The following is a 144,179-nucleotide window of genomic DNA, read 5'->3' as shown; positions in this document are numbered from 1 at the left end:
CCAGCCATTTCTCAGTAATCACTAGCCCGTTCATTCACAGTGATGGTTTTTACCTGGTGCTGTCTTAACTGAGTGGAGCAGAATTTCTGTAATGACTTGAATACACAACGATACATTCTTCACAATTTAATTGAGTTAGTGTTCAGAAAAGGTGTCACTAGTGTCAGCAAGTTGACTTACATGATGTCATCATCTACTCACCTTCTATAAAGTTCTAGAATCTTTTGGCTTTCAGGGGTAGGCCAACAAACATTTGGAATTCTTCAAATGTCTTAGCGCCTTAAACAATTGTGTAGAAGTGTAGGCCAACTACAGTACTACAGATAAACGTTCGAATAGGTTTATATTTTCTCTGTGGATGTGTGATCAACAGTGACTTGGGGGTATAAATATGAGAACTAAGGGCTGAGTCATAATGTTGTTTACACTCTTCTCTGATCCAGACTATAATAGGCTACACTACATACATTGACGAACACTATAACACTATGTACACTAGTTCACTGAACAATAACAGAACATGATTTATATTATTGTGAAAATGCTTTACGGAGGCGATATTCATTGTTTTGACAATTAAGAGCCAATTACGGAACATTGTGAAAGGAAAACTAGGTTTGTGTCAAGGTTTATTAAGTGTCAAGCAACAGCCAAGGAGATCATTTGTGACTGTAATATCTTAATCTGGGATAACATGAGGTTACAATATGCCAGGGGGGAATAACTGATTAAGGAATGATCCCCAACAGAGTTACTGACAATTCCAAGATTACACATCACACAGCACTGATTGACAGTCAGATAAAATACCTCACTGTGTCCCTCTCTCGCTCTTCTCCTGTGTGAATTGCAACAAATAATCTGCTCAGAACCCAACCAAGGATCATCAAAAACCTCAGACAACCCAAGATTCCTAGATGCCCTTCCAGACTCCCTTCACCTACCCAAGGACATCAGAGTACAAAAATCAGTTAACCACCTAACTGAGAAACTCAATTTAACCTTGCGTAACACCCTAGATGGAGTCGCACCCCCAAAAACAAAAAACATTTGTCATAAGAAACTAGCTCCCTGGTATACAGAAAATACCTGAGCCCTGAAGCAAGCTTCCAGAAAATTGGAACGGAAATGGTGCTACACCAAACTGGAAGTCTTCCGACTAGCTTGGAAAGACAGTCCCGTGCAGTATCGAAGAGCCCTCACCGCTGCTCGGTCATCCTATTTTTCCAACTTAATTGAGGAGAATAAGAACAATCTGTCATGACGTTGGCCTCTTTTGGTACAGGGAGGACAGTTGACCCCCTCCCCTTTGTACCATCCCCCAACCTACCTTCCCCCACCCAGTCCCTGTGTGACGGAGTGGTAAAATTCCAGGAGAGTCTCTGGCCACATGGCCCATAGAGAGACACAGGAAATTCTTCCAACTCACAGAATTGGGGAGCCAAGCGACATTTGTGTTCTGGAGAAGATATGGAAGATTGGTGAAGAATCCAGCTACGAACTGGTCCGCTTGGTACAATTTTGTGATACTCAGAAGAGACAATATAGCCATATTACCATAAAACTGTTTATATAATAGCCTCAGCTTGAGACTTGCATCATAATGGTTGTATAAAATGTATTAATAAGGATAAAGCTATTTGTAATACATTGAGATGCTATGTACTGATGTTAATGTGATAGAATTGGATTTCTGTACCAAGCTTCACTCAGCCATCGGCACGCCCCACAAGGGACACAGACAGGACCAGGCGTCATTTGACAAGCCTGTTCAAGGGTCACTATAAAACTATACCCTGAGCTACATTTCTTCAGACCAGGCCTCCACTCCATTGCGAGAAGTGGGCCAATAGGTTTGACCATCTAGGTACTCTACTGAAAGTGAACTATACCACGTGGTTAACTTTTAGACTATTGATACTGACAGAATAAGAACAAGTCTTTGATATTAATTATTAGTCTGCAGCTAAGTAAATTATATCATCGAACGCGAAGACCAACGAAACATCCATTCTATGACGACATTAATGAAAGTCGCTTTGAAAGATCCATTCTAACCGAGAGAGAGAGAGAGAGAGAACTCTCCATCAGAACGACACTCGAACAAGGATCCCGACGACACACTGAGCGTAAATATATATTGATTGCAATTGTTCCCGAATGAGTGAGCCTTCAATTGTTAATATTAATGAACTCTGTGTACCTCCTCAGCTGACCGTTTATGACCCATTGTCTAACAGACCAGCCATGCCTGTTAGCCATTAGGGCACATTACTATACCAATCCTTTGTGACGATAATTACTGTTTGTATGTTTCCTGTTAATTACTTAGTGTAGTAAATAAATGATTTTAAGACAATTGATGTATGGATGATTTTAGTAAAGACTGGGTTCGTGCATATACAACAATTTACGACGTTTGGAATGAGACTGAACACGAGGTAAAATACACCATTTAAACCAGAAGATAAATCGGCCTATACTATAATAGAATATAATATTATAATATAGGAAAGTTATATTAGGAAAATTATAGCTTTGTAATCTGAATATTCTCCTTGGTGCCCCGATCTCCTAGTTAATTACAATTAAACGATTAATCAGTTTAATCACGTGATAATAATTACAGGGAGTTAATTAATAAACATGTCTTCAGTTTAATGGTACCCCAAAGACACGACAAATCTAAAATGTATTTTTGATACTGTCGCAAAGCTAACTAAAAAACAGCATTCCCCAAGAGAGGATGGCTTTCACTTCAGCAGTGATAAATTCATGAACTTTTTTGACGAAAAGATAATGATCATTAGAGAGAAGATTACAGACACCTATTTAAATAAGCGTATTTCTCCAAAGCTCAGTTGTCCTGAGTCTGCACAACACTGCCAGGAACTAGGATCAAGGGAGACACTAAAGTGTTTTAGTACTATATCTCTTGACACAATGATGAAAATAATCATGGCCTATAAACCTTCAAGCTGCATACTGGACCCTATTCCAACTAAACTTCTGAAAGAGCTGCTTTCTGTGCTTGGCCCTCCTATGTTGAACATAATAAACAGCTCTCTATCCACCGGATGTGTACCAAACTCGCTAAAAGTGGCAGTAATAAAGCCTCTCTTGAAAAAGCCAAACCTTGACCAAGAAAATATAAAAAAGTATCGGCCAATATCGAATCTCCCATTCCTCTCAAAAACTTTGAAAAAGCTGTGGCACAGCAACTCACTGCCTTCCTGAAGACAAACAATGTATACGAAACGCATCAGTCTGCTTTTAGACCCAATCCTAGCACTGAGACTACACTTGTGAAGGTGCTTGCTAAATGACCTTTTAACCTGTTTGGGCTAGGGGGCAGTATTGAGAATTTTGGAAAAAATATGTGCCCATTTTTAACTGCCTCCTACACCAACTCAGAAGCTAGAATATGCATATTATTGTTCAGGTTTGGATAGAAAACACCCTAAAGTTTTTAAAACTGTTTGAATGGTGTCTTTGAGTATAACAGAACTCCTATGGCAGGCAAAAACCTGACAAGGTTTCATGCAGGAAGTGGCCTGTTTGACAAGGAGTCGTGCGTCTTGCATCTGTTTATTGAAGAGTAAGGATCTTAGCTGTAACGTGACAATTCCCAGGGCTCCAATAGGCTCTCAGGACCCGGGGAAAATCATGAAGGTTGACGAGGAAGCCTCAGGCTGAAACAGGTTATCACCTTATCCAAGTGTCCCATTAGGTGACAATGGAATGAGGCGCGTGCGCGATTAGCCCCCGTGGAGTATTTTAATTCGGCTGTTTAGTTTATTGCAGATTCCCGGTCGGAATATTAGCGCTTTTCTACGAGATAAATGGCATAAAAATTGGTTTTAAACAGCGGTTGACATGCTTCAAGTACGGTAATGGAATATTTAGACATTTTTTGTCACGCCATGCGCCATGCGCGCGACCGTGGATTACCATTCGTATAGTGTCTAGAACGCACGAACAAAACGACGCTATTTGGATATAACTATGGATTATTTGGGACCAAACCTACATTTGTTATTGAAGTAGAAGTCCTGGGCGTGTATTCTGACGAAGAACAGGAAAGGTAAGAACATTTTTCTTATAGGAAATGTTATTATGGTGAAGGCTAATCTTGCCGGGTGTCTAAATAGCTAGCCGTGATGGCTGGGCTATGTACTTAGAATATTGCAAAATGTGCTTCATCCGAAAAGCTATTTTAAAATCGGACATATCGAGTGCATAGAGGAGTAATGTATCTATAATTCTTAAAATAATTGTTATGCTTTTTGTGAACGTTTATCGTGAGTAATTTAGCAAACTGTTAGTAAATTCCCGGAAGTTTGCGGGGGGTATGCTTTTTCTGAACGTCACATGCTAATGTAAAAAGCTGTTTTTTGATATAAATATGAACTTGATTGAACAGACATGCATGTATTGTATAACATAATGTCCTAGGTGTGTCATCTGATGAAGATCATAAAAGGTTAGTGCTGCATTTAGCTGTGGTTTGGGTTTTGGTGACATTATATGCTAGCTTGAAAAATGGGTGTCTGATTATTTCTGGCTGGGCACTCTCCTGACATCATCTAATGTTTTGCTTTCGTTGTAAAGCCTTTTTGAAATCGGACAGTGTGGTTAGATAAACGAGAGTCTTGTCTTTAAATAGCTGTAAAATAGTCATATGTTTGAGAAATTGAAGTAATAGTATTTCAAACGATTCAAAAATCGCGCCACTGGATTAGACTGGCTGTTACGTAGGTGGGACGAATTCGTCCCGCCTAGCCTATAGAGGTTAATGGCGTCAGACCAAGGCTCCGAGACCTTAGTGCTGCTTTTGATACCATCGATCACCACATTCTTTTGGAGAGATTGTAAACCCAAATTGGTCAACACGGACAAGTTCTGGCCTGGTTTAGAGCTTATCTGTCGGAAAGATATCAGTTTGTCTTGGTGGATGGTTTGTCCTCTGACAAATCAACTGTAAATTTCAGTGTTCCTCAAGGTTCCGTTTTAGGACCACTGTTGATTTCACTATATATTTTACCTCTTGGAAACATAATGTTAACTTTCACTGCTATGCGGACGACACACAGCTGTACATTTCGATGAAACATGGTGAAGCCCCAAAATTGCCCTCCTTGGAAGCCTGTGTTTCAGACATAAGGAAGCGGATGACGGCAAATGTTCTACTTTTAAACTCGGACAAAACAGAGATGCTAGTTCTTGGTCCCCCCCGAAAAAAGAGATCTTCTGTGTAATCTGTCAATTAATCTTGATGGTTGTTCTCAAAAAAAAAACTGAAGGACCTCGGTGTTACTCTGATCTCTTTTTTGACGAACATATCAAGACTGCTTCAAGGACAGCTTTTTTCCATCTACGTAACATTGCAAAATTCTGAAACTTTGTCCAAAAATGCAGAAAAATGTATCCATGCTTTTGTCACTTATAGATTAGACTACTGCAATGCTCTACTTTCCGTTTATCCGGCTACCCGGATAAAGCACTAAATAAACTTCAGTTAGTGCTAAACACGGCTGCTAGAATCTTGACTAGAACCAAAAAATGTGATCATATTACTCCAGTGCTAGCCTCTCTACACTGGCTTCCTGTTAAGGCTAGGGCTGATTTCAAGGTTTTACTGCTAACCTACAAAGCATTACATGGGCTTGCTCCTACCCATCGTTCCAATTTGGTCCTGCTGTACATACCTACACGTACGCTACGGTCGTACGCAGGCCTCCTTACTGTCCCGAGAACTTCTAAGCAAACAGCTGGAGGCAGGGCTTTCTCCTATAGAGCTCCATTTTTATGGAATGGTCTGCCTACCCATGTGAGAGACGCAGACTCGGTCTCAACCTTTAAGTCTTTATTGAAGACTCATCTCTTCAGTAGATCCTATGATTGAGTGTAGTCTGGCGCAGGAGTGTGAAGGTGAACGGAAAGGCACTGGAGCAACAAACCACCCTTGCTGTCTCTGCCTGGCCGGTTCCCCTCTCTCCACTGGGATTATCCACCTATAACCCTATTACGTGGGCTGAGTCACTGGCTTACTGGTCCTCTTCCATGCCGTCCCAAGGAGGGGTGCGTCACTTGAGTGGGTTGAGTCACTGACGTGATATTCCTGTCCGGGTTGGCATCCCCCCTCGGGTTCGTGCCGTGGGGGAGATCTTCGTGGGCTACACTCGGCCTTGTCTCAGGATAGTAAGTTGGTGGTTGAAGATATCCCTCTGGTGGTGTGGGGGCTGTGCTTTGGAAAAGTGGGTGGGGTTATATCCTGCCTGTTTGGCCCTGTCCGGGGGCATCGTCGGACAGGGCCACAGTGTCTCCAGACCCCATCTCAGCCTCCAGTATTTATGCTGCAATAGTTTATGGGGGCTAGGGTCAGTCTGTTATGTCTGGAGTTTTTCTCCTGTCTTATCCAGTGTGAATTTAAATATGCTCTCTTTCTCGCTCTCTTTCTCTCGGAGGACCTGAGCCCAAGGACCATGCCTCAGGACTACCTGGCCTGATGACTCCTTGCTGTCCCCAGTCCACCTGGTTGTGCTGCTGCTCCAGTTTCAACTGTTCTGCATGCGGCTATGGAACTATTGCCTGTTCACCGGATGTGCTACCTTGTCTGGACGTGCTACCTGCGGTTTTAAACTCTCTAGAGATAGCAGGTGTGGTAGAGATACTCTGAATGCTCGGCTATGAAAAGCCAACTGACATCTACTCCTGAGGTGCTGACCTGTTGCACCCTCGACAACCACTGTGATTATTATTATCTGACCCTGCTGGTCATCTATGAACATTTGAACATCTTGGCCATGTTCTGTTATAATCTCCACCCGGCACAGCCAGAAGAGGACTGGCCACCCCTCATAGCCTGGTTCCTTTCGAGGTTTCTTCCTAGGTTCCGGCCTTTCTAGGAAGTTTTTCCTAGCCACCGTGCCTCTACACCTGCATTGCTTAGTATCACATAGTAAAACTGCATAAACCTAATGTCAAGTTAACCTCTTGACGGTCGCCTAGGATAGGGGGCGCCACAGCGCATTTTGAAAAAAATTCGTGCCCATTTTAAACGGCCTACAACTCAAACTCAGAAGCTAGGATATGCATATAATTAATACTTGTGGATAGAAAACACCCTAAAGTTTCTAAAACTGTTTGAATGGTGTCTGTGAGTATAACAGAATTCATATGGCAGTCAAAACCCCGAGACAGATCGAAACAGGAAGTGGAATTCTGAATTGCGGACTCAACTTCATCACGTTGCCTATTAATCACACCGTGAGCTATGGTTCATTGAGCACTTCCTATTGCTTCCACTAGATGTCCCCAGTCTTTACAAAGGGATTTGAGTCTTCTACTGTGAAAACTGACAGAATGACACGCTGTGGAACGTGGCCACACGGAGAGGGCCATCACCATTATGACGCCGGCGCCCCTGGCTACCCTCCCCTTTCGAAACGTTTATAAAGACAATGCAATCGTCCCCCTTGAATCTTATTGGAGCTCTGGTTGAAAAAGGCCCTAAAGATTTATGTTATACAACGTTTGACATGTTTGAACGAACCTAAATAAGAAAAAAATGCATTTTGTTGAAAGAGTAGCCCCGCGCACGTTGAACTTTTGGTGCAGCCTTCAGAACGCGCTAACAACAACAACAAGCTAATGGAACATAAAGGATGAACTTTTTCGAACGAAAATACATTTGTTGTGGACCTGGGATTCCTGGAACTGCCTAAGGATGAAGATAATCAAAGGTAAGGGATTATTGACAATAGTATACAAGACTAGATTTGATATGCGATTGTTCCAAGATGGCGCTGACCTGTATTGCTAGCCTATTGTTCTGATTATCGCATCCCCTTTTATCGCAAAGTGTGATTACCCAGTAAAGTTATTTTTAAATCTGGCATTACAGGTGCTTTCAAGAGATATTCATCTATAAATCTTAGAATGACAATATTACATTTTAAAAATGTTTTCGAATAGTAATTTTGTAAATTGTAGCGCTGTTTCATCGGATGCATTTGAGGGAAAATAGTTAGTCAACGTTACGCACCGATGTAAAATGCTGTTTTTATATATAAATATGAACTTTATCGAACAAAAGAACGCATTTATTGTGTAACATGATGTCCTAGGTGTGTCATCTGATGAAGATTGTCAAAGGTTAGTGCTGCATTTAGCTGTTTTTTGGTTATTTGTGATGCATGTGGTTGGTCGGAAAATGGCTATGTGGCTACTTTTACGATATACTCCTCTAACAATCTAATGTTTTGCTTTTGCTGTAAAGCCTTTTTGAAATCGGACAACGTGGTTCGATTCAGGAGAGGTGTATCTATAAAACGATATAATTTGAAAAAAAATTGAAAAAAAAAAGTATTAAATTTTGTTATGCTAATGGTGATAGGATTTTTCGCTGGATGTCCGTCCCGCATACGGGACGTAGGCCGCACAGGGGTTAAAGTGTTCTGTTAGCTAGCTAACGTTAGCTGGCTGGTTCACTAGCTAACATTATGTGTATGCTCTCCACTTTCTGGGAGGACCAAGTTTTGAAAATCTGTGGAATTCGAGTATGATAGCTAAGGAGATGGAGGAAACACGAGTCTGGATTTCATCATCAAACTAAGGGGAACAATGCATGGCATCAGACAGGAGACGCATCCAACCATGATGTATAATGGTAAGATTCAGATATTGCACGTTTCTAATTTTAACAGAAAGTGGTTTCATTTCAAGTGTACTGTTAGCTAGCTAACGTTAGCTGGCTGGGTCACTAGCTAATGTTATGTGTATGATCTTATTCTTCGTATCTCAGACTCATTTGTTTAACTAGTTATAGACATAGAACCTGGTTGGTTACCTACCTGCAGATTCATGCAGGGTAGTAACGTCATGAGTTGTGATTATGGTCCATTGTTTAGCAAGCTAGCTACGTCTTAACAGAAGACTACATTCTAATTTTGACAAAGTATTTTAATTTCAAGTTAAAGTGTACTGTTAGATAGCTAGCTAACGTTAGCTGGCTGGCTCGAAAACTAACATTACGTCATGCGCTGGGATTCATTGTTACCTAGTTAGCTATCTAGCTACATTTCTTAACAGAAGACTCATCTTAGTGTGCCAGAGCACAGAATAACTTAATAATTTTTGAACACTGAACACCCATTGAATATGTCCAGTGTCAGTGAACATCGGCAACATAGCGTAATTCAATTGTTGCCAGCAGCAGAGTCACCAACGCTCTGGATAACATGAAAAAAGCCTAACCAGCTCTGCAAGGGTGAGTAAAATGGTCAGAGTGGGGTGTTCTCTCATTATGTGTCTGGAAGTAGCTAGCCAATGTTAGCCAGTTAGCTTGGGTTCTTGACTGTAGTTATGAGGTCAGAGCTTTCAGAACAACCCTACTTATTGGCCAGAGCGTCCAATGTGCGCTCTGAATGCGAAACGCTCCTAATTTACTAACAATCTGACTAGGGTGAGTAATGTTCAGTGAGCTGTTCTCTCTCTCTTAGATGTCTGGAAGTAGCTGGCAAGTTAGTACGGAACGGTTGGATCAACCCTTAAAGAGATGGGTGGGGCTAAGGCTTAAGAGGGTGTGAACAATGCTGAATGGGTGTAGACAAAGAAGGGCTCTACAATAGTAGTTCCAAAACATTGAAAGACTGTTCTCAAAAGTGAGTTTACACGTTGATCAACTTTCAAAGCAGAATGACTTGCCCATTGTTTCCTCAAATGCAGTGTATGATATACCATTTTGTAGCTGAGTCTCTACTTTTATCCAATGTAAGAAACTTGAATTCAAATGTTGCTACATAAGTCAGAATCCAGGTGGTGAGTCACAAATAGGACTATCTTATGTATACCACCCCTACCTTGTCACAACACAACTGATTGGCTCAAACGCAGTAAAAAGGAAAGAATTTCCACAAATTAACTTTTAACAAGGCACACCTGTTAACTGAAATGCATTCCAGGTGACTACCTCATGAAGCTGGTTGAGAGAATGTCAAGAGTGTGCAAAGCTGTCATCAAGGCAAGGGTAGCTATTTTGAAGAATCTCAAACACTTTTTTGGTTACTACATGATTCCATGTGTGTTATTTCATAGTTTTGACGTCTTCATTATTATTCTACAATGTTGAAAATAGTAAAAAAATGTAAGTTGTAAAACCCTTGAAAGAGTAGGTGTCAAGGTTTGACTGGTACTGTATATTCATAAATCTCTCTAAACAAGACAGAAGAGTAGTAGTGAAGACGGGACACATTTTCTTAGTTAACCCACAAGTCAAAGTCCATATCTCATAACAGACACAATAACCTTATGAGATAGATATATAGATATATATATATGCTAGATCTATTACACAAAAGTATGTGGACATCCCTTCAAATTAGTGGATTCGGCAATTTCAGAGGCAGGCTTCTAGGCAGAGTTGTAAAGAAAAGCCATATCTCAGACTGGCCAATAAAAATAAAAGATTAAGATGGGCAAAATAACACAGAGGAACTCTGCCTATAAGGCCAGCATCCCGGAGTCGCCTCTTCACTGTTGACGTTGAGACTGGTGATTTACGGGTACTATTTAATGAAGCTGCCAGTTGAGGACTTGTGAGGCGTCTGTTTCTCAAACTAGACACTCTAATGTACTTGCCCTCTTGCTCAGTTGTGCACCGGGGCCTCCCACTCTTTCTAATCTGGTTAGAGCCAGTTTGTGCTGTTCTATGAAGGGAGTAGTACACAGTAGTGTACGAGATCTTCAGTTTCTTGGCAATTTCTCGCATAGAATAGCCTTCATTTCCCAGAACAAGAATAGACTGACAAACCTGTAATCGAACCCACAAATGCTGATGCTCCAGATAATCAACTAGTCTAAAGAAAGCTAGCTTTTTTGCTTCTTTAATCAGAACAACAGTTTTCAGCTGTGCTAACATAATTGCAAAAGGGTTTTCTAATGATCAATTAGCCTTTCAAAATTATAAACTTGGATTAGCTAACAACGTGCCATTGGAACACAGGAGTGATGGTTGCTGTTAATGGGCCTCTGTACGCCTATGTAGATATTCCATTAAAATCAGCTGTTTCCAGCTACAATAGTCATTTACAACATTAACATTGTCTACACTGTATTTCTGATCAATTTGATGTTATTTTAATGGACAAAAAACATTTGCTTTTCTATTAAAAATAAGACATTTCTAAGTGACCCCAAACACACACTACCGTTCAAAAGTTTGGGGTCACTTAGAAATGTCTTATTTTTAATAGAAAAGCAAATGTTTTTTGTCCATTAAAATAACATCAAATTGATCAGAAATACAGTGTAGACATTGTTGATGGTTGTAAATGACTATTGTAGCTGGAAACAGCTGATTTTAATGGAATATCTACATAGGCGACAGAGGCCCATTATCAGCAACCATCACTCCTGTGTTCCAATGGCACGCTCTGGAACAAAAGATCCATTGCTAACGTCCATTTAACATTGCTAAGATATCACTCCTCTGGACCCTGAGGCAGGGGAGGTGATGGGTGACAGGCTGGTAATACCTTCATGCCTCTCAAACGTAAACACCATCCACACAGTGAATGAAGACATATCCCTGAAGGGCTGAGAGAGAAACATCTGGGGATCAGGCATCTCTCTCTCAAATGTGCAGTATCTCGTTTGGGGATTTTAGAGCTGTGATGGCAGCCAGAACTATGCAAGTCAAAACACAATCCAGTTCCACATCAGACAAACAAAGAAGCTCACAGAGCCTCAACCGCTCAACAGTCAAAAATCACCACTCAGCTGCTCCTGTCTGCCTGACAGACACCTAGCTGGCTCATCGACTCACACACAGACAGTACGCACGCAAGTACACATACATAGTGAACTTGCACGTACACACACATACACACACACGACACAGAGACATCTTTGTTTGGGAACTGAACTGGCATGTTATTTTACTCTTATTTTACTAGGTAAATTGACTGAGAACTCATTATCATTTAATGACCTGGGGAATAGTTACAGAGGAGAAGAGGGGGAATGAATGAGCCAATTGGAAGCTGGGGATGATTCGGTGGCCGTGGATGGTATGAGGGCCAGATTGGGAATTTAGCCAGGACACCGGGGTTCACACACACACACACACACACACACACACAAATAATGACCAAGTGTTTAGCAAGAGGGGGGACAGAATGTCGGGAAGTGTGTGTCGGCATGAGCCTTGCAGTGTGTGTTCGCTCTCTCTGCTGTAGGTTAACTCATCACACAGACAGGGGTGATGAAGAGGCAACCCTGAGTGGAAAGAGAGGCTAGGGCACGGCAACCTTCCCAAAACATTCCCCTAACATTCCTTTCCCCAATCATCCAAATAATGAGGGGGAAAGCCATAGATACACAAACAGTGTTTGTATTTATTATGGATCCCCATTAGCTGCCAAGGCAGCAGCTACTCTTCCTTGGGTCCAGCAAAATTAAGGCAGTTTATACAATTTTTAAAACATTACAATACATTCACAACACACTGTGTACCCTCAGGCCCCTACTCCACCTCTACCACATATCTACAGTACTAAATCAATGTGCATGTGTGTGTATAGTGTGCATGTTACCGTGTGTGTGTGTGTGTGTATAGTGTGCATGTTACCGTGTGTGTGTGTGTGTGTGTGTCTGTGCAAATGTTTGTGTTGCTTCACAGTCCCCGCTGTTCCATAAGGTCTTTTTTATCTGTTTTTTTTATAAAATTGTACTGCTTGCATCAGTTACTTGATGTGGAATAGAGTTCCATGTAGTCATGGCTCTATGAAGTACTGTGGGCCTCCCATGGTCTGTTCTGGACTTGGCACAAGAGTTCTCTTTGCAGGGGTATGCATGGTTGTCTGAGCTGTGTGCCAGTAGTTTAGACAGACAGCTCAGTGCATTCAACATGTCAATACTTCTCATAAATACAAGTAGTGATGAAGTCAATCTCTCCTCCACTTTGAGCCAGGAGAGATTGACATGCATATTATTAATATTAGCTCTGTGTACATCCAAGGGACAGCAATGCTGCCCTATTCTGAGCCAATTGCAATTTTCCTAAGTCCTTTTTTGTGGCACATGACCACATGAGTAAACAGTAGTCAAGGTGTACAAAGGTGTGCCTTGTTCATAGTGTTGTTAAAAAGGCAGAGTAACACTTTATTATGGACAGACTTCTCCCCATCTTAGATACTATTGTATCAATATGTTTTGACCATGACAGTTTACAATCCAGGGATACTTCAAGCTGTTAAGTCATCTCAACTTGAGATGTTGTGGGCAGCGAGTGTTGTGGGTAGCAAGTGAGCGAACTAAATAAAGCTTGCTCACCCAAAACAAAGTGTTTGGTGAAAGAAAAGTAGTACACAGTACTTCAAAACCTGATTTACAGTCACAAACACATTTTAGTCAATCAGATGCAGCACTCATTGTTTCATTGTGTGAAGATGGATGATTTTAAGACAGGACCAACAGCCTATCCCTTTAGAGGCATCCAGGCTGGATCACAACCGGCCGTGACTGGGAGTCCCATAGGGTGGCGCACAATTGGCCCAACGTCGTCTGGGTTAGGGTTTGGCCGTGTGTCGGACATCATTGTAAATTAGAATTTGTTCTTAACCGACTTGCCTAGTTAAATAAAATAAACATATTTTAAAAATATCCAAACGTGCTCTTAAATCACTGAGTGCGCAAACACACACACACACACACACACACACACACACACACACACACACACACCTGTGTGTGATGAAAGCAGAGGAGAAGCGAGGAGAGGAGTGTTTTCGATTAGGGAGTGTGTTTCGGATGCCAACTATACAGCCTTACCCCTGAGGGCGAGTTTAATTCCAACATAACGATCAGCACGACATTTTGGTTTTATTACCTCAGGTAAGACAGTCTCATTTTATTGGAATAAGCAGTGTTTAAAGACAATGATAAACCTTCACAGGCAGTAGTGGCGTCCTGGCCTGAACATCAGCCACACGTGTTGTAAGTAAACGTTTTATATCACGCGCGCACACACAGGCACACAGGCACGCACGCACACAGGCACGCACGCACACAGGCACGCACACACACAGGCACGCACACAGGCACACAGGCACGCACGCATGCACACAGGCACGTACACAGGCACGCACGCATGCACACAGGCACGTACACAGGCACGTACGCACACAGGCACACAGGCACGCACGCACGCACGCACGTACGCACACACACAGGCAGGCACGCACACACACAGGCACGCACACACACAGGCAGGCACGCACGCACACACACAGGCACGCACGCACACACACAGGCACGCACGCACACACACAGGCACAGACAAAAAAAACAAATTAGCGTGTACACCCTGTACAGGTAACTTACAAAATAAATGAAACACTTGAGTAAATGAGGGATACAAAGTATATTGAAAGCAGGTGCTTTCACCCAGGTGTGGTTCCTGAGTAAATGAAGCAGTGAACATCCCATGTTTAGGGTCAGGTATAAAAATGCCCATTTGGTCATTATTTTGGCTACCATGGCTAGAAGAGATCAGGGACTTGAAAGAGGGGTCTTAAAGAAGCATAGGGGGTTTAGTGTGTGTGTGTCTCAGTCACCAAATCTCAACCCAATTGAACACTAATAGGAGATTCTGGAACAGCGCCTAAGACGGTGTTTTCCATCACCATCAACAAAACACCAAATGGGTTCACATCCCTCCAATAGACCTCCAGACACTTGAAGAATCTATGCCAAGGTGCATTGAATCTGTTCTAGCTCATGGTGGCCCAACGCCATATTAAGACACTTTATGTTGGCATTTCCTTTATTTTGGCAGTTACCTGTATCTGTGACTAGCCGTGACTGGTGTAGCTAGTTAGTGATGAATTGGTATCATTGTGTGGCAAGCGTCTGTCATTTTGATGAATGGTTTTCCATCTCTGTGGAACCATCCATCACCAGCCTCTCTGCCTGGCAGGACAGGTTAGGGGGACAGATAGGTGAGAGTGCTTGACAGGTCATGTGGATGATTGACAGATGAGCAGTAAGCTGTCAAAGACTTGACTGCCACGTGTTAGTGTTCGCTAACTGACGACAAGGACCCTCAAGTAGTATAAAAAGTAGTGGCTGACAGGGCTTTATGAAAAACAAATAGACCATATAATCTACAAACAGTACACCATCAGATCATTTTCTATCTAGAGCTCTAAATAACTCTAGTCACAGTGAATTTTTCATGACAAAAACAGTTCTTACTTAAAGAAGTACTCCGATTAATGCATGCATAAATGCTTTCGGCATGTGCACGTGTGTGTGTGTATTGGCTAAATAAAGCCCTGTTTGTTACCTTTGCAGATGTAAACTGAGGTGAGATTGGCCCAGGTTTATCGGTATGACAGACTGATTTAAGGCTTCCATTAAACACAGAGACAACGTGACAGGCCACACACACACACACACACACACACACACACACACACACAGGGGACAATTCCCATGGCATACAAAAACACTTTCATTAAAAACACAAAAGACTAGTTAAAACAACTACCCCTCATTTAGATCACTATCTGCTGTCATAATTCACTCCTCCACACTCCCATCTCTCCCTCCCTACCCTCTCGCTCTCTCCCCATTGTTCTCGCTCACTTGTTTTTGTGCGAGATACTCACAGATCTAAAGTGAGATTAGGGCAGGGTGGTATACCGTATTTTATGATATACCGGTATTGATGCAGGGACCGGTTTGGGTTTTTACTTTACCTTCTGTACCGGTATTTGAATGTTTGGTTGTTAAATGTGATACACCATGTGTAATGTCAATTTTTACAGTTTATATTGCTACTTGAGTCATCTCTCTCCGTGCCACTTTCCACACAGACCTAGCCACGCCCCGTCACTCAAGGAGCGCATTTGATGTTCCTCAACCACAAGACGCTTGTGTTCAGTCTGCATGGTCAATGCAGCACACGCAACAATGTTGATGACAACGATGCCGTTCTCACTTTGCTTCTTAATATCAATCCACAAGCGTTCTATAATGACACTATTAGTTTGTTTCTTCCATCAGCAAACCGCTAGTTTGTCTTTTATTAGCAAGATGCCCTAAATCATTTTATCAGCTTGTTGATCGCACGACACGTAGGGCTAATACTCTCAACCACCGCTACTCTAACTTCCACGATGCATACAAAGCCCTCCCCCACCTTCCCGTCGGCAAATCCGACCACAACGACATCTTGCTCGTCCCGTACCAGTGACGAGAACCATTCAACGCTGGTCTGTCCAATCGGAAGCCACGCTCCAAGATTGTTTTGATCACGCGGACTGGAATATGTTCCCATCAGCCTCAGAGGACAATATTGACCTATACGCTGACTCGGTGAGTGTGTTTATAAATAAGTGCATTGGCGATGTCGTAACCACTGTGACTATTAAAACCTACCCTAACCAGAAACCGTGGATGGATGTTGTACCCACTGTGACTATTAAAATCTACCCTAACCAGAAACCGTGGATGGATGTTGTACCCACTGTAACTATTAAAACCTACCCTAACCAGAAACCGTGGATGGATGTTGTACCCACTGTGACTATTAAAATCTACCCTAACCAGAAACCGTGGATGGATGTTGTACCCACTGTAACTATTCAAATCTACCCTAACCAGAAACCGTGGATGGATGTTGTACCCACTGTGACTATTAAAACCTACCCTAACCAGAAACCGTGGATGGATGTTGTACCCACTGTGACTATTAAAATCTACCCTAACCAGAAACCGTGGATGGATGTTGTACCCACTGTGACTATTAAAACCTACCCTAACCAGAAACCGTGGATGGATGTTGTACCCACTGTGACTATTAAAACCTACCCTAACCAGAAACCATGGATGGATGGAGGATTTCGCGTAAAACTGAAAGCGTGATCCACCGCATTTACCACAGGGTTAAATTCTCGGGCCGACTTTTTTCTCTGTATATATCAACGATGACGCTCTTGCTGCGGGTGATTCCCTGATCCACCTCTACGCAGACGACACCATTCTGTGTACATTCTAACTTAGAATATGTGGACAACTACAAATATCTAGGTGTCTGGCTAGACTGTAAACTCTCCTTCCAGACTCATATTAAACATCTCAAATCCGCAAGGCAATCAAACAAGCGAAATGCCGATTCAGGGACAAGGTGGAGTAGCAATTCAACGGCTCAGACACAAGACTTATGTGGCAGGGTCTACAGGACATCACGGACTACAAAAACAGCCACGTCACGGAAACAGATGTCACGCTTCCAGAGAAACTAAACACCTTCTTTGCCCGCTTTAAGGATAATACAGTCGCACCATCGCAGATCGCTAACAAAGACTGCGCCCCCCCCCCTTCTCAGTGGCTGATGGGAGTAAAACATTTAAACTTGTTAACCCTCACAAGGCTGCTGGCCCAGACGGCATCCATAGACACGTCCTCAAGAGTATGCACAGACCAGCTGGCTGGTGTGTTTACTGACATATTTAAATCGCTCCCCGTCCTGCTGTCCCCATATGCTTCAAGATGGCTACCATTGTTCTTGTACCCAAGAAAGCAAATATAACTGAACTAAATGACTACTGCCCCGTAGCACTCACTTCTGTCATCATGAAGTGCTTTGAGAGACCCTCAACACTGGGGCCCCTCAAGGGTATGTTCAGCCCTCTCCTGTACTCCCTGTTCACCCACGACTGCGTGGCCATGCACGCCTCCAACTCAATCATCAAGTTTGCAGACGACAACAGTAGTGGGCTTGATCAACAACGAGACAGCCTACATCGAAGAGGTGAGGGCACTCGGAGTGTGGTGTCAGGAAGACAACCTCTCACTCAACGTCACCCCCTCCGTGTCCCATCCCTCTCTCGCCATCTACATATCAACACCCTATCCACACCTATATTCACACAGCATCATGCATATTTCAAAAGGGAAGTTTACAACTAATATATTTTAAATGCAGATTCAGATGACAGAAGTCTAGCGTAATAGTGACTGTAATAAAATTAGATAGAGACACAATAGGTTTAAGACTGGACACAGAGCTCAGAGCAAAGCCCTGTTACGGTAGATACGGATAAGTATCTTAATAATGAAAACCCGTATGTTTGCTGTGTTTGTTTAATGATTGTCTTTTGATGTTGCAGCTGGCTGGGTCCCTAGCCCTCCAGTGTCCGTCCACAATTCCCTAACCACTCCCTCCTAGCAGTACTGTTCTTTAGGACTCGGAGGAAACAAGCACCCACTCAGACAAACTCACACGAAAACACAGAGATTTAATAGACTGACTCACACAGGGCTAACTATCCCAGGTTTCCCTGGAAATAAAGAAATGCAATGCTCTGACACAGAGACAGGAAGGGGAGGTAGAGAGATGAGTAGCTCCTGATCTTTTCCTCTCTGGTGAGACTGGAAACGTCACTATGGTTTCCTGCTAGTAATCCAGAGGGCTCGTCTATTAGCCAGCCAGCGACTCAGGAGTCCAGGATGGCATAGGTTCACTAGTGAAGAAACAGAAACAAATAAATACAGAAACTACTCTGTATGTATGTGTCCATGTTGGGTCCAGGAAGGATCGTCCACATAGGTGGTTTAGAGCAAAGTCAAGGTCTCTCTCAAACATGCACCACACACACACACACCCACACACACACACACACACACACACACACACACACTTCACTCCATTTCCCACACATCCATGAACACAGAATGCGGTTCTTTGTGTTGTTCAGATCCCAGAGTCTGCAGGGGCAGTACAGGAGGTGTAGGCGTTACACAGGGTTCTCCTGGGATCCACTGGAGGAGATCTCCAACAAAAGGGACATTGTGCCACACGCACAGACAAGAACCACTACATCCTGCCTCATCAACCCCAATATCCTCTCCAGATTTACAGCCCCGATTACCATGTTTCAGCATGGGTTTCTAGTTCAACAATATTATGACCCACGTAGCAGTTAATACAAACGGGAATTAAAAAAATATATAATAGTAAAAAAAACATTCAGAGAGAATTCAAATTCATTACGCCAAAAGTCAAGGCTATTTTTCCTATGCTCGAATAAACATGAGGAAAGTTTCAGCACTAGACTGGAACACATACCCCGAGCTAGCCTGGATTTAGAACGATCATGTCCATGGTGTGAATAAAGTCTACTGTAAAGCATTGTGGAAGTAGATGTCCTACCTTGACGTGGCTCTGGGCTCCCAGGTTGTAGATTTCTGTAGGTTTGACCTGGTTGATGATCTTCACCAGGCAAGTACTGTCTGTCAGGTCCCCATAGTGTAGCTTCATGTCTGAGAAACACACACACACACACACACACACACACTCTTACTAAGTGCAGTAATAACTATACACCTCACCCAGGTACCATAAAGAGCTCACCAACACCACAGGAAAAGTTGTATCCATTCATTGTGTTCTGACAGGTGCCCTCACCCTGACATAAGACAATGACAGCTTATAACAACTATTATAAGCTGACCCACACACCCTGACCCACATCTGTTGAAAAGCTCGACATCACACTACCTGAAACAAATGTACAGTTTGAGTAGATGATACTACGTTAACGGGAAGATAATTTGGGTGGGTGGCCTTTGGGAATTTCTGTTCCGGTAAAGTTGAGTGAATCTTGTCAGTTGACTGGATTCAAGCACTGGATTCAGTGAATCACTTCTCAATGGAGTTTTGCCTCATCTGGGCAAAGATGATCTGATTCACATAATAGATACTGTTTACAATGATAATACACAGTAAGGAGATAGGAGTTCGAGTTCATAGGTCAACTCAATGGAAGAAGAAAAGAAAAAAAGAGCACAGTCATGACAGAGAGGGTGATTAGAAAAGTTTGCCAAGTTTGTTACAGTGCCTGAAGATAAAATGGCTAATAGTGACATCATCAATGGCTGTCAGGTCTCACCAATCACATCTCTCTGTCCGAGTGTTCTGAGAATTTGAAAACTGAAATCTGAAAGCTTGTAAGAGAGATCTCGGAGAGTAAAACACCCCTTCATCTTAAGGCATACCCACACGACTGGCGCTATAGAGCAAAGTTCTATGTCTGGTTTTTGATGTTAATGTGACTATTATCCCAAACACAGAGATGGCATTTTTCACCATTACATTTAATTTACTATTCGTTTTTTTCCAGTATTACAGTGAATGAGACAGCATCAACACCAAAAAGAGAAACTAAAGAGATGGGTATAATCAGAGTAGCAATAGTGGAGGCTACTGTTCAGAAGACACTCATTTTCCCATTTCAGATAATCAACCTGTTTGATTCATTGTAAAATGACACTTACGGCCACCTGTAGTTCCATCCTCTGGTGATAATAACGATAACGAGTTAGATGTAGATAAGTTAGAGGAGCTCAACAAACTTCCAGTAATGCTGTTATCATTCTATCACTGCACATCTACGTAGCAAAAATAAAACTGGGCATTTTAGTATGGCAACTTTTTTAGTATGGCTCATATTTTCCTAGTTGGCTAGGCTTACCCCAACTTAATTGTGAAGTTAACAATACCTTATACTACTAAATCATTTGTATTGTTTTTATATGAAGAGTATATAAAGAGAGTAACTTTAACGCTCCAGCTGAACTGTAACTAAACAGGAGTTGAAGGTCAGAAGGTTGAAGGTCAGTACTTACTTCCCTCAGTGTGTGTCTGGGGGTTCTGGTACAGGTGCTCTATACGACCAGTGTTGAAAGAGCTGGATCTACGCAGGATACCGTGAACCTGCAGGGGGATACACACTACACAGTCAACACAGACATAAAACACAGTGTGTGTGTGCTCTGGGCAGCAGTTATAACGGGATCAGGGACACATCTGATGTTTTTCAAGGAACAGAAATGGAACAAAAGTGATCCATACTGTTCTAGAACAAAACCATTATTTTAAAAGCATGTGAACTGGTTAATAATAACGTTATTTTACGTTCCAGGCATTTTTTTTCTAGTCCCCCAACAAATGCAACAAAGCACCTATGCAAAGCCCTCACTCGGTCACTGACAAAATTATTCTAAATCTTTGCGTGCGTGTGCTTAGGCTACCTGCCCCTCCCCCCTCTGAACCATAGGCTACTGTACTGACGTTGCCATAGGCTACTGTACTGACGTTGCCATAGGGTACTGTACTGACGTTGCCATAGGCTACTGTACTGACGTTGCCATAGGCTACTGTACTGACGTTGCCATAGGCTACTGTACTGACGTTGCCATAGGCTACTGTACTGACGTTGCCATAGGCTACTGTACTGACGTTACAAGCTTGATTCAGAAGATAGGGAGAGATTTTTTATTAGCTAGAGAAGAAGGGATTAACTTTTTCAATGCTAGTTAAAGATACCATAGGCCTAGTTATCACGTTTCACATTGGATTTATTAACTACAAAAAGGTAAGACGTGTTTTTAATTCTGGTGCCGCTTTGCACACACAAGCTTGTTAGCCATCTCAAGCTATGTCAAAGGACATTCAAAGTTCCTCCATAGAAGGCGCTCCTCCTAGGTTTAATTCTGTGGAACTAATTTGTATAATGCATGTCATAACAAGATGTCCAGCGTTTCAAGTCTCCTCCTCAACCCTCTCTAGCTCTCTCTCCACATGGGCTACACTTGTCTGTCCATCACGCATGTAATCAACTAGCTTGTCTGCTCTATCCGCACTGATTGGTGAAGTCATTTAATGAGCTAAATGTAAAACACTTGGTTTCACAGGTTAAAAAGGAACAGAAAGGAACAAAGTAAACCGGTACTTGTTTAGGGGATCAAACTTTATATGGCTGGTCGGAAAAGTGGAACGAAAAAAAAGAAAATAGTAAATAGTAGTTCTGCTCAGAACGAAACGATTGGAAAATAATTTTGGTTCCAACCCCTGACTCTAGGAGATAGATTGGATCCATGACAATCTCCAAACATTCTCCTTCCCCATCTCCCAATCTACATGTGAGGGAGTAGGGAAGTGGTTTTGGGGGAGTTCTGGTGATGCATAGGAAGCTCTGTTGTGAAGAGATAGTAATGTGCTCCCCAGTTCCCCAGCTAAGAGGACATTGTGCCCTGACCACACTTCCTTTATTCACTCTCCACTTCCTGCCTGCCTGTCCGTCTCTCTATCATCCCCCCTCGCAACGAGTCCCTAGTCTGGAGCCTGGAGCAGAGCCACTTCCTGTGGTGCCTGAAGACACTTCCTGTCCACTGTGGGCTGGTTCCACAAGAGCAGGGCTGGTATGACTGGGAGCACATTACTGAGAGGACATCGTGCCCGGACCTCACTTCCTTTATTCACTCTCCACTTCCTGCCTGCGCCTCGATCATCCCCCGATTGTGAAGATATCGGCTATTTTGAAGAAGGCTTTACGTGCAATGATGGTGATACGTGGTTGTTTTACCTACCTTTATTAAATGTACTAATTATATTTCACTCTGGATAAAAGCATCTGCTAAATCCAATATGTAAAAGTTGGGGGCGGGGGGATCCTGCTGACCATCCAGGGGAAATGAAATCATTCAGCTACTGTAGAGAAAACAGATCCAGAGCTAGCATGGAGAGTGTGGGAATGTTAGTGTCTGATGTAAATTCGTTTTAAGAAGTCACATAGCAAGAGTTTTAGCTACGTACTCCTATTCAGTCAGCAGCCCCCTGTAAAACTGTGTGACCAACAGGCCATGTTGATTTTGATGGAGCTGTGCTGAGAACAGTGTGTAACAGCAACAGGTGAAAGTGATGAATGACCGCACTCCTGGCCATATAATAACAGCCATTTCCTGGTTAATGGTCTAACCTCGGGGGTTAAAGGTCAGAGGTTAACAGAGCCAGTGTCACACAGAGGTTACAAAGGTTACAGGCAGGTCCAAAATCATTGGCACCCTCGATAAAGATGAGCAAAAAAGACAGTATAAAATAAATCATACAAATACTGAGCTATATTGTATGCTCCAAAAAATATACTAAGACAATTGCTCAGAGAAAGAAATGTTGTTTAACAAGTTAATAAAACAAAATCAGATAAAAATAGGTGTCACAATTACTGGCACCTCCGTTTTCAATAGTCCTGCACCCTCCCCTAGCGAAGTGAACGGCACTGAGCCTTTTCTCAAATGTTATATGAGATTGGAGAGAATAGTGCTTCATTTCAATTAGCACGTGTGCCTTGTTAAAAGTTCAAATTAACTTGCCTAGTTAAATAAAGGTTCAATTTAAAATAAAAAAATATATATCTGATGTGACTAAGGTGTGAGTCTGCCTGTCAGTCTTCTCTCGGCAGCTCTGTTTGGAATTTCGGTTAGAGCTTATCTAGGGAATGGGTGCGTGTGTATAGCAGTGTGGATGTCTGGAGCACAGAAGAGAGAGGCAGGGTGTGTATCCCAGTCTGGGAGCCTCTCCCTGGGAGTCGCTCTCACCTCATAGCCCTTCTCCAGCAGGAACTCAGCCAGGTAGGAGCCATCCTGAAACACAGACAAAACACACAGGTCTGTTAGAGAGCAACACATGCATGACTGTGTGTGTTGGAGTGTGTTTTCACCCATTCAATAAGGTCTTGTACCCATGTAGCCTAAGTTCTCTTCTCCCCCCTCAGACTGCATATTCTGGAACATTCCAAACCAGTCATGGTATTCCCTCTCCCTAACCTCCATCCCAGTCTCCTCCACCTACCTACCCACCCACAACCCCACCCCCATTCCCCTCCACTTCCTCTCCAGGTCTGGGGGTGATTTGGCCACAGACCTCTGGCCATCCAGACCAGAGGGGAACATGTGAGGAAGAAAGTTGGAAGAGAAGTAAACTTCAGTCTACCAACCAAGGCCAAGCAACGTTGGAGTAACCTGGTCCCAGATCAGTTTGTGCTGTCTTTCCAGCTCCAAATGACAACAACCATCATGAGTCCCCGGCCTGGGTATAGACTCCATGGGAGCTGTGAGCTAAGGATATAAACATAGCCTACCCACCACATATAATTCAAATGAATTTATCAGCCAAAATTGCCAAGGTCAGAGGTTCCAAGACCGTTTTACTCAGTCTATTTCTATGGTCCACCACTCAAGTCAGAGGGATGTGTAGCTCATTGCCTATCATGGTTAGGTTAGTGCAGCTAAGCACTGTCAGAGGAGATCAGTATGAAACCTCACTCATTATGGGCCGTCTACCACAGTTCAGAATAGACCAGTATCATAGGATGGAGTTCAGTGTAGTTCAGGTGGATTCAGTGGTCACCACAGTATGAGGGATCAGCTCTATTCAGCCCCTGCTTTGGCAAGGTGGGTTCACTGTGGTCCAGGTGGGTTCACTGTGGGTTCACTGTGGTCCAGGTGGGTTCACTGTGGTCCAGGTGGGTTCACTGTGGTCCAGGTGGGTTCACTGTGGGTTCACTGTGGTCCAGGTGGGTTCACTGTGGTCCAGGTGGGTTCACTGTGGTACACTGTGGTCCATGTGGGCTGACTGTGGTACACTGTGGTTCAGGTGGGCTCACTGTGGTTCAGGTGGGCTCACTGTGGTTCCCTGTGGTTCAGGTGGGCTCACTGTGGTTCAGGTGGGCTCACTGTGGTTCCCTGTGGTTCAGGTGGGTTCACTGTGGTTCAGGTGGCTTTACTGTGGTTCAGGAGGGGGCTCTGGCTCTTTGGTTCTGGGTCTAGCTCTATGGAGGGTGGCACTGAAGCCTGACTGAGCACAGCCTGACTTGGTAGTTGGTACCCAGAGATCGGTTGGTACTGCCAGCCTGACACCACACCAGCCTGGCACCACACCATGTAGCCTCTCCCTTCCCAGGTGCATCCCAAATGGTACCCTATGCGTTCCAGGGTCCTGGTCAAAAGTTGTCCACTATATAGGGAATAGGGTGCCATTTGGGACGCACAGCCTAACTCCATAACCTTGCGCCATTCAATGCTCTGGCCCCCGGGTCCTGTCATGTTTTCCTGACCCTGTGCCAGTGTCAAACATCAACGTGCCAAATGAATTACGGAAAAAAACATGAAGAGTTGGTTTAATGTTTGAAAACAAGAGGCTCTTTTGAGGCCGTTTTAGCCCATAAACCCTGGCCTCACCGCTCGGTTTCCTGTTATGGGGAGCCAGGGGAGGTGGGCAGATGCATACACACACACTATCTGAACAGCACACCTAGTGCTCCCAGTGAGGCCCTCTCTACACCAGAAAACCCCCTGAGTCTCATTTTGGGCCAAAACACCCTAATCAGACAGCTCTTCAGCAACTAGACCAAACACAAATTCCATTGGTCAGAGAGGTGACAGTTGGGTCAGGGGTCAAGGGATTGGAGGATCTGACTGATCTATCTGTCACTGAGTATGTTTACATGCACACTAATAATTCGATATTAAACTAATTATGGCAATAGTCATGTAAACACAACTCTGCTTGTCTCTACACGCCGATTAAAACATCTGGTTTTCTGAGGCATCTTTAGAATTATTAGGACATGTAAACAGCGTAACCTGTGTTCCAGCAGTGTAAACAGCGTAACCTGTGTTCCAGCAGTGTAAACAGCGTAACCTGTGTTCCAGCAGTGTAAACAGCGTAACCTGTGTTCCAGCAGTGTAAACAGCGTAACCTGTGTTCCAGCAGTGTAAACAGCGTAACCTGTGTTCCAGCAGTGTAAACAGCGTAACCTGTGTTCCAGCAGTGTAAACAGCGTAATCTGTGTTCCAGCAGTGTAAACTTCGTAATCTGTGTTCCAGCAGTGTAAACAGCGTAATCTGTGTTCCAGCAGTGTAAACAGCGTAATCTGTGTTCCAGCAGTGTAAACAGCGTAATCTGTGTTCCAGCAGTGTAAACAGCGTAATCTGTGTTCCAGCGTCTGTGATATGGGCATGGGCCAGCACCAGTAGCGCGAGCCTCCCTCTTATTTTCTGCATTTATCTAAATCCCATCAGGTAGCCTGATTTCAGAGGTGTCCATGTAAACATGATTATTAGAGAAATCGTTCTTCTTGCAAAGCAGGCTTTTAAACAAACTATTATATTAATCAGACTATCCACAATAATGGGACTGTGGTGTGCATTAACCATACTTACTGCTATCTTTCCCTCGGGGTCGGAAACTAAGTGAACAACATAGGTATCTGTGGGAGTCTGATTAGTGAATAATGAGAAATTCTGTTCTCAGGGTGCAGTGTGTGAGACACACCTGAAGGGGGCATGTACAGCACACCTGTATCAGACAGGTCCAGTGAGATACTGTATACCCCACCTCAAACCAGCCAACCAATCACAAGCCCCAGGTGTATGCCACGCCACACGTAGTGACAAGGAGACAATACAACTGAATGCTGAGCGGAGGCGATTTTAGCCCAGGGGGAGAGCAGTGCTGCCAGATGTATTTCCCATAGTCCTCTGGCAGGGCTGCGTCAGAAATGACAACCATATGGACCCTGGTCAAAAGCAGTGCAATATATATGGACTAGGGTGTAATTTGGGAGGAATCCTCCTGTTCCAGTCCAGGACCACAGTTACATAGTACAGACCTGAACCTGATGAGGTGTTATAGACTATACTGTCCAATAGTGGGATACAGAGGAAATAGAATAAGAGTTTCCCTTTACACACACGTTTTACTATCCAGGGTGGGACCAAAACATTTATTCACATTCAAAATCCTATTTTCCCTAACACCAACCCTTAACCCTAAAATGAACACTAATTGTAACCCTACTCCTAAACCCTGAGCCTAAAATAGCATTTTTTCTTTTGGGGACCAGCAAATTGTGCCTACTTGTCAACTTTTCCTTGTTTTACTATCCTTGTGAGGACTTTTGGAATCCAAAAGGATAGTAAAGTTAGACTTTATGTGTGTGTGTTCCAACTAAAGATTCAACACACTACCTAACTACCTAAAATGCATGAAATGAAATGTATGCATTCACTACTGTAAGTCGCTCTGGATAAGAGCGTCTGCTAAATGACTAAAATGTATTTTTTTTAAAATGTAACTAGCCAAATGAACAATGCCGAGGCTTGCCAAACCAATCCATGTGTATGAAGTATGTTTGCCCTGTTAGCTCATCAGCAACGCCTATAAGTCCACCATTAGATCCAAAGCATTGACTTGGCATCAATGGTCAAAGTGAAGGCATAGTGTGTGAATTTGAATTAGTGCAGACCATTAGTGAAAGCATGGACAAAACATAATACATTATTTTAGCAAGGTTCTCTTACTATGGTAAAGCAATTCCAACTCCCGTGATTCCTTCCAATACAGTATCATCCATTACCCACATCCCACTACCGATTACCAACAACACTGATAGCATCTCAGTCTAGTTGTACAGTTGCTAATGCATCACATTCTCCCATAGTGCAAGACCCAGTGATTGTGTTTGTTATGACTATATAAACATGGCCATGCCTCAGTAGAGAAAGAGAGAGAGAAGAGATGGAGGGGGAGAGAGAGAGAGAGCGAGAAGAGGTGGAGGGAGGAGAGAGAGAGTGAGAGAAAAACATGACAGAGCTCAAATAGAAAGATGGAGAGACATAAGCCAGCTCCCGAGTGGCGCAGCGTTCTAAGGCACTACGTCACAGTGCAAGAGGCATCACTACAGTCCCTGGTTCGAATCCAGGCTAAAACACATCTGGCCGTGATTGGGAGTCCCATAGGGAGGTGAACAATTGGCTGGAGTAGGCCATCATTGTAAATAAGAATTTGTTCCTAACTGACTTGCCTAGTTAAATTAATTCTTTTTTTAAATAAGCGATGCTCCATAGAAAGCTAGTCTGGCTCCCCCTGCTGGCGTAAGATTGAAATAAGGCTTTATTGCAGGCTCTTTGTGACTGGACTCTTTTCCAAGTAGAGGCTATATTATATTTATCTAAGTTATTCAGGAGTGTCAAATATATTGGGGATGAGAAGAATAGATGTACAATATGTCTGTATAGAGACAGCTGTGATGTGTGTGTGTGTGTGTGTGTATTAGGCATGCGATGGGTGTGTGTGTACACATACAGAGCGTGTTAATTTGTCAGTGTGTATAAATAAATCATTTTAATGTGCTTTCTTTAGACCAAAGAGAGAGGCTGCCAGACACACCACTGGGCTGCAATTAGAGCTGACAGACTTTAATGAAACTGCAATCACAGACCACAGGACACGTAGTATAGCATGCACAAGCTCACACACACAGACTAGGTCCAGGACGATACCAGTATCAGATACTCGTTAGTATGGAAAACAAAGCTGATTTCACTTCTTTAGGAAAGCAGCCCTAATGTTGGAAACATTATGTTGTCATCCACAGTCACATGTATTTATTTTCCCAGCTATGGCACACAGTATTTCACATACAGCAGGTTTTTAAAGGACCAAAGAGTTCAGTCTGCATCTGCTTTCATTTTTGCCATGGAAAACATACTGCGATACCAGTATCGTCACAGCCCTAACACAGACACACAAACACACTCAGACAGAGAGTAAATGAGCATTATGCATACAGTATTCTGTTAGAGTGAGCACTATCCCGATCCTTTAGCCCAAACCAGGCATTTCACTGTTACAAACGACTGACTGAGCGCGTGCAGAACTACTTCACATACTCCAATGTGTTTCTGTAATCAGTGAGGGAGCTCTGATGGCACTTCCTGTCCTCACAGGAAATCCATCACTTTACGACTTCTCACAGTGGGGCGTGACAGACATGGCCCTGCTGGCCCCACACACACTCTCTCTTATTAACACCTTGACTTCTATTTCATATTCATGGCAGCAGGATATAGAAGAGAACACCTATAAGGGCATTAGCTCATACTTGGTTAGCTTAGCCCTAGCCTCGCTACCATAAAAGTCTCACAAGGCAAATATATGTCCGGAAGAGACTGATGCCAGATTCACACTACAGCGATGGGTCTAATATTTTATTTTTTACATTAACCTTTAACCAGCTTGGCTCATTTTTGCTCAGTAATGTGAAAAGGGTCGGCTATATAGCATCACTATGATGGTACGATTTAGACCTTAGGATCTGCTCCCACATATAACCTTTTTTTCTTTCTTTATTGAATCCTGTCAGATCTCCAGATCTCATTCCGAGGCAGAATCAGCCTTGGAGGGGCGATCAGGAGCGATTACGAGCAACGGAGGAGGGATCACAGAGGAGATGTGCACGGATTCTTCACTTTCTGATTATTATTCCTGGCATTCCAACAACCTCTCAGTCCCCCTTGTGTGGCTATTACTGAACGCTGTCTTTGGAACGGGGGGGGAGAAGAGCAGTGTATCAAATGCCCACAAAAAAATAAGGAGGAGTTTGTAGGATGTAGGTTGCACATCAGAAAGGTTGTGGGGTGTATCAAAACACGGTGTTGTTTTCCTAGACAAGTAAAAAAAAAGCAGAGTAATACCCCAAAACAAAGTAAAGGCCCATTTTATTACTGACCAGAGAGAGAGGGGGACGGAAGCCAGCCTCTTAAGCCCTCACCTTCCTCCCCCTCCCTGTCCTGTCCTGTACTCATACTAAGCCATCCAGCGGAGAACACAGCACAGAGTGGACCCCTTGCTTTAGCACTGAGGTGGTCACCTATAACTCACACCCCAGATCATTCTCTGACCCCTGCAGCTCAACCAATCACAGTAGCCTGAGGTCCTGAGGCCACCACAAGACAAATAGCAAAATGTTTCGGCCCTCGGCCAGTCACAATTTATGAACAGTAGTTAGCCTGGAGATTTATGGTATCGTCGCAACCTTACGACCCCACCGGTGTTAGGGAACCCCCCTCTGAGTGTGAGATGGTATATCCAGATGGTATATTCCTGTATGGAGATTCCACATCAGGGACAAGGGCCTCAGTATTCTACTGCCCTGTTAGGGGGGATATATATCACAGAGACTGAAGGGCAGAATAAAAATGAAATAACACTGTTATTCTTTGTTTTCTGTTAGAGGGAGGAGGAGGAGGGGGAAAAGTAGGAGAGGGCCAGGGAGTCTAGGGACAGAGAGAGGCAGGGTGAGGGAGATAAACAGAGAGAGAAAAAGGGTAGAAAAAGAGCGAGCAAAAAAGGAGCAATAGAAAAAGAGCGAGAGAAAGGGGAAAAAGAGAGAAAGAGGATGAAAGGAGAGAGAGCAGAGGGAGAATGCCACAGCAGCGCCAGGTGGAGAGAGGAATGTGAGAGGTTGGAAATGATTTTCCAGGATCTGGGAATGGGATGGCTCTGTGTCCAGGGAGGGCTTCTAGGAAGGCTCAGGATTCAGGAAGGAATATCTAGGCCAAGTGACATCTCAACTCTTCCCAAACTTACTACCATCTCACTAATGCCGGGCATACACTACACAATTTTGTCGTCCCAGACAAATTCTAATGATCAGGGTGAAATTGAATGAACTTGCACTAGGATCAGTACCTTGGGACTCAGGTACTTTGAGCTGGTCAAGGACTCACCGATGACTGTTCCGTTCTCCAGACCTCTGTCGGATGTCCTGATCATTTTCTGACATTTTGGTTGTGCATCTTGTAGTATGAGCAGTGCCACGACATGATTGGGCAAAGACTTCTGCCAATAGCCAATGAGCACCAAAACAATGATGGCAAAGAGGAGAGTAACAACAGAAAGCACTGTGTGGACCGAGGTGATGGAAGACAGATTGGTGGAGAGAACACAGCTGCCTTGCCAATATTAAAAAGGTTTATATAAACCTCCAATTTTCTCTGTGGAATAGAAAGTCCACTACGTCTTGGCTCGTTCAGTGTGACAAGGTCTAGGTCTGCTGGTTCAGTACCACTACGTCTTGGCTCGTTCAGTGTGACAGGGTCTAGGTCTGCTGGTTCAGTACCACTACGTCTTGGCTCGTTCAGTGTGACAGGGTCTAGGTCTGCTGGTTCAGTACCACTACGTCTTGGCTCGTTCAGTGTGACAGGGTCTAGGTCTGCTGGTTCAGTACCACTACGTCTTGGCTCGTTCAGTGTGACAGGGTCTAGGTCTGCTGGTTCAGTACCACTACGTCTTGGCTCGTTCAGTGTGACAGGGTCTAGGTCTGCTGGTTCAGTACCACTACGTCTTGGCTCGTTCAGTGTGACAGGGTCTAGGTCTGCTGATTCAGTACCACTACGTCTTGGCTCGTTCAGTGTGACAGGGTCTAGGTCTGCTGATTCAGTACCACTACGTCTTGGCTCGTTCAGTGTGACAGGGTCTAGGTCTGCTGGTTCAGTACCACTACGTCTTGGCTCGTTCAGTGTGACAGGGTCTAGGTCTGCTGGTTCAGTACCACTACGTCTTGGCTCGTTCAGTGTGACAGGGTCTAGGTCTGCTGGTTCAGTACCACTACGTCTTGGCTCGTTCAGTGTGACAGGGTCTAGGTCTGCTGGTTCAGTACCACTACGTCTTGGCTCGTTCAGTGTGACAGGGTCTAGGTCTGCTGGTTCAGTACCACTACGTCTTGGCTCGTTCAGTGTGACAGGGTCTAGGTCTGCTGATTCAGTACCACTACGTCTTGGCTCGTTCAGTGTGACAGGGTCTAGGTCTGCTGGTTCAGTACCACTACGTCTTGGCTCGTTCAGTGTGACAGGGTCTAGGTCTGCTGGTTCAGTACCACTACGTCTTGGCTCGTTCAGTGTGACAGGGTCTAGGTCTGCTGGTTCAGTACCACTACGTCTTGGCTCGTTCAGTGTGACAGGGTCGAGGTCTGCTGGTTCAGTACCACTACGAGCGGTCGTAGTCTCCGACAAAGATCTACCAGTGTCAGAAGTGTAGCCTTCATCATGAAGTATGGCTGGTGTTACAAGCCAATCCCGGTGACTGGCCAATAGGAACATGGCCAGCACTGAGTATGTCCACAATAATACGTTTGTTGTGAATAGTCAGATTAATACAATAGTTCGATTTAAAGAGTTATACGCTTTGCAAGAACAATTTCCCTAATAATCTTGTTTATTTGATTCTGATTTTAGAAATATAAAGTTTGTAGCCTATGTGAAAACTACTTCTAAGATTCATACTTTCAGTTTTTCTGAACTCACTTCACTTGTGCATAAGATTGAGATTGCACTGGTGATGCTGTCGCAAGTCAAATACACCACTGCAGGTAACGTAGCCTACGTCGGCTGATGAATCCTCGTAAGGTGATCGCAGAACCTGAAGCCAAAATTGAAGCAAATCGTACAATCTGGCCAGGTTGATATCAATATTTGTACTTGGTAACATCACAGTGTGACGTAATAATGGTAAAAGACTGAATCTGACATAGTGGGGGAAGGCCTGCGGCACCATAATATCCTACTACACTATATAGTCAAACACATACACACACCTGACAAACACAGCTTGAACCATATTAAACATTATAGGCATAGGCTCGCTGTATATTTCCAGTCTGGAAAAGCTGGGTAACAGGGGCAGAATTCAGGACAACACCTGTTTAGTTTGACTTCTACAAGGTCTGACTGGGCTTACCAAGCTGAGCTTGGTCAGGTGAGGTGAGGTCTGAGCCTGTGGGTGGGTGGTGATAGGTAGAGTCCTGGTACTGTAGAGCCTGTGTGGACTGGGGCGGGACGGGAGCAACAGGAGAGCCAGTTACAGCTCTGCTCTGTTAGCAGCCTTGTTCCCATCTGCATCCCCTGACCCAGCTAAACTCCAGACCCTCCCTAACACACCACCCCTTCACTCTCTAACCCACACACATCAACTACCCCTTCACTCCACTCTCTAACCCACATACATCCACCCCCCCCCTTCACTCCACTCTCTAACCCACATACATCAACTGCTCCTTCACTCCACTCTCTAGCCCACATCCAACACCCCTTCACGCCACTCACCAACCCACATCCACCCACCCCCCCTTCACTCCACTCTCTAACCCACATCCACCCACCCCCCCTTCACTCCACTCTCTAACCCACATCCACCCCCCCTTCACTCCACTCACTAAGCCACACACACAGAAGACCAGGGTGGTGTAGGGTAGAATGGTTACTGGGCAGTGCCCCCAGTCCAACACCCTGGCACTATGGAATGGGTTGGCATCTAAGGTCTACCTTTTGAGGGAGATGGAGGAAGAAGGAGAGATAGAGGGAGGAGATATAGAGGGGAAAAGGGGAATGTTCAGAAAACGAGCAGTGACTCAGTCAGCTCAAAACTGAGCCCACCTTTTCCTCTCTCTACCTCACACAGGCTCCACTGTGTCCTGACTGGGCACATAAAAAGCAAGCGAGAGAGAGAGAAAAAAAAGGTGATGAAAAAAATAGTTGTTGACATTTTAGTAGTGAATAACAGGATGTGGGGGTCTAGGTCATAAATGGAACTGGTTTTCTGGAGTCTGCGCACACACACACACACACACAACACAGAGAGTTGGGGTCTGGGCACAGTTCTGCTGCCTGACTGGTTTGAGCTAATGCACGTGTGTTGATGATTCAATTATATCAGAGCATGGACTACAAGGTGTCGAAAGCGTTCCACAGGGGTGCTGGCCCATGTTGATTCAAATGCTTCCCACGGTTGTGGCAAGTTGGCTGGTGGACCATTCTTGATATAAAAACGAAAAACTGTTGAGCGTGAAAAAGCAGCGTTGCAGTTCTTGACACACTCAAACCGGTGCGCCTGACATCACTACCATAACCCGTTCAAAGGCACTTAAATCTTTTGTCTTGCCCATTCACCCTCTGAATGGCACACAAACAATCCATGTCTCAATTGTCTCAAGGCTTAAAATCCTTCTTTAACCTGTCTCCTCCCCTGCATCTACACTGATTTAAGTGGATTTAACATGACGTCAATATGGGATCATAGCCTTCACCTGGTCAATCTGTCGTGGAAAGTTTTCCTAATGTTTTACACTCAGTGTAAAGCAGACAGACAGGCATCCAATTACTGTTCGAATGAATGCTAGAATGGGCAAAAGGAGTGACCTAAGTGACTGTGCGTGGTATGATCGGCGTTGCGATCCAGTATCTCAGAAACAGCTGAGATACCTATCTCACGACAGCGTCTAGGGTTTACTGAGAACGGTGCAACAAACAACATCCAGTCAGTGGCAGTCCTAAAGGGCGAAAACAATTTGTTGAAGGAAATGTCAAGAACAGTGCAAGCTAACAGGCAGGCCACATACCGACAAATAAAGGAGCAGTACAACAGTGGTGCGTAGAATGGCATTTTGGAACGCACAACTCGTCGATCCTTGTCAGGGATGGGCTACTGCAGCAGGCGACCACACCGGGTTCCACTCCTATCAGCTAAACACATGAAGAAGTGGCTCCAGTGGGAAAGTGATCACCAACACTGGACAACTGAGGAGTGGAAAAGCATCACCTGGAACATGACAGTGAGTTCATTTATTTTTAGTTTATTTCACCTTTATTTAACCAGGTAGGCTAGTTGAGAACAAGATCTCATTTACAACTGCGACCTGGCCAAGATAAAGCAAAGCAGTGTGACACAGTGAACCAGCAGACCTAGACCCTGTCACACTTATCGTGACCAGTGAACTGAGATAAGTTTAGTCGAGTGGCCTGGTCAAGCCCCAGACCTCAACCATATAGAGCATCTTTAGGATGAGAAGGAACGGGCTGGTCACAGCATGAATGTACCGCCGTCCAATCTCCAGTAACTGCGTGATGCCATCACATCTGCATGGACCAACATCCCTGTGGAACGTTTGAACCCTAGTAGATTTCCCAGAAGAATTCAGACTGTTCTGGAGGCAAAGGAGGGTTCTACCCGGTACCTAATAAACGAGTCGGTGAGTGTATATACATACTTACAAAAACCTGTGTACGCCTGCTTAGGTTGAGAGAACACACATTGTCCTCTAGCAATCTTTTATGTTTTTTTATATTTATTTATTTGACCTAGGCATATTTGGTTTTGAGATTAGTAGATCTGCTCTCCCACTCCCAGTCCCTTCAGACTGACCAGGTGTTGGGTATGTGTGCGGTAGGTAGGTATCCTCCCCTTGTTAAAATGGAGTGATGAGAATCCGTAGCCATACTGGATGACCACAGCCAAAAACAATAAACACAGAGGAGAGCTGACCTAGGAGGACTGGCATAGAGCACTGTGGAGCACCACACATTACAAGACAGATTATACTGCTGTGTGCTGGCTGACAAACTACACTCTCCCTGCAGAAAGACAACTGGCTCCTGTACAATACTAATAAACTAGGGATGGGGAAGAAGAAAACAATACAGTTACACATCGGGATGGCTGAATATAAACAGGGTAGTTAATTCCCTCCGCAAGGCAATCAAACAAGGGAAATGCCGGTTCAGGGACAAGGTGGAGTCGCAATTCAACGGCTCAGACACAAGACTTATGTGGCAGGGTCTACATGACATCACAGACTGCAAAATAAAAAACAGCCACGTCACAGATACAGACGTCACGCTTCCAGACAAACTAAACACCTTCTTTGCCCACTTTGAGGATAATACAGTGCCACTGTAGCGGGGTCGCTAACAAAGACTAAGCCCCCCCCTCTCCTTCTCAGCGGCTGACGTGAGTACAACATTTAAACATGTTAACCCTCGCAAGGCTGCTGGCCCAGACGGCATCCCAAGCCGCGTCCTCAGAGTATGCACAGACCAGCGGGCTGGTGTGTTTACAGACATATTTAAAATCGCTCCCTATCCCAGTCTGTTGTCCCCACATGCTTCAAGATGGCTACCATTGTTCCTGTACCCAAGAAAGCAAAGGTAACTGAACTAAATTACTATCACCCCTTAGCACTCACTTCTGTCATCATGAAGTGCTTTGAGAGGCTAGTCAAGGATCATATCACCGCCACCTTACCGGCCACCCTAGACCCACTTCAATTTGCATACCGCCCCAACAGGTCCACAGATAACGCTAATCACCATCGCACTGCACACGGCCTTATCCCATCTGGACAAAAATAATACCTATGTAAGAATACTGTTCATTGACTACAGCTCAGCATTCAACACCATAGTACCCTCCAAGCTCATCATCAAGCTGGAGGCCCTGGGTCTGAACCCCGCCCTGTGCAACTGGGTCCTGGACTTTCTGATCGGGCCGCCCCCAGGTGGTGAGGGTAGGAAACAACATCTCCACTTCGCTGACCCTCAACACTGGGGCCCCACAAGGGTGTGTGCTCAGCCCTCTCCTGTACTCCCTGTTCACCCATGACTGCGTGGCCATGCACGCCTCCAACTCAATCATCATGTTTGCAGATGACACAACAGTAGTGGGCTTGATCACCAACAACAACGAGACAGCCTACAGGGAAGAGGTGAGGGCACTCGGAGTGTGGTGTCAAGAAAACAACCTCACTCAACGTCAACAAAAAGGAGATGATTGTGGACTTCAGGAAACAGCAGAGGGAGCACCCTCCTATCCACATCGAAGGGACAGCAGTAGAGAAGGTGGAAAGTTTTTTGTTTTTTTAAGTTCCTGGCCATACACATCACAGACAAAAAACAGTCCACCCACACAGACAGCGTGGTGAAGAAGGCGCAACAGCGCCTCTTCAACCTCAAGAGACTGAAGAAATTGGGCCTGTCACCCAAAACCCTGACAAACCTTTACAGATACAAAATCGAGAGCATCCTGTCGGGCTGTATCATAGCCTGGTACGGCAACTGCACCGCCCTCAACCACAAGGCTCTCCAGAGGGTGGTGCGGTCTGCACAACGCATCAGCAGGGGCAAACTACCTGCCCTCCATGACACCTACAGCACCTGATGTCACAGGAAGGCCAAAAAAATCATCAAGGACAACAACCACCTGAGCCACTGCCTGCTCACACCGCTATCATCCAGAAGGTGAGGTCAGTACAGGTGCATCAAAGCTGGGACCGAGAGATAGAAGCTGTTTTTCAATCTCAAGGCCATCAGACTACTAAATAGCAATCACTAACTCAGAGAGGCTGCTGCCTTCACTGAGACCCAAATCACTGGGCACTTTAATAATGTCACATATCTTACATTACTCATATCACATGTATATACTGTATTGAGACCCAATCACTGGACACTTTAATAAATGGATCACTAGTCATTTTAAACAATACCACTTCAATAAATGTTTACATATCTTACATTACTCATATCACATGTATTTTATACCATCTACTGCACCTTGTCTATGCCGCTGGGCCATCGCTCATCCATATACTTATATGTACATATTCTCATTCACCCCTTTAGATGTGTGTATTAGGTAGCTGTTGGGGAATCGTTAGATTTGTGTGTATTAAGTAGCTGTTGGGGAATTGCTAGATTACTTGTTAAATATTACTGCACTGTTGGAACAAGAAGCACAAGCATTTCGCTACACTCGCATTAACATCAGCTAACCATGTGTATGTGACCAATACAATTTGATTTGGATATAATTTGACAATATCACAATATTATTTTTGCGCTAGTTTGCTGTACCTGCACAAAAACTACAGTATTTTTCCATCATAATTGTTTTTATTTCACCTTTATTTAACCAGGTAGGCTAGTTGAGAATTTACAACTGCGACCTGGCCAAGATAAAGCAAAGCAGTGTGACACAGACAACAACACAGAGTTACACATGGAGTAAACAAGCCAATAACACAATAAACAAGTCAATGACACAGTAGAAAAAAGAAAGTCTATATACAGTGTGTGCAAAAGGCATGAGGAGGTAGGCAATAAATAGGCCATAGTAGCAAAGAATGACAATTTATCAGATTAACACTGGAGTGATAAATGAGCAGATGATGATGTTTAAGTAGAGATAACGGTGTGCAAAAGATCAGAAAAGTAAATAAAAACAGTATGGGGATGAGGTAGGTAGATTGGGTGGGCTATTTACTGAAGGACTATGTACAAGTGCAGCGATCGGTTAGCTGCTCAGATAGCTGATGTTTAAAGTTGGTGAGGGAAATAAAGTCTCCAACTTCAGCGATTTTTGCAATTCGTTCCAGTCACTGGCAGCAGAGAACTGGAAGGAAAGGCGGCCAAATGAGGTGTTGGCTTTGGGGATGATCAGTGAGATATACCTGCTGGAACGTGTGCTACGGGTGGGTGTTGTTATCGTGACCAGTGAACTGAGATAAGGCGGAGCTTTACCTAGCATAGACTTATAGATGACCTGGAGCCAGTGGGTCTGGCGACGAATATATAGCGAGGGCCAGCCGACTAGAGCATACAGGTCGCAGTGGTGGGTGGTATAAGGTGATTTGGTAACAAAACGGATGGCACTGTGATAGACTGCATCCAGTTTGCTGAGTAGAGTAATGGAAGCTATTTTGTAGATGACATCGCCGAAGTCCGTGATCGGTAGGATAGTCAGTTTTACTAGGGTAAGTTTGGCGGCGTGAGTGAAGAAGGCTTTGTTGCGAAATAGAAAGCCGATTCTAGATTTTGAGCACTTTTATGGGATGCTTGCTTGTTTTCATTGCTTTACTGGGAAGCGTAGCAGAAGTAGATATTATCATGTTATTTAAGTTAGTGCAGGGTGAGCTGCACACGGTGGACTTCCTACTAGGGCACACGCCTCAGTGCTAAAAACATATCTGGTTCATAGGCACATGATTGCTGCATACAATAGTTGTAGGGTCAGCAGAGGCATTCAGGGTAGTCAGAGGGACATAAATTATGTTACTTACATTGTGTCTACCAACGCCCCTCGTATAATGCACATTTGCTGAAGTATTATGATGACTCAGCAACACAATGGTAGGTATTAAATGAGCTGGGCTTGGGTCATTGATAAGTTATTGTCTCAACGCAGCCCGTCTCAACAGTTCAGAGCTGCCCTATATAATGTCATTAAAACCCACATGGACTACGATAGAATCGATGTCCATGTCCTGGCGTAGCACATTCTGGAGCAGGTTAGTAATGTAATTATGCCAGTTAGCTAGCTAAATCAAGGTCGAGGGGGTGTGAGAGAAACATCTGCATGAGCTCAGCCATCCACACAGACGTGCGTGCAATTACTGACTGGGAAAATGTACAACATGACGTCACAATCAGAACGATTGGGAAGTATTTCACGCTGGGAAGATTTTTACATTACACTGTGAACCTTCTCATTTACACCAGAGATGTGTATATAATGATGAGATGCTCATGTCTCCGCCCTAACAATGGGAGTCGTTGTCCCAAAGGAGGGAAGGCAGGCGACTAGCTTAGGTTCAAAATAAGCCCATAGAAACGCATTGGGCTCATTTTGGATAGAAACCTCTCACTTGGTCTCTTTCAAGCCCCTCCCCCTAAAACTCACAACAACAAAGATGAGATCACTTCTTCCTCTCTGAGGTTTAGTCCAACAGAATCTGTCATATGGACACCGAAACACAGAGACATTAGTTTACTGTAAAAGAGGAAAAGTTAACCTTTCAAACCATACCCTGTTTGTTTCAATGACTCACAATTCGAACAGAGCTGACAGTACTAAAACAGATATACCAATGAACATTCATTCTGGAAAATAATGGTCAGTTTGTCGTGCGCGCATTACGGTACCACGTATCGCTAGCAGCATTTTGGTCAAATAAAGATTGTTATACTATGATAAAATGATTTATATGTTTAAAGATAATGATTAAATAATTCCACTCTGAAACCATATAATTGTATGACATTTATTAGAATCATAAAACTATAATCTGATGATGTGTGTAGTTTTAGTCAGAATTAGAACAAGGAACTTTTGCTCCTTTTTAGTATGTAAGCAGGGTGCAAGTGTGAAACAAATGATAAGAGGAGCTATCGACAGACAAGTTGTCCTACTGTGTTCCTTACAGGACATTCTGTCCCCACACGTGGAGTAGAGAAACTGTTAGGCTTGCAGAAGATTATTAAACATGTTGCAGATTAAAGAAACAATGTATGTGTGTGCCGAAGAAAATACCAAGAACAATAGAGACTGTTTGGCTCGACCTGGCTAGAACTCTGAGAAACTTATGATAGGACAGGGAGTAGTTCAAGGTTTCTCTAATCTCTGGGGAATGGAACGGACAGTGCTGGGTAGTGATACACAGTGGTGAGAACTCTGGAGAAGCACACAACTCACCTACTGTTTGTGTGGATGTATGTGCGTAGGATATCTACTGTTTGTGTGAATGTATGTGCGTAGGATATGAAGTGAACTATAAAATGGATGTCTTTGTATAATGGACTTCAGAGCCCCCGTGAATAAACGTTCTGATTATTGTAAGCTGGGCTTCTGTCTGTTTCATTCAACCAGAATCTTACAAATTCTGGTTTGCAGACTGAGTAGTTAATTGAAGTTCAGTTTAAGAACATTGAGAACAACATTCTCTTAACATACTAGCTGTTTGGATGACTTTTATAAATGTTTAATAAGCATAAAACAATTATAAGGAATTGGCAATTCGTCCAAATAAAGGTAGGCCACTTGATTTCAACATCTGAACAAAGTGGACAGGTTACCATGCTGTTCAAACAGCTGGAGACAGAAAGAAGGATGTGTTCATAATAATTTAACTGTTTTGCCTTCTTAGCTGAATTCAGAGTTTGTGAAATTATTCCCAGATCCAAGTTGCCAAACTTGAAATATAAATATTAGCAGGCTACTCACTAGCACGTGGGCTTGTGCTTGAGAGATTGTTTATAAGAGCGGTGTTGATGTTCTATCATAGATGCTACATTATTAGTGAATGTGCATTATGTATGGTTCTGGTTACATTTGTAAACAAAAAGTGCATTTTTATAGACCGAACTGAAAGTCAGATAAGTGATGATGGCAACAACAAAAAATGCAGATACAACTATTTTGATCAAATCATTTAATTATTAGTGGGTCTTATGGATGTGGAAGGCATACAGTTGAAGTGGGAAGTTTACATACACTTATGTTGGAGTCATTAAAACTCGTTTTTCAACGACTGCACAAATTTCTTGTTAACAAACTATAGTTTTGGCAAGTCGGTTAGGACATCTACTTTCTGCATGACAAGTCATTTTTCCAACAATTGTTTACAGACACATTATTTCACTGTATCACAATTCCAGTGGGTCAGAAGTTTACATACTAAAAGGCACAGTTGACTGTGCCTTTAAACAGCTTGGAAAATTCCAGAAAATGATGTCATGGTTTTAGAAGCTTCTGATAGGCAAATTGACATCATTTGAGTCAATTGGAGGTGTACCTGTGGATGTATTTCAAGGTCTACCTTCAAACTCAGTGCCTCTTTGCGTGCCATCATGGGAAAATCAAAAGAAATCAGCCAAGACCTCAGAATTTTTTTTTAGACCTCCACAAGTCGGGTTCATCCTTGGGACTAATTTCCAAACGCCTGAAGGTACCACGTTCATCTGTACAAACAATAGTACGCAAGTATAAACACCATGGGACCACGCAGCCGTCATACCACTCAGGAAGGAGACGCGTTCTGTCTCCTAGAGATGAACATACTTTGGTGCCAAAAGTGCAAATCAATCCCAGAACAACAGAAAAGGACCTTGTGAAGAAGCTGGAGGAAACAGGAACAAAAGTATCTATATCCACAGTAAAACGAGTCCTATATCGACATAACCTGAAAGGCCGCTCAGCAAGGAAGAAGCCACTCCTCCAAAACCCCCATAAAAAAGCCAGACTACGGTTTGCAACTGCACATGGGGACAAAGATTGTCATTTTTGGAGAAATTACCTCTGGTCTGATGAAACAAAAATAGAACTGTTAGGCCATAATGACCATCATTATGTTAGGAGGAAAAGGGGGGAGGCTTGCAAGCCGAGGAACCACCATTCCAACCGTGAAGCACGGAGGTGGCAGAATCATGTTGTGGGGGTGTTTTGCTGCAGGAGGGACTGGTGCACTTCACAAAATAGATGGCATTATGAGGAAGAAATATTATGTGGATATATTGAAGCAACATCTCAAGACATCAGTCAGGAAGTTAAGGCTTGGTCACAAATGGGTCTTACAAATGGACATTGGCTGATTTCTTTTTTGATTTTCCCATGATGTCAAGAAAAGAGTTTTAAGGTAGGCCTTGAAATACATCCTCAGGTACACCTCGAATTGACTCAAATTATGTCAATTAACCTAACAGAAGCTTCTAAAGCCATGACATAATTTTCTGGAATTTTCCAAGCTGTTTAAAGGCACAGTCAACTTCCTGTATGTAAACTTCTGACCCACTGGAATTGTGATATAGTGAACTATAAAAGTGAAATAATCTGTCTGTAAACAATTGTTGGAAAAATTACTGTCATGCACAAAGTAGATGTCCTAACCGACTTGCCAAAACTATAGTTTGTAAACAAGAATTTTGTGGAGTGGTTGAAAAACTTAATGACTCCAACGTAAGTGTATGTAAACTTCTGACTTCAACTGTATATCGTGAATCGCCCATAAGTTAGATTTTTTTTTTGATGAGTTGAAGGCCATATCGTCCAGCCCTAGTGTGTATGTGTGCGCACACGCATGTGTTATCTCCTGCAGTTCTACTCAAAAGGGATAAAACATAACCTAGCCTACCCCCAGTCTCTACACCACACTACTCTCCCACAAGAACAGATAAGCAACACTGTAAAGGGGTTGAGTGAATGACATTTAAAGTAAAAAGTCCCCCCCCCAGTATAGATGGTATATAAACTATTTTAGCTTGAATGGCTGGTTCATCAGTGAGTACATAGGAGCTTGCTGTAAGCCTACGCTGTATCTGATAATAAAGGCAACTGTGAGACCAGGGATTCGAACCAGCAACCTCCCGGCTACACTCACTCTACTGTAGGCTACTGCACCACAGCAATACCACTGTACACACACAATAGGCCTAGTGTACAGGTGACAAAGCACCACATGCTGATATTTCTCTAATACTTTTAGCTGTCTTGAAGTCAATACATCTAGAAGGCTTTAGCATAGTATTATTCCTGCACCACTGAGTGAGCTCATGTGCCGCCATTTCACTAATCCTGTCACCTAGCTGTCTGGGTGCCTTGTTATGTGGTCAGGCTTGTCGTTTGCTGTTCAGGTTGAGTGACTCGGTTTTCACATACAGTACATAATCTTCAGCTAGTCATCCCAGGCCCACACCGACTGTACTGTAGTTTATAGGGTCTGTTGTTCCACTGAACATAGAAAAAGCCTGCCTCCGTGTCACTGTATAGGGCTGTAGATGGGTAGCAGGCTGCACCTTCATCTCTTTTCTAACCTGCTGTTTGATCTTGCCACCACCGTCATTGATCTAGCTGCTGATATTAATTTCCTGCTCCTGCTTTTGTCCTTTGGTGCAACAATAGGAATATGAATTCATACACGTAACCTAGCTATGTCACGCATTTGTGTGGCAATCATCTAAGGGTGTTCTCACTTGTTCCTTTTCAGACAATTTTTGTGAAATCAGTGCAGTTCGCTTCATGTTGGTGCAGTGTGTGAACACACAAAAAGGCACTCAGACCCCTCAAAAGAGCCCCCGAAGCGAAAGGTGGTCTGAGTTCGGCTTCGCTTGAATTCCACGGTCCGGTTCCCTTTTTAGGGCAATGTGAACACAAAGCTCCCCAGGTTCACTTGTCACTATTCCCGCACCACACACTGGACTACTGCAACACCGTTTCCCCTGACATTCCCCTCACACTAGACTACTGCAACACCGTTTCCCCTGACATTCCCCTCACATTAGTGCCACAAAAGAGAGAAGATTATGAAGGTTTTTGGTTATTGATTTGCGATTGTCAAGGATGTGCGGAAATTACAAAATGTGTGTTTTGTACTGACAATGATTATTTGTTTGCAATATGTGATCTACAGGCTAAGAGATTTTGAATACTGTGAGAAGACTACAACATATTTGGTGAGAATCACAACACAGGATACAAAATTGTCAGAGACTCCAGTCACCTAAATCATAGACTGTTTTCTCTGCTACCGCACAGCAAGCGGTACCAGAGCGCCAAGTCTAGGACCAAAAGGCTCCTTAAAACCTGTTGGGGCTACAGGTTAGCAATGAACCCCGAGTCGGGATTGCTAACAAGGCTGGAAATTCAAAACATCAAAAATCTAATAATTTCAATTTCTCAAACAATCAACTATTTTACACAATTTAAAAGAAACATCTCCTTAATCTAACCACATTGTTCGATTTTCAAAGAGGCTTTACGGCAAAAGCATAAAGTTAGTTTATGTTAGGACAGTACATAGCCACAAAAGTACAAACATCCATTTTCAATTCAAGGTCAGGCGTTACCAAAAGCAGAAACCAGCAAGAATTATGCACTAACCTTTGTCAATCTCCATCAGATGACACTCCTAGGACATTATGTTATACAATACATGCATTTTTTGTTCCATCAAGTTCATATTTATATCCAAAAACAGCATTTTACAGTAGCGTGAAATTCAGATTTTTTTCTTCTCTGAAATGCTTCCGGTGAACATAACAAAATTACTATTCGAAAACATTGGTAAATTATAATATTGTCATTCAAAGAATAATATATTATCATCTTGTAATTGCTACCGAATGGCCAGATCTCAAAATAACTTTACTGGGAAATCACATTTTGCAATAAACGGGGTGCTATGCTAAGAACAACAGGCTATGCTATACAGTTAGCATCATCTAATATCGATAATAACATTGTAAATATCCCCTTACCTTTGATTATCTCCATCAGAAGGCAGGCATCCCAGGTCCGGAAGGCATCCCAGGTCCGGAACAAATGTGGTTTCTTTTGACAAAGTTCATAATTTATGTCCAAATAACATCAAGTACTTAGCGTTCATTATGCTCCCACAGAACGTGGTGGGGGAGTGTAAAATCACGCCGAAAAGCTAAAAAAACCTAGTAAATAATCTATTTACGTCCGTTCAAACATGTCAAATGTTGTTTAGCATTAATCTTTTGGTCCATTTTTAACGTTAAACATCAGTAATATTTTCACACAACCTATCCTATGTCTAGATAAAAAATTATGACAAACTCACGTTTCTCAGATTTATGCGCAGGCGCAAAAAAATGAAGTGATGACATGTCAACTTCCTTGGATTCTAATTTGCTCTCTGTTTATCATAGACGCTTCAAACAACTTTATAAAGATCGTTGACATCTAGTGGAAGCCGTAGGTGTTGCGAAATGAATCCTTTCTCACTATGGTATCTATAAAACAATGACACTAAATAGTACAGTCACAAAATTCACATTTTTTTTTAAATCTATTTTTCACAGGTTTTTGCCTGCAATATGAGTTTTGTTATACTTACAGACACCATTCAAACAGTTTTAGAAAATTCAGAGTGTTTTCTATCTGAATGTGTTAATAATATGCATATCCTAGCTTCTGAGTTGGTGTAGGAGGCAGTTAAAAATGGGCACATATTTTTTTCAAAATGTCTCAATACTGCCCCCGAGCCCCAACAGGTTTTAACAGCTTTTCCCCCCCCAAGCCATAAGACTGCTGAACAATTAATCAAATGGCCACCGGTCTATTTACATTGACCCCCCCCATTTGTTTTTGTACACTGCTGATTCTCGGTGTTTATTATCTATGCATAGTTACTTCACCCCTACCTACATGTACAAATGACCTCAACTAACCTGTTCCCCGGCACATTGACTTGGTACCGATACACCCTGTATATAGCCTCGTTATTGTTATTTTATTGTGTTAATTTTTATAATTTTTTACTTTAGTTTATATGGTAAATATATTCTTAACTCTTCTTGAACTGCACTGTTGTTTAAGGGCTTGTAAGTAAGCATTTAACAGTAAGTTCTACACTTGTTGTATTCGGCGCATGTGACCAATAAAGTTTGAATTGATTAGAAAATCAAGGTCCTTGCTATCCAACATTGTTGGGACGTCCCAACTCTGACGTTGCCCCATTGAAGTTGACATTTAAAATGGTTAAGATTAAGATTTAGGGTTGGGAAGTCCAAAGGATACTTGATAAAACTAACCATAAAAACAATGCTAGTTCTTAAAGGGGTAGTAACCTACACCGAGTGCACAATTTTCAATTACAACATTATTTAATCTGCAGTATTCTTTTTTTATTTATTGTATTACCAATCATATTTACATGTTAATATTATCTTCTGATAATAATCTTTAACATTCAGCCATCAGATTTGCCACCAATGCTCCTTATAGGACACTGCACTCTATACTCCTCTGTAAACTGGTCATCTCTGTATACCCGTCGCAAGACCCACTGGACAGTTTTATCTCATTGGGTCAAATGTTTCGGGTAGTCTAACACAAGCTTCCCACAATAAGCTGGGTGAATTTTGGCCCATTCTTGACAGAGCTGGTGTAACTGAGTCAGGTTTGTAGGCCTCCTTGCTCACACACGCGTTTTCAGTTCTGCCCACAAATGTTCTATAGGATTGAGGTCAGGGCTTTGTGATGGCCACTCCAATACCTTGACTTTGTTGTCCATAAGCCATTTTGCCACAACTTTGGAAGTATGCTTGGGGTCATTGCCCATTTGGAAGAACCATTTGCGACCAAGCTTTAACTTCCTGACTGATGTCTTGAGATGTTGCTTCAATATATCCACATAATTTCCCTTCCTTATGATGCCATGTATTTTGTGAAGTGCACCAGGCCCTCCTGCAGCAAAACACCCCCACAACATGATGCTGCCACCCCCATGCTTCACGGATGAAGTGTTGTTCTTCGGCTTGCATGCCTCCCCCTTTTTCCTCCAAACATAACAATGGTCATTATGGTCAAACAGTTCTATTTTTGTTTCATCAGACCAGAGGTCATTTCTCCAAAAAGTACGATCTTTGTCCCCGTGTGAAGTTGCAAACCATAGTCTGGCTTTTTTCTGGCAGATTTGGAGCAGTGGCTTCCTCCTTGCTGAGCGGTCTTTCAGGTTATGTCGATATAGGACTCGTTTTACTGTGGATATAGATACTTTTGTACCGGTTTCCTCCAGCATCTCACAAAGTCCTTTGCTGTTGTTCTGGGATTGATTTGCACTTTTCGCACCAAAGTACGTTCATCTCTAGGAGACAGAACGCGTCTCCTTCCTGAGCGGAATGACGGCTGCGTGGTCCCATGGTGTTTATACTTGCGTACTATTGTTTGTACAGACGAACGTGGTACATTCAGGCGTTTGGAAATTTCCAAGGATGAACCAGACTTGTGGAGGTCTACAATTGTTTTTCTGAGGTCTTGGCTGATTTCTTTTGAATTTCCCATGATGGCACGCAAAGAGGCACCGAGTTTGAAGGTAGGCCTTGAAATACATCCTCAGGTACACCTCCAATTGACTCAAATTATGTCAATTAACCTAACAGAAGCTTCTAAAGCCATGACATAATTTTCTGGAATTTTCCAAGCTGTTTAAAGGCACAGTCAACTTAGTGTATGTAAACTTCTGGAATTGTGAATCAGTGAATTATAAGTGAAATAATCTGTCTGTAAACAATTGTTGGAAAAATTACTTGTGTCATGCATCAAGTAGATGTCCTAACCAACTTGCCAAAACTATAGTTTGTTAACAAGAAATTTGTGGAGTGGTTGAAAAACTATTTTTAATGACTCCAACATAAGTGTATGTAAACTTCTGACTTCAACTGTATGTATGTACATACGTACGTACGTACGTACGTACGTACGTACATACAGTGGGAGAAAAAAGTATTTGATCCCCTACTGATTTTGTACGTTTGCCCACTTAAAGAAATTATCAGTCTATAATTTTAATGGTAGGTTTATTTGAACAGTGAGAGACAGAATAACAAACAAAAAATATCCTGAAAAACGCATGTCAAAAATGTTATAAAATGATTTGCATTTTAATGAGGGAAATAAGTATTTGACCCCTCTGCAAAACATGACTTAGTACTTGGTGGCAAAACCCTTGTTGGCAATCACAGAGGTCAGACATTTCTTGTAGTTGGCCACCAGGTTTGCACACATCTCAGGAGGGATTTTGTCCCACTCCTCTTTGCAGATCTTCTCCAAGTCATTAAGGTTTCGAGGCTGACGTTTGGCAACTCGAACCTTCAGCTCCCTCCACAGATTTTCTATGGGATTAAGGTCTGGAGACTGGCTAGGCCACTCCAGGACCTAAATGTGCTTCTTCTTGAGCCACTCCTTTGTTGCCTTGGCCGTGTGTTTTGGGTCATTGTCATGCTGGAATACCCATCCACGACCCATTTTCAATGCCCTGGCTGAGGGAAGGAGGTTCTCACCCAAGATTTGACGATACATGGCCCCGTCCATCGTCCCTTTGATGCGGTGAAGTTGTCCTGTCCCCTTAGCAGAAAAACACCCCCAAAGCATAATGTTTCCACCTCCATGTTTGACGGTGGAGATGGTGTTCTTGGGGTCATAGGCAGCATTCCTCCTCCTCCAAACACAGCGAGTTGAGTTGATGCCAAAGAGCTCCATTTTGGTCTCATCTGACCACAACACTTTCACCAGTTGTCCTCTGAGTCATTCAGATGTTCATTGGCAAACTTCAGACGGGCATGTATATGTGCTTTCTTGAGCAGGGGGACCTTGCGGGCGCTGCAGGATTTCAGTCCTTCACGGCATAGTGTGTTACCAATTGTTTTCTTGGTGACTATGGTCCCAGCCGCCTTGAGATCATTGACAAGATCCTCCCGTGTAGTTCTGGGCTGATTCCTCACCGTTCTCATGATCATTGCAACCCCACGAGGTGAGATCTTGCATGGAGCCCCAGGCCGAGGGATATTGCCAGTTCTTTTGTGTTTCTTCCATTTGCGAATAATCGCACCAACTGTTGTCACCTTCTCACCAAGCTGCTTGGCGATGGTCTTGTAGCCCATTCCAGCCTTGTGTAGGTCTACAATCTTGTCCCTGAGAGCCTTGGGCTATCCTTGGAGAGCTCTTTGGTCTTGGCCATGGTGGAGAGTTTGGAATCTGATTGATTGATTGCTTCTGTGGACAGGTCTCTTTTATACAAGTAACAAGTTGAGATAGGAGCACTCCCTTTAAGAGTGTGCTCCTAATCTCAGCTCGTTACCTGTATAAAAGACACCTGGGAGCCAGAAATCTTTCTGATTGAGAGGGGGTCAAATACTTATTTCCCTCATTAAAATGCAAATCAATTTATACAATTTTTACATTTTTGGATTTTTTTGTTGTTATTCTGTCTCTCACTGTTCAAATAAACCTACCATTAAAATTATAGACTGATCCTTTCTTTATCAGTGGGCAAACATACAAAATCAGCAGGGGATCAAACTTTTTTCCCCCACTGTATGTATTATTCCAGCCCCCATCCCCGCAGGAGGGCTTGTGGTAGGCCGTCATTGTAAATAATATTTTTTTTTAACTGACTTGCCGAGTTAAATAAAGGCTAAATTAAAAATTAAAAAATAAATATGTATCTTTTAATTAAATGCAATATTTTAACTTCCAAAATGTAAGTAGGTATATCTAGCTTCCCAATAAGATGATCTGATGGAATGGCTTGTCCTGCACTTTGTAAAAACCCAGAGTCCATTGAGTGAATATTGGAAAAAGATCTTGGTTTCTTTCTAAACATAGCAATGTGAATGCTAAGAGGATTCTAACCACAAAATAGGTGAAGTGAACTGGCAAAATAGTCCTCATTCAAAGGCAAGGGCAATGTGAATACAAAGACAAACTAGTTATTTTTCTTTGTTTTTACCCCAGAGTTCCCTTTAAAGAGGACAGAGATCGGTTCTTTTAAAAGAGGACTATGTGAAAACACCCTAATAGACCAGTGGTACCAGTCAAACCAGTTTGTAATAACGCACTACACTGGCCCTCCCAGCCCTTTGTTTCATTCATGTGTGAGCCACGTCAAGAACCATCGCAAAGACAAAGAAGAGTAAACAGGACATTGTTGCGTGTCTGGTAGATATTTCTCAATCAACCAGGACTTGACTGACTGGCTTGTAATTATATAGGCCAGTGGCTCTCAAACCTCTCATTGGGGACACCCAGCCATTCCATGTACAGTATTTGATCTATTCCAGAGCGAGCACAACTGATTAAACTCATCAACTAATCATCAAGCCCTTGACTTGGTGACTCGGGTGAGATAGTTCAGGGCTACAACAAAATGGTGAAATGTCTCGAGGTCCCCAAGGAGAGGTTTGAGAGCCACTGGCCATGTTAACCCTAGATCAGGGGACCACAATACATTATTTGTTATAGCCCTACACTGGCACACCTAACTCAATTAGTAATGGGCTTGATGATAAGCCTAGTTGACTAATTGAATGAGGTGTGCCAGTTTAGGGTTACAACAAATAGGCTATGTGAAATGTCTGGTGTCATTGCCATAGCCTGGCATTAACATTACTCTAAGGTCACTGCATACAAGACCTGTCAAACTGCTACCTAGCCCAGGTATAGACCTTGATAAAGGAGGCCCATGCTGCTAAACAGCTAGTCAGTTCAGCGTGAATTAACTCCAACGCATGTACAATGGTATAGGCCTACCCTGAGACGGTAATCCTCTACACAGTATGTGTACAGTATGCCGTCGAACTTTGTGGGGCAAACTGCTACCATTTATGAAGTTAGACTTGTCTTGAATCCAGCCTGGCTGGCTCCCTACAAGGGTGACACCACTGTTCAGTGACGTGCATAGAATTAGGCCTATAGAAGACAGGCATATACACTCGTCATACACATACACTCTTCTTCAGTGTACTTAGTCCTCTGATAAAAGAAAGGGTGGGGTTTTTCTATCTGCTCCTCTGTTCTGGGGAAACTCTGGACTTTGGACACACATCGGGCAGGGCAAGAAGGAGCGACTTCAGGGGCAGCAGGGCTGATATTTCCCTATCACTCCCTCCTTCCTCCCTCCCTCCCTCTCTTTCCTCAGAACTAACAGGATCTCGATGTGTCACTTCATCTTATCCGCTGGCTAAGTCAGGGGACACTAGATCTTTGGGTTGACACTCAGCCCAGCAGTATCCTATTTGATTGCAAACACAGACTGCTTTAGTTCCTGCTGTGATGTGGCAAACAAATCAGATCCTTCACCATTTTGTAGTGGATCCTTCTCCCAGCCAGTCAACATGGTGCCTCCAGCCCATGTGAGGCAGTTATAGACATACTGTCTAAAAAAATGTTTTTATATAGCCTACTACCTTTCTACAACTATACTTCAGAATGACTAAAAACATGTAGCCAGTGTCTTATTAAGTAATCTGAGATGCAAGAAACATTGATAACAAATACATACATTGAGTAATCATTACCTGCATCATTATCATCACCATCATAGGTTCTATTCATGAACCTTTCAGTAAATTCAAACTAACACCGGTGGTACTGGTAGCTTATATTATAACATCCTTGAAACATGCAGGGCTAAGGAGGCTGTTAGCCCTGTGCTAAGTCAAGTGCAGAGTGTGAACGCAGCTGAGTGCTGGCCTATATCACACTACGTTCTCTATTCGTAGGGCATGTGTATCAGTGTCAATTATGAAAGTAGAATTAGACCAGCAATGAATAGCCATGGATCCGGGTGAAGCGTGTCTGTCTGGGGGAATATTCTCTTTCGACTTCCTGGTTTGACGCCCTGCTTTACTTCTGTATCATGACTGTGCATAATGTGTCAGGTGCACTTGCGCACCACAGCTGGTTACTACAATAATTATATTTATTCATAAGAACACATCGTTCGTGTGTGGGAAACGTATGTAACCAGCTGTGGTGCGCCAGTGCACCTTACACATATGAATGTAACGTTAGACGAGTGAGATAACTATGCTGCATCCATCGCTCTCCTCACAAAACCACTGTCTGTTAGTCAAATCATAACAATGTCTATCGACCAGTACACAGGCTACTGCAAAACAAACACAATAGCTACAGCTGGTATTTATTATTATTTATCTAACGTTAAAGGTATTCATATAGGCACCCTGTCACTGTCCATACATCCTCTTTCCATTCATATCTGGAGACTGCGTTTACCTGTCCAGTGATGCCCGTGATAACAGCGACCTTCCTCGGCTTTTTCAGCTCTCCGTTCGCCCCTGTGCTGGTAGACGGTTCCGTGCATTGGGCCATTTTTGCGCGTAGTGTTTCAAAGTATCAAACCTACTGAATGCTGTTCTGATGAGCAGTTGTGTGATTGTAGGGTAGACACTACAAGCACAGGACCATCTGTAACTACAACATGTGACGTATCAGGAAGTGCCTGCAAGGACAGCCAATCGACAGATTGCAAGTAGCGCCGGAGCAGAGGAATCTTCAGGCTGAAGAGAAGATATTCGGTCTGGGGTTTCCCGTGCTTACTTTGGACAGCGCCGACTAGCTACAGTAGTCCAACATGACTAAAACACTGACGATTGCATAAAGCAGGGATCATCAACTACATTCAGTCGCGGGCCGATTTGTTTTTGGGTAGATGGTCAGGATAATTACAAATAATTTGTAGATTAAAAATGTACTGTAAGAAGCCCAAACAGATATATTTGACTAAAACATAATAATTTCAAACCTTGCTTACATTTGTTTATGATCACAGTACATGGTCTAAAGTATGTGGACACCTGCTTGTCCAACATCTCATTCCAAAATCATGGGCATTAATATGGACTTGGTCCCCCCTTTGCTGCTATAACAGCCTCCACTCTTCTTTCCACTACTAGATGTTGGAACATTGCTATGGGGACTTGCTTCCATTTAGCCACAAGAACATTAGTGAGGTTGAGCACTGATGTTGGGCGATTAGGCCGGCTCGCAGTCTGCGCTCTAATTCATCACAAAGGTTTTCTATGGGGTTGAGGTCAGGGATTTGTGCAGGCCAGTCAAGTTCTTCCACACCAATCTCAACAAACCATTTCCTTAGGGACCTCACTTTGTGTATGGGGGAATTGTCATGCTGAAACAGGAAAGGGCCTTCCCCAAACTGTTGCCACAAAGTTGGAAATACAGAATTGCCTAGAATGTCATTGTATGCTGTAGCGTTAAGTTTTCCCTTCACTGGAACTAAGGGGCCTAGCCCGAACCATGAAAAACAGCCCCAGACCATTATTCCTCCTCCACCAAACTGTACAGTTGTCACTATGCATTGGGGCAGGTGGCATTCTCCTGGCATCCACCAAACCCAGATTTGTCCGTTGGACTGCCAGATGGTGAAGCGTGATTCATCAGTCCAGAGAACATGTTTCCACTTCTTCAGAGTCCAATGGCGGCGAGCATTACACCACTCCAGCCAATGCTTGGCATTGCACAAGGTGATCTTAGGCTTGTGTGTGGCTGCTTAGCCATGGAAAAAAATTTCATGAAGCTCCCGACTAACAGTTATTGTGCTGATGTTTCTTCCAGAGGCAGTTTGGAACTCGGTAGTTCAGCACTCGGTGGTCCCATTCTGTGAGCTTGTGTAGCCTACCACTTTGCGTCTGAGCCGTTGATGCTCTTAGACATTTCCACTTCATAATAACAGCACATACAGTTGACCGGGGCAGCTCTAGCAGGGCAGAAATTTGATGAATTGACTTGTTGTCTTTCATGTCCAACAATAAAAAATAAAATGTTTCGGAGGATGCTCTCGACCTTCGCCTCTCCCGAGTACGTACGGGAGTTGCAGCGATGAGACAAGACTGTAACTACCAATTGGATACCACAAAATTGGGGAGAAAAAGGAAAACATTTAAAATAATAAAATAAATACATATTTTATTTATTTGTCTAGTAGGCTCGCATCACTGGGCAGCTCGCATCTGGGTTTCCCTTTGTAGTCCGGAATAGTTTTCAAGCCCTGCCACATCCAACGAGTGTCAGAGCCGGTGTAGTAGGATTCAATCTTAATCCCGTATTGACGCTTTGCTTGTTTGATGGTTCGTCTGGGGGCATAGCGGGATTTCTTATAAGTGGCCGGAGTAGTGTCCCACTCCTTGAAAGAGGCAGCTCTAGCCTTTAGCTCGATGCGGATGTTGCCTGTAATCCATGGCTTCTGGTTGCGATATGTACGTACAGTCACTGTGGGGACAACGTCGTCGATGCACTTATTGATGAAGCCGATGACTGAGGTGGCATACTCCTCAATGCCATTGGATGAATCCCGGAACATATTCCAGTCTGTGTTAGCAAAACAGTCCTGTAGTGTAGCACCCGTGTCATCTGACCACTTCCGCATTGAACAATTCACTGGTACTTCGTTCTTGAGTGTTTGCTTGTAAGCAGGAATCAGGAGGATAGAATTATGGTCAGATTTGCCAAATGGAGGGCGAGGGAAAGCTTTGTACGTGTGTGTGGAGTAAAGGTGGTCTAGAGTTTTTTTCCCTCTGGTTGCACATGTGACATGCTGGTAAAAATGAGGTAAAACTGATTTAAGTTTGCCTGCATTAAAGTCCCCGGCCACTAGGAGCACTGCTTCTGGATGAGCATTTTCTTGTTTGCTTATGGCCTTATAGAGTTGGTTGAGTGCGGTCTTAGTGCCAGCATTGGTCTGTGGTGGTGAATAGACGGCTACAAATAATATAGATGAGAACTCTCTTGGTAGATAGTGTGGTCTACAACTTATCATAATGTACTCTACCTTAGGCGAGTAATACCTCGAGACTTCTTTAATATTAGACATTGCACACCAGCTGTTATTGACAAATAGACACACAACCCACCCCTCGTCTTACTAGACGTAGCTTCTTCTCTGTTCTGCTGGTGCATGGAAAATCCCGCCAGCTCTATATTATCCGTGTCGTCGTTCAGCCATAAGATATTACAGTTTTTAATGTCTCGTTGGTAGGATAATTGTAATCGTAGGTCATCAATTTTATTTTCCAATGATTGCATGTTATCCAGTAGAACGGATGGCAGTGGAAGTTTACTCGCTCGCCTACAGATTCTCAGAAGACAGCCCGACCTCCGCCCCCTTTTTCTCTGTCTTTTCCTTGCGCCAATGACGGGGATTTGGGCCTGTTCCCGGGAGAGCAGTATATCCTTCACGTCGGACCCGTTAAAGGAAAATCCTTCTTCCAGTTCGTGGTGAGTAATCACTGTTCTGATGTCTAGAAGTTATTTTCGTCCATAAGAGACGGTGGCAGCAACATTATGTACAAAATAAGTTACAAAATATGTTGCAAACAACGCAAAAAAAAAGCAAAATAGCACAGTTGGTTAGGATCATGTAAAATGTCAACAATCCTCTTCGGCGCCATCTTACTGTACTTACTGTACTCTACCATGTTTTGTGAATTTACATGCATTACAATATGTAATTTACTGTAAATGTAATGGTAACGCATAGTGCATTGCTTACAGACTTACCAGTTTTCTTGGTAAAATGTTCTCATGATTGAATTGACAGTTGATCTTTCTAGACTGGGGTGAACTAATCTGGCAGCCTCTGCCATGGTAAGACCTCTGTTTACCACATGGTCAACGATGATGGCCCGGACTTCATTAGACACAACAGTTCTCTGCCGTCTGCCGCCATCTCTCTAATGTCCAACTCTTTGACGGGGCCCATGCCCACCTCTTTGACCTCTTTGACGGGGCCCGTGCCCACCTCTTTGACTACTAGCCCTTTGATTTCTTCCTCTCCCTTGCTGTCTGTCCTGCTTCATGTTGAAATATATTGCAAGTGTTCACACACACACCCCTTTTATATGGTGACCAATTGTGGTTACCACTATGTAAAATCAATTAGCAATAACGAGTAGTCATTATGTATGGTTATCATGTATCATACATGTCATTTAGGTGTTTATACTCTTGCTTTAAGCAAACACACTAAATATTAAACATGATCATATACACTGAGTGTACAAGAACTGCAACACTACTGAGTTTTTCCCGCTCCACAGTTTCCCGTGTGTATCAAGAGTGGTCCACCACCCAAAGGACATCCAGCCAACTTGACATAACTGTGGAAAGCATTGGCGTGAACATGGGCCAGCATCCCTGTGGAATGCTTTTGACACCTTGTAGAGTCCATGCCGAACGAATTGTGGCTGTTCTGAGGGCAAAAGGGGCAACTCAATTGTAGGGAGGTGTTCCTAATTTTTTGTACATTCAGCATAGTTGTAACTTTGAATGGAAAGAGCCATAGATTATGTGGCGCTTTGAACACAAGTTTTGGGTTGTCACTAGTTACCACAGCCACAAAGTCATAAACCCTGCCTATTTCTCAAATTTCTCTTAAAATGTCATTTTGAACCTAACCTTAACCTTTAAACCTAACCTTAACCACACTGCTGACTTTATGCTTAGCCCTAACCTTAAATGAAGAATTTTGATGATAGAGACACTTTTGACTTTGTGGCTGTGGTAATTAGTGGAAACCCACAGTTTGGTGCCAAATAGAGAGAAAAAAAAACACACAAAAAACAAATGAATGAATCGGCATGCTGACCACAAACCCTCATATATTTCTTTATTTTTTGACAAAACACGTTGTAAACAAGTAACCTTGGCCTATCGTGTGGTACCAACTTTGCTGTATGTTGCGACACACAATTCGTTACTTTTCCTTACTATTTGAGTGACCGATTTGGAGGGATGTTGGGTTGGAAATCAAGTATGTTCATGTTATTGGGGCTGAATGAAACCCAGTAGGCCTGGGCCAAGTTCTGGAACAATTTCATACATTTCTGCTGAGGTCACATCTATATGTACACAGGATGTACACCATTACATTTCTCTGAGAGAGGGTGTGCTAGTGTGAAGGGTCCATTATGAATGAATCATTGTAGTGACAGCCGAGTATCCGGTTCACCCTGTTAGTGAATTATATGCTGGAAAACACACATGCGTATGTGTAATTTATTTACAGTTTGAACACTATTTTATTGTGTATACACATAGCCAAACATGCTTGCAGACATAGATAAATGTGTACACATATAGCATCCATATACTGTACATTCAACTGCACATAAAGTTATACAGCTCCCATGCTGTGTGTAAATGTTCACGTAAAAGCATAGTTGAAGTTCAGTGTCACAGGGAACTATCAATACATTTATAATTCATTGTTACATGTTTTTTTTTTTTTACAGCAAACAGTATGTTATTGTTCCATGAGCTGAAGACTGAAGACTGGAGAGAGGGATAGAAGGAGAGAGAGGGAGAGGGAGAGAGGGAGAGGGAGAGAATGGGTTTCTCAAAGCAGAAGCAGATGTTTTAGATTGATCGCCTCTTCCAGAGGCCTGCAGTGAGAATGAGAACTGCTGGTGAACACACACACTGTAATGGGAATGTTTAAGAGTGACTAACACAATGCTTAGCATATTTTTTATACTTTCTGTAATACACATGACTTCCAGGGTTCTGTTTGTGGAAGGTGCTGTGACTGACACCAGACTGGAAGTACAAGGACACTGATGATTATTGTGTGATTCTGTAGCTGTGACAATGTTTTTATTTTATTTTACAAGGCAAGTCAGTTAAGACCAAATTCTTATTTACAATGACGGCCTACCTTGGCCAAACTCAAACAACGCTGGGCTAATTGCGCACCGCCCTACGGGACTCCCAATCATGGCCTGATGTGATACAGCCTGGATTTGAACCAGGGGCTGTAGTGACACCTTTTGCACTGAGATGCAGTGCCTTAGACTGCGGCGCCACTTGGGAGCCCTTCTGAATAGTCTGATTAGTGACTATTCTCTAAAGGACAGCCAAGTGTGTAGCTATGGCCAGTCATCTCACAGGATATAGCAGCATGTGTGTGCAGCTAAAGTTAGCTCTCAGACACTGTGTATGGATACAGGCCTACTCTACATGGGCCATTGAATATCAATAGAGTATAACATTACAACCCCCCTTCTAAGAAGAAGAGTAATGCACTGAAAATAATGCAAGTGAGTAAACGTCTTTGTGTGCGTGTGCATTTGTGTGTGTGTGTGTGTGTGGTGTGTCTGGTGATCAAATCCTGTCAGTGTGTTGTACCAGATGCGGCCTCAGATTCATAAACCTCCACAATAGGCCTAGTAAATCCGGCTGACGTACCTCTTCTCGGCAAACCCTCTGACTTACCAATCGTTCCCGGCAGCCTTGAGCATGGGCAAATGTCCCGTCAGTGACGTAAACTAGCCAGTTAGGGCCAGGCAAGGCAATATTGACACAGTGCTTTATCGATCTAGATCAACACATTCAGAACACATCTGAAGGACTGCAGATGACTGTGTCAACATTGTCTTAACATCGTTCAGATAAGCTTTTTTAGCCCTGTGTTTCACCTGTCAATTCTCATTCTATTCAGAAAATCCAAGGTCTTCAATTCAGGCTTCTTATCAAGCACTGTGAATGTGAAATGTACTGTTTTAAGGTACATTTATAGTCCGCTCAGGTGAAAAGTAGTAGCTTGCATTAAGTTAGTTGACAGTTCAAGACTACTGTTGGACACCATGTGTTTGGTGTATTTGATCCCATTCCACTGATTCCACTCCAGTCATTATCACGAGCCAATTCTCCCCAATTATTTAATTTGATTTTTTTTGTGTAGGCTACACCACACAATAATGTATACAGTGCATTTCAATCGCAGATAAAGACATTAGGCCACTCAAGACAGAAACGATGAGAGGGAGATTGGTTGGGGAGGATGGATGGGCATATATTGCGAAGGTTTAGCAACCCAAACATTGCTCGTTCGAATCACATCATGGACAGCATTAGCATTTCAGCTACTTAGCAACTTTGCAACTACCTATTACTTTTAAACTACTTATCTAGCATGTTACCTAACCCTAAACCCTAACCTAAACCCTTAACCCTAACCCTAAACTTAACCCCTAACCCTAACTTTTAAACTTAACCCCTAATCTTAACCCCTAGCCTAGCTAATGTTAGCCACCTAGCTAACCTACCTAATGTTAGCCACAACAAATTGGAATTTGTAAGAAAATTGTGTAATACACACGAGAAATACTTTTTTGTTTGCCTTTATAAACACATTTCTAAAAAGTCATTTCTGTCTATTTCACAATAAGCTGTGATAGTGTGTTGGCCCTTAATATCCTTATCAGACAACACCTAATGTTCTGTAAACACCAGCCCAAGAGGCTCGTAAGTCCAAATAAAAAGACAGTCAACTGCTGCTGAAAAACACAGTGTTCATAGAATTTCATCAGTACAATACAACAGGGAGTAATCAGTGTGTCCTCGGTCCTTTTACTTCCAGTCTGGAGTCAATCAACAGATATGAGAATAATCCATGACATTCAGCAGGTTGATCATCAACCCGCACCTTGACTGTTGCAAATTAAACTCTGGAAAGTGTGTATTACAGAAACTTTAAATATGCTAAACATTGTGCTGATCACTCTTAATAGAATGTGAACTATAGTCATCTTCAATATTCCCATTACACTGCCATTTGGGAGACAGGCATAACCATTCGGTTTGAATGTTTGGAGTGACAGAAAATACCTTTTGAGGCAATCAAATACACTGAGCAAATACCATAATGTGACCTTGTATAAAAACATCAGTTTTTATGTCTCAGTTGGTGTCTCAGTCTATGTCCCAAATGGTAACCTACTCCTTATTTAGTGCACTGCTCTGGTCAAAAATAGTGCATTATATAGGGAATAGGGTGCTTTTTAGGACACTCTCTCAGCCTGTCTGTAACATTATGAAAGCGCTCACTCACTGCCTGGCCTAAATGTAAACACCATCTCATTGGCCTTCCAAATAAAAACCACCTGCCTGGGGGTCCTGAGAATCACAGAGGCTGTCCGTCCACCCTGCCCAATCAAAAGAGAAAAGCTTAGAGACATCCCAATGGGCACACACTGGTTGAATCAATGTTGTTTCCACGTCATTTCAGTGAAATTACATTGAATCTAAGTGGAATAGATGTTGAATTGACATATGTGCCCAGTGGGATTCCTTTTCCTCTGGTTTGATCTTTTCAATTCACTTCCTGCCTGTGTGTGTCTTGCTGTGTGTGTCTTGGTATGTGAGTCTCACTGTGTGTGTGTGTGTGTGTGTGTGTGTGTGTGTGTGTGTGTGTGTGTGTGTGTGTGTGTGTGTGTGTGTGTGTGTGTGTGTGTGTGTGTGTGTGTGTGTGTGTGTGTGACTTGCTGTGTAGAAGCAGAGAAGAGAAGCCCTTCACACCATTACATCTGTATATGTGTGTGTGGGCCACCCACGTCTTCAGCCATGTCCTCCCCCTTAACCTCCCCTTGCTGCTGTAAACACAATACCTCCGAGGCGACTCCCATCTCAAATCAGACGCATGATACACAAATACACCGACCTTCAGCTCAAATCAATTCATTATAACCCAATACTACAGATCTTAATTTGCAATGCAGGGAATTTTAAACTTGCAGTGTATTTGAGGTTTAAAAAGGCTTCTGAAGTTTGTAATTTCCTCTTTGAAATTTCAGACTTGATTTTTCCTCATGAAAAATGTACAAAAATGTCCATTAATTAAAATCTACATAATAATTCACATTTTCTATTGCTGCAGGATTATTTTCCTGCTGTAGCAAACTGGCTCAAATGAAGATCCTACATACTCTGTGTAAGATTAATAATACAACACCACTACACCACTGTCAATATCAGTAGTTCTACTACTAATACTACTACACTAGATGTGGTACTACTATTAGTAATGATATGTGACAGACGTACGGACGTCCATGTTCTGTGGTGGTCTCTGTCTCTTTACTGAGAGAATCCCTTGCTCTCTGTTTGTCCAGCTGGTCTTGATTTCGCTGTCTTAGATTGCAGTGCACGCCTGTGTGTGCGAGGTAGGATCAAGGTATCTGTATTTTTTTCTCTGGTCTTAAATTTAGTTTCTCACCATTTTGGCGTGAGAAAAGGGGAGGAGAGGAGAAGAGAGGGGAGAGGAGAGGGGAGGGGGGTAGTGCTGGATGGATCAAACAACTTTCACCTGCTTGGGTCAATGTGTGGATATTAAGAGTAATACAACGTATTAGCTAGAGTTCATTCAAACCATATATATGTTCCCACATGACCTCACCCTGACCTCTGACCGTTCATACTGACACATTTCTGTCTCTCTGTCACAGGGATGTATTGACCAAAGGCAGGGCATGGAGTCGAATGAAAAAGGTCTTATTCATTAGAATTTTAAAGTGTCAGTTTTTAAATAATTTTAGAGCCAATATTCTAAAAGAGGTGTTGGTACTAAAACAGCAGAGAATGAAAGTTGCCACCCCATTTGAAGCACTGACCAGAGGCTGCCAATCTTCAATCAGAAAGACTAATGAAGACGACACAACGGTGGTAGGCATGATCACAGACGACGACAAGAAAGCCTAATAAAATAGCCTCTCCCTCAATGTCAGCTAAATCAAGGAGGTGATTGTGGTGGTGGGGGTGGGGGGGTGGTGGTCGGGGTGGGGGGGTGGGGGGGGTTGCAGTGAAGAGGGTAGAGAGCTTCAAGTTTTTCGGTGTACACATCAGAGGATCTGACATGGACCAACCACACAGGCACAGTCGTGAAAATGGCGCAATAGCGCCCCTTCTACCTCAGGTTGGCTGAAGAGGTTTGGCATGGCCCCTCAAATCCTCAAGAACTTTTACAGGTGCACCATTGAGAGCATTCTGCCTGGCTGCATCACTGCCTGGTACAGCAACTGCACTGCCCTGAACCGCAAGGCTCGACAGAGGCTGGTGCCCAGTTCATCACTGGGTGCAAGCTCCCAGCCCTGCAGAACATCTACATTGGGTGGTATCTGAGGAAGGCCTGGAAGATTGCCAAGGACTCCAGCCACCCCAGCCGTGGGTTGCTCTCTCCGTTACCTTCTGGCAGCCAGTACCGGAGCATCAGGTCTCGAACCAACAGGTTCTGAGACAGCTTCTACTTCCAGACCATAAGAATGCTGAACAGCTAACCCCAAGCTGTCTACCTGCACAATTGTTTGCTTGCCAAGGATTATAGGCTTGAGATGGCTTCCTTGATCACACAGGTCGCAAGCCTACGTAAGATACTGGGGAAAACGCAGAGTGGAATGTTTACCTTTTCTATACAGGTGGCTGAACGGCATTCACGCGTGTTGGATGCATCTCCATCTGATAGTGGAGTTGAAGGAGAACAGCAAGAGGATCATGGCAATCAACGATGGCCGCATGTCACGAGCTGTGGAAGCTGAAGACAGCGGCCTCCAGCAGAGCAGCCTACACTACCAACGAGAGGCCTGGATTGGATACAAACAACAAATAGTTTCGCCATCCTGAAGCCTGATCTTCCTGCACCTTCTTCGCTGGGGGTACCTGTGGATTTCCTCGTCCTTCTCACCAGCGGTGATTTTGGGCAGCTCCATGGTAAGAAATGTGACCGTTCCTGGTGCAAAAACAATGTCCTATCCCGAAGCTTGAGTAAATGACATTGCTAAGCTGCTCCAGAATGTACTACGTCAAGACATGGATATCGTGGCATTGGGCGCTTTAGCAGGATTCTTTCTCTTCACAACTGGCTATGTGATTATTGCAGCGCAATGGGTGTAACTTTTATTGAACATTTTTAAACCTTTTGGAAGCAAAACACGTTTTATAAGGAGGATTGGATCCACCCAAATAATTTGGGTTCCTGGATCCTTTCACAGCATTATAAGGTGTGGTTGAGACAATGATTTATCAATGACCCAAGCCCAGCTCAGTTAATCCCTGTGACGCTGAGTTCTCATAATGCTTCAGCAAATGTACATTATACCAGGGGCGTTGGTAGGCACAATGTAAGTAACCTAATTTATGTCCCTCTGACTACCCTGAATGCCTCTGCTGATCCTACAGCTATTGTCTGCAGGTGGTGTTGTCTAGTAGGAAGTCCACTGTGTGCAGCTCACAATGCACTAACATAAATAACATGAGCATATCTACTTTTTCTAATCTTCCCAGTAATGCAATGAAAACAAGTAATCATCCTGGAAGAAAAGTGCTCACAATAGCCCACATTAACATATGTAGCTTAGGAAACAAGGTTCATGAAATCAATAACTTGCTAGTGACATATGACATTCATATTCTGACTATCTCTGAAACTCACTTAGATAATACCTTTGATGATACAGTGGTAGCAATACAAGGTTATAACATTTACAGAAAAGACAGAAATGCCAATGGTGGAAGTGTTGCTGTTTATATTCAGAACCACATTCCTGTAAAGATTAGAGAGGATCTCATGTTAAATACTGTTGAAGTGTCACGTCCTGACCCTTGTAAGAGGTCATTTGCCATAGTAGAGCCCTGTCAGGGCGTGACAGGTGGTTGTGTTGGGTGGTTTTGGGTTTTCTGTTTATAGGTGGGGTTTTTCTAGTATTCTATTTCTATGTTTTGTTTTCCATGTTTTGGCCGGGTATGGTTTCCAATCAGAGGCAGGTGTCTTTTGTTGTCTCTGATTGGAAGCCATACTTAGGCAGCCTGTTTTCCTTTGGGGTTTGTGGGTAGTTGTTTTCCGTTTTGTCTGAGTACCTTATGGAACTGTTGGCTGTCGTTTTGTTATTTTGTTTAAGTGTTCTCATAAAATAAAGTAAGAATGAGCACTCTACACGCTGCGCCTTGGTCCCCTTTCATCGACCGCTGTGACATGAAGTAATATGGCTACAGGGTCATCTGCCTCACTTAAAGCCCATTCTTGTGGGAAGCTGCTATTGACCACCAAGTGCTAACAGTCAGTATCTGGATAACGTGTGAAATGCTGGATAATGTATGTGATATCAACAGAGAGGTATATTTTTCTGGGTGATTTAAATATTGACTAGCTTTAATCAAGCTGCCCACTCAAGAAAGAGCTTCAAACTGTAGCCAGTGCCTGCAACCTGGTTCAGGTCATCAGTCAACCTACCAGGGTAGCTACAAACAGCACAGGAATGAAATCATCAACCTGTATGGATCACATCTTTACAAATGCTGCAGAAATTTGCTTGGAAGCAGTATCCAAATACATTGGATGTAGTGATCACAATATAGTAGCCATATCTAGGAAAACCAAAGTTCCAAAGGCTGCGCCTAATATAGTGTATAAGAGGTCATACAATATGTTTTGTTGTGATTCCTATGTTGTTGATGTACAGAATATTTGTTGGTCCGTGGTGTGTGATGAGGAGCAAACAAACAGAAAATTACTGTAAAAACTGTTAAATCCCTGTGGATTGATGAGGAATTGAAAAATTGTATGGTTGAGATGGATGAGGCAAAAGGAATTATCACGTTTCAGGTAAGACCCAAATGCAGACTGTGTTGAAGTAACAAGGTTTATTACAGCAACAGGGGCAGACAAATGACAGGTCAAGACAGGCAGAGGTCGATAATCCAGAGTAGTGGGGCAAGGGTACAGGACAGCAGGCAGACTCAGGGTCAGTTAGAGTGGTCAGGCAGGCAGGCTCTGAGTCAGGACTGGCAAGGGTCAAAACCAGGAGGACGAGAAACGTACAATGCCGACCTCTGACGTACAATGCTATTTTACAGTCAACAAATTGACACCAGACTTTCAGCACGCTTATAGGGAAGGACATTTAACAAGCACAGCACTTACACAAATGACTGATGATTGGCTGAGAGAAATTGATGCTAAAAATATTGTGGGCCCTGTTTTGTTAGACTTCAGCTCGGCTTTTGACATTATCGATCATAGTCTGCTGCTGGAAAAACGTATGTGTTATGGCTTTATACCCCCTGCTACACGTATATTGTGGATAAAGAGTTACCTGTCTAACAGAACACAGATGGTGTTCTTTAATGGAAGCCTCTCCAACAGAATCCAGGTAGAATCAGGAATTCCTCAGGGCAGCTGTCTAGGCCCCCTACTTTTTTCTAACTTTACTAATGACATGCCACTGGCTTTGAGTAAAACCAGTGTGTCTGTCAGGTGTGTGCGTACTTGTGCTGAAGTCAGGTGCAGGAGAGCAGAGAATTGTGAACAGGCGCACACTTTATTTCGGCAGGAGAGAATATACAGACTTACGCAGCTGCGTCCAAAAAACCTCCAACCAAACAAGGCAAAGTGTAAAACGCGCAAAAACAGTCACAACCATCAAATGTATACAAACAGGTTTCATGAAATAACACGAGAGAAAACACACGCAAGCCTAGTGCGTACAAAAACACGTATCACACAAACAATCTTACACAAAGACATGAGGGGGAACAGAGGAATAAATACATGTAGATTGATTGGGGAATGAAAACCAGGTGTGCAGGGAACAAGACAAAACAAATGGATACATGAAAAATGGAGCGGCGATGGCTAGAAAGCCGGTGACGTCGACCGTCGAACGCCGCCCGAACAAGGAGAGGAGCCGACTTCGGCGGAAGTCATGACAGTGTCTATGTATGCGGAAGACTCAACACTATACACGTCAGCTACTACAGTGACTGATATGCCTGCAACACTTAACAAAGAGCTACAGTTAGTTTCAGAGCAGGTGGCAAGGAATAAGTTAGTCCTAAATATTAAAAAACTAAAAGCATTGTAATTGGGACAAATCATTCACTAAACCCTAAACCTCAACGAAATATTGTAATAAATTATGTGGAAATTGAGCAAGTTGAGGTGACTAAACTGCTTGGAGTAACCGTGAATTGTAAACCGTCATGGTCTGTCTATAATAAAGCGCTGCTCTACCTTCTTTTAACAGCACTATCAATAAGGCAGGTCCTACAGGCCCTAGTTTTGTCGCACCTGGACTACTGTTCAGTCGTGTGGTCAGGTGCCACAAAAAGGGACTCTGGAAAATTGCAATTTGCTCAAAACAGGGCAGCATGGCTGGCCCTTGAATTTACACAGAGAGCTAATATTAATAATATGCATGTCAATCTCTCCTGGCTCAAAGTGGAGGACAGATTGACTTCATCACTACTTGTATTTATCAGAGGTATTGACATTTAGACACCCATGCATACCCCACAAGAGGTCTCTTCACAGTCCCCAAGTCCAGAACAGACTATGGGAGGCCTACAGTACTACATAAAGCCATGACTACATGGAACTCTATTCCACATCAAGTAACTGATGCAAGCAGTACAATTTTATTTAAAAAACAGATAAAAAAGACCTTATGGAACAGCGGGGACTGTGAAGCAACATAAACATAGGCACAGACGCATGCATACACACACACACAATAACATACGTACTATACACACACGTACACATGGATTTTGTGTTGTAGATATGTGGTAGTGGTGGAGTATTGGCCTGAAGGCACACAGTGTGTTGTGAAATCTGTGAATGTATTGTAACGTTTTTAAAATTGTATAACTGCCTTCATTTTGCTGGACCCCAGGAAGTGTAGCTGCTGTCTTGGCAGCAGCTAATGGGGATCCATAATAAATACACACACAGCACACACACACACACACACACACACACACACACACACACACACACACACACACACACACACACACACACACACACACACACACACACACACACAGTCACCGTGGCGGCTACAATTTGCTCAACCATGCCACTACTCACCTTTGTACATTTCATAGTCTATACTGTATATTCTTACTGTCTACATATTCCAAACATTACTGATTTCTTATTTTTTACTACTTTTTGTTATTTCTTAGTTTTTTAGTTTTTTTATAAATGTGTATTGCACTGTTGAGAAGAGCATTTCACTGTTCCGTTTATACCGTGTATTCTGTGCACGTGACCAATACACTTTGATTTGATTTGAGGAGAGGGTGTCAGTAAGACCTATCATAACATATATATATTGCCCATCACTCATCCTCTGCTGAACCCTTGAATGTACATGTATTTTACTGAGGATCCACTGCTCATAAAACCAGATTGTCTCGTTGAGCTGATTTGCCCAAACTCTTTTCAACATGATAGCACGCTAGCCGTTAGTTAAAGGTGTGTTATCTGTGTAATCAAATGCCAAGGCAACGATATGACAATGTTATACCTACATGCTTGGGTTGACAGTAATGCATCATTTGTAACTGCCATTTCCAGTTACCTGTCATACCAGTTTGTATAAATGTCTGTAGCATCTCTCTCCCTCTGTCATCTATCTTCCTCTGACAGGACTGACTCCTACCTGGCTGACAGGACTGACCCCTACCTGGCTGAGAGGACTGACTCCTACCTGGCTGACAGGACTGATTTCTACCTGGCTGACTGGACTGACTCCTACCTGGCTGACAGGACTGACTTCTACCTGGCTGACAGGACTGACTCCTACCTGGCTGACAGGACTGACTTCTACCTGGCTGACAGGACTGACTTCTACCTGGCTGACTGGACTGACTTCTACCTGGCTGACAGGACTGACTTCTACCTGGCTGACTGGACTGACTCCTACCTGTCTTACAGAACTGACCTCACTGAAGGTAATGCACACCAGGTGAGAGGCAGTGAGAAAGAAGGAGGGAGGAAGAAAAAGAAGGAAGGAGGACAAAGAAAGGAGTGGGGATCCTTCTGTCCTCTAGACGCTGAAGAGGAGTGGGGATCCTTCTGTCCTCTAGACACTGTAAGAGGAGTGGGGATCCTTCTGTCCTCTAGACACTAAGAGGAGTGGGGATCCTTCTGTCCTCTAGACACTGTAAGAGGAGTGGGGATCCTTCTGTCCTCTAGACACTGTAAGAGGAGTGGGGATCCTTCTGTCCTCTAGACACTAAGAGGAGTGGGGATCCTTCTGTCCTCTAGACACTAAGAGGAGTGGGGATCCTTCTGTCCTCTAGACACTGTAAGAGGAGTGGGGATCCTTCTGTCCTCTAGACACTGTAAGAGGAGTGGGGATCCTTCTGTCCTCTAGACACTGAGAGGAGTGGGGATCCTTCTGTCCTCTAGACACTGTAAGAGGAGTGGGGATCCTTCTGTCCTCTAGACACTGTAAGAGGAGTGGGGATCCTTCTGTCCTCTAGACACTGAGAGGAGTGGGGATCCTTCTGTCCTCTAGACACTAAGAGGAGTGGGGATCCTTCTGTCCTCTAGACACTGTAAGAGGAGTGGGGATCCTTCTGTCCTCTAGACACTAAGAGGAGTGGGGATCCTTCTGTCCTCTAGACACTGTAAGAGGAGTGGGGATCCTTCTGTCCTCTAGACACTAAGAGGAGTGGGGATCCTTCTGTCCTCTAGACACTGTAAGAGGAGTGGGGATCCTTCTGTCCTCTAGACACTGTAAGAGGAGTGGGGATCCTTCTGTCCTCTAGACACTGTAAGAGGAGTGGGGATGTCTTTGGTTCTGCAGAGTCCTCTTCTCACCCTGAAGCAGTGGGTGTGTGTAGATCCCTGGTAGACCAGACTGGATTTAGCTAAGGTGTGCTGACTTGTAATGTCAGTGAGTCAGATGAGTGAGTCTTGATTATTGCATATACTACAAACCTCCTACAAACATTTTTGTGAAGTCTGGCATGCGAGATGATCATCTGACTAAGCCTTCACAGTGAAGGTGATGTGGCAGAGTACAATCAGTACTCAACACAAAGCACTGACAGGAGAGTGGAATCCCCCACCACACACACACACACACACACACACACACACACACACACACACACACACACACACACACACACACACACCATAGCCACCCCCCTATACTAATCCAGTCTCAGGGGTGATGAGGTCATGTTAATTGACAGGGCCAAGGCTCATGCTGTGTTCACGTGCTAGTCGGAACTAGGAAAGTAAGAAATGTTCAATGTGCTAACTGGTTGAATGTGGCACATGTATAACTACAACCAGCTAGCAAGTCGGACATTTCAGAGTTTCCTACCTCCGACTAGCACGTCCACGCAGCATCAGACCTGTCTAGGCAGGTAGTCTAGCAGTTAGAGCGTGGTAGTGTTCCAACTTTATTTGCAATTCAAATCAACAAATGCACACGCCAAAAAGCACACATATACATTGTATCCGGTGTGTATGCGCACACTCTCATCCATTTGTGTGCTTACTGCTTGATATAATGATATGTGTCAATTTATTTGCACATGAACTTAGCTACCTGACCTGTGTGGGTTATGTCATCTGTGTACTGTAGGCTTACCAGAATGAGTTGATGATGGCAGGTAATAGAGAGAGATATGTTCCTATGGCATGAATCCCACACAGTCTGTTTTAGATCAATTATGTTATGTTCTCAATGGTGAGGACCTTTTCATAGGATTGACTGTGCTCCACTTATCTCATTACTGGTAGAATAGAAAGCATGTGTCTGCCTGTCTATTTTACTGAAACCCAGTTCAGACAGTTACTTAATAAACACATCATATAGATTTCATTAAAATCAATTAGAGGGAATTTGTTTATGTTTAAAGGGTGACTGATTGAGTTCTGGATGTCTGTAGAAATAGATCAGATTCAACCTCCAACTAGTCCCCCCCTTTCTATGTTGTAGGCCTATTGTATTGAGTTTGAGTTCAGAATTCGGTGTCCGAGTCAGTGTGTGTGGGGTCCAAGTTTGAGAACTCATGAAGACTTCACACATTCTGAAAAACATTCCTCCCTGGCTACACCCCCGCCCCCCCCACCTCTCTCTATGGTCAAAACGCCCCCATCCCTCCATCCCTTCAGGGTTTATTTGTTCAGGTGAGCATAGTGAAGTGAATATACTGGCTTCTCAGTTGGAGGGCCTAATTACGTCTAGAACCTGCCGCTTTGATCTTGCTCTGCGTGACGCGACGTATCCCGCCGCCGCTGCGCTCAGGTCCTAGTTTTTAGGTAAATACCTGGAGGCAAGGCTCAAGGAGCACAAGCAGCACACCCATGGTGAGAAGTCAGGTCCTGTGGTCTCATCATGCAGCCTACCACAGGCTTCAAACAGAGGGTAGACCTGCAGCTTTGTCATATAGGATCACGTACTGTAGGCCTGATAGAACATGCTCTCTGTTATTAAAAACGTCAGACGGTCCTTAACTATCTGACCAGCCAAGAAATTCACCTCCTAGGCTACTTTATGTCTCACAATGATCAGGGTGAGTAAAAAAGGAAAGGTTGAATATAAACATTAAAGAAGTAGTGTTAAAATGCTTTTGTTCTAGCCTACTTTCCATATAATATGTACAGGGTCCATTTGTTCTCTCCATGTTTAGGCAACAACTCCAACTGTAGTCAATATCTTGTATTCTAAAGGACTTAATATAAAATACCAGAAATATGATGTTGATTTAGCAGGGGCAATCCAAGCAACATGATATGGACTTTCAACAAATCAGACACGGGCTTCAGTACAGAGTAGGGACTAGGGCAGGGTTTCCCAAGCTCGGTCCTCGGGACCCCAAGAGGTGCACATTTAGTTTTTTGCCCTAGCACTGCACAGCTGATTCAAATAGTCATCATCAAGCTTTGAATCAGTGTTAGAGCAAAAAACAAAACATGCACCCCTTGGGGTCCTGAAGGCAGAGTTTGGGAACTCTGGACTAGGGCTTTGGCCAGCATGAACTATGAGTCTCTAGCCTGCTGGTGATCATTTTTGTCATTTAGCACACTCTTATCCAGAGCGACTTACAGTGCATACATTTTTTCCCCATACTGGTCCCCCATGGGAATCGAACCCACAACCCTGGCATTGCAAACAGCATGCTCTACCAACTGAGCCACATGGGATCAGTGTGAGTCTTGACTGACTGTCCTTGTCCGATACTGCTCCCTAGTTGCCATTATCAGACATAACCTGGATACAGTCTCCAAATGATATGGCCTTATTCAAATGACGATCAAATATCAACAATTGATCATCTCTGTAGAAAAGATGATCATTCTATCCACCCTTCCTATTTTTCTATGAATTATCTCTCTACTGTCAAACAAAGTATTATGTGCATTACGTACTAGAGTAAAACTAGGACAACATAAGTCATTTCAGTTTTTATTTCTGTCTATATTTATTTTTATACATTTCTAACTAGAATTATGTTTCATAATGACACAAAAATGACACAAAATCACAACGGTATAAGGAGAACAATTGATTCCAGGGAGGGCAAATCTGACAATCAATTATTAAATCAATAACTCAATATCTGACCAAGTAATAATCAACTCACTATGCACAGTTTGAAAATAGTGAGTCTATTACACAGACAAACCTTTTTTTATTTAGATCTACAATACAATTAATCAAAACACTTCAAATTCAGACAATGAAACACAATTAATTAAATAAACAATTTTGAATGTGTTTTTTTTCTCTCCTGGATAAATATAATATTGTGTACCCTTCTTATGGAGGCTAAGCCTTGCATTTCAAGTAAAAATCCAGTTAGGAACCAAGATAATTCATGAACATAAGAACTAACTCCATAGACTGGTCTCAGATCTGTTGTAGCTCATGCGAACTCCATTGCTCATTGTCAAGCCAAACAGTCTGGCCTCCCAACACTCACAGCTATCATCCAATCACAACCCACTGGGCACAGAGGTAAATTCAACGTCTATTCCACGTTGGGTCAACATCATTTCATTGTGTGCCCAGTCAGAAGGGTAGTGCAAATATATGTCATGACAAGGAGTGACAAGGAGTTGGCATGACAACACAAACAGACTGACACTTAGGCTACTAACTTCAGCGATAAACATGAATTATGAAATCATATAGGTAGTGTTTTGTTGATCAGTAATATGCCTTCATGGAAGGTGAGAGGGCTAATCCAAAGAAAGGTAAAAGGTTGAGGTCAAGCCAACAGCATGCAGGCACAGAAGAGGCGGTTTTACAGTATATTCACAGCAGTGGCTCCAGGAGAAATTAAAGTCAGTAGCAACGGGCAGAGCAGAGTTAATAGTGAGGAATAATGTCTAATATCGACAAGTTTATGTTTACCTGGATTGATAATGATTTATTTATTTTAATGAATGTGATCTATTTAAAGTTTGATGGGGAAAACCAAGGAGAAAGGTGTGTAAAAATGAATTCCTAACTCTATAGAAACTAAACTTTTACAATACCAGGAAAATAAATTGCACCCAAAGCTTTATTTTAAATCAAAACCCAACAAACAAATACAAATGCAATGGTATGATAAGACTTGGTAAACTAGGCCTGTGTTAAGTTATTTGAAATCCACAGTAAGCTGAAAATGTAATAAATATGATCGTTCAAAAAAGTAGTTCTGTTTGTATTTGATAGTGATACATTAAAGTGCATTTTATAGTGACCGCCTTCCTTAACAACGTACCAACCATTAGAGCTATCAGCGACATTTCAAGCTAGCTGTGGAGTGAGTTTATGGTATGTTTTTAACTCCGTTACACAAGCTGCATAACTAAGCTAACGGATGTGAGGCAGAGTAGAGAGCAGTAATCCAGTAGCCATAGAGCAATGGCAGTGTTGGTCCAGTGTTGAGTCCTGCCCCTGGCCTCAGTGGCATCAAAAGGCACCGAACCCGTGTCATCATAAGGCGCCCACGGGGTCTTGGGAGTCATTTTGGAGGGGACGCTCGTTTTGGATGGGAGACTAAACCAACACAAAAGAGGGACAATAAGACCCCAATGTTTGGCATCTACATTATATTTGTGAACAAAAATATAAACACAACATGCACCAATTTCAAATATTTTACTGAGTTACAGTTCATATAAGGAAATCAGTCAATTTAAATAATTAGGACACATGACTGGGCAGGGGTGCAGCCATAGGTGGGCCTGGCAGGGTACCCACTGGGGAGCAAGGCCCAGACGATCCTGCAGTTGAAGAAGCTGGATGTGAAGGTCCTGTGCTGGCGTGGTTACACATGGTCTGCGGTTGTGATGCTAGTTGGACTTACTGCCAAATTTTCAAAAACGACATTGGTGGCAGCTTATGGTAGAGAAATTAAACTTACATTCTCTGGCAACAGCTCTGGTGGACATTCCTGCAGTCAGCATGACAATTGCATGCTCCCTCAATACTTGAGACATCTGTGGCATTGTGTGTGTGACAAATCTGTACATTTTAGTGGCCTTTTATTATCCCCAGCACAAGGTGCACCTGTGTAATGATCATGCTGTTTAATCAGCTTCTTGATATGCCATACCTGTCAGGTGGATGGATTATCTTGGGAAAGGAGAAATGCTCAATAAAAGGGATGTAGATAAATTTGTGCCATTCTTTTTTAGCAAAGTACGTTTTTCTTCATATGGAAAATGTCTGGGATATTTTATTTCAGCTCATAAAACATGGGACCAAACACTTTACATGTTGGATTTATATTTTTGCTCAGTGTAGTTGAATGGAATGTCTAGAAAGTGTGTGATAGTGTATGGTGGGCTGGGTGGTTTTCACAGCTTACCTGTCTAGATCGACAGGGCGGGTAAGGGTGTGTTGAATGGCACTTATGTTTCTGTAAGAAATAGGTACAGTATATTGACCATATTAATGTTTGTGATAAAAATGGGTTTAATCCATCCATGCATTAATGCCAAAAAGTCTCTAAGTTGGAAAGTGTGTGTGTGTATGTATGTATGTATGTATGTGTGTGTGTGTGTGTGTGTGTGTGTGTGTGTGTGTGTGTGTGTGTGTGTGTGTGTGTGTGTGTGTGTGTGTGTTCTACCTTCTGATGCAGGCGATAGTGAAGATTGTGATCCGACAGCCAGGAATGTTTTAGTGACTGTGAGGCACTCATCCTCCAGCTAGAGAACACACATACATGATTAAAACACACACTATCACAGGGATACACAGGTCCACAACTGAATAATAATATAACTTTAGAGAACTACAACATAGTTGTCAACACACACACACACGGTACCCCTCACCTCTTGCTCTTGACCAGCAGGCGTGTGATGAAGTCTTTGGCCTCCTCAGAGATGTCTGTAAACTCCTCCTCCTCAAAGTTCCACTGACAGGCCAGGATGTTGTTCAGAGTCTCATTGTCATTGTCCCCCAGGAACGGAGACAGACCTGTCAGCCTGGAGAAAAGGATGTATAGTGTGTTCATGGTTTGTGTATGTACACACTGACTACTTCCTACTGACTTCTTGTGAGGTCCCCCTCGCAAAAGAGGTTTCTACCTCAAGGCCATTTTCCGGGTTCAATAAAAACAGGTACAATATGTGAGCATAAGAAGGTAATGGTTAGTGGATATCAGGACGCCCAGCAATGTAACGGTTAGTGGATAGCAGGACCCCCAGCAATGTAACGGTCAGTGGATAGCAGGACCCCCAGTAATGTAACGGTTAGTGGATATCAGGACCCCCAGTAATGTAACGGTTAGTGGATAGCAGGACCCCCAGTAATGTAACGGTTAGTGGATATCAGGACCCCCAGTAATGTCACGGTTAGTGGATAGCAGGACCCCCAGCAATGTAACGGTTAGTGGATATCAGGACCCCCAGTACTGTCACGGTTAGTGGATAGCAGGACCCCCAGCAATGTAACGGTTAGTGGATAGCAGGACCCACAGTAATGTAACGGTTAGTGGATATCAGGACCCCCAGCAATGTAACGGTTAGTGGATATCAGGACCCCCAGTAATGTAACGGTTAGTGGATATCAGGACCCCCAGTAATGTAACGGTTAGTGGATATCAGGACCCCCAGTAATGTAACGGTTAGTGGATATCAGGACCCCCAGCAATGTAACGGTTAGTGGATATCAGGACCCCCAGTAATGTAACGGTTAGTGGATATCAGGACCCCCAGCAATGTAACGGTTAGTGGATATCAGGACCCCCAGTAATATAACGGTTAGTGGATATCAGGACCCTCAGCAATGTAACGGTTAGTGGATATCAGGACTCACAGCATGTAGGTGATGACCCCCAGACTCCACATGTCCGTAGGGAATGAGACAAACTCATAGTTGATGACTTCCGGAGCCAGGAACTCAGGCGTTCCGAAGTTCACCCTCAGCTTTTCCCTGGGCTTATACCTGAGAAAGCGAGAAAAGAAAGTTAAGAGATTACATTTTAGTGATTTAGCAGACACTCTGATCCAGAGCGACTTACAGGAGCAATTGGGGTTAAGTGTCTTGCTCAAGGGCACCTCGAGAGATTTTTCACCTAGTCGGCTTGAAGATTGCTGGCTGTGCTTTGGCAAAGTGGGTGGGGTTATATCCTACCTGTTTGGCCCTGTCCGGGGGTATCATCAGATGGGGCTACAGTGTCTCCTGACCCCTCCTGTCTCAGCCTCCAGTATTTATGCTGCAGTAGTTTATGTGTCGGGGGGCTAGGGTCAGTCTGTTATATCTGGAGTATTTCTCCTGACTTATCCGGTGTCCTGTGTGAATTTAAGTAGGCTCTCTCTAATTCTCTCTTTCTTTCTTTCTTTCTTTCTTTCTTTCTTTCTTTCTTTCTTTCTTTCTTTCTTTCTTTCTTTCTTTCTTTCTTTCTTTCTTTCTTTCTTTCTTTCTTTCTTTCTTTCTCTTTCTTTCTTTCTCTCTCTCGAAGGACCTGAGCCCTAGGACCATGCCTCAGTACTACCTGACATGATGACTCCTTGTTGTCCCTAGTCCACCTGGCCATGCTACTGCTCCAGTTTCAACTGTTCTGCCTGCGGCTATGGAACCCTGACCTGTTCACTGTGATTACTATTATTTGACCATGCTGGTCTTTTATGAACATTTGAACATCTTGGCCATGTTCTGTTATAATCTCCACCCGGCACAGCCAGAAGAGGACTGGCCACCCCTCATAGCCTGGTTCCTCTCTAGGTTTGTTCCAAGGTTTTGGTCTTTCTAGGGAGTTTTTCCTTGCCACCGTGCTTCTACACCTGCATTACTTGCTGTTTGGGGTTTTAGGCTGGGTTTCTGTACAGCACTTTGATGTATCAGCTGACGTAAGAAGGGCTATATAAATACATTTGAAATTGAAATTAAAGATTCAAACCAGCGACCTTTCGGTTACTGGGCACACTCTTAACCGCTAGGCTACTTGCTGCCCTGTATCAAGCCAGGAACCACTGCTAATTAAACTTACCTCCTGGCGAGCCCGAAGTCAATAATTTTGATCTTGTTTGTGGCTCTGCTCACACACAGAATATTCTCGGGCTAGGAAAGGATATTAAAGAACCCAAAACAGTGAGACAAAGAGAATAACAGCACGCAATTATTAGCATCATCGCTAAGCTATTATGCTACAATGACAGGAAGATGGAGATAGAGCTATAGCTATAGAAAGGTAAAGTGTTGAAAAGAGTACAATGGGGAAGGTTGCAATAGAAACAGACAAAAAACAATAGGACAGTGAGAGACTGAGGGAGAGAGAGAGGGAGACAGAGAAGGGGGCAGCGAGTGAGAAAGTAACAGAGTGACAGGTTGTTGAGGATATGAAAGTAGAGAGCTAGGGTGTGTCCTGTCCTACCTTGAGGTCTAGATGCAGGATGTACATCCTGTGCATGTACTGTAGTCCCTCACAGATTTGTCTGATAAACAGCACTGTGTCCAGCTCTGTCAGCTTGTAGTTCTCATCTATGATCCGGTCGAACAGCTCCCCGCCATCCACACTACATAGAGAGGAGAGGAGAGACAGTCAGTCATCATAGACTACAGTAGAGAGAGAGGAATACAGTCCCACAATGGGATTTAAAGAGTAGACATATGGTGTAGTGTAGAGAGGAGAAATACACACACACACACACGCACACGAGGGAGGGAGGGAGGGACTTACTATTCCATGATGAGGATGATGTCGTGGCGTGATTCGAAGGCGGCGTAGAGCTGAATAAGGTTAGCGTGGTTCAGCTGGTTCATCACCTGGATCTCATTCTTCACCACATCCTGGGAAACAGAACATTAGAACGACAGACAGAAACACAATACAGACGGACAGAGAGACAGACACAGAAACAGACACACACAGACAGTGCCAACGGGGTTGGTTATTGAGACCTACAGTACCACATAGCAACCTGAGCCAGCTATGGCTTTGGCCGTGGCATTGGTGGGAAAACTACTTTGTGAATATCTGACATGATAACGTAATCATCCAGCTATGCACTGCCCCAGACATCTGACGACTATCTTATCTCACATGTTATACTCAGCTGACCATAGGAAAGCATAAGATGAGACTGACTCTGACACATTGCCACATGTGCAGTGGATATGAGGGCGATAAAGCTACTTTAAAATGGTATTCTATTATTTATGTGCTATGATAAAATATCCATCAATCTTAATGGTGGTGGGGACATTGGACACATACTGTACATCTGATATTAATGGCTTCGTTCCAAACGACACCCTATTCACTATGTAGTGCACTGCTTTTGACCAGGGCCCTGTTGTACTTAATAGGAAATAGGGTGGCATCTGGGAAGCAGCTATAATCAAGCGTCTGTTTCAGGTCTCACATTTCGAACACTATGATCCTTACCTTTTCTTTCTGGCTCCTGGCCTTGATCATCTTGGCAGCCAGAGTCAGTCCAGAACAGTTCTCCACACATTTGTGGACTTGTCCAAAACGTCCCCTATGATCCCACCATCACATACAGAGAAACAAGTTCAGAAACAGTGTAGTCTCTTGTGACAGCCTTAACATTAAAGTTGAGGAGCTGCTTTGGTTCTGGTGGCCGAGATGAATAACAGTGATGCTTTATAACACCCTGTCCTTTTCGCCTCAGCGTACAATAGAGCTAAGTTAACAATAACATTATACTAATGCTAACTGTTCTATATCAGGCTTTAATTGGTTTGTCATTGTAGGGATGGTATGCACACTCACAGATTTCTCTCTCTCTCTCTCACTTTTTCAGAACTCTTCACACAGTGAACACAACAGCAGTCTATGTGGGCTAAACTGTGATCATTTTTCATTGCTTTGGCACAAAATGCATTCAATGACTACATCTTTCAAATTTCATGAATTCTTTTCTCACTCAGACACAACCACCACCAAAACTCTATGTACCTACAGGACAATTTGCACATGTTTACATACTCTTTTCAAAACTGTTAAACTTAAGTTCAAAACCTAACATAACACAACATTTAATAAGACAGCAATTTGCTACATTTCTACAGTAATACCGTATTGAAATATATTCCACATCTAAAAGATTAAATACTATCAAAACAATTAGACCAACCACAGCTGATTCCCATTGTAGCTGAACACCTACCCAGGTGTTAGTCTTTCAATTACATTACCATCTATAGAAAAGGGGACATCTTAGGAATAATGCTGTACTGTAATGTAAACATGGACCCAGCCAGAGATAGAGAAGTGGCTGACAGCGGAAGAAGACTGGCTGGGAGAGGGAGAGGAGTATGTATGCATGGTGGAAGAAGACTGAGAGGAAGATCAAGAGCTGTAGTCTCAGATGAGATTAAGGACTACTATAATTGATCATGTAATAAATCATGGTCTATCAATGAGAGCGGCTGGTCTGAGAGTGCAGCCAAATCTGCAACGCTCAACAGTGGCATCTATTGTGAGAAATTTCCAGCAAAACAACAGGTAAGATGCGCATTCTGCAAGGACATCTGACTGAACTGCACATTCAAGAAGTAAAATGAGCAAGGCTTCCAAACCCACATGTGTGTAATTGTATTTCTGCTTAGGACCCAACGGTTACCTCTCACAGGTGGGACAGGTGGCATTTTCACTGCCGTGCAGGAAACTGCAATTGTTGATATGGTCATCAGAAACAATGGCATAAAACTCACAGAGATTTGGGACAGAGTGTTGGCAGACAACATTACATTTGGAAATATTCACAATGTAAGCATATCAACTATTTCTAGAGTCCTGAAACAACATCAAGTCAGGATGAAGCAGTTGTACACTGTCCCCTTTGAGAGGAACTCTGAACGAGTCAAGCAACTCAGGAACAGATATGTCCAGGCAAGATGACTATAAAATACACAACTGGTTTGAACAAAACCAAACAGGGCAGAGACACACAATGGCATGTTTTAGGTATAATGTAAACTACCGTAATAGCCTAACTCTTGTGTTGCCTTGTGGATTTATTTTAGAGAGTCATGGAGATTGAAGCCAGGCAAACAACCCACATATTCATCTTTGTGGATGAGGCTGGTTTCAACTTGGCCAAAACATGGCGGCGAGGAAGAAATGTGATTGGAAAAAGAGCCACAGTGGATGTCCCGGGCCAGATGGGTGCCAACATCACAATGTGTGCAGCAATATCCTCTGATGGATTGCTGTTATACAACACTGAGCGTCTCATTTTATTCCTGGATGACCTCTATGGAAGGGTTGTGCCAGGTGAGGAAAGGGTTGCAGTGAGGCGAAATCGGCCAACGTTTGTAATTGTATGGGACAATGTGGCATTTCACCACTCCTGTGCAGTCACAGAGTGGTTTGCAGCCCATCCCAGGAAGGTGTCACTTTTCCTCCCACCTTACTCTCCATTCCTCAACCCCATAGAGGAATTATTTTCCTCAAGGAGGTGGAAGGTTTATGACCACAATCCACATGATGTCACGTCCTGACCATGGTAAGCTGTTATTTTCTATGGTAGTGTCACGTCCTGACCAGTATAAGGGGTTATTTGTTATTGTAGTTTGGTCAGGACGTGGTAGGGGGTGTTTGTTTAGAGTGTTTCGGGGTTTGTTGGGCTATGTTCTGTTTTGAGAGGGGTGTTTGTTTAGAGTGTTTTGGGGTTTGTTGGGCTATGTTCTAGTATGTCTATTTCTATATGGTGTTTGTTGGGTTGACCTTCAATTGGAAGCAGCTGCTCCTAGTTGCTTCTAATTGAAGGTCCTATTTAAGAGGGGTGTGTTTCTATGGGATTTTGTGGGTAGTTGTTCCTTGTATAGCTGTAGGCCTTACAGGACTGTTTGTCGTCGTTGTTTTTTGTATACGTTTGTTTTGGTTTTCCTTCTTTCTGCCAAATAAAAGAAGATGATTATACACATTCCCGCTGCATTTTGGTCTAATCCTTACGACGCCCATGACAGAACTACCCACCTTAAACAGACCAAGCAGCGGAGGAAGGAGCAGCAGGGGAATATAAGGATTCATGGACATGGGAGGAGATCCTGGACGGGGCAGGACCATGGCACCAGGCTGGGGAGTACCGGCGCCCTAAGGAGGATCTGGAGGTAGCCAAGGTGGAGCGGCGCTATTATGAGGCATTATACGCACCGAGAGGCAAGTGTGAGAGGCACACAGGTAATTTGGCTGGTCCAAGGGTGAGCCCTAAGCCAACTCCCCGTGCTTATTATGGGGAACGTATAGAGTGGAGAGCGCCGGTGTATGCGGAAGTGCGCACGATCTCGCCCATGCGCACGCACAGTCCGGTGCGAGCGATCCCAGCCCCTCACAAGTGCCGTGCTAGAGTGGACATCCAGCCTGGAAGGAGGATGCCTGCGCAGCACATCTGGCCACCAGTGCACCTCCTAGGCCCAGGCTACCCTACGCCTGCTCTACGCACGGCAACCATCAGGCCTCTGCACAGCCCAGTTCGCCCTGTGCCAGCACTCCGCTCGTGCAGGGCTACTATTACGATCCAGCCAGGACGGGTTGTGCAGGAGGTGTGCTCCAGACCTCCAGTGCCTACTCATGGCCCGGTGTATCCAGTTCCTGCTCCCTGAGGTGTGTGTCTCTAGTCTGGCGCCTCCAAAGCCAGCACCACGCACCAGGCCTCCAGTGCGTCAGCCCAGTCCAGCTCGTCCTGCTCCTGCTCCTCGCACTAGCCCTGTGGTGCGTGTCCCTAGTCTGATGATTCCTAAGCCAGCCCCACGCGTCAGGCCTTTAGTGCGCAGTCCCCGTCCAGAGCTTCCGGCAACAGTGCCCCGTCCAGAGTGTCCGGCAACAGTGCCCCGTCCAGAGTGTCCGGCAACAGTGCCCCATCCAGAGTGTCCGGCGACAGTGCCCCGTCCAGAGCTTCCGGCAACAGTGCCCCATTCAGAGTGTCTGGCAACAGTGCCCCGTCCAGAGTGTCTGGCAACAGTGCCCCGTCCAGAGTGTCCGGCGACAGTGCCCCGTCCAGAGTGTCCGGCGACAGTGCCCCGTCCAGAGTGTCCGGCGACAGTGCCCCGTCCAGAGTGTCCGGCGACAGTGCCCCGTCCAGAGTGTCCGGCGACAGTGCCCCGTCCAGAGTGTCCGGCGACAGTGCCCCGTCCAGAGTGTCCGGCGACAGTGCCCCGTCCAGAGTGTCCGGCGACAGTGCCCCGTCCAGAGTGTCCGGCGACAGTGCCCCGTCCAGAGCTTCCGGTGACAGTGCCCCGTAGAGAGACGGCCCACAGTCCAGAGCCAGCAGAGACGGCCCACAGTCCGGAGCCAGCAGAGACGGCCCACAGTCCGGAGCCAGCAGAGACGGCCCACAGTCCGGAGCCAGCAGAGACGGCCCACAGTCCGGAGCCAGCAGAGACGGCCCACAGTCCGAGCCAGCAGAGACGGCCCACAGTCCGGAGCCAGCAGAGACGGCCCACAGTCCGGAGCCAGCAGAGACGGCCCACAGTCCGGAGCCAGCAGAGACGGCCCACAGTCCGAGCCAGCAGAGACGGCCCACAGTCCGGAGCCAGCAGAGACGGCCCACAGTCCGAGCCGAGAAGACGGCCCACAGTCCGAGCCGAGAGACGGCCCACAGTCCGAGCCGAGAGACGGCCCACAGTCCGAGCCGAGAGACGGCCCCAGTCGAGGACGGCCCACAGTCCGAGCCGAGAGAGACGGCCCACAGTCCGGAGCCGAGAGACGGCCCACAGTCCGAGCCAGAGAGACGGCCCACAGTCCGGAGCCGAGAGAGACGGCCTGCAGTCCGGAACCGGCACGGCCTACAGTCCGGAACGCAGCCAGAGTCGCCCTACAGTCCGGAGCTCCCAGAGTCGCCCTTCAGCCCGAGGTCTCCAGCGACGCACATCAGCCCGAGGTCTCCAGCGACGCACATCAGCCCGAGGTCTTCAGCGATGCGCCATAGCCCAGAGACTTCGGGAGGGGTAAAATGTAATAAGTATTTAGCGGGGGTGGACAGGTTAGGTTGGGGAGTAAGGTCGGAGCCTGAGACACCTCCATAGTAGGAGGTTGGGGAGGGGGGGTGTAGCACAAGAACCGTCGGTGACGGTGGCCACCCTCCCTTCCCTCGCTTTAGTTAGGATTATTATTTTTTGTTTTGGGGTTTATTTTTTGTGTTTAATTTTTGTGTGAGGTGCATCCGGGGTCTGCACCTTTGGGGGGGGTACTGTCACGTCCTGACCAGTATAAGGGGTTATTTGTTATTGTAGTTTGGTCAGGACGTGGCAGGGGGTGTTTGTTTAGAGTGTTTCGGGGTTTGTTGGGCTATGTTCTAGTATGTCTATTTCTATGTGGTGTTTGTTGGGTTGACCTTAGCTGCTCCTAGTTTCTTCTAATTGAAGGTCCGATTTAAGAGGGGTGTGTTTCTATGGGATTTTGTGGGTAGTTGTTCCTTGTATAGCTGTAGGCCTTACAGGACTGTTTGTCGTCGTTGTTTTTTGTATACGTGTGTTTGTTTTGGTTTTCCTTCTTTCTGCCGAATAAAAGAAGATGAGTATACACATTCCCGCTGCATTTTGGTCCAATCCTTATGACACCCATGACAGGTAGAGTAGGTCAGGGCGTGACAGGGGCTTTTTCTAGTTTAGGTTTTTCTATGTTGTTATGTTCTAGTTTTGTATTTCTATGTTGGGCTTTGTTTGAGATGATCTCCAATTAGAGGCAGCTTGTCATCCTTGTCTCTAATTGGAGGTCATATTTAAGTTGATGTTTATCCCACCTGGGTTTGTGGGAGATTATTTTTGAGTAGTGTATGTTTCACCTCTGCGTCACGGTTTCTTGTTTTGTTCTTTAGTTTATGTATTGCTTAGTTTCACAGTGTAAATAAAACGTGGAACGACACATACGCTGCACTTTGGTCCTCTCATTCCTACGACAGCCGTGACACATGATCAAATGTCCCTCCTGGACGCAATGAATGCTGGATGCCTGGACATATCTGCAGAAGATTGCCAGGGATGCCAAAGATTCTTTCCTAGGTGTATTGCCCAAGATGACATAAGATGTGATGTGGATGAGAACCTGTGGCCAAATGCAGAAGACAGGATTGACTAGCATTGCTACTGTATCAGTATTGGTAGATGGTGTATATACAAATTCTTGTATTTTGGAATCACTCAATGCCAAAAAATGACATGAAGCATATTGCATCATGTCTGATTCATTCCTGTAACATATACTGCAGTGAATTCTAAACAGTAGAGAGGTGTCATTCTTGTTCTGTAAAGACTTTTTACAAAAGAAAACATTGTGTAGTGCTACCTGTTGTTAGTGTTGTTTAGGTCATTGTTTTATGAGTGACAAAGCGTGCTTGTTGGGTGACAACCTTTGCTAGTGTTATGGAAGAATGAGTTGATTGAGACATGTATGAAGTGTTTTGGTAGTTTTAGTGCATTTTCAATGTGAAATTAACTGCTGTGCCAAGCTGAAAGTTGGTTAGGAGAACTGTGTAAAGAGTTTTGAAAAAGTGACCTAAGTATTGAGAAATGGGTAAGAGCGATTGAAAAAAAGGTGCCAGTGCCCCAGTGACAACAATTTTGGACCCCCTTGTGGCCCCCCTAAATGTGGAGTATGAAATCATTTTTACATAACACATTTTTTCTATCGTTCTTTTTTTACATCCGTTATTAAACAGTGGCAATGATGATGATTATGAACATGGTCTTTTGCCTGCTAATGCCTGCAATGCAGTGAAGAAAACGATATGACAACAACGTCTAATGTAACTGACCCCTCTAACAGTACAACTGGCTCAAGCTTGGCCCCACCAGTTGAAATGGTCTAGAACCGCCACTGGTGTGTGTGAGTTTCACATACCGTGGAGTAAAAATAAACTGTCTGACTGTGGTGTCCCACAGTCCCTGTTGTATCTCTCTATTATTGGCCACTTCTTTCTTTCTCTCTTCACCCCCTCCCTCTCCCTGTCTCTCTCTCTTTCCCTCCCTCTCTCTCGACATCTGCATTGCCTCCCAAAATGTTCAAATGCTACGGCTTCAAAGGGTCTGGTTTTCAAGATCTCTCTCGCGCTCTCTCTCTCTCTCTCTCTCTCTCCTCCTGACTCACCCTCCTAGGACCTCGTCTCTGTTAATGGCGTAGAAGGTAGCAATCTGGTGAGGTTTTGGAGTCACAATACGGTGGTCAAAGGGGGCTGCTGGCGGAGGGGTAAAGTCTGGAGATGATAGAGAGAGATGGAGGAGAGAGGTGGGGAAAAGGAGAGGAAGGGAGGGATAAGGGAAATGGAGTGAGGTGACAGGAGAGTGGATAGGGAGCATACAGGAGATAGATTAGTGTTTGTTCTGTCTTAGTAACCAAACGGATCATACGGTCTCATGCCAGAATTTCATAATCCAATTTGCCAGCTGTGACATGTTTGTGACTTTTAAACATGCAAGGTGTGGTTAAGTACTGTGGTCTGTGTGGTGAGTGACTGACTATGAAGACAGAGTAGTCATTAGGGTTTCTGACAGTTTTTCAGCCTGCTTGCCAACCCAGGATAATATGAAGATACTATATACTATATTTTATTTTAGGAATATTGCCTCAATTGCAACAAAAGTCCAAATTAGCTTCCTGTTTTGTTTTCAAACTTTTGTCAGTTTCCATTTCTGTGAAATGATGAACCTTACCAATGATGTACTCTTCTGGCTGTCCATCATCCACCTCTTCTTCCTCCTTCATCTTCTCTGCCTTTGATTGGGCAGCCTGAGGCTCTACCCCCTCAGGTACTCCTCCCTCTTCGTCCTCCTCTTTCCTCTCCTCCACTCTGCTCTTTTTCAGGTCATCTTTCAGCAGGTCCTCCTCTGTGACACAGTTTTTACTGCTGGCGGCCACTTCACCTAACTCCTCTGAGCTAAATAACAAACAAACATCAAACACATATCAAATCAACTATTAATTATGTTAAGTAATTAGCCAGTAGTTATTTTGGTAAGCGTACACTATACAGAAGTTGCAATTTACAGTCATAGTAATGTCAAAAGATGAGTTGAATTTCAAAAGGTACCTTTTTAGAGGTTTTGGTGACAATGATGACTCTTCTTCCCCTCCTTCTCTTCTATTCTCCACCTCTTCCTCTCCAACGTGTTCCTCCCTCCCCTCCTCTTCCTCAGGCACGGATTCACCAAATATATCCCTCTCCTCTTCCTCCCTGGCCCTCTGCTCTTCCTCCCGTTCAGGGGTTCTCCTCTTCTCCTCCTCCTCCCCCTCTAGATCCTCGAGGTCCTCTGGTTGGACGACGGGGGCACGGAGCATGTCCAGAACCACCCCGTTACCATGGGAAAGTTCAGCATTCTGCCTGTTGAGCTTCTCCACCTGGTGTAGAAGAAGGGCCTCTACAGAGTCTGAGGAGGGACAAACGGAGCAAAAAAAATCATGCTTTGGTGTAGATTCACCCAATCAACAACTTTACTTGCCTTGAGTATTCATCCTGATCTTCAAAGAGCAACCCTCATTAGACATCTATTACCAGAGCACCCCTCATTAGACATCTATTACCAAAGCACCCCTCATTAGACATCTATTACCAAAGAGCACCCCTCATTAGACATCTATTACCAAAGAGCACCCCTCATTAGACATCTATTACCAAAGCACCCCTCATTAGACATCTATTACCAGAGCACCCCTCATTAGACATCTATTACCAAAGAGCACACCTCATTAGACTTCTATTACCAAAGAGCCCCCCTCATTAGACATCTATTACCAAAGAGCACCCCTCATTAGACATCTATTACCAAAGAGCCCCCCTCATTAGACATCTATTACCAAAGAGCACCCCTCATTAGACATCTATTACCAAAGAGCACCCCTCATTAGACATCTATTACCAAAGAGCACCCCTCATTAGACTTCTATTACCAAAGCAACCCTCATTAGACATCTATTACCAGAGCACCCCTCATTAGACATCTATTACCAAAGATCACCCCTCATTAGACATCTATTACCAAAGAGCACCCCTCATTAGACATCTATTACCAAAGAGCACCCCTCATTAGACTTCTATTACCAAAGCAACCCTCATTAGACATCTATTACCAGAGCACCCCTCATTAGACATCTATTACCAAAGAGCACCCCTCATTAGACATCTATTACCAAAGAGCACCCCTCATTAGACATCTATTACCAAAGATCACCCCTCATTAGACATCTATTACCAAAGAGCACACCTCATTAGACTTCTATTACCAGAGCAACCCTCATTAGACTTCTATTACCAGAGCAACCCTCATTAGACATCTATTACCAAAGATCACCCCTCATTAGACATCTATTACCAAAGAGCACCCCTCATTAGACATCTATTACCAAAGCACCCCTCATTAGACATCTATTACCAAAGAGCACCCCTCATTAGACATCTATTACCAAAGAGCACCCCTCATTAGACATCTATTACCAAAGAGCACCCCTCATTAGACATCTATGACCAAAGAACACCCCTCATTAGACATCTATTACCAAAGAGCACCCTCATTAGACATCTATTACCAAAGAGCCCCCCTCATTAGACATCTATTACCAAGGATGCACTGCTGCTCTATTTTAGTTACATTTGTTTGACTGCTTTATTGTGTTACAAGTTGAGGTGAAGATGGTGTGTTTATCTCTGCTACCTGATGCATGTGGAGGCTTCTTCTTCTTCTGGGCTTTCAGGCCTTTCAGGCTGAGTTTGACCTTGTCCTTTCCATCCCTCACCCCATTGTCCTTCAGCTGACAGGGAGAGAGGAAGAGACATACACTTTAAATGCTCATTGCAAACTGGGCAACAACACTCTGGTCTTACATTTGAATGCTATGACAGTGAATGCAAAGAGAATGGAGCGATGGAAAGAGAAGAGACAGGGGAAATACAGAAGTTAGATCTTCATTTGAGCTCGTTTGCTACAGCAGGAAAATAATCCTGCAGCAACAGGAAATGTTCATTATTATGTGGATTTTAATTAATGGACTTTCTGTACAGTATTGGTAGATAAATTTTTCGTAATTTTTTCGTAAAAATCAAGTCTGAAATTACAAAATGGAAATGACAAACCTCAGAATCCCTTTTAAACCTCAAATACACTACAAGTTTTAAATATCCTGCATTGCAGGAAAGTTCTCCTGCAACAGGGTGATCAAATGAAGATCCTACATCTGTAGATTGCCACGTTTGTTTGCACCTTCTATTACCAACAATTTGCACGTATGGCCAGGAAGCTTTAAGGATCTGTGAAAGCTATTGGTTCATATTCCATGCATGTATTATATAACAGACCTAGTATATAGCAACACATTTCCGATAGCAATAGTGGAATTGTATGTTTCACTACACATTAACAGATGCATGTGTTTGTTGTCATGGTGGTTGCCATCATAACTGAAGCATGGTTGTCATGTCATGATGGACAGATCGTCTCCTAGACAATAATACAGAGAAGGGCTTAAATGTCATCTCAGTTTGTATGATGTCATCTCCAACTACTGTGTGTGTGTGTGTGTGTGTGTGTGTGTGTGTGTGTGTGTGTGTGTGTGTGTGTGTGTATTTGCATAACATGTGTGGGATCATACACACACATAGCATGTCATCTATACCGCCCCTCTCTCCACCAGAGTGCCTAAACACTAGACGCCCAGAAGGTGATACTAGGGATACGTCCCAAATAGCACCCTATTCGTGATATAGCGCACTAAGTTTAACCAGGGCCCATATATACACTTTATATCGAGAATATATATATATATATATATATATATACAGGGAATAGGGTGCCATTTGGGACCTAACCAAGATAATAATGTTGGCATTATAGATGTTTGCTTTACCCATCTACACCCAGACCCAGTGACCCCCAGGACCCAGAGAACCTCCAGGACCCAGAGTCCCCCACAGGGCAGGGGAATATGCAGAAGTAATACATGATACTGCTACCTCAACACACGCGCACAGATAGACGTCTGCTTGCACGCCACGCACCCACTTACCCATGACTTGTGTCGTTTTACAGTGACTACAGTCTTCTCCATTTCTGTGTAGCTAATATGAAAAGGCATGGGTGGGTAATGCAGTGTTGAGTAGTAATTTAAGGTAGCAAATGAAATACAACCCAGCACTGGCTCCAGTGTAAAAATTAAAAAAGGGGCCAGGACTCACTTGGCACAGACGTCAATTCAATGTCTATTACACGTTGGTTCAACGTAATTTCATTGAAATGACGTGGAAACAACGTTGATTCAACCAGTGTGTGCCCATTGGGTTGATTATGATTTACAACTGAAGCTTTTCATTGTCTTTATAAAAAAAAAAGGCTGACATGGTGTGTGTCCCTCACCTTCCTGGCCTGCTTGGCCTTAGCCCCCTTACAGCCACCTGGCTTATTAAACAGCAGCTCAGCCAGCCGGGAGCTCTTTACCACCTCTTCCATGAAGCTGATGACCTGATGCATGCCCACCATCAGCCTCTCCATCCCCTCCACCTCCAATCCCTGGTTCTGGGTCTCACCCTGGGTCTGAATTCCACCCAGACATCCAGACCCCAGGCCCCGGCCCTGAGAGAGGCCACTTCCCGCCCCACACCTCCCAGGTCCCGGGACAGGTCATCCAGCCGGATGAGGACTGTCTCCTGGACGTTGAGTAGACGCTCCATCTTACTGCTTAGAGATTCCATGCAGCTTTCAGTCACAAAGCACCTTGGAGCAATGACTGGAGAAGAGGAGGCGGACAAGGAGGAGGAAGAGGCTGAGGATGGTGTGTGGGGTTGTTTGCCAGGTCCAGTTGGTGTTAGCTTCGTCCCGGCTGGTTTCTGACCGTGACATGGGTTGGGGTCGTACACCTTGGCCAGAGAGTTGACCAGACTGTAACTCATGCTGAGTTCCACAGCAGAGTGGTCAACCACAGTCACTGGACACTTAAACGTAACGCAATCTTCCTCGTTCTTCACGCACAGCAGCTATAGTATCTCTTCCCTGGTCACCTCTCAAACAAAGAAAGTTCCCTCCTGGTTAAACTGAAACCCTTTCTCTTATGTCTGTCGGAGTCCGCTGATAACAAGATGATAATCTGTCACCCCTCACTTTACTCACAGCAGTTTGCGCTTCTCTTCCCAAACACAGTCCCCTCTGTGGTTATACTCCACCCAGAAGTCTGACCGATTGATCATTCGACCGCTGTATCCTCTTCACAGTGGGTTAAAGTCCAACTAAAGTCAGATCAGTCCAATCACAGGCTTGTTTACAAAGACCAACGAAAAGGAAAATCCTTTCACAAAGAAACAGTGAAGAGACTGTGAAGAGAGACAGAGAACAGAGAGAGGACAGGACATACAGGCTGTCTGCCAGTCAATCATCTCCTCTTCCTAGCCAGAGAGACAGTGGGAGTTTTAAGAACAGTGTGGGGCATAGGGGTGTCCTCCAAATTACAGTGCAGCCTTAAACGGATGTCAGAACCTCAGTGGTGAGTGGCCAGTGATGGTAGTAGTTAAGGGGGGGGGGTGAAGGAAATGTGGAGGGGGTGTGGAGGGGGTGCAAGGGGTGAGGAGGGGCTGTGGAGGGGGTGAGGGGTGTGTGGAGGGGGATGCAAGGAATTGCTGTGTGACATCCGAGACACTTCAAAAGCTTCCAGTCAGGTGTCACAATCCTGAGATTGCAAGCAGTAACAAGCCACGTCTAAAAAAACAAATCAGCTGCTGCAGTAAAGAGTGAGAAAAGTGAGGGACAGTTCAGACCATTATGAACCCTGTTGTATTGTCTTGGCTGTTATGTGTGTGTTGCTCTCTCATTGCTCTGGTTTGTGTGTGTATGTGTATGTGTGTGTGTGTGTGTGTGCGTGTGCATATGTACATGTGTGCGTACATGCATGCAGTAACAGGTGGGAGAGGGCACAAGGCCACAAAGACTCTATTAACCCTTCTGAACCTCTGTTAAACTCACTACAACTCAGGGGTATTTCTGAACGTCTCCAAATGCCAAATGGCCTTTATATCTACCCTGTTTTTACTCAGCAGTGGGTGTCTTGGGGCAGAACACTGAGCATTACTGGCTCATCTGAGACTCAGTCTTCATTTCCAGGGTCAAATCTTTCCTGGCGAGCCTTCCCTCCTTCCTACCACTGATCTCAGTCCAAGTCTCAAGGCCAATTAACATTCAGACATTCAAAGTTGACAGTGAGCAACTATTATTTTATTAGATTAGTAGTAGAACTACTGAGTGAATGCTACCATTAATAACAAACAAGAGAGGTTGTGTAGATTTCCAACTTCTTTACTCAAACATGAATACCACAGAAAACATTTGGGTCTAGCGCAAACTGTATGGAGAGCATGTCCAAAAAGAATAGCTTCAGTGAGTTCTGAGTACCACAGGAAAGAGAGGGCAGGTGGAGAGAATTCAGGACGAGGATCCTTCCCGCTTTCAACAGACAGAAGCCCCCGGACAGAGGCTGGTTCCCAATTTAAGAACAGTGTTCACGTTGAGGTGCAGGAACAGTACTCACACTGTGAGGTGCAGGAACACTATTCACACTGTGAGGTGCAGGAACACTATTCACACTGTGAGGTGCAGGAACACTATTCACACTGTGAGGTGCAGGAACACTATTCACACTGTGAGGTGCAGGAACACTATTCACACTGTGAGGTGCAGGAACACTATTCACACTGTGAGGTGCAGGAACACTATTCACACTGTGAGGTGCAGGAACACTATTCACACTGTGAGGTGCAGGAACACTATTCACACTGTGAGGTGCAGGAACACTATTCACACTGTGAGGTGCAGGAACACTATTCACACTGTGAGGTGCAGCAACAGTATTCACACTGTGAGGTGCAGGAACACTATTCACACTGTGAGGTGCAGGAACACTATTCACACTGTGAGGTGCAGGAACACTATTCACACTGTGAGGTGCAAGAACACTATTCACACTCTGAGGTGCAGGAACACTATTCACACTGTGAGGTGCAGGAACAGTATTCACACTGTGAGGTGTAGGAACAGTATTCACACTGTGAGGTGCAGGAACACTATTCACACTGAGGTGCAGGAACACTATTCACACTGTGAGGTGCAGGAACAGTATTCACATTGTGAGGTGTAGGAACAGTATTCACGGTGAGGTGCAGGGACAGTGTTCACACTGAGGTACAGGAACACTATTCACATTGTGAGGTGCAGGAACAGTATTCACACTGTGAGGTGTAGGAACAGTATTCATGGTGAGGTGCAGGGACAGTGTTCACACTGTGAGGTGCAGGAATAGTATTCGCACTGTGAGGTGTAGGAACAGTATTCACGGTGAGTGCAGGGACAGTGTTCACACTGTGGGGTGCAGGAACAGTATTCACACTGTGGGGTGCAGGAACAGTATTCACAGTGAGGTGCAGGAACAGTATTCTCACTGTGGGGTGCAGGAACAGTATTCACAGTGAGGTGCAGGAATAGTATTCCCACTGTGGGGTGCAGGAACAGTATTCACATTGTGAGGTGTAGGAACATTATTCACGGTGAGGTGCAGGGACAGTGTTCACACTGTGAGGTGCAGGAACAGTATTCACACTGTGAGGTGTAGGAACAGTATTCATGGTGAGGTGCAGGGACAGTGTTCACACTGTGGGGTGCAGGAACAGTATTCGCACTGTGAGGTGTAGGAACAGTATTCACGGTGAGGTGCAGGGACAGTGTTCACACTGTGGGGTGCAGGAACAGTATTCACACTGTGGGGTGCAGGAACAGTATTCACAGTGAGGTGCAGGAACAGTATTCTCACTGTGGGGTGCAGGAACAGTATTCACGGTGAGGTGCAGGAATAGTATTCCCACTGTGGGGTGCAGGAACAGTATTCACACTGTGGGGTGCAGGAACAGTATTCACAGTGAGGTGCAGGAACAGTATTCACAGTCAGGTGCAGGAATAGTATTCCCACTGTGGGGTGCAGGAACACGGAAACATAAGAAACAGTAGATACTGACTACACCAAACAACTAAGAAAGCTGTGGGAAGGAAGGAGAGTAAAGCTGAGAGAAGAGGGAGCGATGATTTTTTTCTACCACTGTACCTCTAAATCACAATGGAGATAATGCTTATTACGTGTTCATTACACAAGATGCTGTTTATTACGTGTTCATTACACAAGGTAAAGTTTATTATGTGTTCATTACGTGTTCATTACACAAGATAATGTTTATTACGCGTTCATTACACAAGATAATGTTTATTACGTGTTCATTACACAAGATAATATTTATTACTTAAGAAAAGACCAAGATGAAAACATAAATATGGCTTTGACGTGGTGACAGACAGACAACACATAAATAGATTTGGATTGTTTACCATTGGAAAAGTGTTATACTGTCACATTCTAAGACATAAGACCCTGACCAAAAAACCCCATCCACATCATACCATAGAAGTGTTTAAAGCAGGACCCTGTAACAACACTATACTGTTAACATAGGGTGTTTTGGGATAGGGGTGTGTGGAAACTATCTGCTAATACAGGTATTCCCAAACTGGGGTACTGGGGATACGCGCAATGCCGTCGGGGGCATGCCAAATAAAAATGTGGTTCAAAAAATTCTTCACATTTTCAAACAGTACATTTATATTTTCCAACAGAGCTATACATTTGGGTGAGATTTTTTTTCTCACCTGAGTAGCCTTGTTTCACTGCAAAAAAAATAAAATTAAACCATCTAGTGTTCAGCGAAATAAAAACACAATGTCAAATACAGGTAGCCTAGTCAAATAATTAACATCCAATCACATTAACCTTTACTCTCTTGAGGGAATTCCACTAACTTGCCAATTTTGAAAATAAGCCACAGGAGTTTTTTGAGCGAGAATTAAGACGACTTTCGAGTAGTAAGACATGCATAAAAGCAACAGACACCATTAATAAGAAGGGGCTAGAAACATCTTATTTGGTGAGCTACCGAGTGGCTAGGACAGGCAAGCCCCATACAATTGTGGACTCCATTCTTCCTGCTGCCACTGATATGGCTGGGACAATGCTGGGGGAAAAGGCCCAAAAAACTATACAGACAATGCCTCCATCAAACAACACTGTTTCACGCCGCAACACTGTTTCAAGAACAGGAGAGGATATTTTTTAAGTACTGGACAGCTTTGTGACATCGAATGGACTTTGGTTGTCAAGATGTGTTGGTATCTGTACTGATGGCACAAAAGCCATGACAGGGAGACATAGTGGAGTGGTAACGTGCGGCAAGCAGTTGCTCCCGACGTCACTTGGGTACACTGCAGCATCCACCGAGAGGCTCTTGCTGCCAAAAGGGAATGCCTGACAGCTTGAAAGACGTTTTGGACACTACAGTGATAATGGTTAACTTTGTAAAGCAAGGCCCCTGAACTCTCGTGTATTATCTGCACTATGCAATGATATGGGCAGTGTACCATGTAATGCTTTTACAACATACAGAAGTGCGCTGTTTATCAAGGAGCAAAGTATTTGAATTGAGAGACAAGCTTAAAGTTTTCTTTACTGACCATCATTTTCACTTGTCTGACCGCTTGCACGATGATGAGTTTCTCAAATGACTGGCCTATCAGGGTGATGTTTTTCTCACCTGAATGATCTGAATCTAGGATTACTGGGACTCTCCGCAACTATATTCAATGTGCGGGACAAAATTGAGGCTATGATTAAGAAGTTAGTGTTCTTCTCTGTCTGCATTAACAAGGACAACACACAGTTCTTTCCATCGTTGTATGATTTTTTGTGTGCAAATGAACTGAAGCTTATGGACAATGTCGAATGTGACATAGCGAAGCACCTGAGTGAGTTGGCTGCGCAATTACGCAGGTACTTTCACGAAACTGATGACACAAACAACTGGATTCATTATCCCTTTCATGCCCTGCCTCCAGTCCACTTACCGATATCTGAACAAGAGAGCCTCATCGAAATTGCAACAAGTGGTTCTGTGAAAATTGAATTTAATCAGAAGCCACTGCTAGATTTCTGGATTGGGCTGCACTCAGAGTATCCTGCCTTGGCAAATCGCGCTGTTAAGACACTGATGCCCTTTGCAACCACATACCTATGTGAGAGTGGATTCTCGGCCCTCACTAGCATGGAAACTAAATACAGGCACAGACTGTGTGTGGAAAAGGATTTAAGACTGAGACTCTCTCCAATACAACCCAACATTGCAGAGTTATGTGCATCCTTTCAAGCACACCCTTCTCATTAACCTGTGGTGAGTTATTTACATTTTTCGATGAACAAACAAGGTTTTATATGTAAAATGATTAAATAAAGAGCAAAATTATTGATTATTATTATATTATTATTTGTGCCCTGGTCCTATAAGAGCTCTTTGTCACTTCCCACGAGCTGGGTTGTGACAAAAACTCACACTCATTCTTATGTTTAATAAATGTATCGTATTTGACAGGCTTACAATGATGGCAAAAAAACAACACTTGAGAGTGCGCTGACCCTGGTGCTAGAGGGGTTGAAGTTGACTGTTTGAAGGGGTACGGGACTATAAAACATTTGGGAACCACTGGCCTAATAGAATATGTGCCTATTGCACCAGATGGGATGGGACAATGTTGAAAAAATCTCTCATGCTATCAGTCAAGCTTTTACTTACTTCACATGAGTGAGGTGGGGGTGAAGTTGTGCTAAACGTGTGAAATATGAATTACAGCATATAGGATGTGGTACATTATACAGAATCAAATGACTGAAGTGACGAGATATAAGAATAATGTTCCTCTAGTTTCGTGTCTTCGCTGCACATGATGATTATAGTTCAGCTAAAGAGCTAGTTATACTATACATCCAGTCAGCTATTAGCCTAGCAATCCAGGATGATCTCTCTTCACCACAGCAGGGAGGACAGCAGGGAGGACAGCAGGGAGACCAACTTCCAGCAGAGGGAGATGTGTGAGAAACTATAGTGATGCCCGTCTATGACATCAATACAGTCTGTGACACATTGTGATATCTAGCATTCACATAACTAGTTTGTGAAAGCCTATGGCCATTCAATACTATAGTAACGCTGGCAGTATAGTTTTATAGTTATAGGCCCTTAACCAGTGCATTCAGAAAGTATTCACACCCCTTGACTTTATCCAAATATTGTTGTGTTACAGACTGAATTTAAAATGGATTAGAATTACTTGCTTGAGCCAAGAAACACGACCAATGGACGTTATACTGGTGGAAATCTGTCCTTTTGGTCTGATGAGTCCAAATTTGAGATTTTTGGTTCCAACCGCCGTGTCTTTGTGAGATGGAGAGTAGATGAATGATTGATCTCTGCATGTGTATTTCCCACCGTAAAGCATGGAGAAGGAGGTGTTGGTGTGGGGTGCTTTGCTGGTGACACGGTCTGTGATTTACTTAGAATTCAAGGCACACTTAACCAGCATGGCTACCACAGCATTCTGCAACGATACGCAATCCCATCTGGTTTGCACTTAGTGGGACTATCATTTGTTTTTCAACAGGACAATGACCCAACACACCTCCAGGCTGTGTAAGGGCTATTTGACCAAGAAGAAGAGTGATGGAGTGCTGCATCACATGACCTGGCCTCCACAATCACCCGACCTCAACCCAATTGATATGGGTTGTGATGAGTTGGACCCCAGAATGAAGGAGAAGCAGCCAACAAGTGCTCAGCATACAGTATGTGGGAACTCCTTTAAAACTGTTGGAAAAGCATTTCAGGTGAAGCTGGTTGAGAGAATACCAAGAGTGTGCAAAAATGTCATCAAGGCAAAGGGTAGCTACTTCGAAGAATCTGAAATGTAAAATATATTTTGATTTGCTTAACATTTTTGGGGTTACTACATGATTCCATGTGTTATTTCATAGTTTTGATGTCTTCACTATTATTCTACAATATAGAAAAGAGTAATATATATTTTTTTAAACTTGAATGAGTAGGTGTGTCCAAACTGTTGGCTGGTACTGTATATACTTTTGACATTACTGTCACGTCCTGACCATAGAAAGCTGTTATTTTCTATGGTAGAGTAGGTCAGGGCGTGACAGTTATTTTTCTAGTTTAGATTTTCTATGATGTTATGTCCTAGTTTTTGTATTTCTATGTTGGGCTTTGCTGGGTGAGTTGGGGTGCTAGGGCCCCCAATGTTACCAGGACTGGACAGTACAAGTTTTGCTGTAAGGAGTTAGCCAGTGCCTGGTGGACACACAGAAAGACACACAAACACATCAGACACACAGACAGACACAGCCATTCAAAGGACCACACATGCCATACTTTACAGGGTTACTCATCAAGACCCAGAGACAAAACAATGCACAATGCTTATTCTAGATCATCTGTATTCTGCATGCCATCCTGTTACACTATACACCATCAGCTATCCACGCAGGCAGTCCACAGTAATAGACTGAGTTCACATGGGAGGAGGGAGCCCAACCTTGAACCCAAGGCTGCATTAATTGCCTCATAGGGAGTTGAATTGAATTTAGCCCTGCAAGCTGGCAGTGCTAAAATAAAGACCTCTGTTACATTGCATAGAAGGTTCAAGCTATATTCAGATGATAGCATAGTTTATCCACTAGCTGCATGAATAGAATTTAGTTTTGAGTTTTAAAGTGTATATGTCATATGCAAAATATACAGCAGTTGTAAAACAGTACAGTGAAATGCCTACTTGCAAGCTCTTTCCCAACAACAAAGTATTCATTATCAAGGTTTCAAGTTTCAAGCTATATTCAGATGATACCTTAGCATAGTTTAGCCACTGGCTAAATGAATAGAGTTCAGTTTCAAAGCATTATTCAGATGATAGCTTAGCATAATTTAACATAATTAGAATTCAGTGTCAGGCTTCAGATAGGAGATAGCTTAGCATAGCTTAGCCAATAGCCATTGTTGGGACATCCTTCCGGTCTATGATTGGTCTAGAACGTGAAAGTAGAGAAGGGGAGACATCAGTAAGAGCGGACAAATGATCAGACTCACAACAATCACACCCCACACACAATAGCCTATTATGTCCTGTACACTAATCCCTCTACACCCAGCCAGTCTCTACACTCTTAGAAAAAAAGGTGCTATCTAGAACAGAAAAGGGTTCTTCGGCTGTCCCCATAGGAGAACCATTTGAAAAAAGTTCTACTTGGAACCAAAAATGTTTCTACCTAGAACCAAAAAGATTGGGACAGCCAAAGAACGCTTTTGGAACCCTTTTTTCCTAGAGTGTCACTGGCTATGTTTATGTTTGTCTGTATCCCACTAGTATGTATCGGTATGTCCTTTCATGGTCATGCCAACTGGACTGGGTCAGTGACGTCCAGATATGACCCGTTCTCTCACTCCTTCATTCTGAATGACCTCAGAGCCTGGTTTAGTTGAGAGATTGTTTCCATGTAGAGGTAGCTAGTGACGTCAGCCTCGTGTGCTGCTTGCTGATCGACGGGCTACACACTAATTGGCAAAACACACACACATACACAATGACTTGCTAGTTTCAGACCCTTAGATGGGAGAAGGGCCGTTCAGATGTGGGGTGAATGTGTTACTGGTTTTATGGATTATATTATGTAACGTTGCTTACGACTTCAAGACAACTGTTCGGAAAAAGCAGTACTCACGTGCCTGGTATTCTGGGTAAACAGTGCCCTCTAACCCCATGGTATGAGCAGTGGGACTGACCTCTCCTCCTAGCCCTGACGCACACACACACACACACAAATAAACACCAAGGCCACACTGAGAAGGCCATGGCGTTAAAAGAGTAATCACTCCAGCCTTCCTCAGTTACCACTGGTGAAATCTAAGACACTTAACACAAACCAAACACATACCAAACTCATAATATGATATTATTGAGAAACATACTGCATATACCTTCCTTTACAAATTACTGGCAAGTAGTCATTTTAAAGGACAGTCAAATGTATCAGACAAATCTATTATTTTTCTGGGCTGTAAGTAAATATGAAATGTCAATCAAACAGTAACTACATTTCCACTCCTGCTGATCAGTCCTCAGAGAGATTGTTTCTCAGAATAAGTTTGGATTCTAATGAACAAAAATATAAATGCAACATGTGAAGAGTTGGTCCCATGTTACATCCCAGTTAGTGAGCATTTCTCCTTTGCCAAGATAATCCATCCACCTGACAGGTGCGTCATATCAAGAAGCTGATTAAACAGCATGATCATTACACCAGTAAACCTTGTGCTGGGGACAATAAAACGTTTTGTCACACAACACAATGCCACAGATGTCTCAAGTTTTGAGGGAGCGTGCAATTGGCATGCTGACTGCAGGAATGTCCACCAGAGGTGTTGCCAGAGAATTTAATGTTCATTTCTCTACTGTAAGCCGCCTCCAACGTCATTTTAGAAAATTTAGCAGTATGTCCAACCGGCCTCACAACTGCAGACCACGCGTATGGCGTCGTGTGGGTGAGTGGTTTGCTGATGTCAACGTTGTGAACAGAATGCCCCATGGTGGCAGACAATGAACATAATTGCATTTTATCGATGACAATTTGAATGCACAGAGATACCGTGACGAGATCCTGAAGCCCATTGTCGTGCCATTCATCCTCTGCCATCACCTCATGTTTCAGCATTATAATACACGGCCCAATGTCGCAAGGATCTGTACACAATTTCTGGTATCTTGTTCCAAAGGTATCTGTGACCAACAGATGCATATCTGTATTCCCAGCCACGTGAAATCCATGGATCAGGACCGAATTAATTTATTTCAATTGACTGATTTCCTTATGTCGTGTCTTTACTATGGATTAAGTGATATATGACATGCTATTTTATCAAATCAATTCTCTGTAATTAATATTACCTGATTAAACTAATCATGTAAATGTAATTAACTAGGAAGTCGGGGCACCACTGAAGAATGTTTATAGAGCTGCTGTCTTCTGAATAAACTCTTAAAGACCTGGTAATCTTTTACATCAATAGAAGTCAATTATTAATCGTCACCTTATTCAATCTCATCTGAATGTTGTAAAATTCTTGGTTATCTTCACGAACCCTGGCTAACAAGTTGAATCAGCAATACAACATTTGGTTTAATTATTTATTTACTAAATACCTAAATAATCACACAGAATTACATCTACACAGAATGGATCATACATTGATTACAAATTATGTCATGAAAGAAAACATCCCTAGCGGACGGAACCGATATGACGGCTGGTTACACAAAGAAAGGGGGTTCGGTTTGAATGAAAGAGCGGGAAGACTGAGGAACGAAAGGATTGGGTCTCTATCGGACCTTATGAAGCTATGCTATCGTAAATACAGAATCTGATGTATTCTAAATAACCGCCCATTCGGAAAAGGAAAATGCAAGAAATATATTTACTCTGAGCTGCGCTTCGATAGATTGGTCGAAGATGGAAGGCTGGGTTGCCCAGCAGAGCTCTCCCTTGTCCTTTGAAGAATATTTCTGGGCGGATAGGTTGTAGTGTGTGGTAGAAAGTATACGTTGTAGTACCCTGTCGTTCTGAAGAGATTTGTCCGTCCTTTCCTAGGCCACGCACGTTTACAGCTGCTGCTGATAACTCGACGTCTAGGATGTATCACTTCTTTACTGAATAAGAGTTCAAAGTTCATACCAAGTTGCCAAACTATAAGCTCATGCTATATTCTGGCTGGTGTAGTCAAATTCATCCTTCCAGCGTGGCGATCGTCACCTCCACGTTGAAATTCGCCCTTCTAAACGTATGGACATCAGTCCTCACTTCATCGGGAACACAATGTTAATTTCATTAGGTTGTAGTCGTTCAACCATTCGCAACCAAAGCTCACGCTGAGGTTGGCTTAGTTTGCTGTGAATTGGGTCAAGCGGGCTCTTATAAAAATGTAGAAAAATGGTTGGTCCATCATTTCCAACAATGCCTATTCACGTCGGCGTGGCCACTGATTGAGCATATTTTACTTATGAAAACAATTCTCTCATTTTAAAAACTAAAATTACTTTTCATCTTTTCACAAATAGTTTCATATTTAAACATTTAAATTGCACAACAATTCCATGTGAATCTGATAACTAGAATGTGTAGACTTTCCAAGATACAGTTTATGTCGTCCTGTCATCAGTAATAATGTCTCAGACGACAACTGACATCATATTCTTTAAGTACCAACGGACACTTCAACTGGTTGGATTACATAAAGATTGTTCTTTTCCCCAACCTTTTGATGTTACCATACTCTCTCTATGTCAACAAAGGGCTTTCCAAGAGTCCATTCTGTAGAGTAGAGAGAGAAAAGGGGGAAAGGTATTCATGGGGGTCATAAACCTCACCAACAGTGCAACGTCATGACACTTATATGAACTGTAACTCAGTAAAATCTTTGAAATTGTTGCATTTGTGTTTATATTATTGTTCAGTATATATTCATGGTGTTACTCCTGTCCGTCCTTCCCTGACCACTGGAGGTCAGGAGAGACAAACAAACCCTTCAGGGGGCTACAGAACTGGCCTCATATCAGTCACACTAGAGAGGAAGAGGCAAATCGAGAGCGTCAACTCCTGCAAATACAGCAATAACCAGACCAATAAGCAGACCGCCTGCCTTCCCACCTTTGAGACAACGAATTCCATTGTTAGGGCGGAGACCATCTCGTCATTATATACAGTATCTCTCTCTTTCTCTCTCTCTCTTCTGTCTATCTCTTTCAAATCTAGTGGTCTACCTCAGTCTTTAAAAGCCCAACGTGCTGACAGCCCATAAAGTGGGACCGTAGTGGAATAGCCCTTTAACTACCTGCTGTGATTATGTCAGTCAAAAGCTTAATTCTACCCTTTCGCTCCTCACTCTCTCTCTACTCTACCGCCTCTTTTCTCCGCCCACCGTCCCTCCTCTGAGTCCAGTGCTACAAGTGTGATGTCAGAAATAGAGACACTCTTCTGCACATTTGAGACTAAACATCCCTCCCACCCAACCTCTTAATATCTTCCTAGCTTCTATGTCTACCACAATCTCTCTGTCCTTCACTCTCACTCGGTATGTCCCAAGACATTTGTCCCTCCTCATCTCTCTTTTAGTCTTAGGGAGACGGGAATGCCGCTTAGCTGGTCACATGAGTACTAGCACAAATGACACACGCACGCACACACACACACACAACCATAACCACAACCACAACCACACACACACACACACACACACAGACAGACACAGACACACAACCATAACCACACACAGGCAGGAGCTACTAAACACACTCACTTTTACAGAAAACATGACATGCACAGTTTGTAATCATTCTACCTCGAGACTACATTCACAGTAAGATATGGCTCAGTTGGTAGAGCATGGTGTTTGCAACGCCAGCATGGTGTGTGCAATGCCAGGGTTGTGGGTTTGATTCCCACGGGGGGCCAGTACAAAAAATTTAAATAAAAATAAATTACATGAAATGAATGTATTCACTACTGTAAGTCGCTCTGGATAAGAGTGTCTGCTAAATCATTAAAATGTAAATAGAGGCACCTGTTTGTAGGTGTGTGTATACGATTGCCTGTATGTGCATCTGCACAGGGTGCACCTGTTTGCATGTGTCTTTGTCCATATGCTCTGTGTTCTATGTGTCAAGCAGCAAGCCCAGTAGGTGCCAAGCTGATTTGTGTTAGAAATTAATTATGCAAATGGTCTGTTACTAGACACCAGAGAGAGGCCTGGTGAAAACAACACATTCCTAGGGTTCATCATATGGGGGAGGTGGATATCTTGTCAGTTTCACAACTGAATCTATTCAACCAAAATGTGTCTTGCACATTTAACCCAACCCTTCTGAATCAGAACATCCACAGTGCCCTGGGAGCAGTTGTTGTTGGGGGTCAACTGCCTTGCTGAAGGGCAGAATTCTCCACCTTGCCGGCTAGGGAATCAAACCAGCGACTTTTCGACGACTGGCCCAACGCTCTTAACTGCTAGGCTACCTGTTGCTGTAGGTTAAAGCTGACTATTCAAATCAAATTGTATTTGTAACATGCCATTAAATGCTTACTTACGAGCCCCGCAATCGTGGGTCAACAGGGAGTACAGGAGGGGTCCCACCCTTGATGGGCCCCATGTTGAGGGTCAACGTGGCAGATGTGTTTTTGCCCACCCTCACCACCTGGGGGTGGCCCATCAGGAAGTCCAGGATCCAGGTGCAGAGAGAGATGTTCAGCCCCAAGGTTCTTTGCTTAGTGATGATCTTGGAGGGCACTATGGTGTTGAATGCTGAACTGTAGTCAATGAATAGCATTCTCACGTAGATGTTCCTTTTGTCCAGATGGGAAAGGGCAGTGTGGAGCACAACAGAGATTGCGTCATCAATGGATCTGTTGGGTCGGTATGCGACTTGGAGTGGGTCCAGGCTTTCTGGGATGATGGTGTTGATGTGAGACATGACCAGCCTATCAAACCATTTCATGGCTACAGATGTGAGTGCTACTGGGCGGGAGTCATTTAGGCAGAGAGTGAAACAGAGAGAGTGGGGAAAAAGTGAGACAGAGAGATCTTCACATCGTCTGGGTAAAGAGACAGTAAGTAAGTGAGCTACCTTGGTGAATGAAAGACAGGGAAGCCAAGCTTGTCCTCTAACTAACTTGTCAACTAACTAACGATTTCCAAGATGGCGCCGGAGTGTAGGGCTGCCATCTTATCGGCTCTTAACCAACCATGCTATTTTGTTTGTTTTTTCACGTTGTCCGTAACTTGTTTTGTACATAATGTTGCTGCTACCGTCTCTTTTGAACGAAAAGAGCTTCTGGACATCAGAACTGGGATTACTCACATTCTACATTTACATTTACGTCATTTAGCAGACGCTCTTATCCAGAGCGACTTACAAATTGGTGCATTCACCTTATGATATCCAGTGGAACAACCACTTTACAATAGTACATCTATATCTTTTTTTTGAGGGGGGGTGGGTTAGAAGGATTACTATATCCTATCCCAGGTATTCCTTAAAGAGGTGGGGTTTCAGGTGTCTACGGAAGGTGCCCTTGTTTGGGTGTAGGGCCTGATCAGAGCCTGAAGGTACGGAGGTGCCGTTCCCCTCACAGCTCCATAGGCAAGTTGGAGTTCTTCTTCAATGAGTCCGACGTGAGCGATATACTACGGATGCCCGATCAGGCCCAGATCCCTGTGATTCGCTGGAAAAGGAAATGTAGGTTTTGCAGAAAGAGATCGGGATGCCTTGTGAGGATCAGGTAGAAATACGAGTGGAAAATAAGATATTGAAAACTATCGTGGACTCCCTAAAAGACACTACAGAGAGGCTACGGTATGATAATAAAACAATGAAAGCCGAATTACTTGATCTAAAGTGCAGAAATATGAGAAATAATATTGTTATAATAGGAATAAAGGAGGATGAAAACGAAAAATATCAGTCAACGGAGGAAAAAGTCAAGGTGTTCATGAAACGTAATCTAAAGATAACGGACAAACAGGTGGAAACAATTGATTTTCAAAGAGCTCACCATTTTGGTGGCAGAGCAGAGGGAAGGCCCCGTCCAATCGTAGCTATGCTAACCCACTACAAAATGAAAATTGCCTTGTTATAACAGGGTAGGGAATTGAAGAATGTATGCGGTCAATTTTCCGCCATGTATTGAATTCAAGAGAAAATAAATTGTGAACATGAAAAATAAAGTTGAAAATGTAAACATATTTTCGAGGATGGGTGAAATGGGGATGTTGAAATCAAAAACCAAACAATTGAAAGAAAAATGTATAGAATTGTAAACAAAAATAAGACATCAAAACCAAAACCCCAAAACTTGTAAGCAAATAATTTTAAAGCGAGAGAAAAACTCTATGATAAAAAATATATATTTGAAAACGAATGCAAAAATCATTTTCGGTTCAACTTTCCCAGCAACCAATCCTATTGAATACATTTTGCCTACGGTCTTGCCTGCATGTACTACCTTTTGGTTACGCTACTCGTATCTTTGCTTTCAATGTCTGTTTCTTTGCTTTCACTGCCAGTCTTTTCGATTGCGAGTTTTGGCATTATTTTTTCCATGAAGGGTTTAGAGGGAGGCGTAGATAATGAGTCTCCATTGGTCCGCTAGTTTTGGAGTGACGGGTTGTCTTAACCCAATCAATGACATGATAGACAGGCTTTTTTCCATTGCCTACTTAAGTAGACAGTCTGACGTCACCTTGTTTTAGGGTTTTAGCTAACATAGTTCAAAATTGTCAGTCACGGGTCAATAACGTACGGATATTACTTAGGTAAAGATATGAATTACCTGCTGCACAACGTTCGGCGCAGGTGTATGGCGAACCAGTTTCCAACACCTGCGCCAAACATTGTGCAACAGGTAATTCATATGTTTACCTAAGTAGTTAGATGGTTTGTCATTAAATGTATTAGATAGGCATGCTTCTAACCTCTTATACAATGTGTTAAAGTTATGTACAGCAACCCCAGATGTAAAATAGTAAACAATGGTTACTTCTCAGAAAGTATTGAGCTTATAAGAGGAGTAAAACAAGGCTGTCCATCGTCTCTATATCTATTTATTATGGCCAATGAAATGCTAGCTATTAAAATTAGATCCAATAAGAACATCAAGGGGTTAGAAATCCAGGGGATAAAAACAAAAGTGTCAATGTATGCTGATGACTAAAATCTAGATCCCTGCACAGTCTCATTGAAGATCTTGATCACTTTTCTAGCCTCTCTGAATTAAAACCTAATTATGACAAGTGTACCATATTACGTATTGGATCGTTAAAAAATACAGTGTTTACACTACCGTGTAGTTTACCAATAAAATGGGAGGATGGTGAAGTAGAATAAAAAAATGTTTTATTAAATGTATTAATGATGTTATGAATAGAAATGGAGGAGTTATGTCGGGGCGGCAGGTAGCCTAGTGGTTAGAGCGTTGGACTAGTAACCCAAAGGTTGCAAGATGGAATCCCCGAGCTGACAAGGTAAAAATCTGTTGTTCTGCCCCTGAACAAGGCAGTTAACCCACAGTTCCTAGGAAGTCATTGAAAATAAGAATTTGTTCTTAACTGACTTGCCTAGTTAAATAAAGGATTAAAAAAAGTCACATATGTAGTTATTGAAAATATATCTGCTCAATCCAAATTTACAACCAACTGATTGCAGCACTACCACAACAATGGAGGAGGCAAGTGAAAAGGGAGAAGGTAGGGAACTTGTTTGCCTGCCATATATTAAAGATACAATTTGGCTGAAAGGAACTGGCATAAATTGAAAAATATACCAGTTTCATCCGAGGACAAAAATGTTGACAGCTGCGCCATACAGGTTGCAAAATAAATGGGAGGAGAATTTCGATGTACCAATTCCATGTCACATGGTTTATGAACTGGTACAAAAAACTACACTTGACTCAACACTTAAGAGTTTTTCAATTTAAGTGATTCTATACAGTTCTTGCCACCAACCGAATGCTATATATATGGGGCAGTTCTGTAGATTTTGTTGCGAAGAGACAGAATCAATAGATCACTTATTCTGGTATTGCCCCCATGTGGTTAAAAAATCAAAACATGCACTTAAAATTAACCTTACTAATAGCAGTGTTGGGCAACCTGGAAAGCCAGTGCCAATCAATAAATAATATAATAATACTCGTAGGAAAGGTTTTCATCTTTAGCTCACAATCTGTGGATAATATATGATTAGAAAGATTCAAGCATTTTGTAAAATATCACAGCACAATTGAAAAATATATGGCACATGGAAACCAAACAAGGGCGGTCTATAGTGATAGGTGGGATGGGCTGAGAGTGGTTGAGGGTTGGGATTAAACAGTTTGTTTGGTAATATATTGTTGTTATATATAAAAGTACCATGTATGTAAAATGTATATGTAAAATGTTTATATAAAATGTGTATGTAAAATGTATAGGTAAAATGTATGTATATGTTGCAAAAAAGCTGTAAAAAAATGAAGCTATTTGTCCTCCAAAGAGGGGTTAAAAAAATATATAATATATATTTTTAAAGACACAGGGTGGGGGCCTATCCAGTTATGTAAACAACAGCTGGTGCACGATATCTAAGGAAGTCTCAAGGTTTTGCTTTCCTGAGGTAGAGTATGTCATGATAAGCTGTAGACCACACTATCTACCTAGAGAGTTTTCATCTGTATTTTTCGTAGCTGTCTACATACCACCACAGACCGAGGCTGGCATTAAAACCACACTCAATGAGCTGTATTCTGCCATAAGCAAACAGGAAAACGCTCATCCTAGTGGCCGGGGACTTTAATGCCTGGAAACTTAAATCGGTCTTACCAAATTTCTATCCGCATGTTAAATGTGCAACCAGAGGGAAAAAACTCTGGACCACCTTTACTCCACACATAGATACGCATACAAAGCTCTCCCTCGCCCTCCATTTGGAAAATCTGAACATAATTCTATTCTCCTGATCCTGCTTACAAGCAAAAATTAAAGCACGAAGCACCAGTGACTCGTTCAAAAAAAAGTGGTCAGATGAAGCAAATGCTAAGCTACAGGACTGTTTTGATAGCACAGACTGGAATATGTTCCGCAATTCCTCCGATGGCATTGAGGAGTACACCACATCAGTCATTGGCTTCATCAATAAGTGCATCGAGGATGTCGTCCCCACAGTACGTACACACCCCAACCAGAATCCATGGATAACAGGCAGCATCTGCACTAAGCTAAAGGCTAGAGCTGCCCCTTTCAAGGATTGGGACTCTAACGTGGAAGCTTATAAGAAATCCCGCTATGCCCTCCGACGAACCATAAAACAGGCAAAGCATCAATACAGGAAGAAGATCGAATCGTACTACACCGGCTCTGACGCTCGTCGGATGTGGCAGGGCTTGCAAACCATTACAGGCTACAAAGGGAAGCACAGCCGAGAGCTGCCCAGTGACACGAGCCTACCAGATGAGCTAAACTACTTCTATGCTCTCTTCAAGGCAAATAACACTGAAACACGCATGAGAGCACCAGCTGTTCCGGAAGACTGTGTGATACGCTCTCCACAGCCGATGTAAGACCCTTAAACAGGTCAACATTCACAAGGCCGCAGGGCCAGACGGATTACCAAGATGTGTACTGCAAGTATGCGCTGACCAACTGGCAAGTGTCTTCACTGTCCGACTCTGTAATGCCAACAAGTTTTAAGCAGACCACCATAGTCCTTGTGCCCAAGACCACTAAGGTAACCTGCCTAAATGACTACCGACCCGTAGCACTTCACGTCTGTAGCCATGAAGTGCTTTGAAAGGCTGGTCATAGCTCAAATCACCACCATTATCCCAGAAACTCTAGACCCAGTCCAATTTGCATACCGCCCCAACAGATCCACATATGACGCAATCGCTATTGCACTCCACACTGCCATTTCCCACCTGGACAAAAGGAACACCTATGTGAGAATGCTATTCATTGACTACAGCTCAGCGTTCAACACCATAGTGCCCTCAAAGTTCATCAATAAGCTAAGGACCCTGGGACTAAACACCTCCCTCTGCAACTGGATCCTGGACTTCCTGATGGGCCGCCCCAAGGTGATAAGGGTAGTTAACAACACATCCGCCATGCTGATCCTCAACACGGTGGCCCCTCAGGGGTGCGTGCTCAGTCCCCTCCTGTACTCCCTGTTCACTCATGACTGCACGGCCAGGCACGACTCCAACACCATCATTAAGTTTGCTGATGACACAACAGTGGTAGGCCTGATCACCAACAACGACGAGACAGCCTATAGAGAGGAGGTCAGAGACCTGGCCATGTGGTGCCAGGACAACAACCTCTCCCTCAACATGATCAAGACAAAGGAAAGAATTGTGGACTACAGGAAAAAGAGGACCGAGCACGCCCCCATTCTCATCGACGAGGCTTTAGTGGAGCAGGTTGAAAGCTTCAAGTTGCTAGGTGTCCACATCACTAACAAACTAACATGGTCCAAGCACACCAAGACAGTCGTGAAGAGGGCATGACAAAACCTATTCCCCCTCAGGAGACTGAAAAGATTTGGCATTGGTCCTCAGTTCCTCAAAAGGTTTTAAAGCTGCACCATCGAGAGCATCCTGACGGGTACCGGAGTGCCAAGTCTAGGTCCAAGAGGCTTTTAAACAGCTACCCCCAAGCCATAAGACCCCTGAACATCTAATCAAATGGCATCCCAGACTATTTGCATTGTCCCCCACCCTCTTTTACACCGTTGCCACTCTCTGTTGTTAGCATCTATGCATAGTCACTTTAATAACTCTACCTCCATGTACATATTACCTCAATTACCTCGACTACTTGTTACTTTTATTTCTTATTCTTATTCGTATTTTTTTTTTTAACTGCATTGTTGGTCAGGGGCTCGTAAGTAAGCATTTCACTGTAAGGTCTAGACCTGTTGTATTCGGCGCATGTGACTAATAAACTTTGATTTGATTTTGAAAAAAAAACCTATACACAGAAAGTCCTTTAATAACGGAAATAAGTCAATAAAATCAATGATGAGAAAAGTCGTATTAACTGACACAGACACAGCGGCGTAGCAGGAACTTCAGAATACCAATAACCAAGAGGTTGTGATTTCAAGTCCCAGGTGAGGACATATTGAATAATTATTGCTGTATAAATGAACATCCACAATGTAATCAAATATGTCATTGTGTTTGACCTTGCCAACAGACAAAGACCTATCAGGGCCTTTATTGTCTCGGCAATAGTACCTCTCAGCTCATGTCTCTAAACTGTATATGTCTGCCGCTGTCTTTGCCCTTTACATCCCAAATGTATTATCTCTTTCTTTCTCTATTACTCTTTTGGTTGGTCACTCTACCTATGGCTCTCTCTCCTTCATCTCTTTCTTTTTACCTCTCAGCTCATCCTGGTCTCATAGCTAAAGTAAATCCAGAACACTTAGTATGACATTTTACGTATGGTATGGTTACATAAGACAAAATGTTACTTAAGGCAAAAACAAAAGTAGGTTTGCGTGTTTTTATATTTAACCTTTACTTAACTAGGCAAGTCAGTTAAGAACAAATTCTTATTTACAATGACGGCTACCCTGGCCAAACCCTAATCTGGACGACGCTGGGCTAATTGTGCGCCGCCCTATGGGACTCCCAATCACAGCCAGTTGTGATCAAGCCTGGAGTTGAACCAGGGTCTGTAGTGATGCCTTTAGCACTGAGATGCTGTGCCACTCTGGAGCTCACAGACAACTTTAGCATTTTAGCTAATTAGCAACATTGCAAATACTTAGCCTTAGCTAACATTAGCGTTAGCCACCTAGCAACATAGTTAATGTTAGCCACAATAAATTGGAATTCGTAACATATCAAATGTTCAGCAAATTCGTAACATATTGTATGAAATGGATGATGGACATCCTCAAATTAATTCATACCAAAAGAAACTTAACATATCATACTAATTGGAGAGTCTTTACTTTTACGATGTTACGTCTACCCCTGAGTACAGGTTGCTCTGTTCCTCTCTTATGCTGTCTGACACTGTCTTTGCCCTTTGCAACCCAAGTTGGATACATTGTTTTACTTAGTTACTCACTGTGGGAATAATCCTAACTTTCACTTAGACTAAATTAACATTAGACTGAAGTAGACTGAATGAAAATTGACTTAAGTAGAAGATAGGAATCACCCATCTTTTGTTGGTCACTCTACCTACGACTGTCTCCTTCTTCCTCCCTCTCTCTCATTCATATCGGAGTAAACCCAATCTGTCCAGTTAAGTAGACCCTGCGACAAGGAGAGAATCCTTTGTCACATTAGATACAGGCTTCAGAGGGAACTCTTCCTCTTACACACATTAGCACAAGGTGGGCAAACTCTCACCCAGAGGACAAACAAATAATACGATATAATATTACTACGGTCATTTAGCCAAGAAAACGTACAAAGCTGTCGACATTGATATATCCAGTATTATGTGGCCCATATGGGAATCAAACCCACACAATTCTGGTGTTGCCAACATCATGCTCTTACCCAATGAACCATTGGTACCTCAATTATACAATAACACTGAAACTTACAGCCCTCTGCTACATTTAGTACCTCTCGTTTTCTTAATCATGTCACTGTGTATTTGAAAAGCCTTTCTGCACTACACTTCTGTCAAACTGGTTGGATCTATGCAATGATGTTGAATCAACATGGAAAACTGTTTGGATTTGCAAAAAGTAATCAACGTAAGGGCATTTTGTACTTTTTTCATCAAACTTTAAACCTAAATGCAATGACATTTTTTGTTGATTTCATGTTGAATTCACGTTAGTTGAAAACTAGTTGTAAATCCAAACTAGATGTTGAACTGACGTCTGTGCCCAGTGGGTTACCATGCTGTACCAAAAGCAAATATGAAATACCACCAAATAGGCTACCGCAGTTTTGTGGCAATATAACCATCTTAATCTTGATCTATGTCAAAGCTCATCTGATCTTCTCAATCATGTCCTTCTGTGCTTGTGACAAGCGGGCATCAGATACAGTAAGGGAACATGTCATCATATTAGAGGCTGACAGTTACAGGGTTTTAACTGAGTAGTATGATCAGGCAGCTGTAACTCTTCACGAGGAGTGAATTACATCTACTTTATGATTTACAGATTATATTGAGTCTAAAACATGACCATCATACTGCATATGAACTATGTAATGTACATGAAGGGCACAGTGAGGTGAAGTCATACAGTGGGACAGTTATTTTTATGACTATAGAGTAAAAGGAAAGACAAGATAAAGATGTCGCCACCACATGTGACAACCATGTGAGAGTGTGTGTGAGAAAGATGTGCGAGTGAGAAAGATGACGTTAGTTGTTCCATGGGGGGGTCCCACATTTTGGCATCAGTTCAAATTGAGCCCTCTTTCTGCCCCAGAACAGAGAGACTGATGAGACAGACATTATTCTGCAGCTTTTGCTGATGTGACAGTATTGCATTCCAACGGCACTTCATGTCTGCTTGATTTTGATTGATTTGATTATTTCAGTGTATACAAAAGGTGAATGAATATACAGTATCAATGTGTCAGGCTTAAAACTGGGAGCATTTAAACAGTGTGCAGCAACTCCAGTGACGGTATTCTGACAACTCCATTTGACGTCCATCAATGATTTACTCGAGTTGTTCACACTTACTACCTCTGAATTGGACCCAATGTTTCTGTCATAGTTATGAGACTCACCAGATCAGTAGCAGAACACAATCATTCAACCAAAACTTGTTATTGCATCATTAAAGTAGACCCTTTCTTTCCAGATCTCAGTAAGAGAAACCTGTCTGTGACTAAATGCAACCGCTACCCCCCTCAGATCACATGGACATAGCTCATATGAGAGATGGCCGGGTCTTCTTTCCAAGGCCTGTCACATGATCAATCAAATATTATGGCCCTCTACCCAGCACGTTGTCTCGCCTGACAGTTGGGGTCTAGTTGTTTTCTCTAGCCATTATGGCCTAGGATCATAGAAAGTGATCCTGCAAGCCAGATCTCACACTCAATGTAAACTAAGGGCAGTGGTGTAATGTACTTAAGCAAAAGTTTTTTTGGGGTATTTGTACTTTACTTTACAATTTATATTTTTGACAACTTCTACTTTTACTTCACTATATTCCAAAAGAAAATGATGAACTTTTTACTTCATACATTTTCCCTGACACCCAAAAGTACTCGTTACATTTTGAATGCTTAGCAGGACTGGAAAATTGTCTAATTCACACACTTATCAAGAGAACATCCCTGGTCATCCCAACTGCCTCTGATCTGGCAGACACACTAAACACATGCTTCGTTTGTAAGTGATGTCTGAGTGTTGGGGCGTGCTCCTGGCGATCAGTAAATAAAAAAACAAGTAAATGATGCTGTCTTGTTTGCTTAAAATAAGGAATTTAAAATGATTTATACTTTTACTTTAACTTTTGATACTTAAGTATATTTTATCAATTACATTTCCTGTTGATACTTAAGTATATTTAAAAACAAATACTTTTAGACTTTTACTCAAATAGTATTTTACTGGGCGACTTTCACTTTTACTTGAGTCATTTTCTATTAAGGTATCTTTACGTTCACTCAAGTATGAAAATTGGATACTTTTTCCACCACTGATTAAGGGCCAGTTTAAGCCTAGTCCTGGCCTTAAAAGCATTCTCAATGGAGAATCTACAGGCTTATTTTATCTATAGGCTAATTCTGTGTCCAGGACACCGGTTCTAAGTCTTTATCATGGAAAGACAAACACAACAAACTATCACTCTCTTTACAGTGCAAGCAATTTGAACAAGCATTTCAAAGTCACTATAGATGTATATGTCTGTTAGGGTGATAATGTGCCAACATCTTTCAAGACTTTACTTCAGCCTACAGGCCTACCATTACTCTCACTTTCTGTCTCTCTATCCTATACCATGTTTCCATTATGACAGGATGATGAAAAACAACAAAACATCCTCTGTGTAGAATTTGCTCTACTAACGAAAACTCCCTACTCTGATAGGTCAACAGGTGAACAGAACCTCACCTCTGCAAGAAGATTCAACCAGCCACACCTGCACTACCTGAGCGGGCACTAAGCCCTGCAATCATACCCTTTTTAAACTATCGTGCTGGCCCGAACCGTACAGTACTGACTCTTTTCACGTGGTCTTTTCCAGCATGGTGTTTAAGCAACTATGGTGGATGCATAAACCAGCTAGCACAGTACATTCTGGCTCGGCTCAGTAGTATGAATGAACCAATAAAGACAGGGAACAGGTCTATCTGTACCTGCATGTCTGGAGAGGGTGTGTCCCTGTCCTTCTCCCTCTTCCTCTTGTATGTGAATAAATTCCAGATGCGTCTCCATAGGAACGAGGCCACCAGACACACACTCCCTACTATCCAAATATCCTTATCCTTCAGAAAGTTCTCCATGGTAACTTCTGATGGTTCTAGATCTCAGTGTCCCTACTCTTCCTTCTGCTCCTCTTCCACGTCTGAGCTCAGAGCTGGATTATTTCCATCTGCCTCTCTCTTGTCGACAGCAGCGATAGGTCTCGGGGGTGATCGGCGGCAGGTTGGGGTTGTTGACGTGGGCATGACAGTGGGCGCCAGGTGTTTACGGAACAACAAGGCCTCTCTTTCTGTCTCTCTCTGACCAATCTGATCTGATCGCTCAGTCGCTCAGACACTCCTCCCACTCCTCTCAGACACTCCTCCCACTCCTCTCAGTCACTCAGACACTCCTCCCTCTCCTCTCAGTCACTCCTCTCAGTGACTCAGACACTCCTCTCACTCCTCTCAGTCACTCAGACACTCCTCCCACTCCTCTCAGTCACTCAGACACTCCTCCCACTCCTCTCAGTCAATCAGACACTCCTCCCACTCCTCTCAGTCACTCCTCTCACTCCTCTCGGTCACTCAGACACTCCTCTCACTCCTCTCAGTCACTCAGACAATCCTCTCAGTCACTCAGACACTCTTCCCATTTCCCTCGGTCACTCAGACACTCTTCCCACTCCTCCCACTCCTCTCAGATGGGAACAACAGGTACATCTCTGCCCAGTCGAGCTGTCCAACACCCCCCACCCGCTCCTCGGCCCTGTTTCCTCGACCCCCGACCCCTCCACCACCCCCCAGCCAAAGAGGAGAGAACATGCTGTCTCAGAGACGACGAGAGGGGGACAGGTGTGTGTGTGTGTGTGAGAGAGAGTATGTGTGTGTGCATGTGCGTGTGTGTGTGCGTTGGAAAGGTGGTGTTAGGTTCAGGGTGTTGGTAGGCTAGCGTTGTCTGGCTAGTGTGTCAGCAGAACCCCAGAGACCATGTGGCGTCCCAAAGTGTGAAGTGCACCACGTCATGGACCCTGGACAAACGTAGTGTACTATGTAGGGAATAGGGTGCCATTTGGGATACAGACCATGCCTGGTATCCTTTAACTTCGGTGTTAAGTATATCTGTTGCTGTGGAGCCACTTGCTCCTCCGCTTTATTGCCCTCTCTCTCTCTCTCTCACTCTCCCACTCTCAGTCACACACTCACTTACACACTCACTTACACACTCACTCACACACTCACTCACACACTCAATCCCTCACTCACACATACACACACACATTAATCTGTATGTCTATTTTGTGTGTCTGCAGGTGCATAATGTGTTTGTGTGCAAGTAACATGTGGCTCTCAAAGCCAAGGATAGTGGGCTGATTCCTGCTAGGCCACCCTTAGGAAAATGTATGCACACATGAATGGATAAAATCAGTGGTGGAAAAAGTAACCAATTGTCATACTTGAGTAAAAGTAAAAATACCTTAATAGAAAATGACTCAAGTAAAATGAAAGTCACCCAGTAAAAGACTACCTGAGTAAAAGTATGAAAGTATATGGTTTTAAAAATACTTACAGTATTTAGACCCCTTGGCTTTTTCTAAATGTTGTTACGTTACAGCCTTATTCTAAAATCGATTAAATAGTTTTTTTCCCTCATCAATCCAAACACAATATCACATAATGACAATGCAAAAACAAGTTTTTAGAATTTTTTGCCAAAAAATTATTATGGGTTTCATAAGACTACAGAATCCTGTTTCTCATGGTCTGAGAGTCTTTAGGTGCCTTTTGGCAAACTCCAAGCGGGCTGTCATGTGCCTTTTACTGAGGAGTGGCTTCCGTCTGGCCATTCTACCATAAAGGCCTGATTGGTGGAGTGCTGCAGAGATGGTTGTCCTTATGGAAGGTTCTCCCATCTCCACAGAGGAACTGGAGTTCTGTCAGAGTGACCATCGGGTTCTTGGTCACCTCCCTGAACAAGACCTTTCTCCTTTGGGCGGCCAGCTCTAGGAAGAGTCTTGGTAGTTCCAAACTTCTTCCATTTAAGAAAGATGGGAGGCCACTGTGTTCTTGGGGACCTTCAATGCTGCAGACATTTCTCGGTACCCTTTCCCACATCTGTACCTCGACACAATCCTTGTCTATGGACAATTCCTTCAACCTTATGACTTGGTTTTTGCTCTGACATGCACTGTCAACTGTGGGACCTTATATAGAAAGATGTGTACCTTTCCAAATCATGTCCAATCAATTACATTTACCTCAGATGGACTCCAATAAAGTTGTATAAACATCTCAAGGATGATCAATGAAAGCAAGATGCACCTGAGCTCAATTTCGAGTCTCATAGCAAAGGGTCTAAATACTTATGTAAATAAGTTCGTTTTTTTTATAAAATTGCAAAAATTTCTAAAAACCTATTTTTGCTTTGTCATTATGGAGTATTGTGTGTAGATTGATGAGTAAAAAAATATTTCACACATTTTAGAATAAGGCTGTAATGTAACAAAATGTGGAAAAAGTCAAGGGGTCTGAATACTTTCCGAATGCACTGTAAGTATCAAAAGTAAATGCAATTGCAAAAATATACTTAAGTATCAAAAGTAAAAGTAATATCTTTAATTTCAAATTACTTCTATTTGGCAGTCCAAACGCCACCTATGCACTCTGTAAACTATATCCCAGCAGTGGTCTCCTGGACCTTTAACAGGCAGCAGCAGGTGGGAGAGCAGAGAGAGCAGGGGTACGTCCCAAATAGCACCATATTACTGATATAGAAGAATTCATATTTTTTAGATTGATTATTTATTGGTTTATTACGTTAGTATATTATGTATGTTTCTAATAGTGTGTTATATGTGAAATTGTGTTCGTATATAAATTGTATTTTAATATTTAAGGACTCTTGGAAGATTAGTCCAAATGGGGACTAAAAGAGATCCAAATCAAATCAAATCAAATCAAAAACACTATTCCCTATGGGCTCTGGTCAAAATGAATGCAATAAATAGGGAACATGGTGCCATTTGGGACGAAAGCAGGAGTTAGAGAGCAGGACCCATCAGATATACATTTGAAAGGAACCTGACCTCAGTAAGGAACAGAAGAGAAGCTGCCTTGTAAACGCAGCTACTAGACAGTGTCTGTTGTGTCGTAAGACATGCCTCTCTTAGATAAACAAGACAGAGAACGAGCAAGGTGCTGTTTAGAATCACTGATCTACAAATCATTGTGCATTGTAAATACCTATATGTGAATAAGATTTGTGAATCTGTGCAGTGCCTTGATGCCCTGGAACATGCTGAGAGAGAGAGTGTAGATGCAGTTAGATTCAAATAGCCAGGGATCTTGAGTTACACACGCAGCCAGAGTCTGATTGGAACATTTCCTTGGGCTCTCATTGGCTGTAGTTTGGGCAGCAGTGGTACATATAGAAAGGGAAAGCAGACCAGATTTCATTTGATGTTCAGCCTGAAGAAGACTTCTGTTGTGATGCACAAACACACTCCCAATCCACCCTGGTTCACAAAATACAATCAATCATAGCAGCTATTTTTGAAGGAGGTTGTACTTGAAATGATCATAATATGATCGTGATTGTTTTTCTACTTTAGTTGTAGGCACTGACAGCAATACACCGCTGTGACAAGACCCCTTCGTATTGGATATCTGACCTCTACAAGTCCACACACTCATGGAAATGAAAAGAAAAAATCCACACAGATACAGTATAGCAGAAATACACTCATGGCATGTTCAATAGCAGCACATTACTGTGGCTTTCTGTTTAACTATTGTGAAATATACCAACATAACACATCTTACTCAGTCCCTAGACACCACCTTGTGGCGGTTCTTATTCAGATGCTGGTTTCAGTGCTGGCATCTCATCACAATCACGTCCACTGTAGCGTGTGAGATAGTCTCTGAATGCAGAATCACAGAGCCTTAGCCTCATCTTTACTATAACCACAGGCTATACCCATAGGCTATAACCACAGGCTATAACCACAGGCTATACCCACAGGCTATACCCACAGGCTATACCCACAGGCTATAACCACAGGCTACACCCACAGGCTACACCCACAGGCTACACCCACAGGCTATAACCACAGGCTATAACCACAGGCTATAACCACAGGCTATACCCACAGGCTATACCCACAGGCTATACCTACAGGCTATACCCACAGGCTATAACCACAGGATAAAAACACAAGGCTCTGAATAGGAGAGTGAACACAGGCTTAGCTTAGTGAGTCAAGTCAAGTATATTTGTCATATGCACACACGGCTCTAAATAAAAAATAAATAATTGATAGCACTGGTGCTCCGAATTTAAAAAAGTTAGGGGCACTACATGAAATAATACAGCCTATATTGGGCCAATATAAATTCTAGGTACTTTTGAAGCACATGGTATGCCCTATAAACTAATATGTAACACTGTAAATACCTGTCATTGAAATTACAAAGTAATTTGTGGAATATTAGGTTTCTACATTGTTTAAATGCACTATTTTCTGATTGAGATGCATTACATTGAACATTGTACACTGTCTCTTTAAAAACGTCAGGTTTGTGATGACTACATGTAGATATGTCATTCATTGCTATGATATTTTTTTGATTGAACCTTTATTTTATCAGAGTCATAGTCATTGATCTCCTGAAGTAGAAGCTATCCCTTTCCCTTTTATTTCTGCGCCCCCAAATGTTTTAATATACTGGTAAAGTTACCACGTTGTTAGCTAGCTAGCCAATGAGGCAATGTGACTGAACAACATGTAAAGAAAGGTTGAGGCGCGAGTAGTTTTAGAATGCCCGAGGCATGGTTTATGAATATAAAATGTGGTCCCGGTCAGATCTTTTGATCTGGTTGGGCTAGAAGTAATCCGTTTTCACTGTAGTAATTGTGCAGCCATAATGCTAACGAATATGTACTCCCTTGTTTCTCTAGGGCACTTGGAAACAATGGTACAGTGAAGCCTCATCATTACAAAAAATATTATCTGGGAGACACAGTGCTCCCAAAATATTTCATTGCAAATGGTCGCACTTTAGAGCCCTGTATGCACAGGATACACAAGGTACACAGTACAATTAAATTCTTAATTAGGTTCACACTTGACAATGATGTTGTAAAGATAGGGGTAATGGTCCTACCTGTTGATAGTCTCCTTTCTTCTCCACTTGTTTGAGGATGAGGGGCAATAGCTGAGGGCAGGGGTTACCCTAAATGTGAGAGGAAGAGAGGTACAGGTGAGAGGATGAAGAGAGTATACGGTGAGAATTCGGGGTAGCCTGAAAGGTGAGATGATGAGGGGTTAAGTTAAGGGGGTTATGGTTATATTATGAATGAGGGTTGATGATACATTTAAGGGGTAAGAGAATGAGGGGTAAAGGTATAGGTAAAGGTTTTGGGTGCAGACTCCACTGTTGGAGGGGTGTAGGTGAGGATCGGTGGTGATAGCCCTACCTGTTCGGTTAAAGATGAGAATGGGGGTGATAATCCTACTTGTCGAGGGTTAAGGTATGAATGAGGGTACAGATAAGAGATAAGAGGATGGAGGGGAACAAATATGTGAGTATTTGGGGTGCTGGCCCAACCTGTTGTTCTCCCTCCTGCTCCACGTGTTTGAGCTCCCAGAAGCTCCTCATGGTCTCCACCTTCTCCAGGTGTCGGCAAGCGGCAAGCGGCAAGCGGGTCTGATGGACTTTGCCATTCTGCTTTCTGCTTTGTGGGGCTGACTCACTGCTACGGCCTTCACAGCATGGGGAAGGCTTCTTGTCCGACCTACAACCACAACGTACAAACAAACAAAATTAGATCAGTTTGGAATAGAATAGAAGAATATTGTATTGCCCATGAGAGGAAATATGTCTCCCATATAATATTGAATTGCACATCTAAGAGAAGAGTGGCACATGTTTGTACCAATAGGAGACATGGGCTGTGAGTAGCTCCGTTTGTACCGACAAAACTGTTTATATGTAGAAACCAGACAACAAAGATGAAATTAAGCCTCTAAAATCAATAAATAAACATTTCCCCAAGCAAATGGGAGAGAGTGAGTGGTCAGTTATGTACAATAGTTGGTAAAGCTGCGCGGCGACACAAATCCAACAAGCCATGGCTTCCCCCAGAGGAATAGACAAGGAGCAACTTGGTAACCCAAACGAGAATAATGAACAGCTAAAGGATATCCAGGAAAACAAAGCTAAAATGATCTCAATGCTCACCAAAAGTAACTGGTACATTCTGTTGTTAAAGAAGTACATTCGCTATCGTGTCAGACATGCACAAACAAGACGTGTGCAGGAACGAACAAGGCAACAAAATTAGCATTTTGGAAACAAAGTTGCAAACTTTAGAAGATGAATTGGACCAGCAAGAATACAGAATGAGACAAAACAACATGAGAATATTGTCCTTACTGGAAGATGAGGAAAAAGGAGATCTTTCCAGCTACATTGTCAAACTGATATCAGAAGAAGTTGACGTGGGTATATCATCAGAGGATCTGGAACGATGCCATAGAATCGGCATGAAACAGAAGAACGCTAAACACCCTCGCATGGTAATCTTCAAGCTGTGGAACAATCAGATCAAAGTCAACATTATGAAGGCACAGGGGGGAAAGGAGATCAAAATCCAAGGCCAGTCCATTTATTTCATACAGGACCTGTCTGCTAGGTTGAGAAGAGTGGTGCCGTTTAAGATTAGGGAGGAGGATTTTTTTAATGAGCATAGCCTTATTTCTAGTACAGTATGTTGGATGACTGTTATTCATATTCCATTCACCCAGATCAATGAAACATTGATAGGTTTAGGCTACTACATGATACTCTAATTTTCACTATACCCATCATGAGGTTGCTACAACCTAGCCTACAAATAAAAGTTCAATACGTAGGTACACAGGTCGAGAGAAAAATGTGAGTAATCAAGGTGACAGACAGTGACACATTCAATACCGCCTTGCACGCTCTTGCCTGAATCTAGCGGATCTAGGGTGTAATCATTAGTCCAAACAGTTGCAAACAAGAGATTCTCTTGGATAAATTCAGGTTTGTCCTAGTTTCATTATCCTAGTTTCATTCCGCTTATTTCCGTTTAAGAAAGGTTTTTCAACAGAATCGGTGGAATGAATAGACCCCTGATCACCCGCACACACAGTTCACTTTCATAGCAGCCACATACACAGATTATATCAAACATTAGGATTCTTGACATAAACCAGTGCGCCTGGCAACTACTGCCAAAGCCCGTTCAAAGGCACACATACACATACACAATCCATGTCTCAATTTTCTCAAGGCTTATTAAATCCTTCTTTAACCTGTCTCCTCCCCTTCGTCTGCACTAATTAAAGTGGATTTAACAAGTGACATCAATAAGGGATCATAGCTTTCAACTGGATTCACCTGGTCAGTCTATGTCATGGAAAGAGCAGGTAGGTTGATAGGTTGGAGGACGTCCTCTGGAAGTTGTCATAATTACAGTGTAAGTCTATGGAAGGGGTTGAGAACCATGAGCCTCCTAGGTTTTCTATTGAAGTCAATGTACCCAGAAGAGGACAGAAACTAGCTGTCATCCGGCTACACCATGGTGCTACCCCAGAGAGTGCTGTTGAGGCTACTGTATACCTTTATTGCAAAACAGTGTGTTTTAGTCAGTTATTTGGTGAAGTGAAATACAGTATTTAGTGTGGTTTTATCTAAAAAGGCTAACTTTTTTTTTATCTTTCACTATTTACATTTTTATGAAAACCACTGAGGAGGATTGTCCTCCCCTTCCTCCTCAGTGGAACCTCCACTAGCCGAGAAAAAAACCTGCAAGGAATACATTCCGATCAGTCACTGGGAGGAAAGGAATGAAATCTCAGCTCCACGGCTGCTTCCCAGCTGTGCTGTGGGTATGGAAAGAAACGGAAAGGATGGCATTCACAAGCACAGAGGAAGCTCTAAACAAGCTACAACAAAAACTTTCCAGTTGAAGGAGGAGAGCCCCCTGCCCTGAGGATAGGACAAAACGGGAAAAAGGAATAAGCACTCTTGGCTACATACAGTGATGTCTAAGACCAGCTTATCATAAATTGAGATAATATTATTTCTCCCTCCCCAATATACAATCTATACTCTACTTTCCCCAAGTAACTTTTCTTCTCTAGGAAGTAACGATAAAAGTAGCTGATACCAATGGGCTACATGGACACTGAAAAGACAATACAAAGGGGGAAACATAGCGTGTATGTCATTAACCGTTCTATGGATGTGTGTATGTGGGCGTGTAGGTGTAGGTGTGTGTGGGTGTACTGTATGTGTGTGTGTGCGCCTCTGCATATGAATGGAAGTGTGGGGGAGGGTGAAGGATATAGGTTGTGACAAGCTTGGCTTGGGTGGACAAGGGTGGGAAAGGATGGGGAAGGATGGGAGCGTGGGACAAGGTTGGCTTGGGTGGGGAGGGGGTAAAGGGGGGAGGAATATATGGAGGGGAGGTGGAGAGAGAATGGCTTGTTCTGGGAAAGATGGAAGAAAGTATTGATGTATACTACAATGTCATTTTATTTATTTTTTGTGACTTGCAAAACTGCTGTAAAATGAATACGAGTTCTGGCCAAACTAGGAGACGACATCAAGTCATTATTACTCCTTGTTCGACATTATAGTTAAGATCCAATGCTGGTTATTGGTAAAGTGGAGATGGACTGTATCCAAAGGATTGGGACAGGGAAGCTGGGAAGGCATCAAATACTTGCCTGAAGTATGTGTGATTCCTCCACTCATCTCACTTCAGCCTCTTGGTGGATCCACTCTCCCCAAGTAGAGCCCCACCAGCAACTGTACTTTCATTTAATTCACAAGGCATTACAAACTGACCACAGTATTTAAGTGGTAGTCTTTCTCCAATTATTTACATGACATAATCCACAGATTTTTGGTACGTTAGGGGAGGAGTTAGAGCTTAAAAGCCCTAAAAAGGCATAGAGCCTCAAAGTACAACGAAGTACTTGCTTTATGTTTTTGTGTGTTTTCTGTTAAATGTTTGCTCTAGCTTATATGTTTACATGTTTTATATATGTAAAGGATACAATAATTATGTATTCATACTATGACACTTCCATATCCATGGGATGTCCACCGCTCTCATATGACGTCTGCTAAAATGTTTATCTGGTTCTTCAATGACAGACGGAACTGACAAGATTAACTTTGATTCTATACAAGTAAAGGCCAACAAAATTCAGTGTATTACATGGAATGAGCACAGACTTCATGATGGCTACAAAAACATTATATGAGATTATCAGCAGATGTGATTTTCCTGCAAGAGCTACACTTCAAAAATGTAAAATGTAATATTTAATGTGGAGCTGGGTTGGAGAGTCATATGCTGCCACCTACTGTAGTAACAGCAGAGGTCTAGTCATCTTGATAAATAAGAATACACCCTTTCCCTTATATCCCAGCACAGGGACCGAGAAGGATGTTTTCTCATATTGCAAATACACGTTCATTGTATATCCCCCCAGAGACAACCCTGCTTTTATTTTAGATAGAACTCAAGCTATATTAGATCAAACCCAGACAGAAACTATTATTTTAGTAGGTGCCCTAAATCAAGCATTCAGCAAGTTAGACAGACATAGCAATAAAAAAGGGAAAATCAAGGAGTCTCCAAAGAGGCCAGGACAACTAGAGATTATTATTCCCAACTACAAAAGACTACTCCTTTTATTCTCAAAGTAAGAAAAGCTATTCCAGAATTGACTATATTTTTTATGCACTTAACAATACTGTATACTGGTTTCTAAAATCCATGATATAGTGATATCAGATCATTCTCCTGTATAATGCTTAATTACACCAACAGAAAATACAGTTATGTATTAAATACGTAAACAAAAAAATAAAGACCTTTACCATTACAAATGTAGCCACCACATAATTTGGGATGCTTTTAAGGCATACATTAGGGGAATGATAATCTCATACTCGGCAAAAGTTACATCTGAGTTATAAGTTCAAATTAAACAACCCATAAACAAATCGTTACAAGGTAATGAAGAAACTAACATTTCTGAACTTAAATAGTAATATGATCTTGTACTTTTGAAGAGTGCCAACAACTACAGCTTAAACTAAAATAAAGCATACTATGTAATGGCAAATAAACCTGGCAAACACCTCGCAGCCCTCCCAAAACAAATACACGCCAAACTAGTTATAATTTTAAAAGATACGGATACAAATGCTTTAATTAGAAACAACAATGCAATTAATAAAAAAATTTAAAGCTTCAATGAAAACCTATAAAAACAGAATTAAATAATAATTGGACTGATACTACAGCCTTCTTAGACTCAATAACCCTGAAGCAACTATCATTAGATAAAAATGTATCACAAGAAATAGAAAGAAAATGTATATTAGACACTGTTAAAACAGTCGCTTGGAGAAAAGCACCAGGGATGGACAGCTTTCCCATAGAATTGTATTTTATATTCTGGGACAAAGTGGCCTTTTCCATTAAAAACGTTGCAAGTATTCAACTTTCTAGCTGAAATAATACATTTAAAAAATATTATATAAATATCCTAAAGCAAAAATATACACAAATAATACTTTATATGTTAAAAATGCTTTAGAAAGGGACATGAGGCAGGGATGTCTCCTGTTTGCACTGGCAATTGAACCGCTTGCAGAAAGATTTAGACCGGACCCAAACGTAACAGGTATCAGTATTGGTAAACATGAATATAAACAATGCCGACAATCTTCTGATATACCTGACTAATATAAAAAAGTCAATGCACCCCTTGTAAAAAAATTATATATTGAATACTCTAAAATCTCAGGGTATAAAATGAACATGGAAAAAAACAGAAGAAAAAAAAGAATAATTTATAATCTACCAAACATATGGAGGATTAGCCCCTTTTTTTCAATTTTTGCCTAAAATGACTTACCCAAATCTAACTGTCTGTAGCTTAGGCCCTGAGGCAAGGATATGCATGTTCTAGTTCACGAAATTTTGACCTGAAAGCTTTTGGACATCAGAGCAATGTTGAGGGAAAAATATACTTCTGGGCATGCTATAAAGTCCAAAAGTTCTGGTCAGTTAGAAAGCTACCTGTCAGAAGTTTAACAATCTAAGGTTACTTTTAAACCATCTGCATATTCAAGACATGGCATATTGAGGTGTGGTGAGATACACAATGGGTTGGACAATTGTCTTTTCGTCACTTATACGGAAGAAGCTCTTACTTAAATATTGGAAGTCAAATGATACTCCAACATTAAGAGAATGGAAGAATCAAATGCTTTATTTAAGTATTGAAAAAATCTACGGACAGAAACAACGTAACACAATTTGAAGTCATGTGGGGCATTAGAAACAACATTGGGTGTGTGTAACTGTCATGTCCTGACCAGTATAAGGGGTTATTGGTTATTGTAGTTTGGTCAGGACGTGGCAGGGGGTATTTGTTTTATGTGGTTTGGGGTTTTTGGGTAATGTTCTTGTTTTGTATTTCTATGGTTTTCTATGTTGTGTATTTCTTTGTGTTGGCCTGGTATGGCTCTCAATCAGGAACAGCTGTACATCGTTGCTACTGATTGAGAGTCATACTTAAGTAGCCCTGTTTTCACCTGTCCCTTTGTGGGAAGTTGTTGTTGTACTGCTGTGTGTAGCCTGCAACACTGTTCGTTCGATCGTTTTCTTGTTTTGTTTATTACGTGTTCTAATAAAGTAAAGATGAGCACTCAACCCACTGCGCCTTGGTCCAGTACGTACAACGACCGTTACAGTAATGATGTGCGCTGAGAGTCGGGAAGCAAGTTCAGGGAGTGAGTGTTTTAATAAATAAACACAACATAGTACAAAATAAGAAACACTGACAACGCACAGATATGACACAGAAACAGAAACAATAACGCAAGGGGAAGGAACCAAGGGGAGTGACATATATATGGGAAGGTAATCAGGGAAGTGATGGAGTCCAGGTGAGTCTGATGTAACGATGGTGACAGGTGTGCGCCATCACGAGCAGCCTGGTGACCTAGAGGCCGGAGTGGGAGCACGCGTGACAGTGTGGATACAGTGGGAACATGTGGGTCTGAGCAAGTGGGACGTCATTAATGTTTGTGGAAATGTATGTAAATGTTAAGTTGTCTATTATTTTTGTCTATGTATGTTTTTTTATTGTAACGAATTCTAATAATAATGTAAAATAATATATTACCAAACAAATAATATGAAATACACATCTACAGGTCCTAATACAGTATCATTCAATCATCAGATTCCAGCTCCATTGAAGCTGTCTATATCTGAGAATGATGGCAGTGCTTTGAAATACTGGTAGCTGTAAAGATCTTACTCTCAATCTCTCTCGCTAATCTCGCTAATCCGCCATGCCAATGGGACAGTTTTAAAGTCTAACTCTGTTGAGTGATGGTACAAAGCAGGCACCTATACTGATACCCCATGCGGCGACAGCAGGCTTAGCTTTTTCCCTGCTGATCCCCAAGGACAGCTAGTGACTGCTGATATATTTATCTGCATAGTGGCAATGAGGTTCCCAAGCCTAACAATTACAGAGGTCATCTCAACAAGTGTATAATATGACATGATGACAACTCCTTTGGGGTGTTCCAAACAACAATTAGAGATCCTTAAATAATTTTTAAGCAACTATATGAGTTTGTGAAATTTGACACTTCTGTATATCGCCAGATCAGCAAGTGGTCAACAGGCTCAGGTTAGTATTGTGCTGACCCAAACCACATTATACTGCTGTGGATATTATCTTTTCACACTGTCCTTAAAACCATAGTTCTGGCAACTTTGATGGATTCGTAAGTAGACCAGGGCTTGGCTCGGCTCAGCTCATTAGTGTGAAAAGGGTTTTACAGACGTCAGCAAGGGCCAGTGGTCTGCAAATTCAAGTTAGTCCCGCAGACTGCTGCCTCCCTCCCATCCCACTCCCCTCAAGGTCCTCTTTCTTCTTCCTCAGAATCAAAGGGACTATTTATCAGTGTTGTATTTCACCCTCAGTCAGCAGTGTTGAAACCACACAGCCTGCCAGGCAGAAACACACCTGTTCATCCTCTCTATTTCTGTCCTGTGCCACGCACAGTTTATTTTACAACATTCAAAGCAACTTCTATGTCTACATTACAGAACACAAATATTAAAACACAAAAGCCTTAAGAGACTTAACCAAATCATGTTAGAAACATTGGACAATGGTTAGTGGGAACAGTTTTCCACCCGCTGACATACATGATGATTCAACGCAAAAGTCTCAGCTTTGAATCATTTAGGAGATGTTTAGCCCAATGGAGATAAGTCCATATCTCTTAGTATCACCTCTTTGTCTCTATAGACGGGTTGCCTGACAACATCACAAAAATGATGTGCGTGCATCGCAGGGGCGAAAGGCTGTGTGTTGTTATGATTCTGAACGATCAGATCGTTAGCAACAAGAAGCTGCCGTGTGGGGAATCATAGGTGTCTTGTTTCAGCTAGTTTATCTTGTTCTTGATACCATGTCTTGTTTAGAGGTGTTTTGACTGATGTCACGTCTATGCTAATATGGCTAAAATGCATTACCTACCTAACCAACTGTAACGATGCATTTGAGAGACAACAAGTGCTCATTGTGCAAATGTATTTATGTTTTCAATAAACATTTGGAGACAAAATATAGTTTACATCCCTGTCTCTTTTGCCCCAAAGTTGTGCACCATCGGTTTTGTTGCTAAACAACCAACCTGTCTATCATGAATATGTGGGAGTGTTACCAGAATAGGTTACCACAATGAGTTACTAGAATAGGTTACCAGAATGGGTTACTAGAATAGGTTACCACAGTGAGTTACTAGAATAGGTTACCACAATGAGTTACTAGAATAGGTTACCACAATGGGTTACTAGAATAGGTTACCAGAATGGGTTACTAGAATAGGTTAGCAGAATGGATTACTAGAATAGGTTACCACAATGGGTTACTAGAATAGGTTAGCAGAATGGATTACTAGAATAGGTTACCAGAATGGATTACTAGAATAGGTTACCACAATGGGTTACTAGAATAGGTTACCAGAATGGGTTACTAGAATAGGTTACCACAATGGGTTACTAGAATAGGTTACCACAATGGGTTACTAGAATAGGTTAGCAGAATGGATTACTAGAATAGGTTACCACAATGGGTTACTAGAATAGGTTACCAGAATGGGTTACTAGAATAGGTTACCAGAATGGGTTACTAGAATAGGTTACCACAATGGGTTACTAGAATAGGTTACCACAATGGGTTACTAGAATAGGTTACCAGAATGGGTTACTAGAATAGGTTACCAGAATGGATTACTAGAATAGGTTACCAGAATGGATTACTAGAATAGGTTACCAGAATGGATTACTAGAATAGGTTACCAGAATGGGTTACTAGAATAGGTTACCAGAATGGGTTACTAGAATAGGTTACCACAATGGGTTACTAGAATAGGTTACCACAATGGGTTACTAGAATAGGTTACCAGAATGGATTACTAGAATAGGTTACCAGAATGGGTTACTAGAATAGGTTACCAGAATGGATTACTAGAATAGGTTACCAGAATGGGTTACTAGAATAGGTTACCAGAATGGATTACTAGAATAGGTTACCAGAATGGGTTACTAGGGGAGGGTATGGAGAGGAAGTGGGATTTTCGGTGTCAGATTGTAGATGATGATTAAGAAATGGATTCCTGCGAGAAGGTGATAATGTTTGTGGTTTAACTAAATGACTAGGGAGACACTGCTGGAGAGGAAACCATCAACATACCAGCTGTCAAGTGACAGCTCTCACTGAAGAACAAGAGCTAATAACTTGAAGTTTCTATCCAAGTCATCTTTCTCAAGCGAGTCTCAATACCAGACTTATGCATAAACCATTTCTACTACTAATTTTAAAGAAAACCCAAAAGCACCAGGCAACTCTGCTAGAACACCACAAACAGTCAGTCCCTCCCTAGTAACTCGACTACGGACATTTCTAACACGACTAAACTCTTGACACGTGACCCGGCTACAACCCTGACCAGCCGCCGGTCTGTTTTTTTGGGGCTTTTTTTAATAGTATATTAAAAGCAGCATTTGCATGCCTTATTGGGGCATCAGAGGGGCAGAGGGGTGGGAGGGTAAAGACTATGTACAGAGGGGTTGGGTGTAAAAGGCTATGGACAGACAGGTTAGGGGTTAGGTGTAAAAGGCTATGGACAGAGGGGTTGGGAGTTAAAAGGCTATGGACAGAGAGGTTAGGGTTTAAAGGCTATGGACAGAGAGGTTAGGGGTTAAAAGGCTATGGACAGACAGGTTAGGGTTTAAAGGCTATGGACAGAGGGGTTGGGGTTAAAAGGCTATGGACAGAGAGGTTAGGGGTTAAAGGCTATGGACAGAGGGGTTGGGGTTTAAAGGCTATGGACAGACAGGTTAGGATTTAAAGGCTATGGACAGAGGGGTTAGGATTTAAAGGCTATGGACAGACAGGTTAGGGGTTAAAGGCTATGGACAGAGGGGTTAGGGTTTAAAGGCTATGGACAGACAGGTTAGGGGTTAAAGGCTATGGACAGAGGGGTTAGGATTTAAAGGCTATGGACAGACGGGTTAGGATTTAAAGGCTATGGACAGAGGGGTTAGGATTTAAAGGCTATGGACAGAGGGGTTAGGATTTAAAGGCTATGGACAGACAGGTTAGGTGTAAAAGGCTATGGACAGACAGGTTAGGGGTTAAAGGCTATGGACAGAGGGGTTAGGATTTAAAGGCTATGGACAGAGGGGTTAGGATTTAAAGGCTATGGACAGAGGGGTTAGGATTTAAAGGCTATGGACAGAGGGGTTAGGATTTAAAGGCTATGGACAGACAGGTTAGGATTTAAAGGCTATGGACAGAGGGGTTAGGATTTAAAGGCTATGGACAGAGGGGTTAGGATTTAAAGGCTATGGACAGACAGGTTAGGTGTAAAAGGCTATGGACAGACAGGTTAGGGGTTAGGGGTTAAAGGCTATGGACAGAGGGGTTAGGATTTAAAGGCTATGGACAGAGGGGTTAGGATTTAAAGGCTATGGACAGACAGGTTAGGTGTAAAAGGCTATGGACAGACAGGTTAGGGGTTAGGGGTTAAAGGCTATGGACAGAGGGGTTAGGATTTAAAGGCTATGGACAGAGGGGTTAGGATTTAAAGGCTATGGACAGAGGGGTTAGGGGTTAAAGGCTATGGACAGACAGGTTAGGGGTTAAAGGCTATGGACAGAGGGGTTAGGATTTAAAGGCTATGGACAGAGGGGTTAGGATTTAAAGGCTATGGACAGAGGGGTTGGGGTTAAAAGGCTATGGACAGAGAGGTTAGGGGTTAAAGGCTATGGACAGAGGGGTTAGGGGTTAAAGGCTATGGACAGACAGGTTAGGGGTTAAAGGCTATGGACAGAGGGGTTAGGATTTAAAGGCTATGGACAGACAGGTTAGGATTTAAAGGCTATGGACAGAGGGGTTAGGATTTAAAGGCTATGGACAGACAGGTTAGGGGTTAAAGGCTATGGACAGAGGGGTTAGGATTTAAAGGCTATGGACAGACAGGTTAGGTGTAAAAGGCTATGGACAGACAGGTTAGGGGTTAAAGGCTATGGACAGAGGGGTTAGGGTTTAAAGGCTATGGACAGAGGGGTTAGGGTTTAAAGGCTATGGACAGACGGGTTAGGGGTTAAAGGCTATGGACAGACGGGTTAGGGTTTAAAGGCTATGGACAGAGGGGTTGGGGTTTAAAGGCTATGGACAGAGAGGTTAGGATTTAAAGGCTATGGACAGAGGGGTTAGGATTTAAAGGCTATGGACAGACAGGTTAGGTGTAAAAGGCTATGGACAGAGGGGTTAGGATTTAAAGGCTATGGACAGACAGGTTAGGGTTTAAAGGCTATGGACAGAGAGGTTAGGATTTAAAGGCTATGGACAGAGAGGTTAGGGGTTAAAGGCAATGGACAGAGGGGTTAGGGGTAAAAGGCTATGGATAGAGGGGTTAGGGGTTAAATGCTATGGAAAAATGGGATAGGGGTTAAAAGCTATAGACTGAGGGGTTAGGGGTTAAATGCTGTGGACACAGGGGTTAGGGGTAAAAGGCTATGGACAGAGGGGTTAGGGGTTAAATGCTGTGGACAGAGGGGTTAGGGGTGGTTAAAGGCTATGGACAGAGGGGTTAGGGGTTAAAGGAGCATTTAAGCAGCATTTGCATGCCTTATTTACAGGGCCGACGGCTGCCCAGAACAGACATCAGAGAACATCTAGGACCTCAGTGTTCCTGGCAGGGGGTGTAGAGTCACCCCAGGGGGGTGTAGGGTCACCCACTTTAAAAGGGGTTATTTTTGGAGCATTAGAGAGGCAGAGTGGTGGGAAGTCAACGGTTATGGACAGAGGGGTTAGCGGTTAAAGGAAGGAAGGCAGGCAGGCTATCACCAGTAAAAGGAACATTCCATTGGTAAAAGACTGATTGTTGTAAAGTAGTCTGGTAGAGTGTTGTAAAGTAGTCTGGTAGAGTGTTGTAAAGTAGTCTGGTAGAGTGTTGTAAAGTAGTCTGGTAGAGTGTTGTACAGTAGTCTGGTAGAGTGGTGTACACTAGTCTGGTAGAGTGGGGTACACTAGTCTGGTAGAGTGGGGTACAGTAGTCTGGTAGAGTGGGGTACAGAGGTCTGGTAGAGTGGTGTACAGTAGTCTGGTAGAGTGGGGAACTGTAGTCTGGTAGAGTGGAGTACTGTAGTCTGGTAGAGTGGTGTATGGTAGAGTGGTGTACAGTAGTCTGGTAGAGTGGTGTACAGTAGTCTGGTAGAGTGGTGTACAGTAGAGTGGTGTACAGTAGTCTGGTAGAGTGTTGTACAGTAGTCTAGTAGAGTGTTGTACAGTAGTCTAGTAGAGTGTTGTACAGTAGTCTGGTAGAGTGGGGTACAGTAGTCTGGTAGAGTGGTGTACAGTAGTCTGGTAGAGTGGTGTACAGTAGTCTGGTAGAGTGGGGTACAGTAGTCTGGTAGAGTGGTGTACAGTAGACTGGTAGAGTGGTGTACAGTAGTCTGGTAGAGTGGTGTACAGTAGACTGGTAGAGTGGGGTACAGTAGTCTGGTAGAGTGGGGTATTGTAGTCTGGTAGAGTGGTGTACAGCAGACTGGTAGAGTGGTGTACAGTAGTCTGGTAGAGTGGTGTACAGTAGACTGGTAGAGTGGTGTACAGTAGTCTGGTAGAGTGGTGTACAGTAGTCTGGTAGAGTGGTGTACAGTAGTCCGGTAGAGTGGGGTACAGTAGTCTGGTAGAGTGGGGTACAGTAGTCTGGTAGAGTGGTGTACAGTAGACTGGTAGAGTGGTGTACAGTAGTCTGGTAGAGTGGGGTACAGTACTCTGGTAGAGTGGGGTACAGTAGTCTGGTAGAGTGGGGTACAGTAGTCTGGTAGAGTGGGGTACTGTAGTCTGGTAGAGTGGTGTACAGTAGTCTGGTAGAGTGGTGTACATTAGTTTGGTAGAGTTGTGTACAGTAGACTGGTAGAGTGGTGTACAGTAGACTGGTAGAGTGGTGTACAGTAGACTGGTAGAGTGGTGTACAGTAGTCTGGTAGAGTGGTGTACAGTAGTCTGGTAGAGTGATGTACAGTTGTCCGGTAGAGTGGTGTACAGTAGTCTGCTAGAGTGGTGTACAGTAGTCTGGTAGAGTTGTGTACAGAGGTCTGGTAGAGTGGTGTTCAGTAGTCTGGTAGAGTGGTGTACAATAGTCTAGTAGAGTCGGGTACTGAAGTCTGGTAGAGTGGTGTAGAGTAGTCTGGTAGAGTGGTGTAGAGTAGTCTGGTAGAGTGGTGTACAGTAGTCTGGTAGAGTCGTGTACAGTAGTCTAGTAGAGTGGGGTACAGAGGTCTGGTAGAGTGGTGTACTGTAGTCTGGTAGAGTGGTGTACAGTAGTCTGGTAGAGTGGGGTACAGAGGTCTGGTAGAGTGGGGTACAGTAGTCTGGTAGAGTGGGGTACAGAGGTCTGGTAGAGTGGGGGTACAGTAGTCTGGTAGAGTGGTGTACAGTAGTCTGGTAGAGTGGTGTACAGTAGTCTGGTAAAGTGGGGTACTGTAGTCTGGTAGAGTGGTGTACAGTAGTCTGGTAGAGTGGTGTACAGTAGTCTAGTAGAGTGGCGTACAGTAGTCTGGTAGAGTGGTGTACGGTAGTCTGGTAGATTGGGGTACTGTAGTCTGGTAGAGTGGTGTACAGTAGTCTTGTAGAGTGAGGTACAGTAGTCTGGTAGGGTGCTGTACAGTAGTCCGGTAGAGTGGGGTACTGTAGTCCGGTATTGTGGTGTACAGTAGTCTGGTAGAGTGGGGTATTGTGGTCTGGTAGAGTGGGGTACTGTAGTCTGGTAGAGTGGTGTACGGTAGTCTGGTAGAGTGGGGTACAGTAGTCTGGTAGAGTTGTGTAGAGTTGTGTATGGTAGGGTGGTGTACAGTAGTCTGCTAGAGTGGGGTATTGTGGTCTGGTAGAGTGGGGTACTGTAGTCTGGTAGAGTGGTGTACAGTAGTCTGGTAGAGTGGTATACAGTAGTCTGGTAGAGTGGTGTATGGTGGAGTGGTGTACAGTAGTCTGGTAGAGTGGTGTACAGTAGTCTGGTAGAGTGGGGTACAGTAGTCTGGTAGAGTGGTGTACAGTAGTCTGGTAGAGTGGTGTACAGTAGTCTGGTAGAGTGGTGTACAGTTGTCTGGTAGAGTGGTGTACAGTAGTCTGGTAGAGTGGTGTACAGTAGTCTTGTAGAGTGGGTTACTGTAGTCTGGTAGAGTGGTGTACAGTAGTCTGGTAAAGTGGGTTACTGTAGTCTGGTAGAGTGGTGCACAGAGGTCTGGTAGAGTGTGGGATAGTAACACAGTGCTATAGATAGGATTGGTGTTTAGGAAAGAAAAGTTTGAGACAATGCTGTAGTGTGTGTGTGTGTGTGTGTGTGTGTGTGTGTGTGTGTGTGTGTGTGTGTGTGTGTGTGTGTGTGTGTGTGTGTGTGTGTGTGTGTGTGTGTGTGTGTGTGTGTGTGTGTGTGTGTGTGTGTGTGTGTGTGTGTGTGTGTGTGCATGCTTGATGTGTGTGCTCCAGCTATTCATCAGTTTGTGTGTGTGTTTTCCTAATCTGCCCTTTACTTATCCCTGTCCATAACACAGATAGCAGGAGAGGTCTTCTCTGTCTTCCACTGTATAATCCCCTCTATGTAATTGATAGGAAGAGCTGCGTGTGCCTCATACCTCGTAAAGACACCATAAAGACGGAGACACAGGGTGTGTATTTCTGTACGTCCATGAGTATGTGCATTCAAGTGTGTGTCTCTGTGTGTGTGAGCGTGTGTGTGCGTGCATGCGTGTGTGCGTGGTGCATGCGCCTGCAAAAGAGGGCGAGAGAGCGAGAGAGAGGGAGAAAATGAGCGAGAGTGAGATCGAGAGGGAAAGAGAGAGAGAGGGAGAGAGAGAGAGGGGGAGAGAGAAAGGGGGAGAGAGAGAGAGTCAGAGAGAGAGAGAGGGAGAGAGGAAGGGAGAGAGAGAGCGAGAGAGAGGCAAAAAGAGAGAGAGAGCGAGAGAGGAAGCGACAGACAGGCAGATAGTGTGAAGGGCGATATGAAGCTTTGTGCATAGCTTAACCTCCATAGCTGAAGTGCCGAGTGTGCTACAGGAGTACAGTGATGAGAGCAAACATGTCCGTCAAAACATATCGCAATGCAAGCCCACGGCATCAGATATCCCTTCCATCTTTTTATACTGGAAGAAGTCTTCAGGGGGTAAGACACTGACAGGGCGGGTTAAGATAAAAAGGAGGGAAACAGGTATGGGATCCAGCATGGAGACACAGCATTTCCCCGGAGTGAACAGTCCATGACAAGGCCAGCTAGGACATAAAATGGCACCAGTCGTTGAGGTTGTTTAGCTTAGTTGCAGATCTGTTTGTGCTTTAGCCAATTCCTCTGTTCTGTTGGTTACCATGCCAAACATAGCCAATTCCTCTGTCGTGTTGGTTGTCATGCCAAACAGCCAATTCCTCTGTCGTGTTGGTTGTCATGCCAAACATAGCCAAATCCTCTGTCGTGTTGGTTGCCATGCCAAACATAGCCAATTCCTCTGTCGTGTTGGTTGTCATGCCAAACATAGCCAAATCCTCTGTCGTGTTGGTTGCCATGCCAAACATAGCCAATTCCTCTGTTGTGTTGGTTGTCATGCCAAACATAGCCAATTCCTCTGTTGTGTTGGTTGTCATGCCAAACATAGCCAATTCCTCTGTCGTGTTGGTTGCTATGCCAAACATAATAATTTCCTCTGTTGTGTTGGTTGCCATGCCAAACATAGCCAATTCCTCTGTCATGTTGGTTGCCATGCCAAACATAGCCAATTCCTCTGTTGTGTTGGTTGACATGCCAAACATAATCAATTCCTCTGTTGTGTTGGTTGCCATGCTAAATATAATCAATTCCTCTGCTGTGTTGGTTGCCATGCCAAACATAATCAATTATTTTGTTGTGTTGGTTGCCATGCCAAACATAATCAAGTCCTCTGTTGTGTTGGTTGCCATGCCAAACATAATCAATTCCTCTGTTGTGTTGGTTGCCATGCTAAACATAATCAATTCCTCTGTTGTGTTGGTTGCCATGCCAAACATAATCAATTCCTCTGTTGTGTTGGTTGCCATGCCAAACATAATCAATTCCTCTGTTGTGTTGGTTGCCATGCCAAACATAATCAATTCCTCTGTTGTGTTGGTTGCCATGCCAAACATAATCAATTCCTCAGTTGTGTTGGTTGCCATGCCAAACATAATCAATTCCTCTGTTGTGTTGGTTCCCATGCTAAACATAATCAATTCCTCTGTTGTGTTGGTTGCCATTATTTAACTAGGCAAATCAGTTCAAACTTTTTCGGGATAGGGGGCAATATTCGGAAGTTTGGATGAATGAGGTGAACAAAGTAAACTGCCTGTTACTCAGGCCCAGAAGCTAGGATATGCATATAATTGGTAGTATTGGATAGAAAACACTCTAAAGTTTCCAAAACTGTTAAAATAATGTATGTGAGTATAACAGAACTGATGTGGCAGGCAAAAACCCGAGGACAATCCATCCAGAATAGTTTTTTCCCCCCAGCTCACCACTGATTACAATGGCTGGCAATGGGAATATACAAGGAATACCTCCCAGATTGCAGTTCCTAGGGCTTCCACTAGATGTCAACAGTCTTTAGAAAGAGTTTCAGGCTTGTTTTTTGAAAAATGAGCTAGAGTTTGTTGTTTTTGTAAGTGGCTCCCATTATGGCTGTAGTGTTTGTAGCGCGTTCCGGTGAGGGCGCGCACTTCGTTATTTATCTCCGGTAATGAATATACTATTCTCCGTCTTAAATTGTATCGTTTATTTACATATTAGGGTACCTGAGGATTGATTAGGAACGTTGTTTGACTTGTTTGGACCAAGTTTATTGGTAATTTACGGGATTCATTTGTATGCATTTTGAATGAGGGAAATGGGTGGATTACTGAGTCATTCGCGCCAACTAAACTGACTTTTTTGGGATATAAAGAAGGACTTTATCAAAAATGACCATTTGTGATGTAGCTGGGGCCCTTTGGATTGCAAACAGAGGAAGCTCTTCAAAGGTAAATTATTTATTTTATTGCCATTTCTGACTTTCGTGATGCATCTGCATGTTTGGAAAATGTTTGGTTATTTATCTCAGTTAATGAATTTACTATTCTCCGTCTTAAAATTTATTGTTTATTTACATATTAGGGTACCTGAGGATTGATTAGAAACGTTGTTTGACTTGTTTGGACCAAGTTTATTGGTAACGTTTGGGATTCATTTGTATGCATTTTGAACGAGGGGAAACAGGTGGATTATTGAATGAAGTGCGCCAACTAAACTGACTTTTTTGGGATATAAAGAAGGACTTTATCGAACAAAACGACCATTTGTGATGTAGCTGGGACCCTTTGGATTGCAAACAGAGGAAGATCTTCAAAGGTAAGTGATTTGTTTTATCGCTATCTCTGACTTTCGTGATGCATCTGCTTGGTTGGAAAATGTTTTTAATGCTTTTGTACGTGGGGCGCTGTCCTCAGATAATTGCATGGTATGCTTTCGCCGTAAAGCCTTTTTGAAATCTGATAAAGTGGCTGGATTAACAAGAAGTTAAGCTTTTAACTGATGTGTAACACTTGTATTTTCATGAATGTTTAATATTACGAATTTTGTATTTTTGAATTTCGCGCTCTGCAATTTCACCGGATGTTGTTGAGGCCGGGCGCTAGCGGTACGCCTTTCCCAAAGATTAAGTAGCGTGGCTCTGTCAAAGGACCCCATGGTGTGTGGACCCCATGGTGTGTGTGTGTGTGTGTGTGTGTGTGTGTGTGTGTGTGTGTGTGTGTGTGTGTGTGTGTGTGTGTGTGTGTGTGTGTGTGTGTGTGTGTGTGTGTGTGCGTGCGTTTGTTTGTTTGTGTGTGCGCATGTGTCGATCAGCAAGCACGCGAGGCTGACGTCACTAGCTACAGGGCCTTGAGACTTTTTCCACATCTTGTTGTGTTACAGCCTGAATTTAAAATGCATTAAAATTAGATTTTTGGGTTACTGACCTACACACAATACCCCAAAATGTCAAAGTGTGTTTTTAGAAACATTTTGAAATTAATTAAATTAATGAAACGCTGAAATGTCTTTAGTCAATAAGTATTCAACCCCTTTGTTATGGCAAGTGTAAATAAATCCAGGAGAAAACATTTCCTTAACTGTTGCCACAAAGTTGGAAGCACAGAATCGTCTAGAATGTCATAGTATGCTGTACAGTTAAGATTTCCCTTCACTGGAACTAAGGGGCCTAGCCCGAACCATGAAACACAGCCCCAGACCGTTATTCATACTCCACCAAACATTACTTTACTATGCATTGGAGCAGATAGCTTTCTCCTGGCATCCGCCAAACCCAGATTTGTCTGTCAGACTGCTCGATTGTGAAGCGTGATTCATCACGCAGCCTCACATTATACACCTGTCAGCAATGGTGTGGCTGAAATAGCCGAATCCACTAATTTGAAGGGGTGTCCACATACTTTTGTATATATAGTGTACTTTAAAATAACTAAATCGAAACTGTGTAGAAATGATAATGGACCTGTATTTCATACAGTTTCTTGACTGTGTCCAGCTCATTAATATTCACCCAAATGAAAGCTAGACAATGAGTTTGAAACCCCTGCTCTACATGGAAACAATCTCTCAACTAAACCAGGCTCTGAGGTCATTCAGAATGAAGGAGTGAGAGAACGGGTCATATCTGGACGTCACTGACCCAGTCCAGTTGGCATGACCATGAAAGGACATACCGTTACATACTAGTGGGATACAGACAAACATAAACATAGCCAGTGACATACACATAACTTCAGGCTAGAGAGACGGTGTGTGTGTGTGTGTGTGTGTGTGTGTGTGTGTGTGTGTGTGTGTGTGTGTGCACCCTATGGGTCCTGGTCAAAAGTAGTGCACTATATAGGGAATAGGGTGCAAACTTTGACGCAGTCTCAGTCTGAGTGTTGTTGTTTTTGTAGTCAAGGTTAAGTTGCATGGCAACCACCTCTCATGGTCAAGCCTTAGGAAAGCTCCTTTCTGATTGGCAGCCCAGAGAGACCTAGGTTCAAATAGTATTTGAAATCTTTCAAAAACTTTAAAGGGGTTTGCCTTAGCCTGTTTTGAGTGCCAGCTGGATGGGGTTTGCACTTTTAGGACTTTTATATTAATTCCATTGCAACAGGCAAGCTCAATCAACCACATATTGTCACAATCTTCGGAAGAACATTCAGACCAAAGCGCAGCGTGAAATCGGTTCGACATTTTATTAGACGTGAACCACACAAAAAAAACAATAAAGAACAAACGAAACGTGACATTCTGGAGTGCTCACAGGCAACTACACAAAAACAAAACAAGAACCCACAAAACACAGTGGGGAAATGGCTGCCTAAATATGATCCCCAATCAGAGACAACGATAAATGGCTGCCTCTGATTAGGAACCATACCAGGCCAACATAGAAATAAAACAACCTAAATTACCACCCTAGTCACACCCCGACCTAACCAACTTAGAGAATAAAAGGCTCTCTATGGTCAGGGCGTGACACATATAAAGTATTGCAAATGATTTCAAATAGTATTTGAAGCCAGTTTTGGCCCAGAGAGATGTGGAGATCTGACTAAAAGCTCCAAGGCTTTTACCCAGAGATCAACACGTAGATCTCCAACTACCCCGGGACTAATTGACCACACTCTCCAAACACCAACAAGTTTGCCAGAAAGATCCCCAATGAGGTCAAGTAGATGGTGTTTGTTCCCTCTCTTTAATTACTATAGGTCTTCTAAGAGCAGATGTGTGATTGTGTGACACTCTCTCTCTAACTGACACTATGACAGAGTCCACCCAACAAATGAATGTTAAATTAATTGTAATTAAAGAGAATATAATATATGAGTCATCAGCAGGATTATTTTCTCCATCCAAGCCAACAACATTCCTCCTCCCTCCTCACCACACACACACACACACACACACACACACACACACACACACACACACACACACACACACACGTCGCTGCTTTGATCGTGTCTAAAGCCGAGTTCGCCAAAGTATCACAGTATCATCGCCATTACTCTTACTGAAGGGCTGGAGTGGGGGTGTATACGATTACAACAACCAAATCCTCCAGAACCCAACCCCAGCTCTGTAGGCTTACAGTGTGTGTGTGTGTGTGTGTGTGTGTGTGTGTGTGTGTGTGTGTGGCTGTGACTGTGTGTAATTCTTTTTTATTAGTATTTTATGTAGGCCATGAATCTATCCTTCTTAGCAGCCTGTCTCTCTCTCACACACACACACACACACACACACACACACACACACACACACACACACACACACACACACACACACACACACACACACACACACACACAAACAAACTCTTTCCCCATCCTTCACACCGGCGACAGCCAAGCAACCTTGCAGAAGAGTGTAACTGTACCCCTCTCCTAGTCCCACCCAATGTACTTTTCCGTTCAACAGCAGAAAACAAAGCAGACAAAGTCCTTCTTTTAGTATGCACGAGATGGACCCATTTCAGCATTACCAAAAATACTCACGGTGGAAAGTCACATCTCACATCTCCCTGCTGTAAACCTCTGCACATGTATCTCTCTGTGTAAACTGTAGCAGCTGTAAGTGTTGTTGATGTTGTACAGTCTGCATTGTAAGTGTTGTTGATGTTGTACAGTCTGCGTTGTAAGTGTTGTTATTCCACTCATTTGCTCATTCAGTATTTGCAGCACCAGTAATTACGTTGATAAAGTGAAAAAGTGAGATTGAGAAGTAGCCTATACAGCATCTGGTATTATTGAATATGAAAGGTTCCATTCAATAACGATTCAATACTGTCAGATAAATCATTCTGATTTGCATCAAATATTCATTGAATTTGTTTTGATTTTCATATCATAAATGTGAATATCCTAACATGTGTATATGCTAATACCCAATATAGTCTTTGATATAGACAACAAGGGATAGGTGAAATAATACATTCCTTGTGATAGAGAATAAAGAACCACCCTAGGAAGTTCTGAAGTTTGTTTCCTGTCAGAGTGGCTTGCTGGCTACCTTCAGTGTACACAGTATAACAAAAAGAAGAGCCTTCATGATTTTCTGGTGGTTCTCATTTTCGAGTTGAAATGTTAACAATATAATGACTTCACATGCATGCAAATAATGTTTTTGGGGTCATAGCAAGGTTAACCTTCACTAAGGCCTATCCTGTATGCCAATAGTTTAAAAAATTTAAAATAAATTAAAAAAATATCTGTAAAATGTTTCATGGGGCACCATTAAATGTGTGATAGCTAAACTGTGAGTGTTCTTGTGCAGTGTTTCTTGGTAGCTATCACCTTGCATGGGATGCAAACAACACCAAAGGGAAAGAGGTGCTAACATTCACAGCATGGTTATTGTGCACGCACGAGATTGCACGGAACCTCTGTAGAATAACAGAGAGAGACATACAGCAAAGGCTAACAAGAGGTTAAAACTACTGTAATTTGCTCTGATCTAATTCCATACCAGAATGCAAATGTATCAAAAGGTCTGGTTGTTTTCATTATTGTTTTTGCATTATCAAAAGTCTTCTTTTTCCACTTTTTTCACAGCTGTACATTTCAAGACAATGAAATCTCCATGTCTCATTTGAGTCCATTTGTTAAAGCAAACTGGATATAGTGACACTCACCCCTGGTATTTTGGCACATTGGTAATGCCTACAGTCTTCTTCTCCTTCCCACCCATATCTCTCATCGATGCAGTCCCTTTTTTCCTCCAGCCGTCTGTTTACCTGTCCCTCTCTCCTTTCGTGAGTGGTAGTCGTGGTGATGTCTAGGTAAGAGTCACACTATAGTGTATACCTCTGTGTTCAGGTGAGCTCTGGGGGGACAGACCAGGTTATAGATGTCCACTTCTCTCTTCTCTGTGTGTACAGTGAGATAGCTCAGTGTACAGGGCTGGTGTAAGAGTCACTCTGCTCTGTAGTGGGGCCCTGAAGGACATCAGTCTATAGTATGACAGGGGTGAGGAGGAGGAGGATAAGGAGGAGGGGTATAATTGGATGAGGGGCTAGGAGGTAGGAAGAGGAGGAGGGGGAATATAATGGGAGGAGGGGTTAGGAGGGAGAAGGAGGAGGAGAGGGGCAGGTGTTGGTATAGAGAAGGAAGGGAGGGGAAAGTAGGAGGAGGGGTACAAAGAAAGGAGGGGGCATGAAGGGCAGGTCCTGGGAGGGGGATATTGGGGGTAGAGGGGGTACAGAATCATGAGGTGGGGAAAGGGAGGGAGGGGGCATGAGGGGCAGGGGAGATATAAAGAAGGGAAGGGGTCGAAGGGATTGATGGGACTGGAGAGGCAGGAGGGGTATGAACTAGATAAGAAGAGGCTCTATCTCTCTGCTCCTCCATTCACTCCTGGGACAACAGGGACAGATGGGAGTGAGGAAGTCTTCCAGGGAATGTGGCGTGTTAAAATGGAATGCCTGGAATGCTGAAGCGCCATGAGTCTCCGAATGGGGGAGAGGGTGGGGAGTAGGGAGAGGGGGAGGGGGGAGGGGGACAGCAAGAGAGGTGTAAGGGAGATGAGCTTAAGACAGGGCTGACAACTGGAGATTGGTTGAAATAAGGGAGAGAGATGATGGGGTTTAAAGGCATGACCACAGGGGAGGATCAACATTTAAAAATGTAGATAAGAATATAGATCCTGTAGCTATATTCAAATAATGTATCTTTCGTCGCTCTGTGTTTCATAATTTTCCTTCAAATCGCAAGAGGCTGAATATATCTCTTCTGAGAAAGCATCTGAGCGAGCGAAACAGCACATCTCTGTATGTGTAGCCCATCTAGGGCTATCTGATGCTGTCTGGTCAAAAAGAGTATGACATTGTTGCCACCCATAGCATTGAACGCAAGGGAAGCCAGCGAAAAAATATATAAAATAATAGCCAATCAGCGTTGAGCTAAACTGAGTGAGCTCAACTGTGAATGGTCGTGGTGCACCCAAAAAAAGTGTTAAGTGAAGTCAGTTTGGATTTTCACCAATTCCATTACATCGAGGGCAAAACGTCAAATGACAGAAGAAAAAAAAATTGTTGCATCTCGTTGTGTTGTTGTCCTCTGGTGACTAGCTAGCTAGCTAAAATTGGCCCTTCCCTAAATTAGCCATGGATGGAGGTATCAATTTGGACTTGTGGGTTTTACTTAATTCTCCGTACTGGCCAATGATTAAAACAGAGTTTCTAATCCAACCATAAATTTTTACATTGTGTCCCTGGCCTGAGAGGATAGAAGTTCAATGTGTAGCTAGATCTAGTAAGCTAATGTTAACTAAGCTAATGTTAACTAGCTAATGTTAACTTGCTGGGTCGTTGTTGCCCATGAAAGAAAGTTATGCTAGTGAGAAAGCATTTTAGCCAGGTAGCAATGACAACAAAAACTAAAAGTGTACTGTATGTCAAATACAGTTTCATCAACATGAAAAGATGGCATTGGCATTTCCCTATGCCATTTTTCTACTTGCACACACACACACACACACACACACACACACACACACACACACACACACACACACACACACACACACACACACACACACACACACACACACACACACACACACACACACACACGCAGAGAGAGAGAGAAATCCGAACCATGTACAGCCAAATAATATTTAGCTTACATTGATTGGACTAAATCGTTTTCGCTATCTTTTAGTTGTCACTGTATTAGACAAACATAGATGATTTTATGAAGTTGAAATGTTGAAGTTGATATGGTGCTGGAATAGTGGAGGCAGCTCCTGTTTTCTTGCAGTAACTCTCTGTGGTTCTAAATCAATAGTTGTTTAGTAGTCCGCAAATCTCAGAAACATTAACTTGCTTGATCATGCTGTAGTAGGTCTGTTTGTTGCAAGCAATATGCTTTGTGGACTTCACCAGACAGATGTTCTCCGGTTTTGTAATGAAACGAAGGTGCGATTGAATTATTCTGCCACTGTGTCTTCTTATTGTCTCGGCCTTAGGCCTATATATCACGGCTGCAAGGCATATGAACTAACAGGTTATAGAGCAAACAACGCAATTATCAAAACACACACAGTGCTTCCTCCTTTAAAGTTGCGTCATACTGCGGCATACCTTGCGGGCAGCTGCAGCATTCTGTGGCACGTTATCTATTTGTCAGCCATTTTTTTCTGTTAATGCAAGTTATTGTTAGTTTGACCACCAGAGGGCATCTTTGAGAAGCATTTGATAGTCTCCGTATTGGCATTACCAGAGAATGTAAAACCTTTTTTGTAATAACATAGTATATGGGATTGATTTTAAGAAATGTGGCTTAATTAATTTGATTAATATTATGGTGTTTCTATTCAGAGAAAAATGAAAAACGAAATCATCAGGGTTTCCATTAGGGTGGGAATGGAAAATATGGCGCTGTACAACGGGAGGAAGGAGTAGGCTGTTCTTGTAAATAAGAATATGTTCTTAACTGACTTGCCTAGTTAAATAAAGGTTACGCTAAGAGCATAACATTTCTGCACCATAATTTTCTAATTCTTGTCTAACCAATACCCAAATGGAGATTAAGTGAAAATAAAATCTCATTGATTTATCCAGACCAGTCCCAATGCTTGCCTCAGAGCTGTAAGGTTCTGTATTTATTTTCTTAGTCAACCTTGTGTTCTGTTTCATTGTGTTCTTGAACGTAGCCCTGTTTCTTTGTGTTCTTGAACATAGCCCTGTCTTTCATTTTTGTTCGTTGATTTCACCTGTGTTAGTTACTCACCTGGTCTCATCAGCTCCTTATTTAGTTCAGTTCATTCTGTTTGTGCCTTTGTGAGGTGTTGTTCAATATGCTCTTTTCCTAGCTCATTTGTGAGAACCAGTTGTATCCCTCAGTCTTAGTTTTGATTGACCTGCCTGTTTGCCTACCGGTGTATGGCCATTGCCTGCCTGTGACCACGATTCCTGCCTTCTGCGAAGGCAAAATAAACACCTGCCGTGCTCCACGCCTGAATCTACACCTTTTTCTCCCTGAGTATTCATTACAAGAGCAGCGCGAAACGGCGCTAAAATAGTTGTAGGCTTTTGCTTCTAACTTCAATATGCTCTTTAAATAAATTAGACCAACACCATTTTTAACAGTATATCTAAAAATATACTCTCCGCCAATAATTACATTTAGAGGATTGGAGGACTCTATATTAATATCTAAGGGGCATTTTACGTTAGGATCTCTGAGAATATCTAAGGGTTTTTTATATAATTCTAAATGTATTATTAATAATCGCTTTGTTTAAAAAGTAATGATATTTTGGAGATTTTGTTTTCATTTAACCTAGAGTGAATGAGTAAAAAGGCAATTCTTGAACATGGGGTGAGACATTCTCACTAATTTGTAAATAGACTTTGTTATTTAGAATTATTTATTTCTGGAGAAACCTAACTTGATTATTTAGCAGACATCACTTGCTTATATTCAGTCAACACATATCTTAATAATATCATGGAATATTTGAACATTTTAATTTCTCCATGCTTGTCTCAGAGCAGCGCCAAACGGTGCTGAAATAGATGGCCACAGTGGGAAGGCTATGTATTCTGTGTCCACTGATGGTATCTTTTTTCGGTTACACATCCTTGGAATAACAGAACAGCATAACGGTCCGGGCGGCCCTTGCTGTGCCTGGTGAGCAGTTGGTCAATTTTGTCAGAAGAGGAATGGAAATGTCAGGGTGAACCGAAAACCTGACGAACCCGCCACGTACTGTACTTTATGTTGACTCTGCCTGTCGGAGGTGGAGTTCCAGAGCTCACAGGTGTGCCTGGCATGGATTGTGACTCCATCTCGTTCCTCGCCCTTTTCAACGCGTTAGTGAGTCAATGACAGTTCAAGCCATCGACTCACTGATGGTTGAAGATGATGGGCGATCGGCAAATTGTCACGCCCTGACCATAGAGAGCACTTGGTTCTCTATGGTGTTGTACGTCAGGGCGTGACTAGGGGGTGCTCTAATTTATCCATTTCTATGTTGGTGCTCTTAGTATGGTTCCCAGTTAGAGGCAGCTGATG

The 144,179-nt window shown here is 43.2% G+C and overlaps 2 protein-coding genes across 5 annotated transcripts in view; both read right to left on the bottom strand.

Moving 5' to 3' along the window:
• Positions 1-52,074, bottom strand: part of gmds (GDP-mannose 4,6-dehydratase) — a 229,760-nt gene extending 177,686 nt beyond the window's left edge. Inside the window, exons 1-5 of one of the 2 annotated variants that reach the window (XM_014123207.2) lie at positions 51,839-52,074; positions 23,449-23,493; positions 20,698-20,785; positions 20,347-20,367; positions 19,223-19,332 (exon numbers count right to left, since the gene is read on the bottom strand). In XM_014123207.2, coding sequence (XP_013978682.1) covers positions 19,223-19,332; positions 20,347-20,367; positions 20,698-20,785; positions 23,449-23,493; positions 51,839-51,934 — 360 coding nt within the window. In that variant the 5' untranslated portion in view covers positions 51,935-52,074. The remainder of the gene's footprint in view (positions 1-19,222; positions 19,333-20,346; positions 20,368-20,697; positions 20,786-23,448; positions 23,494-51,838) is intronic. The other variant, NM_001141373.1, reaches the window with a different exon arrangement.
• An 18,535-nt stretch (positions 52,075-70,609) lies between these two features.
• LOC106560377 (myosin light chain kinase family member 4) lies at positions 70,610-140,099 on the bottom strand. Of its 3 annotated transcripts, XM_014123236.2 has the most exons (16): positions 139,796-140,099; positions 118,061-118,247; positions 117,617-117,685; positions 86,272-86,368; positions 84,654-84,990; positions 84,277-84,500; positions 83,714-83,819; positions 77,048-77,141; positions 76,340-76,449; positions 76,034-76,175; positions 75,650-75,720; positions 74,476-74,604; positions 73,491-73,643; positions 73,283-73,361; positions 73,022-73,072; positions 70,610-72,207 (listed from the first exon to the last, which is right to left on the bottom strand). In XM_014123236.2, exons 1-16 carry the CDS (start codon positions 139,858-139,860, stop codon positions 72,145-72,147), a joined length of 1,977 nt encoding a protein of 658 aa, XP_013978711.2. In that variant the 5' UTR covers positions 139,861-140,099; the 3' UTR covers positions 70,610-72,144. The 3 variants fall into 3 exon arrangements, with proteins under 3 accessions (XP_013978711.2, XP_013978712.2, XP_013978713.2); XM_014123237.2 differs by lacking the exon at positions 73,022-73,072; XM_014123238.2 differs by lacking the exons at positions 117,617-117,685; positions 118,061-118,247; positions 139,796-140,099 and adding an exon at positions 112,406-112,814.
• Between the last annotated feature and the right edge of the window lie 4,080 nt (positions 140,100-144,179).

Source organism: Salmo salar, chromosome ssa10, assembly GCF_905237065.1.
Source record: "Salmo salar chromosome ssa10, Ssal_v3.1, whole genome shotgun sequence".
Taxonomy (NCBI): Eukaryota; Metazoa; Chordata; class Actinopteri; order Salmoniformes; family Salmonidae; genus Salmo; species Salmo salar.
Note: the sequence above shows the minus strand (reverse complement) of the source record. Positions and strands in the feature narration are given on the sequence as shown.

What these genes read in the sequence shown, in the direction of transcription:
- LOC106560377 (XM_014123236.2), bottom strand. Translation starts at nt 139,860, where the DNA reads ATGAGAGATATGGGTGGGAAGGAGAAGAAGACTGTAGGCATTACCAAT. An exon ending in CCAGGAGCCAGAAAGAAAAG is followed by an intron (nt 76,450 to 77,047) that starts GTAAGGATCATA and finishes TCTGTTTCCCAG; the next exon opens with GATGTGGTGAAGAATGAGAT. An exon ending in ATCATCCTCATCATGGAATA is followed by an intron (nt 76,176 to 76,339) that starts GTAAGTCCCTCC and finishes CTCTCTATGTAG; the next exon opens with TGTGGATGGCGGGGAGCTGT.